Source organism: Sparus aurata, chromosome 14 (assembly GCF_900880675.1).
Source record: "Sparus aurata chromosome 14, fSpaAur1.1, whole genome shotgun sequence".
NCBI classification, from domain to species: Eukaryota; Metazoa; Chordata; class Actinopteri; order Spariformes; family Sparidae; genus Sparus; species Sparus aurata.
The window spans coordinates 4623455-4767633 of NC_044200.1; the positions used below are offsets into that span (position 1 = coordinate 4623455).

At 43.0% G+C, this 144179-nt stretch overlaps 4 protein-coding genes across 9 annotated transcripts in view; 2 read left to right on the forward strand and 2 right to left on the reverse strand.

The window, feature by feature from the left end:
* Positions 1-880: 880 nt before the first annotated feature.
* On the reverse strand, positions 881-92781 carry chst11 (carbohydrate (chondroitin 4) sulfotransferase 11). Of its 2 annotated transcripts, none has more exons than XM_030440291.1 (4): positions 92540-92781; positions 29184-29269; positions 8831-9060; positions 881-8715 (listed from the first exon to the last, which is right to left on the reverse strand). In XM_030440291.1, the coding sequence occupies exons 1-4, from the start codon at positions 92640-92642 to the stop codon at positions 8091-8093; spliced, it is 1044 nt and encodes a 347-aa protein (XP_030296151.1). In that variant the 5' UTR covers positions 92643-92781; the 3' UTR covers positions 881-8090. The 2 variants fall into 2 exon arrangements, with proteins under 2 accessions (XP_030296151.1, XP_030296150.1); XM_030440290.1 differs by having other exon boundaries at positions 92525-92781.
* Positions 92782-94310: 1529 nt separating this feature from the next.
* On the reverse strand, positions 94311-109065 carry LOC115595619 (thioredoxin reductase 1, cytoplasmic). Of its 3 annotated transcripts, none has more exons than XM_030440294.1 (15): positions 108945-109065; positions 107966-108091; positions 105797-105869; positions 105386-105502; positions 105062-105204; positions 103172-103287; positions 102863-103088; positions 102728-102767; positions 100912-101009; positions 100679-100755; positions 100433-100589; positions 100119-100226; positions 99908-100003; positions 97520-97654; positions 94311-95915 (listed from the first exon to the last, which is right to left on the reverse strand). In XM_030440294.1, the coding sequence occupies exons 2-15, from the start codon at positions 108053-108055 to the stop codon at positions 95850-95852; spliced, it is 1542 nt and encodes a 513-aa protein (XP_030296154.1). In that variant the 5' UTR covers positions 108056-108091; positions 108945-109065; the 3' UTR covers positions 94311-95849. The 3 variants fall into 3 exon arrangements, with proteins under 3 accessions (XP_030296154.1, XP_030296152.1, XP_030296153.1); XM_030440292.1 differs by having other exon boundaries at positions 108830-108976; XM_030440293.1 differs by having other exon boundaries at positions 108764-108975.
* A 220-nt stretch (positions 109066-109285) lies between these two features.
* On the forward strand, positions 109286-116529 carry nfyba (nuclear transcription factor Y, beta a). Of its 2 annotated transcripts, none has more exons than XM_030440295.1 (7): positions 109286-109412; positions 111929-112022; positions 112128-112258; positions 114986-115183; positions 115583-115661; positions 115781-115860; positions 115982-116529. In XM_030440295.1, the coding sequence occupies exons 2-7, from the start codon at positions 111929-111931 to the stop codon at positions 116012-116014; spliced, it is 615 nt and encodes a 204-aa protein (XP_030296155.1). In that variant the 5' UTR covers positions 109286-109412; the 3' UTR covers positions 116015-116529. The 2 variants fall into 2 exon arrangements, with proteins under 2 accessions (XP_030296155.1, XP_030296156.1); XM_030440296.1 differs by lacking the exon at positions 109286-109412 and adding an exon at positions 109453-109712.
* A 17919-nt stretch (positions 116530-134448) lies between these two features.
* podxl (podocalyxin-like) overlaps positions 134449-144179 on the forward strand; it is a 22827-nt gene continuing 13096 nt past the window's right edge. For both annotated transcript variants that reach the window (XM_030439472.1, XM_030439473.1), the window contains exon 1: positions 134449-134984. In XM_030439472.1, coding sequence (XP_030295332.1) covers positions 134942-134984 — 43 coding nt within the window. In that variant the 5' untranslated portion in view covers positions 134449-134941. The remainder of the gene's footprint in view (positions 134985-144179) is intronic.

The window sequence follows — 144179 nt, forward strand, 5'->3', positions numbered from 1 at the left end:
TCGCATGGACATTAATGATGCATTTTATTGAACTTCAGCAAAATTCACTTATGTTAACGTGTTCCGGACTGTTTAATGGACACCAGCTTGAGAGACTTTGGCAGTGAGTGGGAGTGGTATGTGATTTCTGACACTTTTAAATTTTTTATTTTTGTTGTAGTTTTCATGGTGTTCATCGGGACAGAGAAAGAGAGAGCAAATACATCTTCAAAAGACATCTGTATGAATTGTGGCAATTATTTAATTGGACCGGTGTAGCTACAGGATCCCTCGGTCAGAGGTCCTTGGCCTGAAAATCATTGAAGACCTCTGATTAAGCTAAGTTGAACACAGGGTGCACTGTCCTGACAACCACAGAACTCACTTTGTATTTCTTGTAGTTGTTAAAAATTGTTGAAAACTATGGGAGGTGACCACAGCCACTTTCATTTAAAAGAGTTATAATAAAATTCTGATAACACTTTTTTTAAAACACATTTTCATGGCATGTCTTCAGTATCATTAAGCATTAGTATCGATAAGCAGTATCGGTATTGATATCAGTAGAGATAAAATCATAAATCTAACCCTAATTATATCTAAGAGGTAAATGTTAAAATGATAATTCTCCCTCTGCTTGGACTTGCACTAAATGTCTCTATGCTCACAGTATGTGTATCAATACTATAAAATGTATTTAACCTATATCTATCACCTTTATCTTCCATTCTGACAAAAATATGAGGCTATTATGGAAAATGAGATGAGCTCATGTCATGTTGTTCTGCATGTTGTGTTCATGGCGCCTCATGTACTTTGCTGCGTCAGAGGTCATGTCCAGCCGGTGTGCCCTGCTACATATTTGATGTCTGCACGCGAAAGAAGCAGTGGGAGTCTCTGAGGGGTTTCAGTGTTATTTTATTGTGAAAACATCAGACAGATGAACCGCAGGTCGTGCTGCTGTAGGATCGACACCACTCTCCTACACCCAGTGTGCAGTACACAGTCAATTATTCATGATTTCAGTGAGTGCGCCTGAAAATGAACGGAGTATAACAGAACAGTAAGAGGCTGTCCCGAGAGGAAACGAGAGATACAGGGAGTTTAGGTGTGTTGCTATGGCGATAGCGAGGAATGAATATGGGAAAGTTGTCGGAGAATAAATAAATAAATAAGTGGCGCCTGTTTGAATGGGAATCACGCCCCACTCGGAGACGTTCCCTCTAAGGCAGAGCGGGTACAGCAACAGAGTGTCCACACACACACACACACACACACACACGCTCACAAACACACACCTACACACACTTGTGCAGCCGTTACCCAGCTGCTCCGCTTGAAGTTACATGAGGCACTCTGAAACACACACCGGTGAAAAAATGCCGATGACATGGTTTGAATTCAGGAACAGACACTGCAGATTTGAGACGTACTCCTCGAAAGGTCACACGAACATTACTGTACAGGTTACAGCACGGCATCCACACCATCTGGTAGGCGCTGCTGGAAACACTTAGGAGATCAGAGGGTGTGTGACCTCTGCTCAATTGAGGAGGATGTACAAGATGTCAGGGCAACACAGAGACACATGAAAACCTGGCAGGCCTGCCGAGGCCACGGCCACGCTAATGTGGACAAATTAGACAAATGCTGTTAAAATGTGAAAAAAAAAAACCTTCCACCCACACTCATTTATCAAAGCAAATTACATAAATATGCTCCACTGGGCATGTTCTTCTCACAACAACTACGGGCTTTTTAAAGATGGCAAGATCATTTCACTTTTCATTGGTCACGATAACAGACTGATTAAAGTCACAGCTGAGACCTGGGATCACAGGCAGATAGCAGCAATCCGCGCCTAAACATTAAATACCAAAATCTCATGATGAATATGATGAATTGCTAGCTAACCCTCACAAGCACACTAAAGTACGTTGCACACAATGTAGCTGAAAAACATCAGTGAGCTTGCTGTGTTGATGTTGTGTGTACATTCGTCTTTGATGGTACAACAATGACACTGACTTATCTTTCAGCTGGTGGTATGTTGGCTAGCTAACATAACGCCATCTTCAACGTGATCTGTGTCTCTGTAACTGCAATTAATAAGAACATTCAAAATTATTCAAATGGGAGATAATTTGCTCTTCAAGTAATTTATTTACCAAATCCTCAATTCACAAGGGAAAATAAGACCGGTCAAAGTTAAAGCCCGCAGTGTGATTGTGTGATCTAGCCTGACAATCTTCATTCATTCTGACACTGTGTTAATGTTAGCCGAGCTCTTGTTGGTGAGCTAAAGTAGCTGCTTGGAACAGTTGACACTTTTCAAGAACATTTAATATGTCAACTGAATCGTTGCTAATTCTGCCACTTAGCCAGCGCAGCTGCATCGCCGCCATGTAAGCCTACTCTTGACACCATTTTGTCCGCCATTACTTTCCATGAATGTAGCTCGTTAGCCAGCTACCTAGTTTTTAAAGAAACTGCATCTGCAGTCTTTACCCTGTCTATAAAGCTCAAACAAATACAGATGAATTTCGTGGTTCACCTTTGGCCTACATGCTTGGCGTGGTTGTGCACACAGCTTTTCTGTACAGTTTGGGGTTATTAGTAACACTGCAGTGTTCTCGCCATGACCTCAGCAGTTGCTTTGGTGTTTTTTTTCTAGAACCTTTTTCTAGAAAAAAACAAACTAAGATTCAATTGTATCCACATTGGCGTGAACATGACCTTGGAGCCTCCTGAGCTTCCCTCTGCTCTCTGCGTGTCTTGGTGCAGTCACATGGGCCTCGGCAGGTGTTACACTGTGTGATATCACACAGAGTGCATGTAACAGAGTGTGTGTGGGTGTGTATGCTGTGGTGAGGGGGGAGTGTAAAATCCTCAATGCTGATACTGTATGAGTTTCGTTCTGTTTCTCAAATTAAAAATCAGTTCCTGTACTTCCTGGTGCAAAGTTATTTGAGAAAGGTCAATGACCAAAAACCCCCCCTCTCTGATAACAGAATTTCTTTTTAGTTCATTCCAGTGCAACTCCACTAAGGTTGCAATGTAAAAAAAATAAAAAATAATTCTTGCAAATCCTAAATTGGAGCCCAAACAGGCAGCCAATCTGGTCTCCTATGGTCCCAATTGTTTTATACTTATAATTTACAACAGCAGAGCTTGTTGAAAGCAACAAATAGTCACTGTGTGTATACGTGCACATAGGTGTATATGTATGTCAGTATGTAGGTAGGCCCAGGTGACCACAGAGACAAGGTGCTCTGAATCGGTTCAGTGGCTCTGTGTTGCTGTGAGTGAAAGGCAAAGAAAAACAAGTGCCACACAAATGTATTGTGTGTGTGTGCACGTGCATGTGTGCGTGCGCGTAAGTGTGTGTGTGTGTGAGGCAACCAGAGTAATTGATCGATCAAACATCCACACATGACAGCTCAAAAAACAACAGCAGTATGAATGACATCATGTCTACATTGTACAAAAACATCCTGCACTGGGCCTGTAAGATATGTGAGAAATGAACCCGACAGAGAGTGAGAGAGGTTGATAAAAGCTTCCTGGCTTTGTCCTTATGTGCTGATGATATTAGATAGTACAGCAGTTTTTCCAACAATGTATTTTTGGTGCGAAAAAAAAAGGAAATGAAAAATAAAACCAAACCACCAAATCTGTAGAAAAACCTTCTTGTTTGTACTCCAGGATATCTTCTGCCCTTCAAAGTAGTACTTTGACATTTTAGGAGTACATGTATTTGATTTCTTGCAGCGTCAGTTGAGAAGATTGACACCACCCTGGTCTGTCTGTTCAATATAAAGCTACAGCTTGCATCCCTCAGCATAAAGACTGAAAACAGCTCTAAAGACAGTCGAAAGTCTGTCGACCCATGACTATGGTCCAGAGTTGATTAACAAATATCAATTGAGTGCCATTAACTATTGGCTATAAATCAGTAGTGGAAAGTTACATTTACATTTACACAAGTACTGTAAAGTACAATTTTGAAAAGATAAATATTGCGATACGATTACGATATTATGAAATACATACGATACAATATTTGCAATACTACATTTAAAAATATTTGACTTTCACAGACTATTTCTACACTGTGGTACTGCTGCTTTTACTAAACCACAAGATTTGGAGTTCTTCTTCCACCATTGATTGTAATTCATGCTTCCCACAGGATGAATCCCATAACAAATATTAGCGTGCTAACATGCTCAAATAAGATGTGAACATGTTACCTGCTACACATTAGCATTTTGGCACGGATTGTGAGCATGTTAGCATGCTAACATTAGCTTAAAGCTCTGCTCTGCCTGAGTATAAAACTCACCGGCAGGGCTGTAGAATCTAACTTCTGCTTTACATTTGGTCAGAGCCAGGCTGGTTTCCAGTCTTCATGCTAAGGCAGGTTTACCATTTTCTGTTTCTAGCTCCTTATTTATTAAGAGTTGATTGATTGATTAATTAATTAATTAACAACTGATATTCAACACAATGCTTTACTATTAAAAAAAAATGCGTTCATCTGTGCATAAATAACAAAATAAAGATACAAGCACCAAATCAAATCATTCATTCCTCAGCCAAACAGCACCAAACAAAAATGTAATTCAGTCTAACAATAGACATCGTCAAATGCAACACACTTGGCTAGACTTGAAAATAAACAATCCTACAGCAGGAGTGGACACTGGGCAGTGCACAGGCCTGAATTTTGTGCGGACTAAGAATAAGGTAATAAGTGCCCAAAAAGCAGTTGTTTGTTTTTTGTCAGAGGCAGAAAATCAGCCGGGGCCTCTCGGTGCTCGCTTGGTTCCCTGTGAGAATTTTTCTCCAGCTCTGTTTGCCTAAGCACGCTGCCCTTTTTCTGCAGGGATCATTGGGATCATTGACACTGACTTCTTTTTTTAAGTAGGAGGCCACTTTTAGAGTGAGTTAGGAGAGGAGAAAATAGCACGAGGAGACGAGAGGCCTCTGTAATGGCTTGTTTGCAGGCTAAGAGGTCCTTTGTGTATCGTTCTTCTTCCATTCTGGGAGTTAAATTAGCAATTTATGCCGAGCCTCAGTCACTGTGTTAAAGTGGAGAGGTGCTGCCTGCCCGTGCCTCTCCTTACAACTGCTGTGTAAGATGCTGTGTGGGCATCAACCTCAGCAGGAGTGCTAATGTACAAGCTGAGCGTGAGGGTTCATTTTTGTGTGCCTGTCTCAGGAGGAGGCCGTGCTGAGAATACAGCCATTGTTTTCTGCAAGAGGACGACTACCGGGCTACAGGCCAGACCAGTAGCTTTCCTCCTTTATTAGAGCCAGATGTGTGCCTGTGTGTGTGTGTGTGTGTGTGTGTGTGTGTGTGTGTGTGTGTGTGTGTGAGAGAGAGAAAAAGAAAGCTGTTCTCTAATTATAACCCACACACAGACATGCAGACATGTGCATAAATGTAGGCCTACAATAATAAAACTTCTAAAGCTACAAAAAGAGGTTTGCAGGGAAAACCTTCACCAGAATGTGTCCTGAAGGACATATGTATTTGTAATCTATGATTTAGTCATGGGCACAGGTCATGGACACCTATTAGTTACAGTGATATTTTACTCACCAGCTTAATTGTCTTGATATGGGGTCTATGGGTGGATATAAAACTGTATTGAGTCAACAGCAAAGGGTCAGATCTTTCACATCCTGTCTGGTGAATGTCCTACTTACTGTACATACCCATGCTGGGTTTAAAAGAGTCTCCGCACCAAATGTTCTTAACTTATCTGTGTTCACCTTCAGCATTATGAAACAAAGTTGGCTGGGAGGCTATAAAAAGGAAGCTGAACTACAAAAAATGCTGTTGGGGCCCTTAAAATGAGGATTTTATGAGGATTATATGAGTCAGGGCTCAGAGGTCCATGGCTGTCAGCCATTGGGGATGGACAAAGGCATCGTCAATTGGCCCAACCCTAATGGGGTCACTACTAGGCATGACGCTGTCATTAAGTTGACCTTTATAGTATGTGCTATCAAGTACTGTTAATTTGATCTGACTGATGAAAATAAATAAGGGAAAACATCTCCTGCACTGCAAAGCTGTATGACGGTAAGACAAGTGTAAAGCTGGTACTCCAGACAATTATTGCACTGCCAAAAGATTGGGTGACTCATTAGAAACCGATTTAAAAATGAAATCAAAGTCAAAGTACACAAATGTATTTGTTAAAATATTATGTCTGGTTCAACAAGTGGACCAAAGAGATTCAGCTATTCCAAAAAAAATGTCTCTTTCACTTGAGGCTGGAGTGATTTATAATGTACAAAGAGGTGTAAAAAACAAAACCGCTCTCTCTCTCCCTCCAGATGATGCTCACACAACAGCCTGTAATCCAATTCACTGCGAGATGGAGAGTACAGTTATTAACCTTGACATTGCTTAACTTTGCTAACATTAATCACATTACAGTATGAGTGCAGTCTCTGTTCTGTGATGTGGGCAGTAGATTGTTGATACGTACACTGAGAGCAGCAGCTTGTTCTCATGTTCTGGCTGGGGGACTGAGGGGGAGATGATGTACACCAAACATCGCGTGTGGACCTCTGAAGCTCTCACAGCCATTTGGCACCAAATGTTTGACAACAGGAAATGGAAAACAACCCATAAATCTCTGATGCGCTCAGACACAGAAGGACAAAGCCATGGGCTGTGATGTACCGTACACCCTTCAGGAATAAAAAATGCTGTGAGGCATAAATAATGTTTCAGAGGCAAGTTGCGAGGAAGAAATCAACATGACAAAACTAATCAGCTTTAAAATTTCCTAAATTGTTATCAGCCCAGGAAAACCAAACATTAAATCTTTTTTCATTAATCAACAAAACAAATTAAATAATATGTTGTTATTGCTGCTCGCAGCAATGCTTCATAAGACAATAAAAATAAAAATAAAAATAAGCAAGAAGACAAAGAATAATCTTAATTTACTGAAACACATGTTTGGTCGTTGGAGTCGGGGCTTTGTGCCCTGGGTGTGCCCACTGAGCCCCGGTTGGGGCATGGTGGTGCACGGCAGGGCGGGGTTATGAGATCCAGTGCCTTTAACCCTTTCACAACCACACAGGCTGTCTCTTCTCTTTCAGTTCAGACTTTCTGCACAGACTTGTCACTACAACTGGTGCGCCCACTCATGTGAGAACAGCCCCCACCTTTCTTACCACGTCCTGTAGCTCAAAGTGTTAAGGATGCTTGGTGTTACAGGCAATGATTTATTAAGCACTTCCACACTTTACTTCTGCAACAGGAGTTTTCCGTTTTCAATGGGTCCTCAGATCGTAACACATAGGTTCCTTCTGCCAACATCATGGTGAGAGAGACCGGTGACAACTCATTTCGTACAACTGTTATCTGAAGGCCATGTCATCGCCATTACAGTTGTGAGGTCTTGAGAGTGAAGTCAGTAGCCATCTATTACAGGGCGTCCTTGAGGCGATGATGAGCCAGTTTCCCTCTGAAATGTATAAATCTAATGAGGGCAAGGGTGACGGGCGCTAACACGCCATGCTGACAGCGCAGCAAAGGGCATGAATTGTGTTTTACAATTTGACGGAGTTTCTCTATTGATCAGGGGGGAGGTGGAGATAAGCTTAGCTCCCACAATGCATTGGGGTCAGGGCACGTGCGAGGCCGCTGTTTGCTTTGTAGAATCTGAAAGCAGCCTAATTTGTCAGCAGTTTGTTAAAACATGTAGGGAACATCATCAGGAGAATTGCTCGTCAAGTCCGTCCTCTGAGGATAAGTTCCCCTTTTAAAACACCTTGAAGACCTGCTTCACCCGCACATTTTAGTCTTTGCATGCGTTTGGTTCATTTAGCCCACATTCTCAGCCAATCAGCTTTCTCTGTATCACCCCAAGTTGCCTGGACATCCTCCCCCTGTGCCCAGACAAGCACCATTACCTTTCATTCTTTCAGCACCTGTTTTTATGTCTAATTCTGACCCCACGCCTGCATACAACGACAGTTTTTTAAATCAAGTTTGCTTCCAAAAAATTCTCTCCTTCACTCGTTTTGTTGCCTCTCCCTAAACAAGGCAGCCATTCTCAGAGTCCCAGCTCTGTCCTCCATTAGTCCAGCCTCAGGTAGCTGGGTGTGGAGTAGTTGAACATGAGGAAGTCCATCTTGTAAAGCTGGTAGAGTTGGACCTGCTGTTGAGTGCTGATATTGCTGAAGAACTGGGCTGTCATGGCATCTGTGGTACGAGTGGACTTGGCGTAGCTTGGGAAGCGCAAGGAGTCGCCAACACCCACCAGCCGCAGCACGTAGTTTGCGTCATCTTCCAGCGTGTCATACTTGCCCACCAGATCGTAGTGGATGTGACATGGGTGACAAAGCTGGTAGACAGTTTGCCAGTGCTCATTGAGTGGACCATCACGCTGCGTGGCCGGGTCCACCAAGTACTCAGCAAATTCTTTGAATTTGACATCAGCTCCGTTGAGCAGGGCGTCCTGTGTGGCGTTCTTGCGGTAGCGCCGGATGATGCGGGTGCCAAAGCGCTTGTGGAAGGATGAGTTGTACTTGAGGGTGAACTTGTTGCGGTATGCTGAGACCAGCCTCTCAAAGGGCTCGCGAACAAAGAGGAACTTGAGGTAGTTCTTGAGGCGGTGGTTGATCTCAGCAATACTGTACTGGTTCAACGTCTTCAGGTTGGAGGGAATGTGGGCTTCATTGGAAGGTATTTCCATTGGGTCACTGTGGAAGAGAGGCACAAGGACTGTAATGAGTGATGACAAAACAAAAAATACAGATTGAATGGACCTCAACACTCTCAAAGCCCGTTGAACAGTCTGCCAGACACCAGACTGACCTGTATTTGCCCCTGCCTGTGAGAACCATCATGACGCGTTTCCAGTTGGTACAGGCCACCTTTGGGACATAGCAGTAGATGAGCTCATGGTCCTCGTCCACCACAAGGTGTTTGAGGTCTCCGGGTGTCAGCACTCTGCGCTTGCGACTGGATGCACTGTAGACTCGGCAGGAATCCACAACTTGATCCCTCCTGGCCTGATGGAGAACCGCTGCTCCAGACAACTCCGGCTGGATAAGGGACAAGACAGAGAGAAAGAGACATTGATGTGAAATGTTAACAGCTTAAGGGTGTCAACCGTTTTGGGAGGATAATTTACAGCTGCTCTATGACTGCTACTGGGGACAAGCACATCATTGGTTAAGGACACACCCTCAAGCAGGTAGCCCTGCAGACCTGCAGGTAGAATAGAAATAGGAAACAGAAATAAAAAAATAAAAAAATGAACCAGGAAAAAAAAGATGTGATTGATGATGTGACGTAGCCCAGGATCATGGGAGTGGTTGACTTATTTGCAAAACAAGCGCCATTGTTGAAATCTAACTGATGTGACTTGTGCATCAAACCAGATTCTCAGTTGAGGTAATTAATTCCGAGTTTATGTTATGTTTATTCTAATCGCCGGCTTCCATCCTCACACTCTGACGCATCATCAGGTGCGTAGCGGAAGGTATACTGACAAGCAATCTAATGGCACACACTGTTACTTTGGTTAAAATGATGGATTTCTCTGGGTTTGAACATTGTTACAGACATTTGGGATAATGTAAGTTCACAGCTAGTCAAAATAAACTTAAAACAAAGGACTAATAGTTTCTGACAGTTTAATGTTGAAATGCTTCTCATTAGATCGTTAATGGTGTATTTTATTATATAAGAATATATTGTGAAATAACAGTTCCTGTTGCTTGTAATTCTATACATGTTCAAATGTATATTGTTATATGGGAATGTATTTTGTAACTTATGAAAAGCAGAAATAATTGTCCTAGTATTGTTCAATATAAAGGCAAAATGTTATTTGATATAGGTTTTACGTTATATTGCAAGTGCATTACAAAATATCTTTAATATCCATACATGGAAAATCTATTCAAATATATGTGTTAATTCTGGTCTGGTTGTTGTTCGTGTGATATTATTTTGATGTATCAAAACATGGCAAAATAAGTTTCAATCTCTGTAGCCTTTTGATGTCTTTATATTTTTTTCCATAAGTAATTTCCTTGGCATTGTAAGGAAAGATTTACTGTGCCAATAAGGCACTCTGAAATGAATGAAACTAAACCAAAGCAGGAAGAGAGAGAGAGAGAGAGAGAGAGAGAGAGAGAGAGAGAGAGAGAGAGATGGCATGGAAGATGAGCAGACGGATAGTGGGAGAGAGTTATTAATCTCAGCCTTTATTATCATACTCATCTCTTTATTGACTCTATCTTTTTCCCCTATCTGAGTCACTCCACAGACTATGATAGAGATTAGTCCATGGCTATGGGGGGAAATAATGATATTGGAGGATATTACAGATATTGAGTGTCCAATATGCATAAATTCAGTCAGCAATCATTCACCTGAGACAAGATATATTTCATATTTCACACCATGACGCTTGTGACGAGGTGGACCACGGCATGGGGGATAGGAGGAGGCTGGGGGGGAAATCGAAAGAGTGTGAGGAGGAGAGAAGCATCTGAAGGGCAGGAATGTTTTCTTGTTCCTCTTGATTATTTTTCCTCTGGGTCCGAATTCCCCTCCAGGGCAGTGCCCTGGATTCCTCACGGAATCTAAATTGATTGTACTGTGGCCTGCATCCTCACCACTTCGTCCCACTCACAAGTGTGGCCTTTCAGCGCTACACTGGCCCGGGCTGAGAGGGCGGGAGAGCTGCTGACATGAAGTGCTGAAATAACTCAGGGACCACCACCGAGCGCTATACACGAAGAAAGCTTCACTGAAGAGGTTTGTTAGTGTTTCTCTTTGAAGTCACCCTCCATGTGTCCAAGTGGGGCAATTCATCATGCACTCAGCTGGCTCCAAGAACCTGGGGGGAAAACCAATCATCTCCACCTTTTTTATCTGACACAACATGCAAAAGCATGGAGAAATTAGGATTGTGACAGCCAAACACATGACAGCTATTTCTGTCTGTCTGTGAAAATCATGTTTCATAGTCTGTAATTTTTCCTCAAAGCGCTCCATTGGATGGTCATGCGGGGACACAGGTCATCGTAGGTTGATGTTTTCTGGTTTAATTTTCTTTGAAATCACTAGCATGAAGAGGTGGGGTAAGGATTTTGACAGCATTTACCACAACATGCGTATTCAATCTACTACAGGAAACTTTGCCACCAGACTACAGAGAAGCTTCTTTCATCAGGCCGTGAGACTCCTCAGTTCATCCTCAGCTCTCCACCATGAAATACAGTATACATTTTTATGACTTATGTAGATCATACAGAGGCATAAGTATGAGAATGTCGCATAACCAGTGAAAGATCTGTGTGTGTTTTGTTCTGTTTTTATAGAATATGGTGAATATTCAAAATACTTCATTGCTAGCCTCAGGATGCACTCCATGGTTGGTAAACTGATCAAAAACTGACCCTGAAGGCAAAATTTGCTGCATCCTGATGTGATTGTGACGGGTTTAAAGACATACACGAGCCAGAGCGTTTCTTCCCATCCAGTTAACATTTTTTGCACTTCAGCTTCCCTTGCCGAGGAGTCAGTGGGTTTTGTTTGAATGGGTTTTGCGTTGATAGAAGCTGAGGGTGTTTTCATGTGTTGTTTCACGACAATTATATGTCAGTAAATACCCACATTTGCATCATAAAACATTTACGTGTCATAAAAAACCCAGAAAGTGGCAAAACACGGACACTCATCTACTCACTAGTTCATCCTTACCGGCAGACTTCATTTGCAAACTCTAACTTTGCAACTTGTTGATTGATCAATTTACAGTAAAGCCTCGATAGTATAGTATAGTAAAAAGCATTTAACATTGAAAGCCATTAAAGTTTTAAAGTGGCGCTCATTCGTCGGGACTATCTTGAGACACAAAACATTGAAGTATCATTAACCTGTATTTGCCACTGAGCTTATTTACTGCAAAAATCGTAATGATAATGGTTGGGGACAATGCTTATTTCCAGGTTTGCCTACACATGTACGTCATCCCTGCAGCACTCTGTAGCAGACTGGCTGTATTCAGATCTTTCTCTCGCACTGCCAGAGTGCTGTAGAGACAGGTCTGGCGAGGCAAGACTGTGTACAGTCTTTAAATATGTACACACAATAAATCGATCTCGTGCCCACAAGGTGATAACCTGTGTGCACAGTATATGAATCGTGTCGCGAAAATAACACGCAATGTAACACAACATAATAAATCTTCTTTCAACAAGACAATCAATTCTGCACTCAGCATATGAATCGGCCCACAAACAAAATAATATCTTGCTGCACACCACGTAGCTCTTGTTTGCAAAGGAAACATATCATCTTATTATGACTTGATAGTATCTTATGTGGACGGATTAATATCCTGTTTCCACAACATTTAGTTTATCGTCTTGCACTTTATGAGTTTCATATTCTCTATGCAAATACAGACTTACCATCTCCTTGCTGTTGCCTCTGCTTTAACCTGTAACACTCTTATCTATATCTTTTTCTTTTTTTTTTTAATCAAACATCGTTTTATTTCTCTGTCATATCAAACAGTCTTCAAAGCATTCTGTCAGAAGCATACACTGATGAGGCATGATGAATTTTGAACATCTCTGCTCAAGAAGAAGGCCTCATCTTGCCCCCCTACCACTTCTCCTCTCTGTGTGCTCTCCACTCCCCCCTCCCCGTGCATCATCAAAGCCCGCTAAGGCATAACAGTGCATAGCAAACAGCAGCTCTTTGTTGATGAAAATCTCTCCCCTTTACATCCGCTCAGAGACATCAAGCCGTGATTCACACAAATTGTTGCGCTGAGTGCGCAGCCCTCCATCCCAGAGGAGGACAAATGCTGTAATTAACATGGGAGAAGGAGACAAGGGAGGGAATCTTGTCATCTCTCGCTCCGTCTCTGTGTTCCTCTCCTTATCTCTCTTCTTTCGACAGGATTACTTTCTGCCATTTTATCTCCTCTTCAAGCAGCTCAGTCAAGTCTCTTGTGCAGTTTCGATGAAACGCCGCGGCTGAGAGGGAGGGAGTCGAGCACGAGATGAGAGGGGAGATATGTCGATACAGTGTGAGAGGGAGAGCCGATGGAGATCACCGACCTCTGGCCACGTCAAGCCATTCCCACGGGAGAGCAGACACCATTATTTGCGATTTGCTTGCACATTACCCCCGTACTCCCCTCTGGACATGAACTAGCGGGTCAGCATCAGATAAGGGCTAGCAACAGCCATAAAATCACCGCTATAAAAGTAGTTAGCAGCTTCACATGATATGGTCAATTTAGTTTGATATAGTCTGACTCGTCAATGTCCCAGAAGGGCCTCAAACCTTCAGCTCAGCACTTTCCCTGCAGCTGCGCTATATGATGAAGTACTTAGCTTTACAGCACACTGATATATTCATTTGAATGCAAGGGTGTGTGCGCACCAGATGAGGAGGAGAGGGACAGAAAATCCTTATGCTTACATTTAAACCTAATCTCGCCATAAAAGCCATTATCAGTGCTGTATATGCAAATAGAAGAGTCTCTTTCTCCTTATCTTCGTGGGACGAGCCCATCGTACATTCACAGCGACGCTCTTCTGTTGTCGCTGCACATCTGTTGTTAAAACGTGTGAGAAACTGATGACAGAGTAACGTGGAGATTGTGTTTCCACATTTCAGGTCTTCATTTCCTCGCCACCTCTGTATCATTCTCGCTGAAAGTTGTTTTGAGTTTGAAAAGGCGATCCGAGGATCAGTGTGGAGTCTCGTAGACGCGGCGGTGGTAATGAATAGCTTGATGTGATCTGCTGATGGCTGCAGAGTGAGAAGGACGCAGGAAGGAAGCTGCGTAGCATGAGATTAGAGATGGAGGAATAGAAGGAAGTTACTCATCGGACAAAATAGGTATCTAAAAAAAAAAGGAAACAGCCAAGATTACAAAAAATATATATTTTTCTAACAACCTGACTTTATGGCTTTATGTCTAAAAATATGAACCATATCACCAACGCTATATTAACACCTGAAGAGTGCATCTGACAAAGTCACACATGTAGAATGCAGACTCAAAGACTTGGACTTTTGGAACTCAAAATGTGTTGGCTTTGTCCGATTTTTTGAAGTACAGTTGAAATATTTTTAACGTTTGTTTTTGAAGTAATCTGAGTCTAAATCCCTGCACATTCTTATGTAATCCAATTGATCTACATTCCTAGAGCTTGGACATCCAGAAGGAGCTCCGAGGGCCTCACCTGCCCTGGTAATGACTCGGGGTTCTCCAGGAGGAGCTGGAAAGCATTGCTGGGGAGAGAGACAGCCGGAACACCCTGTTTAGCCTGCTGCCACCGCTACCTGACCCCCGGTAAGCAGATGAAGATGGATTGATGGATGGATAGTTTGTATAGATTTTGTCTGATTTTTGTGTAACTACTATTGAATTGTTGTTACACAATCTTGCGTTGTATAATGACAAGAATACACACAGAGGTGCAAAGGGGGGGTATAGAGGTCAACAGCTAATATCCCCCTCAGGCCCCTCTTAACAGTTTGTCATGGCCGTAGTGGAATCACAAAATAGGATCCGTTGAAGTTCATCACAGACTAAGCATTAGGGCTCCAAGACAGCGACATGAAATCATATTGAGATATACTGTATATCCAGAATGTCACTTTTGCAAGTAGAATTACCATACATATGGAAACAGCTTTCTGCTGATGAATTTGCCCTCAGAATGCAAGAAATATGTTTTAAATGCTGCTGGGGAGAAAATGAGATGCTAATGCATTGCGATTTGCGGCCCATGGATTCAGCAACAGAGCACTTTGTTTTGGGAAGATGCCTGAAACATCCTTTCCTCTGAGAAATGATGAGAAATTAAAAAAAAAAAAAAAAATGCTTTCGATTGCAATTTAAACACAGCAGCAGTCAGTACTGCTGTTTAGATATCTCCTCAGTTAATAGTGCAGTCTTGTTTATTTCCCGTGCAGCTCCTTGGGTGTTTATGCTCTCCTGTCTCGGGGGGAAGATTCGAAAGTGTCTGGAAACAGGCCACGTAGAACAAAAGTCATTGTCTCGGGAGAATTGGCGAATTCGTGCCCTGAACATCCAAAGTGAGGGAGGTGACGGCGAAGTGCTGCAGAAAAAATACAAACCCTCCTCACTTCAGCCTGACATTGTTAATGTTTGACACTTTCCTCTGCTAAACGGCTCGTCCATTTTGTCTCCTAAAACTTGAGCCGTCTGCACGCCTCGTCTGCTGTCTGTGCATCAGCTTCTCCCTCGTCTTTCTAGCCGTGAAGTCATCTAAACAAAGATCAATAGCATTCATCAAAGCACCTCTCTCTTTCTCTTGCGCGCGCACACACACACACACACACACACACACACACACACACACACACACACACAGAGAGCACTAAAGGCAGTCTGTCTCTCTCTGACCCTCTCTGCTTACAGACTGGCATTCATAAAGAACGAATAAAGCTGCCAGTGTAACACAACTGTACCAAACACACACACACACACACACACACACACACACACACACACCTGATTTTCAAGTGCGCAATGCTTCTTCACCTGAGTCTCTGTAAAAGGCAACAAGGCGAAGCCCCTCTATAAACCCTTAACAATGCTGACAGTTTATGAGGCAAATTCATCCTTTCCACTGAGACCGGCATGACATTAACTTTCCATAATGTCATTTATGAGAAGTCGGACCCACAGAGGGGGATCGTGCCCCCACCCCACCTGCACCCACTGCGACATGGAAAAGACCCGAGGTACTGTTTCTTCACCTTTTTGTGTGCAAGGAAACGACTGAAAACACATCCTTTTTTAGAATACCCTGCTTCCTATTCACGCAGCCCCACACATTCATACCTGGAAAAGGCTCAGGACAGCCGCAGACATGGGGTTCAAAGGGCAAATGTAATGATCAAAAGCAACTGCGGTAGGAAATGATCTCTAATTATATGGTAGAGACACCACCAGTTAATCAGATAACATGATAAAATACATGTTTTGTCTGTCGCATAACAGCTCATTAGACAGCATCATTAACTATGATTATTAAAAACATCATTTTTTTTTTCAGTTTTGAGAAACTGATTCTCCAGCACATCAGAGACAACATCTCTGCCAGCCTGGACCCTCATCACTTTGCTTTCAGAAGCAAACAGATCCACAGAGGAAGCCATATCCACTGCCCTCCACTCAGCCTGCACGCACCCTGAAAATAACAACAGCTACATCAAAATGCTGTTTGTTGACTCCAGCTTAGTGTTTAATACAATCTCACCCATGAAGCTGATCGGAAAAACTTAACACTCTGGGCCTGAGTATCACACTCTACAATTGGATATTGGATTTCCTCACAAGCAAGACCCCAGACAGTACAGATTGGCAGTCACACCTCCTCTACGTTAGTGTTCTCCCCAGTTTGTTTCTATTTCTGTGATGTAGCTAAAAATGACTTGAACTGAATAAAACCTTGTCACGCCCTTAAGTCAACAACTTAAACTGACACTTAATGTCAATCTAGTTTATTACCCATAAATGTAAGATTATGGGGTGTATTAACTCTGCACTCGCAGTGTCTGTTTTAGAGATTCAGGGCAACAAGGACATGTGCAAAATCTCGTACACTGTATATGGGCAGTGATGTGCACAAGGGGGGGGGTGCAGGGGGGGCAGTCCCCCCCCCTCGTGGCCCAATTGTTGAAAAACGCGCGCTAAAGTGGCATCCTGCGAGCCAAAACTCGCGCTATAGTGCCCTCCTGAGAGCCCAAAAAGCATGCTGAAGTGCCCCCTTGGTTGACAAAACACACTAAACTGCCCCCTTGGCTGGTTAAAACATGATAAACTGCCCTCTTGGGAGCCAAAACGCGCGCTAAACTGCCCTCTTGGGAGCCAAAACACGCGCTAAAGCGTCCTCTTGGGAGCCAAAACGCGCGCTAAAGTGCCCTCTTGGGAGCCAAAACGCGCGCTAAAGTGCCCTTCTTTTCGCCCCTGCCCTTCAAAAAGTCTGCGCACGCCACTGTATATGGGCAAACCAGGTGATGAAATAAACAGGGTGTTGTGTACACTAAGTTCGAGAAAATCGATTTTCCAGGTCTGCTCAACATTGACGTTGTTCACAGTGTCAACATCATTTGGAAGAAAACAGCGAGCCGACTTGACCTGGATCAACACTCTATACTGTTAGCACAAGCTGTTAGAAAGCTATTCTACGTGGCAGATTATAATATTTGTGACATACTAGCAACAAACAGAAGTATCCGATTAAACATTTACCTTGAGCCACTATGATCTTTGGGATCATCGTCAGGGTCAGGACAGGTATTGTAAATGTTTATTTGGAAAGCTATAGGGCTCGTGGTGCTATGCGCAACATACACAACATCAGTAATTAGGATTCATGGCGTCACAATAGCCACATTAATGGGGAATACACCAGGATGACCTGTACCACAATTTTCCCCTAACAGGCAATCAATTATGTTACAGGCAAGTAACGAGTGCAAGCAGAGATTCCCATCCAGAGTGAATGCATCATAAAAATCAATGTTCTGCCCTTGAATATATACAGCTGCTGAAACAGATAATACTTCACTTTTAGTGCTGGCTTTTCTTTGACAAGTAGCAATAGCCAGAAAAATCTAGAGGTTAAAAATGTATGGTGTGTATGACTGACAGCAAGCAGTGATAAACTATGCCATTTAATGCAACTTTAATGCAGACTATTTCTCATAACACTCTTCAAAATTCTGTTTCAATGTTTTGTTAATGACCTTGCCTGGATTGGGAGGTTGTAAGTTCTTAGTTGTATCTTGACCCCATGTTGTTACGGTGCAACCTATAGCTATAGTGTATCTCCCATGAATAGCTGGTGCAACAGGCTGCAGGTCATGGCCGGCTTCTCTAACCTCTGGACATCTCCCAAACTTTTTGAGACGCCGTAAAAAAAACAGTGAATCTACTGATTCATGATTTTTGTGCGGATGCTTGTTATGTGCTGTTATGTAAGAGCACTGCAGGGAGGCAGTGAATGGACACTGTGTATACCAGAGGGCCAGGGGCTAAAAGCACTGGGCTTTCCTGCTTGGGCCAAGGAGGCCAAACAAACATGCAAACACATACAGGCATCCATACAATACAAGGTACAAGGTTCAGTTTTGGGCTTTAGGTTCTGTGCGCCATCACACCTCACTGATATCACTACTAGTGATGTTCTGGGCAGTTTTAGCCACCCGCTGTAGAGCCTTCACGTACTGGGCCGACCATGAGCCATGCCAGTTTGGGATGTTTTCAGACGGGACGAGGTTCATGGGAAGCCACTGGCTGACTTATCTGCATGTGCCGCCATGTTGAAATGTGATCCTATTTGCTGCAGGGTTACGTTTGCTTCACGATTTATTCTCAGTAGCAATTCATGAGAATAATGATAATGTATTCATTTTTTCATAAATCCAAATATTTCCCTTTCGGCAAAAGTCTAATTTAGGTGAGTCAGTTGTTGCCCACCGGTGGGAGTGTGGATATTATTTTTCTCTCTAAGCACTTCAGGGATGGCCGTCTGTAAAAGGTGCAGTGAAAACCTCAGGCCTTAAGGTGCTGTTAACGGATGATCATGGCAGAGTTTTTTTATTGGAGAGATTTTAGTGCCCCATGATGGCCCTTCCACCCTGACAGGGATTTAACTGTGGGAGGAAGCACTAATTATTGCAATTATTTTTTTTTTATTTCCTGAATGGAAAATGTTAGTGGTAGAGGAATCAGTTTAAAGAGGCACTCCAATGATTTAGTTTTCAACTTCCACAAAGTTGGGGGAGTCACAGGGGGCAGATAAAAAGGAATGCTCTAATGAAAGCTATGATATCACTGTTAGTGTCACTATTAAACATCCCTGCAGTGAAAACTAGTATAGTCTTTGGCCTGACATATGGTTCAACTTCTGATAGTCACTCGTCACACATCCAAAGGGCAGAGGACGCTCCGAGTCAACCCAGGAGCTGAGGACGATTCAACAAGGCCCGACGAAATTCCACCTTTCCTTTAGCCCTCACTCGAACCTCTATTGAACCCTAACCCTGAGTCCGGCTGCATAACACTAAGCATACCTTACCGAATGTTTCATTGTTATGTTACTATTGTGTGCATTGATTCAGTTACTCTTCTCAAAACTCCTCCAAAAATGATCCCGTCCATATCGAGTCTTTGACTCTGTTGTTTAACACATGGGGGATAGCAGATGGTCTGACAAAGCAACGACATGATTATGGTGTGTCCTTGAACCCCCCACACGCCTGTAAAAGCATTTTGAAAACTATCCCTCTCACGGCCGCTTAACCACAATCTGCAAGTTTCATAAAATAATCAAATAAGTTGTTTAAATACGGGCCCTGCAGCTGACTGCTGACAACAAGCTAGAAAACCGCATAAACCACGTAAACATGTCAGGTCAGTGAACTCTGCTGTGGTCACTTCAGCTAAATCTGCAGGAAATCTGACTCCTGGGTAAGCCTGACTCTCCCTGTCCCACGGTAACATTAGACCTGCTACCTGTGCTCAGAGACGCGGCTGCTTCCCAGGGTAAAGTCCACAGTGCCTATGAATGCGCCTCAGACCCCGTGATAAACATTTACACTGTGTTTTCTGTCATTTTGACTCATTACGTTCGAGCTATGCTGTGAAAAACAGGACGGTAGAAGAAGCAGCGTCACCAGTGTTGCAGCTGCACACTGTATCGCAGGCACTGATATGTGTTTGCTGCTGTACATCAGACGACCACATAATTATACCTGTACGCATGTGTGCTTGTTACGTGTGTGGAGACCAGTGAGTCTCTTGAGTGTGTGTGTGTGTGTGTGTGTGTGTGTGTCTCAAAGAGAAAAGTGGGAGTTTAATTATAGCACCACAGACAAGATAATGACAAACTGTTCTGACTTTCCCTCAGAGCCATCAAAGTGTCTCTCTGCTTTCATGAGCACTTTACCCTTGCTCTCTCTGCATGGCGTGCTTTACTCCCCAAGGAGAAAAAAATTCGGCGGAGAGAGGGGAGTAAAAGGAGGTGAAGGGGAAACTGGAGGATTTTACTTATCACGCGGTAACTCCACTCTCTGTTTTACACTTGAACCTGGAAAGTTGAACGATCAGATCCCTCAAAAGATTTTTATTTTTATTTTTACTTGCAAGGACTCGTCGGTCAGAAGTCACGTACTGTGATGTGATGTCTACTAATATCAAAGCTAGTTGGTAAAAACACGAGAATGCTAATGCGTTGTTTTTCTGTTGCTCACCACAAAGCCTAACTTAATTGAATTTATACTACACACACAACAGAATGGTGTAAGTTTAGATCAGTTGTCCAGCATCAGCTTCTACCTGTTCGTAACACAATTGTAACTACAAGCGTTCTGGCCATGCATACACGCGGATGTGTCTGTTATATAGCCTACCTTCATCGATTTAAATGCCCTTCAGTGTAATGCAATACAGTTCAGCTGTAGCAAGAACAACATCCCCCAAAATGATCCTATAGTTGAATCAATTAATCAGTTGTGAAGGGAGGTGTTATTGTAGACTTGTTAGTCTACATTTGGATACAGTGGTGCTATTAATGATGCTACCTGCATTTGTTATTTTATGCATTCGTGCACATTCCATTAAGCGACAGGTATTAGCGGGAGCTGGTGCTCCGTTATGGATCTCACCACAGTTACACCTCCGCGTGACTCCGTTCAAAGCAGCAGGAGTACGGCTTTCAAATCAAGCTAAGCGCTAATATTTAGGGATGAATTAAGAGCACGCGGCGCAGTGGGCTGCGGCAGTGCCAAGTCAGTAGAACTTTAGAGACTTCCATCGCTGACAGAGAGCTGTATGTGCGTCTGTTGCTGTGATGAAGACCTTCCTGTTTGCCGCTGCTTTTCACTGAAGCCATTTCAAGGCTTTGGTTTTTGTACTCTTGTCTCTTTTAAACCTTTTCTATTTTAGCCTACTATCCTATTTCTTAACTTTTTTTTTAATGTATTTTGAATGCAATTCCTAATTTCTTTTAATGTCATGTGTGTGCCCCTGTGAAGCACTTTGAGTTGCCTTGTGTCTGAAATGTGCTATACAAATAAACTTGCCTCTCCTTGCCTAATAAGCTTGATAACATATGCACACAGTATACATAAGTAAGACTTCATATTTTATATTTACGTTTTGACATAACACATACAGTCTATAATGTACCTAGCTTGCTGATTTTCTACTTGTCTCTTTTGAATGAACTCCCCATGACAAAAACAGAACTGAAGAGGCCCCACAGAAAAACAGAAAGAAGCTTCCTGGCACCCCTCACAGGTCACTGAGCCTGATCCGCCTCCCTCCATAACCTCCAATGCCTGTAACAAAGGATCCAGTCCAGGTGATGGACAGCCCAAAGTCATTTCCTACAATGCAAACAGCGATTGATAAAGCGACATATTTCACAATCCTACCCCTCATTGTACAATTGGTCAATAGCTATTGACTGGCCATCATTTGCTGAATAAGTTACTGTACATGAGCTGACATAGCTGGCTAAGACTTGGCATTTCCTGGCTCCCTTTTGGCCAGTACACTGCATTGTAACACCCACGCTGTGCTGTATAATGCCTGCATGTCTGTGAGAGATTGAAGTAAAGTGCTGTGAGAAATTTACTGTTCGCTCAAATCAGGCTCAGTGTATGTGTGAGTCAAAGCATTTGCATACAATGAAACCTTTTATCTTAATAGAGTTGTTTTATTTTGAGCTTGACACCGAACAAAAAAGTGCTCACGACGATTGTTCCATCAGTGTGGAGTGTAGAAATATTGTGGGGTTCAGGGATGAGCAAGTCAATATGCTCCATGCAGAAGCATTATCACTTTGCTTGTCTTATTAAGGGAGCGATGCCTGCAGTCTATCCCCAAACCACTTGTCTTTCTACGGACATTTTGATCAAGCTTGTCCTGGTTTGGTCCCACACATGGACGTGTGCAGGTGATGCCCCTTTTCATTGATGCATTATCCTTGCCTGTGATATGTACTTATATCACAATCACAGATAATGTTATAATCTTAAAAAAAAAAATTCAAAATGATGCCCACGACATAACCAAACATCCAATTCCAATCGCGATGTAACTTTAAAAAGTCTTTAAAAAAAAAAACCTCTCTAGTTATAGCTCCCTTATAGCTCTCTTTTTCAGTTTCATTTCAGTTTCACTGCATTTTGTAATGACTTTGAGGAAAGCTGCTGCTCAGTCATTTTCTTCATTTTCTCTTCACTTTCTGAAGCCAGAGGCATTTTGTCACCCGTCAGTGCAACAAGGGAATTGTGTTTGTTGTCGGCTGCAGTGAAACGTTCCTCTTGCAGCAGGAAAAAACAAAACCCAAATGCGATCCAAAGGAAAAACAGTTTAAATCTAGTTGGGGAATTGATGATGCAAACGACGATCCTGATGACTTTTCAGGAAAGACACAGGGATGACGTGCAACAAGAGCCCCTAGCCGGATGCGTGACGCGCCGTGCATTGAAATAATTCGAGGATCTCGAGGAAACAAGCGTGTCGTGTCAAGATCATTAAGTTTCCCTTTGGTCACGGGGAAACTATGAACCTTATTTACACATGTTTCCTATACAGTGTCTTCTCTCTTCAAAGTTGATCCTCTCAGAGAGCAGAGAGCGCTCATCTCCTCTCAATCCCTTTGTCTCTCTCCTTTCACCTCCCTTCTTCAGCCCAGTTCATATGCAGCCTCCAGAGATGGACAGACACAAAAAGAGCAAAGCCTCCTCCTCTAAATCCCTTTGTCTTTAAACCCAGAATGACTTATTCAGCTTCCCACACACACACACACACACACACACATACGCACACACATCTTAAACCCACACCCGCAGTGTATAGCTGTGCTCTGGTCTGATGGTTTTACAGCAGAGCAACAACTCAGACAGATGCTTTCGCTTCTTTGCTGTGGGTGAAAGGTGCGACGTTTCTTTCAAGTCTGTGCCAGTCCCTGCCGCTCTGCTCCCGCATAATCTGGCCCAGGGTGCCAATTCCAGGCAGCGTGAGGGGTTTAGGCGTGAGAAAACACACACACACACACACACACACACACACAGACGCTCATGCACGCACACACACAGACGCACACGCGCGTATGCACTCAACTAAAGTGAAGGGATTGTGTGGTTAGCAGGATATCTGCAGCTGGCGGAACAATCCAGACAGGTATTATCTAGTGACGCAGACACACGCAGACGCTTTCCTCCCTTCACTGAATGTGTTCATTGTGAAAAAACACCGAAATTACTTTTTCTCCACAACACGATGAATATTCAGAGCATGCTTATTTCGAACCATTGCCAGCGATAGCTACTGGTTGCTCAACCAGGACCGATGGCTTGCTCATTTTCCCTCAGATTTGCATTCGTAGAAATTTCAATCGTGTTCTATTTTGGGGAGGACAGAGACTTAACTGCAAAGATTCTGAGCCTCTCTCCTTACTCATCAGTCTACCCTGCTGTCCTTATGATCAGGAGCTCTGGGTAACGACTAATAGAATGAGATGCCAGCCTAGTCACAGGAATAAAATGTTTACATTGCAAGTTTCTGGAAACTGTACATTCAATTTGTACATGTACGTATCATATCCACATTTCTACAAACTGTGTCATATTACACGTAGATTGCAGGTATTTGAGCTGATTTTCATGTCGGAAGGTGAAGGGGGGATGTTGGTGACGTGGCGGCTGGACGTGACACCTAACAAGCAACAGACCGCTGTTTGAGACAGCATTCTTCTTTTTCTATAAAAAGTTTTTTTTTTTGGCCTTTTCATGGCCTTATTGAACAGACAGCTCGGGAGATGACAGGGAATGTGATGAGAGAGGGGGGGAGTGACAAAGCCTCTGTGAATCCGTCGCATGCTCTACCAACTGAGCTACCGGGGTGCCCCTGAGACAGTGTTTTAACATTTCAAGTGTGAAACCACTGAAGAACCACTCAAGAAGACTTTAATTAAATCAATTTTAAAAAGAGTCTAACACAAAAATCTGATAAAAATCAACTCTGCAACTGCTCAAAAAACAGGAACATTAAGCGTGGACTATTAGATATTGAATCTCTATCATCACAAGCTGTTTTAGTAAATTATTTAGTATCAGAGCATGATATTGATTTAGTCTTATTGAAACACGGCTGTGTAAGAATATGTCTACCCCCCATCAGCGCATCATAACAGCATCGGTTAAAGTTGCGAATGCCCTTCTAATTGCATCTGATAAAGGACTTGTCCCTGTGCTAGTCTTGTTAGATCTTAGTGCCGCATTTGACACCACTGACCATCACGTTCTTTTGCAAAGACTGGAACATTTAATTGGCAGTTAAGGAACTGCATTGTGCTGGTTTAAGTCAAATTCATCAGATAGATCTCAGTTTGTACAGGTTCACAACGAATCCTCATTGCATACCAAAGTAAGTCACGGGTTAGGGTTCTATGATATAGGCTTAGACTGCCGGGGGACGTCCATTGCTGCACTAAGCTCCTCTCTCTTCCTCTTTATCTGTCTTAATGTCTCATTAATGCAGGATACCAACTTGGCTTCTTCCCTGGAGTTTCTGTTCTTTCCCGTCTCGCAGGTTCCCATGGATCGTGGTTGGCCCCGCTCCTGCGGTCCTGCTTGACTCGTATTATCACCGCCGGCGCCATCATCATAGTTATTAATTAATATTATTATTATTATTATTGTTATTATTATTATTATTACAATCTCAATACAATGATCCTTAATAATCCTTAAATTACCAAGTGGTCCTGTACTATAGATCAAACCAATTTCCTCTGAGCTCTTTAAGGATTTAGTCCAACCGCTAGCAATGTCCCTCTCAGTGAATTATTGTAAGTTATTGATTCTTCATTTTTGTGTTATTCCTCTTCTCTTGGATTAAGATTAGGTATGTATGATTTTCAGTCTCACAGCTAAAACCCTAACAGAAACCTTTACCTTAAAAGACAAATCATCAAAGGCTTTTACTTTGGTGGATTTTCCTCAGCTCTCTAGCCTCGTGGGAACATTTGATCCTCTTAAACACAGATACCTACAACAGACGCATGCAGACTATAAATACATACTTCCATTACAACCTTCCATTAGTGTTAGCTTTGAGTCATTCATCCCTGATTCAAACCCAGAGCAATACTGTGCACAAATGTGCACATCCTTCTTACCAGCCTTATTCTGAATCAGCATTTAACTGTGAGCCAGGCTCTGGCTCGGTAATAATGGTGTCTACATGCCTCTGTGAGCCGGCCTGTGATTACTGGTAGGAAGAAAAAAAATTTTCCATGAGGAGGAAAGATTATTACTGTGTTTCCTTCCCTGTATTTAGATGATATCTGACCACGTGTGTGGCCACATCAAATCATTTCCTCTGGAGCTTTACTGCATTTGGCAAATCAGCTCACTCTGATTTTAATTTTGATTAATGAAACCAGTGTAAGCCCCAAGGACACCAAGTTCAGGTTTACTGGAATGCAGTCTAAACACACCATAGGTAAAAATAGCACAGAAGAGGATCTCTGTGAAACCTTTGGAAGCCTCAAAGACACTGTGTTACTCCCTGCCCACTGTACCTCCAGGCCTTGACAGCAGGCCTTGAATTAAAGTCTTGATTACTTCTTAACTGTGGGGTTTGAAAAGTGGATATTTTTCACAACGATCCGCGGAGGTGACCTCCATTGTTGTTGAGGCTCTGTTTATTTGAGAGTTAACTGAGAGGCTCAACTACATTCAAACACACAGGCACACACACTCTTGGTGCGTGTTGTCGCTCGCTAGCTTTCGGCTTGTGGACAGTGATGTAACCTGGCTGTTTGTGGTGAATAAAAACAAATGATCCTGTATTCAGATTTGTGTGAGTTATGCAATACATACTTTGCTAGTAGTGATCACACCATTAAACAACCACCATTGCTGATGATATATATATATATATATATATATATACATATATACAGTAGTACATACCTCAGCACAATACATGACAAAGGTGTAGCTATAAAATTGACATTTTATTGTGAAAAGTTACATATTATATCTTATCTTATATCTCGTGAAAGGAGTTTGTTTTTTGGTTGAAAAAGGTTCCTCGACAAAACACCAGTTTATCTTCCTGGTCTTTGAATGCAGCGAAGGATGAGCGCGACAGGAGCTGAGGACAGGTTTTGGTTCTTTTGCGAACTTGCCGGTAAACAGGCCACTTTCCCAAATGCGCCAAAGCTTAAGTCAACCGGTGAAGAAGTGAAAATGTCCTCTGAAATATGGCAAGAATGTCCTCACTCTGAAGGTCTATAATTCAAACAGGTCTACTGTCTACATGGACGGTGCGACGGAAACAACACGCAATGCACACACACACACACAAACACACACACACACACACACACACACACACAGACACAGACACAGACACACACACACAGCAACAGCTCTGTCTTGACCACTGACCCCAAACACCCTGCTCAAGTTTACTCTAGCTTCAGTAACACCCCCCCTGTGCACACAGAAACATATCAATGGGACTTCACATGAGTGAGAACGTGTGGAAAAATCCTCCACAGCAAATTAACCTACGGTGGGTCCACGTGCACCTGGTCTATTCTTAGCGTCCCAGAAAACCACTTAAAGCCTAAAGAGAAAAAAGAAATGACAAGTGAAAATGTGAGACGGTGCGGAGAGTGACGTGGAGACAGCAAAGGACAGAAGAGGCAGAGCAGGGGGAATAAAGGAAGTGGTGGAGATGTGAGCGGGCATGCCGGGGTTGGTTGCAGAAGAAAGAGGGAGACAGACAGTGTGATAGATAGTGAGGATGACAGTGATGGGACAACAGAAGAAGAGCAGAAACTATCCAATCCTTCACCATGATAGCATCTCCCCCAGCAGTGTCCTCCTGTCTTCCCCTCAGCTACTGCACCACACTGCTGATGGGCTGTCCTCAAACACAACACACACACACTAGCCACCACCAAATAATTGTTTTTTCTAGCTTCTGCAAAATACATATATATATATTTAGTATTCCCTCTACAATGTTCCAAAACGTCCATTTAGGGAAAATGTGGTTTTGCATGATGTAGCCCATAAACTCCACATTGTGTATACTTATCATCCTTGCCAACCCTTTTTAGGTTGGAGAATTGATTTCCTACCTTCAAGGCACCTATTGGTTTCAGCTCACTTGCTTGAGATTGGTAATCCATCACAGTGAACAGTACGGCGCCTTGCTTTTTGGCAGAATTACATTATCTTTGCAAGTGGGTACTGTTTTGGATATTCTCTTCAGTGATGCATTCAAGGACATTTGGAGGTCTGTGCCAGATAGAATTATTATCATCATTTTATTTTATTTTTTTAACAAGTTGAGTTTTTATTTGCTTGAGTCGAAAGTTTAAAAACTTGTAGATTGAGTTTTTTCGTGGCTCTGCTGGTCATAGCAGCGTTGAGGCAATATCACTAAAGATAGACAAATTGTTAAAGAAACCCGGGGGTTGTATACGACAATTGTCATGCAGTCAACAATGTCGGGGGGAGCCACACCATACAAAATCTGAATTTCTACATAATGCTGCTTTAAATGACTACAACATGTCTCATAGTGCTGCACTCAGAGTCTTCATATGCAGTGAGGGAGTATTACAGACATTACTGGTGGGCTTAGTGGTGGTTTTTTGGTAAAAAAAAAATGTTGTTCTGGAAAATGTGTTTCTGCAGCTTTAAGCGAGGCTAATTACAATGCATGCGATCCAAACTGTATTTCCACCTCCCTGTACTGAGAAAGGCTTAGACCATACACGGAACGCATCAGCTGCGACTGGGATGGTGACATTTTTCTAGAAAGTAAAAACTTGAAAGAAACGAAAAGAAAGGTGTAATGACAAAGGAATTCTACACACAGGGGATTTGGGGTTAGTAGTGAGTCAGTATGCATTACCCTTTTCACAACATTTGCTTTTTCCCTTCCAAATGTGATTTCCTTACACAGTATAGCTTATATGAATGAAACACTTTTTGGCAGCCACATCGATTAGGCTGCCAAAAAGCTTACTTTTTCCCCTTAAAACTAATGACTGCCTTTAGGGTAGGAAATCATCCAAAAACGTATATCATATGCTTTGGAAAGTGGTCAGCGGTAATGACTTCATAAAATACCCAAGGTTTGTAGTTAATGGGCTTAATTTTGTGAAATGAAGATACAGTTATCTAAGATTACTAAGAACATTTTTCACAAGTTTGGTCAACTATAGCAAATCTGTATTGTTAATGAGAGACCCTCACCCACATTGTGACCTGTAGAATTTTTTATATGATTTTGTCTTTAAAATTTTGCCTGGTTGCAGCTTTAACAGTAACCATTAAAGTTGTGTGTCCTGCAAGCTCGGCAGGTTGAGACCTTTGTCACCATCTTCATCCCACTCTGCCACGGTCCCTCTGTCGCTCCTCACAGTAAACTGCCCAATAAAGCAGAAAAACCATTAAAACCGCAACCCATAATATGCTTTAATTTCATTCCGACGATCATGTAGTTATAGCAGGTGTCATGTTCTCAGATGGCTGCCATCTCATTAAGTTTTTTATATCTAAATTGTGAAATACTAAATGAAGTGAGGACTCACTGGCTGGAACAGACACTGACAGAGCAATAATAGTCCTGCTGTTCATGGCGACAGGTGAGGGATAATACCCGCTGATGCAAAACACTTTACGTAGTAGCTGCTTCTTCCCTCTCCACCCTTGAGAGAGGGAAGTTGTCAGACTTCAGGAAACCCCGTCCTTTTGTTGCCCATTATTGTCTGTTCTCATTCCCAGATTGCCAGAAGATGATTTTGTTGCCTCAGGCCTGTAAAGCTTGTTTGCCTACCGCACAGAAGAGGGGCGGCCATTATGCTAATTCTGTCCCCTGGAGGTTTCATGGAGCAGTCAGTGGGTAAGATTGCTGATTCCAGGTTGTCATCCAGGCACCGACGGACACGTCACAGTCTGTAGGGACTGAGCAACAACCCACTAAAAATGCTACAATCAGGCAGACTGCATCAACACCTCAGAGGTGCACATGCTGTAGGAACAGATGAGGCTCAAGAGAGACAGACAGAGATACATAAAGAGCGAACAGTTAGCCTCCTACCTGTGTGGGGTTGTAGAGCTCCTGCAGGGCGTTGCGGGACCCTTTCCTACAGCAGCCGTCCACCACGAAGGGATTCCTCCGCATGACTGAAAAAACAGAGAGGAGACACCACTTTAAACACCTTTTACCCAATCGAACCCATCCAAACAGAGTAACTAGGAATACAAGCTAGTTAATAGGGATCCTTTTAAAACTTTACATGAGCAAGTACATCACTGTCTGTATCTGTATCTGCATGAGGAATCGGCAATCGACTTAAACCACAATCGTTGGGACTAACTGGAAAATATGAATGTTTTTAGGGTTTTTCGCTATAGACCCTGAGGAGATTTTTATCGTCTTTCGCTAGCTGTGGAAAGAAAAGGCTGATGATCCAAAGCTCTGCAGTCCTGTGATTGATGCAAGTGTGAAAACTAACTACACTTTGTTCTGCCGCCGTCCCCCTGGACCTTTACTCAAGGACACCACTTTGGGTACCATCGCCTTAGCGACCAACTGCTGTGAGAAGGAGGAACAGTAGAAAGCTACAGGGATAAATAATGAGAGCAGTGACTATATGCCAAGGGCGAAGCCACAGTTCAGCGTTTGTTTGGCTGGATCTCAGCTCTTTACACAACTCGATACAGAGCAGTAGCTGCTGGCAGCGGCTCAGTGGGAGCAGCCAGCGCAACACTTCGCCCCCGCCAACACGCTCTCTCCAATTACTCTGGATGGAAAAGCGCTGAAGGACGGCAGAGGATCGACGGGAAAAAAAAAATGAAGCGCTAACGAGAAAGCCAAGGATTTAATGCAGTTTGTTCCACACGTCATCTGCCTCATGTTCATGGATGAACATGTGTTATTACCATCAGGAAAGCTGATGATAAGAATGAAAAATGATGCAGCGGTACAACGGATACATTTTATACAGTATATCTCCATCAGGAGACCTTCTCAACAGTGCATGTTTGCCATCCGCATTACAAGTAGTTAAGATTATACAACCACGTTAGCAACAAATTCAGCTTTTTTTTTTTTTGATGGCATATAAAACATAGCATCAGCATATTGTCATGTTCACAACCAATTACTCAATAACTTGATTGGCTCTGATTCTGATAATTTTCATAATAATAATTTTTCCATGTAGGACTCATGATATCATTTTCTACATTTTTACTGTAGACCTTCATGATCGGTAGTAAAACAGAAATGCTCTATTTGATGGGCCTGTAATTCTGCTAATTATAAGAGATCAAAGCCTGATGTCATACATTACCCACTGTGACTGAATGCTACCTCTTACTGAACATTTCATTTTATATTTTTGTAAAAGAATATGTATCTATGGTTAATCTTCCATGCATGCACATCTGCTATAGGGCTCGTATGAGAATTTACAGTTTGAGAACAGTAAAGTTAAAGCAGCAGCAAGTAGCTCTGGTTCTTTGTCAGTTCTGCTGGCCCCTGTGGAGGCCGTCAAAGCAAGTTAACTTTGTTTTGGCGCAGTACCACCAGACGACAGAGCAGCTTCTTTCCTCAGTCTGTGAGACCCTCCACTTTATCCCCAGCACTCCCACATACAAAATTATTTATTTTATGCCTTGTCGGAATCTGACCTGGTGTTAGGCATCAGGAATACTTTATAATAGCAGTTCAGTATACCAGTCATTTCTTAAGATTGAAAAAAAACAAACAACTACAGCTCCCAAGATAATTATATCTCTTAAAGTGTAGTGCGGGCAGTTGCACCGATCAGCGGCAACACTGACAGGTGATGTGAATAATTTGATTAAAAATCACAAATTCATCACCTTGTTACAATGCAACGTTGTGCTGGGAAACCTTTGGACCTGGCATTCCCAAAACCTGCTCCACCTCAGCAACACTGATGTAGACAAGGTGTGTTTCTTAGCCTCCTTCTTTCTGAAATCGACAATCAGCTCCATGGTTTTTCTGACGCTGAGCAGTAAGTTGTTCTCTGTGCACCATCTCTTGTTGTTTACAATATGGTTAATAGTGGTGGTTTCGTCCTCACACTTCACAATAGAGTTCTGACGTTTGGGGAACGCAGTCGTGAAGATCTGAATTCTGAACAGGAGGGGGCTGAGCACACAGTCCTGGGGGGCTCAGGTGTTAGGCATCAACGTAGAGGAGGTGTGACTGCAAATCCTAACTCTCTGGGGCCTGCTCGTGAGGAAGTCCAATATCCAACTACGGAGTGTTGTAGCCAAGCACAGAAGGTTTAGTTTTTCAGTCGACTTCATGGGTGAGATTGTGCTGAATGCTGAGCTGAGGTCAACAAACAGCATCCTGACGCAGCTGATCGTATTCTCCAGGAGTGTGAAGACTGAGTGGAGGGCAGTAGATATAGCAATCCTAATCCAAAGCAACATGATAACTGGACTGCATAATTCATATGATTAGTGCAAACAACTCATTTCGCGATGGGAGAGATTCTCTTCAAAAAACGAAAAGAATTATTAATGATCACTCAAAAATTAATGCAATTAATACTCAACCTGGGTTTACAGTGATATATTACTGATATTTACATATTGACATTATCTCCTGGATATGATGTCAAGCCTCCGTGCAGCATCAACTCAGCAGCCACATCATTAATATGCTTTAAAGCTGATTTGCCCATTTTGTGCATGTGCATAAATAGGATGCATTTAAATACATTTGCATCTCATTTATAAGTAAAAAGGTTCTTTGTAGCTGGTAACCTTCCCTGTCATCACTGCCATCACTATATTAAACAATACAGCCAATCAAGACTGCTGTTCCACATACTATGAGCCGTGACCAAATGTTGTACTTGAACAGATATCTCAAAAGGAAATACAGCCGAAATGACTGGCTTTTACGTGCCTGCGCCCAGGAGCTCATTGCTTCATAATCAGGAGGTTGTTATATTCAATTGCACAAGTGGACACAGTTCTGTATAAATGTTTGCCTCTATTTGCAAAGTGCAGTGGGAGCAGTACAGGATGCAAATTTGCACAACTGCTGCGGAGGGCTGATAATGTCAGAATCCACATTTGCTCGTCTACACACCTGCCCATGCGCTCAACTGTAAACTCGCAAATCTGTTGACGGCAAACATGTAAATCTGTCTCTGCTCTCCAGTCGGCGCGCACTCAATATCGGCGTAATGAGGATGTCGTCTGTCACTGTCAGTGTTCTCATCTCATCTTATCGCGTATTTTCTGTGCTGCCTCAGTGAGGGTTCGTCTGATCTCGCTCTCATCATACATGTCGGGAGGAACATCAAAGCAAGGAAAGGGATTCACGTTTCACAGCAGGCCCTTTTGATTAAAAAAAAAGAAAAAAACCCAATACTGGTTAAAAATTAAAATGTGGAGTGTAGGTGAGGGTTGCTGCTGACCACAAATGCACCCAGTATCCCTGCATGTGAACTGCAATGCCTCTGTTGGCTTGAACCAGATCCATTGACAGATCCCCGGGGAGTGAGCTGAGCGCTTGTTAGTGTAACGAGCCTCAACAGACGGCCATGACCTTCAAACACAGAGGGGAGGACAGAGGGAGGCGAGGGATGCCTTTACACCGTCAGAACACACACACACACACACGCACGCACGCACACACACACACACACGCACACACACAGATTGATAACCTGAAGCTGGTCCATAATAATGCGGTCGAACACTCAAGTCCTACTGTGGACGATGTAAACAGGCAATTACTGCTTTCTCGGAGGAAGTGGGCTTTCAGTGTGATAATGCAATCATGGAATATTTGCTTTTTAGGCTCACTCACACAATAAGGCAGCAACACAAAGCTTGCGCACACACAATTTTAACTCGCAGCCTGCTGATTCGACAGAGCCGTGGTGTCAACTGATTGCTGTGGACACAGGCTTAAGGTGGAGCTCAAGGTAATGAAGATTCAGCTCCAGTGCAAGTGTGTGTGTGTGTGTGTGTGTGTGATTGCGCCAAGCGGCACTGATGGGTCACAGAGCCGTGGTGATATTTATCTGCTAGCACCAGTGAGCCTGCTGCTAATGACGACGGATGCCAGAATAAATCAGGTTGAAAGCTGGGCCCGTGCTGTGTGTGCACGCCAACACATTCAATGCCTCCAGTCATCTGTCCTTCCCATGAGGGATGGTCAAGCTGGAATTAGTGGACTGAAAGGGGAGGCTGTGCTATGGCTCAACAAAGTTGTGGCCGCCATTGCAATGGTAGCATCTCGCCTCTCAAATTGCATGCATGCAATTGATTTAACTTTTAAAGGAGAACTTCGGTCGATTTAAACATGCAGCTTCATTGCTCAAGCTACCCTTGACTTGCCAGTACCGAAGACGCGAACACATTTGGTCCAGCCATTACAGAGCTCCGTGAACGGAGATGTAGCATTGAACGCTAACTGCATGGGGTCAGAACTTCACGCTGTGTTTTAAGCATCTTAACATGCTCCACATCTCACACCAGAAGTTATGCAACATCAGCAGACACCTTAGCACACAGCACTGTAGCGTGTATGACTCAAACTGAATAAAAAAGTAGTTAAAACAGTGTGTTTGTGCAAGCAGCTACATACCTGTTTGTTGACATCCGTGTGTTCCGGTAGCTAGACCAAACTAGTCAATCCGTCGAGCGTGCACTTACTCCCTCACTGGCGGAGACGGAAACGTTTTCCAGCATTTTCGTGTGTATGTTCATAATGTACATGTCCATGTTACAACCTGTCATGAGCCATGAGCCTTACAATAGCCTGTTAAGCCTGTTAAGTGCACACTCAGTGGATACGCTAGTTTGGTCTAGCTACCGGAAGACGCGGATGTCAACAAACAGGTAAGTAGCTCCTTGCACAAACACACTATTTTAACTACTTTTTTATTCAGTTTGAGTCATACACGCTACAGTGCTGTGTGCTAAGGTGTCTGCTGATGTTGCATAACTTCTGGTGTGAGATGTGGAGCATGTTAAGATGCTTAAAACACAGTGTAAAGTTCTGACCCCATGCAGTTAGCGTTCAATGCTACATCTCCGTTCACGGAGCTCTGTAATGGCTGGACCAAATTTGTTCGCGTCTTCGGTACTGGCAAGTCAAGGGTAGCTTGAGCAATGAAGCTGCATGTTTAAATCGACCGAAGTTCTCCTTTAACCACTTTAAAGAGTCTTTTCCAGAAAATAGATATTGTTGAACTGGTTACATGCTTAAAAATAGGGTGATTGAAAAAACACTGAGGTCAATTTATTTTCAGTTTAGGATACAGATAACAGCAACATCAGTTTACCAAAATCAATCTAGATCTGTGTATTGAAGTATAACATGGTTAACTACAGTGGCACTCAGGTGAGCGCATACCTCCACCAAGGCCCAACAGTCTCCTTTAATTTAATCAAGATCGATGGCAATGTATCGCTCTAAATTTTAAACCATCCATAACTGTTCAACCACAGTTTATGCTCACCAGATCTAGGAAAAAAATCTCACCACACATTGTTAAAGACAGTGAGATAATATCCCTGATCTGTTACTTCATCTTAATCCGAAAGCTAATGTGGTCTCTTCTCGGCTGAGGCCCATCCTCCATCCAGGTTTCATGGAATTCTGTTCAGTAGTTTTTTTGTGAATCCCTGCTGACAAACCATCCAACAAACCAACCGACAAACAAACAATCTACTCCTTCACAGTAAATGTAATTTACCGTCACCTCCCCACTTTATATCTTACAGATTCAAAGTGACGGAAAAGCTTCCATTGTGAAGGAGCATTAGGAAGCATACAATTTAGCCAGCAATTTGAATTCATTGTTGTTTGATTTTAGGATCCGCTGAATTATTGCACTTTACTGCTCTGGCAAAATATAACAGGGAGCATCAGCAATTGTATTCATCTCAGCCTTTCAGATGCTTTTCAGCCCTTCTTCAGTCAATCAACTGTGGAAGATGTGTGTCGGGCAGCCCCGATCCAATTTCCTGCCCATGAGGATCAAAGTTTGGTAAATTCGACCATTTCAATTGATGGCATCTGCTTTCTTCTGCGGTTTTCAACCGATTTCCAGGCGGAACCAATTTCTGTGTAGGCTTATGCTGATAATAGAATAGAAAAGATCACTTTTCTAAATCCCTTTTGTCCTCACATGGTACCTGGTCCCCTCCACAACACACACACACACACACACACAAACATACCTACACACACCCACACACACCCAGACTGACATAAGCGCAAATTAAATCCATCCACACAAGCCTTATCGCTGCACTTCGGTCTGCTCTGCTGCCTCCAGGTATATACATAAACACACACATCAAACGCAAGTAGACACGGGCGCGGACCTGTTTAATCTGTCAATAATCCTGTCTCTCCTGTCTCTGGTCCGCCCGCGGCTTTCAACTGAACATTCACACACACACACTGAAGTACTGGGGTAAAGTGCGACGCAGCTGCGAAACAAAACAGACGAGCGCGGTGTGTAACCAGTGTATGCCCACCCAGTCACCGGGAACATAAGGTCACCCTTAGTCTCACGCCAACACCTGGCTCATTGGTTGGTGGGAACCGAGCCGTAACCATGGAAACCGCTACCCTTCACCATCCTCTCACCTGCGCTGGCTGGCTGGATTCCTCTGGTCTGGAATCAGGTAAGGTCATGGGAAAGCAGAGCCTTTTCATTTCCTCAGTGCTGACAGGTACTGTGCGCTACTGTACACACAGAAACACACACACACACACACACACACTCATGATGATGTGCGTAGTGGCTCGCCTATTACAATAACTACGAGGTCAGTGTTGCAGAGGCAGATTGTCAGCTTTGACAGTATAGCTTCCCCGCATTTAGTCTTGAGAAAATGCAAAACATTTTTATATTACAGCCGGCGGAGGCAATCGATAAAGCGAGACAATCTGTCTCTGGATAAGAAACATCACTGTTGATATTTAAGAGCTCTCAACTTCCAATTTAAGTTACAGCAGCCACAAAGTCCAGACATGTTGGCAGAGGGTGAAGCCGAGGGAAGGTTATTTGACAAACAACCAGCAACCAGCAACTCTTTCCTCAAACATGTTGGTCAACTCGATGGTTACAATAAGATAGAAGTTTCATTGACTCCCAACATTTACTCCCAATTCAGCCTTTTCTTAATTGATTAAATGTGCCAGGAGCTCTTGAGTGCCCTCTGAGTTATTCAGCCATGACTTAAAGGAACTCCATTAACTACCCTCTCCCTTTGCCTCGCTCCTCCCCTCCTCATCCCCCTAACTGCTCCTGCCTCCTACCCTGGCTGTAACACCCTGAGCGGTGCTCCTTTCAGCCCAAATGCCAGCGGCCCAGTCAGAATATCCCCTGAAGGTAAGAGACGCTCTGTGTGCTCCACACACACGCACGCACGCACGCACACACACACACACACACACACACACACACACACACACTCTTCAGCTTTTATACTATAGTCTGACCAGTCTGAGTGAGGATAGTGTCACACTGACAACTCTCTGCCTCTCCTTCTCCTCTGTGGCACCGTCACCTGCTCTGTTTATTAGTCCTTATAAAAGCAGGTGGAGAGAAGCTGGGAAGCTTCCAGCTCAATACAACAATCAGACCTCTCTGTCATCCACTAAGAACCGGAGGGAACACTTAATGTGCCATCTCGTAAAAACGTAATGCTCCCATGCTGCTTCCCAAAGCACGGCTCCCCTAAATTAAGCTGTGTTGTGCCCAAGAAGGTCAGAAACAGACAGATTTCACAATCCACTTAAAACATCCAACATAATGCCTTTGTTGGCTTTGAAAGGACACCACAATGAGAATGCCACCCGATACTGCCTCTGCCAAGTAACAAGACTGGAAACTGACGGGGGAGATCATGAGCGGTAAAAAACATCAGAGAGCTCAGAATAGCACTGTGTGTATTACACTGCACATCACCCATCCTTTTCATTAGCTTCTCCTTTTGTGTCCTTTCCGCAAGGAGGGTTGTGGCCATCCTGTTTGTTTACTGGGGCCTGCATTCATTATTACCTGCAGTTATTCAGTTCTCAAAATTAAAGTGGAGCATTCTCTTAGAAGTTAGGAGTTTAAAAAGTTCTCATAAAAGTGAAGAAGAGGAAGTACCCTTAAAAGAATCATTCTAGTTTATTTTAGCTTGGGTCTTACTTTGGAAAAAGGAAAAGGAATAGGTCTTTAACATGCTTATTTTAAATCACGCAAATTAGTTATGTTGCTAAAAACCTAACCAAATACTTTTTTTTGACTAAACCTAACATAATACTTTGAGTGCCTAAACCTACCTCTCTCTCTCCTTCCCCCTCTCTCAACCCAGCCGGCAGATGTCTGCCCACCAAGTCTGGTTCTGCTCAAGGTTTCTGCCTGTTCGAGGGCAGTTTTTTTTTTTCTCGCAACTGTCGCCAAGTGCTTGCTAATTGGGTAAAAGTTGAGGCTTTCCAAATAAATTGATCAAGCAATATGGTCTAGACCTGATCAATCTGGAAAGTGTCATGAGATGACTTTTGTTGTGGATCGGCGCTGTACAAACCGTACGAAGATCTGGTAAGCTGCAAAAGTCATGTTGATTTTGGAGTTATTGACAATCGACCTATTCAGTTGTTAAGCATATGAGGAAATGTTGACCTAAGAATGCTGATGATGCTCTGTGTTGGCTGCATATGAAACTGCTGCTAACCTGAATTGAAATAAACAAAATGTCAATGAAGCTTAAAGGAGAACTTCGGTCGATTTAAACATGCAGCTTCATTGCTCAAGCTACCCTTGACTTGCGAGTACCGAAGACGCGAACAAATTTGGTCCAGCCATTACAGAGCTCCGTGAACGGAGATGTAGCATTGAACGCTAACTGCATGGGGTCAGAACTTCACGCTGTGTTTTAAGCATCTTAACATGCTCCACATCTCACACCAGAAGTTATGCAACATCAGCAGACACCTTAGCACACAGCACTGTAGCGTGTATGACTCAAAATGAATAAAAAAGTAGTTAAAATAGTGTGTTTGTGCAAAGAGCTACTTACCTGTTTGTTGACATCCGTGTGTTCCGGTAGCTAGACCAAACTAGTCAATCCGTCGAGCGTGCACTTACTCCCTCACTGGCGGAGACGGAAACGTAATCCAGCATTTTCGTGTGTATGTTCATAATGTACATGTCCATGTTACAACCTGTCATGAGCCATGAGCCTTACAATAGCCTGTTAAGCCTGTTAAGTGCACACTCGGTGGATACGCTAGTTTGGTCTAGCTACCGGAAGATGCGGATGTCAACAAACAGGTACGTAGCTCCTTGCACAAACACACTATTTTAACTACTTTTTTATTCAGTTTGAGTCATACACGCTACAGTGCAGTGTGCTAAAGTGTCTGCTGATGTTGCATAACTTTTGGTGTGAGATGTGGAGCATGTTAAGACGCTTAAAACACAGTGTAAAGTTCTGACCCCATGCTGTTAGCGTTCAATGCTACATCTCCGTTCATGGAGCTCTGTAATGGCTGGACCAAATTTGTTCGCGTCTTCGGTACTCGCAAGTCAAGGGTAGCTTGAGCAATGAAGCTGCATGTTTAAATCGACCGAAGTTCTCCTTTAAGTTTGTAAGGAAAATTTAAGAGTTTCTGGTTTATCTTTAACTGAAAGACTCTGACAAACAGTGTGATAAATCCAGACTCTGACCTCACTTGACGTGTTTTAAAAGGAGTTAGACAAACAGGGTTGTTCAGAGTAAACACAACACCCCAAAGGGCAGTAAATACCAATTTGGTACACCTCATGAAGTCTGATTTGCTGTTAAGACTGTCAGTTATTGATTCAAGGCAGTAGTCAAGCTTTTAAACTTAGCTATTGCAGAACCTCATGCGCTGCAGTCAGTAAGTATTACACCGCACTATATTTTCGCGGCGTTTGATTACACACAAGGCGTCCCGTAAACAACAGGCCCGCTCCCGCAAGTGCTCAGTGCAGGCCTGCATTCACGTATAACATCTGCCGCCATCTCTCAGCGAAAGATTATGGGCCGCTGGAGGAGGATTAATTTGTCACTAATCTTACTTTCACAGTGGGAGAGGCTTGTGGGGGCATTCATTTCACATCGGTCCGCCTGCACATCAGCCAACGCACACACATACACAGGACTGATTGGGTTTAAACACTGACGTACAGCGCAGCACTTCTTTATGGCGATGTGTGTGTATGTAGGGGTTGTTATCATCCTACACAAACACTTAAGTGCTGCAGCCAAATTGGGATTTAAATGAAGAATGCAAGCAGAGCCGGGAAGTGGAGATACAGGTGATTAGCAGCGTTGACAGTGCTTCATTAAACAAAGCTCAATAAGAACTTGCAAAAGGTGATTGTGTGTGTGTGTGTGTGTGCCACCAATCAAGTCTCCAGCTGTGATGATTGGCTGCACGCGTCTCTTCCTGGTTGGAGTGCCCCTTCTAATCTTCTTAATGATGATTACTAACATGACGATAATACACAAGCAATTTACAGTCCTCACCTCAGGCTCAGAGACAGAGTCAGGAGGGGAGAGAAGATCAGATATTACTGTCTACTGCACTCAGCTCTATCTTCTGTCTCTATCATTATAATCCCACAAGCCTTGAATGACAGCATTGTGCAGCAGGAGGTGCCGAGCAGTTCATCACAGTTTGACAATAAACCTCACATTGCGAGAGCCGCCGAACTGTTCCGCTTACCAATCCAAACAAATCTCGCGCGGGGATTCATATCAGCCGGCGATCAGATTTTATTGTTGCCATTAGTTTGATGTATCAAGCAAATGGCAGTGATGAAGTCCACCAGAAGTATAGTCATGTTAAAACAGTGTAAGGCCACATTCAGACAGTATAAGGCATGTGGCGGTTCGTTGGTGATGCAGTGGATGTGGATTTTGATCATCCATGCTGTTAGCATTTGCAAGCCATGCTGATAGTTTTCTAGTCTGATTGCCAGCTCATGTAATAAACCACCACAAATTATTTTTTAAACGTGACAGTTTGGAAGAAATACATTAAATCCACGAGTCTGAATGACTATTCCTCTTTGCACGCATGTGTGATTGTTAGTCATGTGAGCACTAATAAGCTGTTTCCAACAGTTACTCTCCTACACTTAATGCAAATAGGAGTCAGTTATTGGATGTTTATAGCAAACTTCGCGATACTGCGATACAAAAATGTTGTGATACCACGGCAGGACTGTTACGACATCTCGTGCTCGTAAAGCTCAGGCATCTAACAAGGAAAATCAGGGCAAATACATTCCACTATCTCTCATTGTTATTGCATTGTTCTGTTTGAGAAGGAGAGGGGGCAATCATACTGCTTTAAGGAGACAGATCGACTGGCTTTGTTGGCTGTGTTCGCAACGCTGGACTCAAACTGTTAACTCGTACGGTCATTTTTGTTTTTTGAGCTGTGTTTAAACCGTAGTCATACTCTTCACACTGACAGAACGGTCTATCCTGCCGCTCCTGTCGACGTCACTCGTCCTCTGGAGCCGCTCTTCACTGCAAGAGTGTCACTAGGCTTGTTAGTAAAGCCTCTTGCAAGGAGGCTGCAGCCGGGCTACCCTGCCACACCACCCAGCGTCTCTGCTACAGCCAGAAGTCGGTTTATTTACTGGTGGGGGAGACTGCAGCTCACAATCCTTAGCATTAGCTGCGCCTCTCGCTGTTTGTTTTTACAGACCAGCAGTGAAAAAAACAGAACGTCAACCCTTTCCCACCAGGCAACAAGTGCATATACAGTTAGGAAATAATAACATGTCAGGTACGCTGACAGAGATTTCTGTGGCCCTGGTCGTCTGCTGTACAACAACAGGAAGGGAGATCAGTGTGGCCCGCAGCCAAGTGTGTGTTCTCAGCTGTCTTACTGTGTCACCACCCCTGGGTGCTTTGGTACAGCCATGGCTACTTTCTGCACATGTTTAGGTCATGGCCAGCTACTATTGTTTTCCAATAGAAGGAAAACAGAAGTACGTCAAGTAAATTGTATACGAATGATAAATACAGACTGTCTTACACTGCCAACACAGTCCTGTAGTCCCAAGCACGTGCATCAGAGAGCTTCTTCACATTTCACAATGTTAGCTCACAGTATGTTCCTACACTACAGGAAAAAAAAAAAACACAAATTCAAGCGTACTCATTGTTGCTGGCAGATGAAGTGATTCTAACTCAGTGTCTGTGATAAAGAAAATGAGAGACAGAAGAACGCAAAAGCGGCAGAGACAAAGATAACACCTGACAGCTTTTTGAAACGTCGACATCATAACACAAGAATAGTGAACAGCAAAGATTTTCAGGCCTCTTTTAACACATCAGATCCGTCACCGAGCACACTGGAGCATAAAGCACTGGCGGCAGATGCAGCAGGTCAGGAGGAGGAAGGGTGAAGAAGAACATCCAGGCAGTGGGTGTTTCACTCAGACAGCCTCTCCCATCGCCCTGCCACAGGCTTTCATTCATTTAACATGAGGGATTTCATTACTGATGCATTATTTCTGTGCAGACGCACTGCGGTAACATGTACTGGAAGTATGCTTCAGTATGTATACATTGATAATGCACATGAAAAGCCTAAGCCCGATCCTGCTGTGCTTTGTGTTTAACCATACATTCTATCTTTTTTTATTCATAGGATCGGGATCATTGTTATTTCTCCACTGGCTCTCGGCTCAACGGGCCAGAATGCACTGCAGCTACAGGAGTACTGCGTGAGTTGCTTTTTATTTAATGCGGCTGATGAGATAATTTATGGATCCTGACAAAACACGTTTAATGAACACATTCATTATTATGTTAGAATCTTTGGGATAAATGTTGTTCCAGGGAAATAAATAATACATTTGCAGCTTCAAGGCTTCTTCCATTAATTAGCTCAATAATTAATGCCTGACGAGGGGAAACACAGTAATCACTCGGTATTTAGTAATATTATTACGCTGCAAGATTATGCATGCAATCACAAACAAGTACGGCTTCAGTTGAGGGGGATGATGGTGACCCAAGGAGAGGGTGAGAAAGCCTCTCTTTCCGTCTCTGTGCGTCCATTTTTTTTTTTTTTTTTAAATCTTGCCCGGTTCATTTCTCTTCCTATTCATTCATGTGGAGTCAAGGTGATCCAAACCAGCCTTGTGGATCAACTGATTCACAGAGGAAAAATCAAATAAGTAAGTTGCCATGTTTCCTTTAATGGTCAAATGTCACGATTAGAGCTGAAATGTTGAGTCACATGCGCTTCAATCTCCATGACTTTACTGGCTGCATGATTGGCCTGTTTGGCTGAAAATTTGGATTGATCACATCAAGTGCCACTTAAAACACAAACAAGCAACTCGTCACATAACGGCACCTCTAACTTGTTTTAACAAAATATGCTTTTCTTGCACCTTCATTTGTGCACTCCAATGTACTTAAAAAACAAACAAGCAACTCGTCACATAACGGCGCCACAACTTGAAAAAAGAAAATGACCTCTGACATGGAGAAGTGCAGTGGAACGATCGTCCAGGTTGGAAAAATCCAACTCGGACACTCAGACAAAGATCCCCCAAGCCAGAATTCATCGACGCAAGCGCAGATGACCTCGCAGCAGTATGCATACATCGAACAATTACCTTTCACTATTTTTATCACTGTTTAATCTATGTTTTTGAAATGCAACAACTTTGTCACGGCCGTTTTAATTTCTACATTTTTTGTCTTTTTAATTTGTGCCAGTCTGTTCTGATCGGCTACTCTGGCTGCTGGTGAAGTTCAGTGACTTGCGATACAAACTGGGCTACAAGCTGCAGGCGCTCACATTTTCCATATATTTTGTGATATATAATGATTGCATGTTACCAATGGAATCACTGTGCCCTCCTGCCTGTCCTTGATGGATTTTTACCTCTGGCAACTTGCACAAGAATATTAACAAAAGGCCTGGGCCAAAAAAGTCTTTAACGCATTTGCTGCAGCTCCTAAATCTTAAAGGCAACTTAGATTAGCATGACCACACTGTTATCATCGAGCAGCTTCTCTCATTCGGATTTGGCCGTTGCAAAGTAGAAATAAAGTCAATTGGACAAACGGACCAAAACAGGGACAAACATTCAGACGCAGTGTATGGTGTATCTATGGTGCACCACTGCAAAGTTAGGCAAAATAGTGTGTCTTAATTAAAGATCAGCTCACACAACTGACAACACACTACTTCAATTCTCTGTTAGCGTGTGTGCCTCACTGCAGAGGGTGATGAATTCGTGTCTCAATGTTTTGAGATATCTGTCTCTGATGCTTTTCGCCATCATTGTTCAATACAGCGTTGCATTTTACATTACCTTACATTTTTACACTCTGCATAATCCAGAGTCTGTCAGCAGTTTTCAGTAGGTCTATTTATCTGATAGAAAGTAGAATCAATGAAAACTTTTATCAGCGAGGTATGAGGAAAGATGGTGTTGATTTTTTAATTTAATTTCTTTTTAAAGCAGTTGGACAATGATTGGGGCATCACAAACTAGATTCCATTCCCTTCCGCTGTATTGGGGTGGATGCAGAGACAGAGATCCAGGGCACCGATAAAACTAAGACTATCTGCATGGCTGGATGCCAGTGGACGCAAATGGGAAAATGTGTTTATGCTATTCTGGTGATCTGACCCTTATAACCTCTGCAAGCTCCCATCAACGACGGTATCTCCTCACTTCCACATAAGCTCATTCTCAATGTCCCAGGACTCCTGAGTCATACTGTGGCTGCCCTCTCACTGTCTGACTCAACACTCCCTGCACTCAAAAGGGAAGTAGTTCATATCTAGTAGCCTTAAGATGGGAACCAAGACCACAGATGATGACTAAGAGGAGTCTGCCCAAAAATAAAGAATCTGTCATCATCTACTCACCCCCATGTTGATGGGAAGTTGGGTGAAGTTTAGTTGTCCACAACCATTTTTGGAGCCTCACAGAGTAAGATGATGGGGACGTTACCGACTAAAACAACGGAGTAAAATAGCTGCATACAGTTTATCTGGTGTAATCCAAGTCTCCGAAAGCCCAAACATCCCAAATTGAGGTTGAAACAATGTTTATTTACACCCTCGGTGCACACTCGCTAATGCTTTAAACTTAACAGCTAGATTTCAGCTCTAAAAAGGGTGTAAATAATGTCTTTTTCCAATCAATTTGGGACCTCTGAGTTACAGAATTGGATTATGCCTGACAAGCTGTATGAGGCCATTTTGTACTTTTATTTCCATAGTTTTTGTTCCCATCTACTTCAGAGGTTTGGGAGAATGCTACAATACTGTTTTGCTATGAAGCTCCACAATGTTTTGTAAATTGTGAAACTTCACCCGACTTTCCATCCACATGGATCTGAGTAGATATTGACTGAATTTTCATTTTCGGGTGAACTTTTCCTTTAACTCTTTGTGGCTGTGCTATGACCCCCAACAACACACATGTGGTCAGTTGCTAAGAAGCTGTTTAAAAAAGCACAAGTCATTTAGATAGCATAAGTGTACGATGTCTTTAAGTTTAAAGATTTTCATGCCAGACATTTAGAGGAAGCCTCCAAAGTTTAAGAAGGCTTTTGAACCCGACTTCAGACCATGGTGTGAGAGTAAAAGTCTCCCTTTTAATCCTAAAAATGGAAATTGTGATGAGTTCAGGGACATTTTATTGGTAGGGTAACTTCTGGCTTTAAATAAAGGGCGTTTTACAAAACTTTTATGGAACAAGTAAGAAAATAAAATGTGCAAACAAAATAAAGTTTTATTAAGAACCTCCATCATATCAGAAGTTTGTAATGCAATAATGGTTTCAGTGGGCGGATGGGGACGGAGGCAATGCCGACTTAATGGAACTCAAGGCTTTGATGGATGGCAGGAAGTCAACAAGTGATGACTGTTTATAATCCGCCCCTCCCCTGGGACACACACTCACACACACACTCTCACACACACATATATACACTCTGAGAGAGTGGAAATGGACCAGCGGTGAAATGCAGTCAACCGTTGGCCAATTCAGTCGGAAGGTGACCAAGGGTGGAGGAGACCCAGTCACATGAGAGGGGCCGACTGGGGCACCAGAGCAGGCTCCGCAAAAACCACGAGACCACGCAGACGCTGCAGGGGGGAGTCATGAGGACAGAGAGAGGAGAGACTTCTGCCTAGATACAGACAGGCAGACCGGAGAGATCAGAGTGAACCCACTGAACCCCTTCTCACATGCCCTGTGGGAGTCTCACACACTCCAACACACACTTCATGCCTTGCACCCTCCACTTCCCCTCTCTCCGCCGCGCAATAAAGAGTGTGAATGGAAGCAAGCATGAACTAAGTGAAGAAGAGAAAAACGAGTCTGGGATCAGACGGTGGTATCTGATCCCCGAGGCTTGACGGCAAGCTGACAAGTCGAGCTGTCATCCACAAAACATCACAGACTGGCAGGCATGGCAGGCAGGCAGGCAGGCAGGCAGGCAGGCAGTCAGGCGGACACAGAAGGCATGCTGGGAGAAGAATCAGATGACGCGGGGCAGCAACAAAGCCACTTAATTCCCCCCAAAAAACTACAGAGTTAAATTATCTTTGTCTTCCCTGGTCCTCTCTGCCTGCACTCCAGGCTCTTATGCATAAAACATCTAAAGTTGCAGAAACGCTCTGAGTTGACTGGAGGTCGTGAGTAATTCATGAGAGTTTTTAGCCGCGAGATTCCTTCAAGGAAGGAGAGATATTGAGCAGTAATGATGATGACACGAGGGGCCTGACTGTGATCAAATGTATGGAGTTGTGTTTAAAATCTGTTTGCAGTGGCAAGATTTAAAAGTAGCTTAAAACTGTATGTAGTGCATATAAAAAAAAGGGTCCCGCTTAATAATTGGATTACACTCTTAAAGTCTTTAGATGAAGTCACAACTGACTTCGTTAATGGCTGAGGAGTGATTTATTAACACCTCACAGATAAATGAAAAGTCATTAGTCAAGGCATGAAAAGAAATAACTCTTGCCGTAAGTCAATTAAGTGAAAAAATCATTTTGTTTAGTCTATGTCTTCTATCAGCACAGCCTGTTAAGTAGTTATTAAACATTAATGATGTGATCACTAACACCTTAGAAAGCCTTTTAATGTATAATTGGTTTACTTGATTTACGTTTGTCTAAGACTTAGTCTGCTCATGTGAGGTTACTACCAAACTGCATGCATTTGTTAATTTTTGGTATTTCTTATTTTTTCTGTTTGGTCGATAATGGATCGCCACAGTGAGGAGGGCTTGAATGTGTGTAATAACTTCCATAATGCATCGATCAGATGCTGTGACATTTCATTCAAAACAACCTCGCAAATCTCATGCCGGCTCTAGAAGAGAGTTGTAGTTGGAGTCATTCTCTGGGAATCATGAATATATATGCCGTTAATCCATCTGACACCATCATTATAAAAAAAAACAAAAAATATACTGCCTGATGATTAATCTAAAAAATCTCAGGTCAGGTCCTTTCACCCACCAGAAGTATTCACATAGCCAGAGATCAACCCTCCACGTACCACAGCCTGTTAAGTATGGAACAGTATGGTAATGAACGTTATAAATAAAGGATTGAATCTTTAAATTAAATGGTTAATGATATCATTTTTATAATCCCTTTAACCCTCAGGCCTGTACTCATTCAATCAAAGCAGAGGTTACATTGTTAAAATAATAGATATTTAAGTGTGGAATGACACTCTGTAGAAATTCTAATTGTTAATATTCAGCAGAAGGTCACCTTCAGTCGGCTGAGAAAGCTGTTCAGCTTCTCCCTGCGAAGATTAATGAATAAATTCAGTGCTAAAACTCATGGGTGTGATTCTTTTTTATCCACCAGCAGTTAGAAAAACTCTATTTCCTCAGGTTTGATGTGAAACTGGAGGCATATAAGCCTGAGGGAATCTGAGAAATACAGCTGCGAATGCATATACATTACATTCTAGCCAGTACCTGAAGTCTTAGAACAGCCTTCAGTTTTGAAAATCACCCACCCACAATAAAGAGGCCAAGGATCAATACCGCAGGGGTGTGATAATAGTCGTAAGAGATGGAGTTGGACATTACAGTGTCCTTGGTTTATATAGCGAGATGGAAGTGCCACACAAAGAAAGATGAGTCAGATGCAGCAGCTCCATCAGAACACAAGCCTGAGAAGAGGAGCGATGGACGTGAAGTGTTTCTTAAAAAGATTCGTTATCAATTCAAGCTGAACATAAGGAGGGACTGCAGCTCTGCCTGTGGCAGTTAGCTCAGAAGAAGAATGAGGCCCAGGTGGAGCGATGCCCCAGCTGCTGCAGGTAAGGTAGGGAGGCTGTGTGAACGCTAACAGTCTGGTTCAGGAAGGCGGCCTGACACACTGGAGAATCTAGCCATATACTCGTTCCAATAGATGATCCATGTGTGTTGTTCAGTGCACTACAGGAGTTCCTCTGGGATGAAACGTTGTGATCTTCCTCTTAATTCTCTTAACTAGCTTTATTCTCCTTCTGTTAGTGATTTCCTACATTTCCCAGAATGACTTTTGATAACTCCAAAAGAAATGTTATAGATAATACAGATGACAAGACAAATGCTACTGTGTCTGTTCACTTAGTATAAAGTTAGAGCCATTGAGCTATTGATTAGCTTTGCTTCGCATAAAGACTGGAGGCAGGGGGGAAACGGCTCCAGCTCGCTAATTAACACATTATGGGTGCATTTATTAGTAGCCATTCAGAATGGCTGAGCACAATCTGGCATAAACTGGACCTTTTTATATATTCGGAGAGTTTTGGAATATACTGTTAGTCAAAGCAGCACATTCTGGGAGTGGCAGAGCACACAGAGCAGTCAGTGTCTCATGAACAGATGAAGTCCTAGCTAAATGTAACACATATGAACTGATGGGGGAATTAACAGAAGTAATTAATCACACGTGAGCAGAGAAGAGTTAGCTGTTTGAATGTGTAATGTTAGCTAACTGCTGCGTTTCTAAATCTTATTTTCATAGTCACATTGTTACAGTCAGTGTTGGTTACTTTAAAAATGCAATATATTTCATATTACTAGTTGCCTCCATTTTAAAGTAATATATTATGTCACAATATTACTATCTGTGTAGAGTAATAAATTACTTATTACACTCCTATTTAACTACCAAATAATCTATATACAACTATTAAAAAGCCTAGATCAGCTTAACTGGGACACAGGGATGAGCAGGCTGACAAAGGATCAAAGTCTAATATATAATTAGATAGGAATAAATATTCAAAATGTTAGGCTTAGACATATGAAACACAATAGACCTATTCTTTCTATAATGTAGCCTATAATGACATGACAAGACAAAAATCACTTTTTCAATGCCTTTTTATTTTAGTCCACAGAATAAGGGACGCATGGGCATATGTGATTCAAAGATGTAACTTAAAGTGATCAGACTTCATCATTAGGCTATGAAATGTGGCTCATTTCAGTCACACAGAGACTGAACAAAGAGCTGACAGGCTCGGCTACATTAAACACACAGAGCCTACATTAATATGTTCATGTTCGTGTGGACGGGTTCTTAAAAAAACAGCATTAACACTCAATTTGGTCTGTAACGTGGATTGCAACACGTTATGTGACATAACTGTGCTAACACATTACCGAAATATTGTTAGTAAGACGTTTAATTACTCCATTACAGCTGAAAGTAATACATCACTGTAATGCGCTGCTTTTGTAACGTGTTACCCCCAACACTAATGCGTAGTAGTGCAGTAGAAGTGCTATCCTGTATCACAGCATGCATCAATGGGAAAGATAGTATTTCATCCAGCGCCAGATTGATTTCACAAACGCACCCTATATCTGTGTGTTGACTCAATACACAAACAGAATAGAAAAAATGACAAGCTGTGGGTTCATGGGTTAACTGTTTCCACTTTCTTTCAGTCTTTCCACCAAGCTAAGCTAAGCTAAGCTAAAATAAGCTAAGCTAACCTAAACTAAGCTGAGCTACACTAAGCTAGGCTAAACTAAGCTCAACTAAGGTACTCATCTAAGTAAACCCAATCAATTTTAATTAAAATAAAGTTCAGGGAAGTGTGGCTGCATGCACGGACATGACTAACCACGACTAACATCACCGCAAGTATAAATCAAACTCCTGATGATTTACAGGGCAGATTTTTTTTTTTCTTCATCGCACCATTTGTAAGTGAAATCAACACCCTGTCTCACTTCATCATAACCAACAGTCTGCCGCAGTGGGAGGCATGTGCATCACAGCTTAGCAGGACAAACACAGCCAGGGTCGGCATGGGGGTTGTCTCCGCCTACCACACACTTATACATGAACAATGCATTCGATTATTGTGGAAAGTGTTGCTCAAAGTGACAAACCCCACAGGATGTATCATTACTGGCCAAGAGGCAGCTAGATTCAGTGAGGGGGCCCTGACCACCTATAAGACTTGAGGGTCCTCTTACTGGACCTTTTCGGGGTTCTTAACCATTTCTGTGGCTGAGGGCGGTAGTAGAGGCAAATTTTTCAGAAAAGATGTAAACGGTCTTGTCTTAAGACGTGCTCAGAAACAACTTATACAAAGAAATTTGTTTGGAGCTAAATGAAGCCTCTACTCTCCATGCTCTGGCCCAAAGGCACAATTCAAAAAGACAATGAGTTCGAGTTAAAACGAGCCTGGACCCTGCAGTTTAGACATTAAGCTTTAAAAAAATGACAGTGGGAGGAGAAGGGATTTAAGTCTGTTTCATGCTGATGGGCTTAAACTGTATCCTGAAGTGTTTTTCGGTCATTGTAAAATCAATCTAATCCTCCTTTAAGACTCTCAGCTTCTTAATACCGTGTGCCATTTATAGGAACTGATGTCCACGGCAGCTGCTGCACAGACTGCTTTTTTCCCTCTGGATTGATGACAAATTTATGAACATCAATACCTGTGTGATATTTCAAACACGCTCTTCTTCATCTGTTTGAAGCTCCTCTGCAGTGCTTCTGTTATTTCCACTGAGGCCCCCGTGCTAAAAATATACTCGTCTCTGTTACCGAGACACTTCGGATAAAAGCGTCCGGCGACCGTACAGCGCGTCTCCAGCGCACCGATGCAATTTATTGTTCAAATTTCAAACTGTTGCGAAATGATACATGACTGCCCACGCAGCTCCTGACCACAGCCCAGCAGGGAGCCGTGTGATTACACACAGCTGAGTGGAATCGGCGTTGGACACAACGCAGCGGGGGGGGGGGGGGGGGGAACGCGCCTACAGGCAGTCGAACGCTGCCGCTAAATGCTCCCTGCAATCCTGCTGCTGAATCCGATCACTGGGTCAGATTAAAGAATGGGATGAGAGAGGTCAGCACCACTGGAATAAGCAGAGACACTCACACACACACACACACACACACACACACGCATAGATACACAGCTGGGACATGAAAGACAAATTGGGACGAGACAGAGAAGCAGTCTGAGTAATGCAGATCTGTCATAAACAAAGACGCCCACAGGCTGAAACAGCCTACAGTACACACAAGGAGGAAGTGACAAGAATCACACACACACACACACACCAAGTGTACCTCTTTCATTAAAGTTCTCGATCAGATAGCAGCCAGCTCATCAGTGTTAAGAAGACAACACTCGCTGCTTAAATCCTTTAAAACCCTCCAGAGCACTCTGATCCCAAAATGGCTTAGCACGGAAACCACATAGACACACACATGCACACACATGCACACACACGCACACAAGAGGTTTACCTTTTCTTTCTAGTAGGAGGGTAACTGACCTCTCTCTAGAACTAATCACCCCTCAGTGAACCATAAAACACACATGCAACAGCACATAATCCAACTTGCACATTATCTTAACATCCTTCACATTATCTTAACATCCTTGAGGGGATGTTCTGTGTGTGTGTGTGTGTGTGTGTGTGTCTGTGTGTCATCGGGAGTTGACAGGCCTTGACTGTGTGAGGTCTACAGTATGTCTCTATTGCTACGATGAATGATGAGAAGTGTCTCGCTGCACAAACGAGCTCCACGCTGTGAGAAGGGCAGCGACGGTAACTCTTGCTGGTTATTGCTTAAGGTGACAAAAATAGTGGGTGGCACACATAGACACACACAAAAACACACACCCAAGAACCTCACCTTTGTTTGTTAGTAGGTAACTCAGTCTCGTCTGAGTTGGGAAAGATCCTTTTGTTCTACGTAGAACCAGAGATATCATGCTAAAATATAGTGACAGTCACCCACATCAATAGCACTTGAGTAAAAGTCGTACAGTATCTGACAATAAATCAACTTGAGTATTAAAAGTACAAGTAAAAGCAATTTATAAAGCAATTTACATGCATGTATATACAGAATACAAGGGGTTGACAGATGATTAGTGCTGACCAATATTCAGCATTTTTGATTACCAGTGGTTTTTTTGTTTCAGGGTTAATAAAATAAGAATAAGATAAGTTAATTGAAAAATATGTTCCTTCGGCTTGGAAGCAACATTCAAACTGCAAAGTAACTAGTTACTTAACTTATCAAATACATGTAGTAAAGGTACAATATCTGCCTCCAAAATGTGGAAGTATAAAGTTACAGAAAAGGGAAATACTTTAGTTAAGCAAAGGTACCTCAAAATTGTGCAGTGACAGTGAGCATTATGCATGTAGGTGTTTTATCATCATTGATGTTGCCTTTATTGCTTTATGTGTTTTGTAATTTTGCTTTATTGTTTTAAATACACTGTAATTTTTTTTTATGTATTGTTTTAATATGTGTTTTTATCAGGGCGTCATTGCAAGAGACAGCTCTCAATGGCTTCTTGGTGATCACAATTGCTCAAAAACCCAATGTTTGCCTCATTGACCTTTACTCTAATGCCAATACGTTGGTCTGTGAGTAGTTGAGTAAATATACTTAGAGTGGTTACATTCCATCACTGGCAGTAAGCAGGACCTGGCATGTGAGAATCACTGCATTTGAAACAGGTAAACAATGTGTGTACAGGTTACCAGACTGAGAACAGTGGTCATCAGTATTTCACTCACTCTTTCTCAAAAGATGAAGATATAACCATTTCTTACAATAGGGAGTACTATGGTGTTGCCTCCCCTGTTCCTGCATGAAAAAGAATAACATACAGTAGACTGTCACTAAATAAGACTTTTAAGAAATTACTTTAGTTCATGTCCTGTTTTAAGTATCATATTGTTAATGCCAATGCCCAAACTGCATTTCACTGTTTTACACATCACCATCCAATGGGTGGCAGGAGAGAGCAAGTGGCTAGTCATGGTAGCTTGGACGAGCTGGACGTCAAAACAGAGGAAGACTCTGTCTTTTCAATAACCTGTGTCCTTAAGGTGCCTTGGAAACTGCTGACTAGATTTCCATCTCACTCGCTGTCCGTGCTCCACAGAGGATGGATCCTAATATTTCGGGTGACTCTGACCACAGGTTCCACTGAACAGATTGGAACAAAATGGAATAGATTTTTATTTTTTTTTGTTAAATATTAATAATCTTGTCTTCTTTCCTGTGGCACCACCATACGGACAATCATCTTCATTAAAATGAACACTGCAGCCTCTTCAGGCCACTGATGGTGTTTAAGGCCTTTTTTTTATGTCTTCTCTCTCTTATCAAGTTCTTTAACTGCCTGCATGTAATATTCAACGGTGATGGATTGTAGCTGTCTGTCAAGATTTGAATATGCTTCCTTGCAGCAGTGTGCACCCCACTGTGGCACACACACATGCACGGCTAGCGTTATGATTTCAGTTTTTTTGGGGTGCCGTGTGAGTTCGGTCTCCGTCTGTGTGGTTTGATGAAAGATCCTGCTGGATGTCCAAGAGAGACTGCCTCAAATCCATAGAGCTGTAACACATCCAAGTCAAAGCAGGGGGCTTTCAAAAGCAAGTTCACCCAACGACACACACTGAAACACACGTGCCTCCACAGCATGCAAAAAACACTCCTATTACAGCAATTTGGCTCCCTGGATCATATTTTGTGCCAATATTCAATATCTTTAATTTGGATCCTTTTCTTGGCAGAATATGAGTCAAAAATGGACTAAAGAGAACACAAGTTTCCTCCTGTGGAAAAGCTTCTGAAAAAGCAGTTAAGTGCTTTTGGGAAACTAAAACCCTCCATTACAGCTCAAATCTGTAACTTTCCCAACACTGCCTTCCTCTCCAGTGGAGGGAGGTAATTGAGGCGAATCTGGAACCGAAGCGAAGATGTTGGATTTGTTGTGCGGAAGCCTGCTGTTTGAATCAGCCACTGCAACACGTGCAAAATTGCACCGAGCCAGTGAAGTGTGATACTGCCGGGGCTTAAGCTCTCGGTTGAATGCATGGAAATACAAACATGGCATGGAGCTCCTCACTGTGCCGGCTCCGTGCGGGAACAGAATTTATTGGCACCGGCAGTCAGAAAGAACAGGTGTGACCCGAAGAGCTGTGACAATCTAATCAACTTTTCCCTGCAGCGGAGCAAGAAGAGGATCTATTCATAGTAAATGCACTTGCTTTATGATACTGATCCGATGGTACTCTTGATATTTATACAAAAGATGGTATGGCCCACGAACCCTGTTCTTTAATTTGGGAAAGAAATCAGCCTGGGTCACGTTGGAGCTGGACAAATGCACAACGGGTTCATCAGCCTTTGTCACTGAAAACAGTGGCCTGTTACTGCTTGAAACAACGTTTATGAAGGCAGTGAAACTGAACTAAGAATGGAGAAAGGATAAGATTTTATTGATACTTTTTTGCTTTATTGATTCTGGTTATCACATGCCCAGATTGATAACAAAAAATAGAAGTGATCTCTGGTTTTGGTTCTTGATTCCCATCCATAGAGTGAACCCAAACAGCAAAGCCAAAACAACTCACCGCAAGTTCAGTTCACCGAGTTGAGTTTTCTTTGTGGTTCTGTCGCTATGAGCAACCCTTTCCACATGACTTCTCGTCCTCGCTTTAGGACCATGCAAGTGACAGAAATCAGCTGTCCTAACTGGACTACGCTGCACGGCACAGCACAACACTGCGTTTTCAGGCCCAACACCCTGTTTCTATTTTCACTCGCCAGAGAGCTAAGAGTTTCTGGTAAGCAAACTCACCCATCTTTTATGGTTAAGTCTTCCGATCTGATCTCTCAACACGGCTGATAGGTACCTGGTTTGTTTTCACGACCCAAAGGGTGCATGTTTAACGGATTCGGTGTAGACACGCATATGCAGTTAGGACACGGTGTAAGAGAAAGTTATTGGATCTACTGGTCATAAAGATTAGACTAGTACAGCTATAGTGCTAACTCACCCCCTGTGCTCGACACTGATGAGCTGACCAAAAGCTTGTTAATACAGTGGGAACACTTTTAAGGGCCTAGACAATTGCTTTGCTAACTGACTATAAGGATTGTTTATTTCACTTAGAGCCCGACTGCATCTTCTTCATTTGTGCCCACACTTCTGTTCTCCTTACTTTCAAAATAAGCACCAATAAATATAAATAACCAAATGGAGTCAAAGTAAAACCGATCTTAAATTATAGATTTTGCCGTCTAAAAGAACAGCGTATAAGAAGGAAAACATGGCAGTCACAAGTGCACACACAGACACACACAGGCACGTCCCTAAAGAAGGATGATTAAAGAAAAATGGAGGCATACGGATTTAAAACAGGCAGCTGAAAACTCACTGATGTACAGACAGATGGAGAGAGAGAGAGACAGAGAGAGAGAGGGAAGAGAGAGATTGAAGTGTAGGTGTAACAGATCATTAAGCGTGTGACTTTCCACCATTGGCTCATTTAATTGGCTTCCTCGGCTCTCGTGGCAAACAATAGGCGACTTGGCTGCTGACGCCACCCCTGCTGTGCCCGATGGTCCTGCTGCAAAACCATCAACAGCTTCAGTCCTCTGGAAAGAGTCAAGTTTGTTCTTCTTTGTTCTATTGTTAAACTGCAGCACTTTCTTAAAAGAAAAAAAAAGAAAAAACAAAGAAAATGCTTATTTTCAGCCTCCCACACAGTCATTTGTTTTCAATTTAAAGAAACACTACATCTGGATCCCTACCAGCATTCAATCAATTGTTCTTTGGCTAACAGCCTGACTGCTCCCCCCTCGCCATGCACGGAGATCTATTCATCAGTTTAGCAAACATCCTGCTGACAGACATACTGATAGAAACAAACGCATATGAATTAAATGATGAAAGATTAATGGGATTCATTCAACAGGGCCGTTAATGTGCCAGATAGATCCCGACGCTAATATTAGAGCCCACACCATCTGTATTCGTGGATGTGGCCTGACAGAAAAAAGTCATGAGCGTAATGAAGACGTTCAAAAGTTGATGTTGCTGTCGGAAGCACTCAGAGGGAACAAGACAACAAAACAAATCGGTCTGAAAAACAAGAGTAATTGTATTTTCATCGCGGCCCTCTTGTTTTCCACGGTTAGCACTTGAGTGTAGTTGAGCTGTGACCTCTGACCTTCCATTCTGCCTTGATGTGGCTCATTAGACACATTGATTACAGGATAATTAAAAATGCCGGTTAATACCCAGATGGAGCCAGACTACTACAAAGCAGCTTCACCAGGCTGCTGATAATCAGAGATAAGCACTTTGTAACAAAAAGGGGTTACACACACAGACACACACACACACACACACACACGGTAAATGGTTTATTTAAGCAGTGATATTCTATCTTTTCTGTCCATTTATGTTTATGGTGGTCCTACGCCACAGAAAGCACAGTGAGGGTTTTCGTATGTCAAGGTTGCATACAAGACAATGCAGTGACTCTGTTGCTCTCTTGCCCAGCTGACTCAGACAGCTCGAGAAAAGAGAGTGAGGTGCAGACACCAGACCTCAAACACACCAGAGTCAAATCGGATTCTGCACTGATCTGGAGCAGTTGACTGACATGAGGGGAGGTCAGAGAATACTTTTGAATCCTGGGGGATTCAAAAGTGCATTTATCTTCACTGCTGATCGACCCGACTGAAGCAACAATACCTGGAGGTGACCTCCATTGCAGATGTTTACGTACTGTAACGACCACATTATTATGGGCAGGGGAAAAAGCACAAGACTGGCATTTGCAAATTTACTCTTCCAGATACACACCGACATTAGCATTCATTTGGAGTTATTCTCTTGTCGCCCAATGAATGTAAGCCCAGTATTCACTCAGCTCACCGGCTCCTGAAGGAAACATCTGGTTGTTTAGCTGCTAATCGCTCCACTATGTTCACCAGCTAGTTGCCAACTCTGCTGAGGGCAATCGATACGAACAGTGAGAGTGAACCACACAGTAAACCTTTGGGCTGCAAACAGCAAAACAAGCTTAAATGCTGAAATGCTCAGTAGAGCTAAAGTGGAACTGGCTTTTCGGGTGATACCATTCTCACTGTATCATTTTGGTAGAGGGACAAAAAGTGCTCTCGCTTTTTGTTGTTGTTTACTCCAGCTACAGGGATTTTGATAGCAGAAGGGAGGAGAAGCGACACCTTTAACATTGCTGTTCTACCGTGTAAGAACACAAAGGTTCTATAAACAGTGAAGCTCTAAGCTGAGAGATTTTCGCCCATTGGTTTTTCCATTTACGAGAGCAGTGATAAAAAAAGTTTAACTCTTTTTTATGACCAAGATGAGACAATGACGAGCTCGAAATAGATATTTGTGACAAAAACTGCGTTGAAATGCATGTTGGCTTTTCATCAGTGAGATGAGAAGGTGACCAAAATATCAGCGCTGGTGTGAAAAGAAATGTAGGATTTTTTTTTCTCCACACAATAGCTGCATCTAGTCTGCCATAATCCCTGACTGTATGGAATATTGAACCCACAAATGACACCCATAGGTTTCTGGAGAGCCCGAATGAAGCTCAAAGTGAGTGGCACTGGCCGTCGCCATAGCCATACTTCACTTTCCTGTTGCCAGATTGACCACGCCCTCCTTTCGGCGAAACTAATGCTCTAAAAGTGATGGCGCCAAGCGGAAAACAGCTTGTGGCAGGATGCCTTAAAGCTGCTGTGTAGCATTTTTTTCACATCAAGCAATAAATTCCAAAGAACTAAGGACATTAAAAGAGGAGATGTGTGGCTTCAGGCCAGCCACAGGGAGGATGAAAATGGTGAGACCCAGCAAGACAATATGTGTCCGGTTAGCTTTGAAACTCTCAAACCCACACCACAGAGCAGTGTGTATATATGTCATAGCCCACTCTTTTGATTCTTATGAAGTCCTTTTTTTTTTTTTTTTTTTTTTTGAATAAAACGAATAAAAGAGCAAAATAGCTGAAAGTCGGTACACATGTTTATCATGTGGGGCAGAAAAATCCTTGAGGTAATAGTTCAGTATACTGATGTGGGGTTGTGTGAGGTACTTATCCCTAGTCGGTGGATTACCTGCAGTTAATGACCGTCTGCTCTTCCCTGTGTGGTGAAGCAGCGAAAGCAAAGTACTGTACTGCTAAACAGCATTGACAGCAAGGCGTATCTGAGCCACCTAAAAGAAAGCACACCTAGTAAAAAATATATCAGTTTAAGTGTACGCTATATTTACATTTTTTTTTGGCACTTTACATTGTCATCAGACAGCCCTTTCCTTTGGCACTACATTCCCTCAACCGTACAACGTCCATATTCCTACGCACATGCACAGCTATGCCTTACACAGCTGTCTGTATCCTGCCTCAAAATTTGTGGAAATTCTGCGTCTTTTTGTTCAGCTATTTTGCATTTTATGAGGGCATGCCTATTGCCCCACCTCTCATCCATCCTGGCTGAACAAACACGCTTGCACGCCCTCAAGTTAAAACCATAAAGCTGCTGTGTTTTATGACCTGCAGCCTGTGGAGAAGTGCATTGTCTCATGCGAACCTCCCATTTTGCTTTGGGACCTTGAACAAGTCAAAGCTGTCTGCCAAGCAGGAGGTCTCTAACTTTGCTACAGCAGCACTTTAGAATCAGCGTCACTGATTAGGTGTGGCTAGAAAGGTGCCTGGGTTCAAATCCCCCAGCATCTGTCCCACTGGAGAGTCCTTGAACAGGACACTGAATCTCATATCTCTGGCTCCTCTGAGGATGGAGCCACGCTAGTACCTAAAGGACTACATACAGGACCTTAAACTGTATGAAATCAAAATGTGTTTGTTTGGTGTGGTGATTGAACGCCTGATACGATGATGGCCTGTGAGATGCTCAGTGGGGATCCTCTATTATACTGTCAGATTGTGTGTTATGGCTTAAAAAATGAGCAGGGTTGGCACCTCTGCCATTAGTGTATGAATGGGTAAATGTGACAAGTGTTGTTGACTACTTTAAGCGGTCAGTAGACAGAAAAAAATGTGGCATTTTTTAGGGGGTGAATTTCTCCTCGTGTCCCACAGGGTATGAACAGCTCAGGATCAGGCTGAGTCATTCTGCCCTTCCGTCATCATGTTGAAATGGGGTATGACTGATGAGAAATGGCACTCGCTCAACTGATGGAGGGTCAAAGGTCAAAGTTTCAAGCTTTATAAGGTTATAAGTAGACCACTAGTCTAATACTAATTTACTATTTTAGCCCCACATTGCAGTTTGCAAGGGCCAAATTATGAATGTGTAATCTTAGCATATCATTGAAATTTTTGCCGATCTAAACCACGAACAGTCATGCCACAGTGCTGGTGGTTACAGGAGGGTCATGCAGGGGTTGATTAAAACCATCCCGAATGACACTGGTACCCATTCTATAAGCATCAGTGACATCTGTGATGTGAGGTGCCTGCACAGGGTCCAAAGGATGCTAAAAGACAACACCCACCCCAGACGCAGTCTGTTCACCCTGCTGCCATCTGGAAAAATATACAGAAGTATCTGCTGCCGTATCACCATAAAAAATATTTTGGCTTGTGTAGCATGAAGGGACTACAACTTGCATTTTGTTGTATGGCCCTTTGTTGTTGACAAATAAATTGCATACTGTACAGTGAGAGAGGAATTGACAATCAAATACATTAAGTACTAGACCATGGTTTTTTCTCCATAGCTGTAATGTGAATGATTTGTAATAAATACACACAAAAAAGGTTTGACTCTTCGTTGTTACGATTTAATGAACAATAAGACAGGCGCAGGAGCACAAACTCTGTGTTTTCAGTGCTTCCTGCTCACCAAGCGTTCGCTGTGGAAGTAGACATCACCTCGGCATTAGCGCGCTGTTGACACAACGCCTTGATCTACGTCACAGAGTGCGAGTCTTTCAACGGCAGAGAGTGAAAGAGAGAGAGAGCGAGAGTGGAAAGCCCGAGTCAGCAGAAAAGGCTGGGTGTAAAATAACTGATGACATTTTGACAAAGCACAAGTCTGTGTGTGTGTCAGTGTGTGTGTATGTGTGTCAGGGTGGTACAAGGCTGTGAAGCTGAGAGTTTTTCTCCATGTCAGAAGCCAATGGCGCTCCAATGTCAGCCATTCAGGTGAAGGGATGGCTGACAGGTGCTGACATATTGTTATTCTCTCATGCTGCAGCGCTCCTTTCTCCATACGTCACCTGAAGGCCACTTTAAAGTGTCTGTCAGCATCACACGTAAGTGTGTGTGGTGGTGTGTGTTCTAATTTTTTCCCCCTCATCCTTGTAAGAAGCAGTTCAAATGAGTTGTATCCCATTTTTTTAAAAAACTTTTGGCGATGGATAATTCCATGGCAATGTGGCCAGCGAGGACATATCTTAGCAGCAGATGGTCCAAAATGTCTGACAACTCTGGTAAGTCAGCTTGCCAATACTTTGGTGATGGAAATTAGAAGCAGACCTTGGGTTAAAGGGAAAACCCAGCACCTTACGTTGCTGTGCTTACACTGTATATCATCATTCTCTGATGTTCTGTGCATTCCAGGAGTCATTTCTGCCATGAAATCTTGTAATTTGCTTATTTGAGGTACACACCCACACTCCCTAACCCCCGGCCCATCTGTTTCTGTCTATGCTGATGGTTTCCTACACTTCCCAGAGTGCCTTTCATCAACCCACAGAGTATATAGTAGGTTGAAGGCCAGATGTAGGGATGTGTGCGCACAAAATTAAATGCACACAGAAACCGGCATGAAGCCATGAAGCAATGCGTATTGCTCAACGTAGGCTTTTTACCACGTAATCCGTGAGCTGACTGTGATACTGCGATCAAGTTTCAGTGCCATCTACATTTGGATGCCGTCCCTCAAGATTGTTTTATATAATAACAGTTAGAGATGACTGTCAAGAGAGGACACATGCAGTTTGTGTGCAAACAAGTTTAAATATGGGTGTGTCAGCATCTATTTTGTCAACAGGCTCATTTTTAGCTTATATTGACACGTTTAGGCAGAAATCTGAACCGTCCAGATGTGGCAAAGACATGTAGGAGGAGGAAATGGTGGTGATGACTACCGTGGCTGTAGAAAAGGCTCTCTGATAGCTCTGTAACTGTCTGATTGTTGGCTGTTGGCCGCACGATTGTGACTCTAGATAGAATCTCTCACTCTGTGATTTAAGAAACTGATGCCAAACCCCGGATTGCTGAAAAGAGTTCTGCTTTTGAACTCCACTGTACAGTCAGAACTGTTCACTTTGTTTGGACTTGGCAAAGTAAGTTGACCTTGGATTCATAATCTGTGATCTGGGCAGTTGTGAGACACTTGGTTTGAAAGTTCAACCTTGTTAGCAAGGCTCGGTTGAAAAAATAATAGGCACCCTCGAGGCACTTGAACTGAATACTTTCACATTCTTAAATGGGGATTTCTGCTTCAAGTGAATCGTGATTACTCCAGCTGGCTCTTCAGCTGAGCTAGTAATGCAATTTTGATCTGGCTTTCACTTTAATTATCCTACACTGTATAGTAAAAGTTCAATTTCATTCATACAGTCCAATACAATGCTTACTGTCAAAGCCATTCTGAACATGATTACACTGGGAATTACAAGCGAAAAATCAGATTAATCATAAAATTTATTAATTAATCATATAATAGTTTTTGTACTGTACGGTAACATTTGTCCATCTTTTTTATTATTATAGTCAAAGTAATGTTGAACGTGAAATTTGTGAAAATGTCAGCTGACAAGTATACTTATTTCATACTAAAACTGAGGCAGTATACTTGAAGTGTACTTTTTATATACTATATTTTATATACTTAAGAAAAGTGTAGTGAAGTATACTTGGCTTATACTGAAAAGTATAAAGAATAGTCTAAGACTTAGTACATCAATACTTAGACTTACACTTATACTTTAATACTAAAGCTTATACTTGTACTTTAGTATACTGTAACGCCCCTTGTGGACTGTGACGCAAAGACTCCTGGGTATTCTGTTGTTGTTGTTGGTGTAATTATGGTTCTTGAATGTGGTTGTGAATAAGATGATGTGTAAAGACGGTTGCGGGGTTAATTCACATCCTTGTTCTGTGGTTAAATTGTGTCGAGTTAACAAAGATGATAAAAATGTTGGCACCGTGAGTGAAGGGGTGTTTTCCGGGAGAGACGTCGTGCCTGTTAAGCTGTTGGCGTGTGTTGTACTAAATAGCGGATTTCTGGCTAGAATTTGCCAAATTATGAGTACTAATACTTAGTTTACTTTGATGTAAGTGCAGATTAAGGTGAAGTCACTGACTTGTGCTTACATTTAAATTAACAGAATAAAAATGTTTTTCACCAACACATTTGCATTGAGGTATTACCCCTGCCAACTTACATGTTGATAAACTAAAATGTGGACTAGAAGTATATACTTAGTACACTAGTAGTATATAGACGAGCAGTGGCGTGCGCAGACTTTTTGAAGGGCAGGGGCGAAAAGAAGGGCACTTTAGCGCGCGTTTTGGCTCCCAAGAGGGCACTTTAGCACGCGTTTTGGCTCCCAAGAGGGCACTTTAGCGCGCGTTTTGGCTCTCAGGAGGGCACTTTAGCGCGCGTTTTTCAACAATTGGGCCACGACTGCCCCCCCCCTTGTGCACATCACTGTAGACGAGTGTACTTGTTGTATATTTGAAAGTGTACTTCTGTAAACTTAAATGACCTTATAAAGTATACTTAAAGTTTTTAAACTTAAAATGTTCCAATTTAGTCCGAAGAAGTATTAAATTAGTATACTTTCTAGTACACTACAAGTACATGGTCCATAGTATACTTGCTATACTTATACTCAACATACTTAATAAAATGAACTTCAAGTATACTACTTTTGCTAAGGGTTCCTTTGTTGCCACTAGCTTTTTCCTTTGGTTTGGTGTATCTGGGTATCTCAAGATGCTTGCGTTATTTGTAGCAAAATTAAAAAATTGAAATAAAAGTAAAAACACCTGAAAAGCACAGAGCCTCTGAAAGTCCTCACAAGGATATAAACAAGCGTTTGTGTTACTCTCACGGTGGAACTTGTGTGCCAGGTTTCTTTTCTCTTCTCTCTTTGTTCCATTCAGAGGCTGAAAATGAGATTTCTGCTCAAAGCTAATGAGCTGCCTTTATGGGCTCATTTTCTGCTTTTCTCTACCACTCTTTATTTCCTCCTCCACACTCTTGTTCTTTCAAATCTGCTTTGTACCTCGTCGCGTTCCACCCCTTTTACCCAACAGTATTTTCTCTCCCCACCTCGCCAGCATTTCATTCATACAGCTCCTCTCTCGGGTGCGGCCCATACGATTAGGGGTTTTGTGGGGAGAGCTCAGTCCCCAGCGTGGGCTGCTCCGAGCCAGATCAGCCCCCCCCCCCTGGAGCCGCAGCTGGCCTCAGGGACTAAATATAGTGAGAGAGCTTAGGCTTTGGCAATCCAGAAAGAAAACAGAGGGTGAAACAGATGCTGAGATATGAGGAAGGAAGATCGATTTAGACCAAACAGCAAAAACGTGTTGCACAGCGAGAGAGAAGAAACAAATATAATAAAGACGTTGCGAGGAGCAGAGCATGAGAGCACAGCAGAGCGTGTTTTACAATCCTAACCTCCACAGTGGATCGTGGTGATTTAAGAGACGCTGCTGTGGATGGCTCTGCCTGTGCTATCTATCTGCGCTCAGGCCTGAGGCTGAAAGGGCTCAGTAGATCACAGCAGTGGCAACCGCTGCGGTCAAACTCGACGCACATTATAGCTTCGCCATGAGGCAACAGAGCCTCCGTGGCACCAGGAGCACATGCCAATCGCATTGTATTTACATTGCAGGTGATGTTTTTCCGAAGCATACCCGTTGTTCCGCCTCATAAATGTATCCTGTATTGTGTTCTGATGTGTGTTATTGTGTGCAGTTGTTGTCGGGAATCCCAGTCATCCAAGATTCGTCATTCAAGCTCCCAAACAACAATCATTGGTTTCCTAAGGTTGGCTTGCTATCATTTTGCACCGCTATCAACTGCATCACAGTCCTCTGTCTATTACAACGGAGCACACTCTATTACCGCTTTTACACTCAAATTAGCCAGCGTGTGTACTTATGTGCAGCAAACCCACTCAAAGTAAACACGACTGACTTTCTGTTTTCCTGTCATTTCAAGTGTCTTTTTTAAACAACATTAATACACTTGAGCTTCTCCATGAGATTGTTTCAAGCCACAAATTTGACTCTTAAGCAACAGCATTTAAAGTGCTATTGTGCTTTTTTGTTTTTTTTTCTCCTTCCCATCATTTATTTTTGAAAAAAGTCTTGAAAGTTAAAAAGCCCAAAGTCCGCACCAACGGGAGCTTGTCTCTCCTACAGAAAACACTGCTCCTGAAGTGCCCGAAAGGCCTCATCAATAGTCCCACCTTTAATTCCGTTACTTCTTGGCATCACACTATATCACCATCTTACGCATTTGCATAATTCTCCCAACGTTCACGATGAGTTACGCTAACTGGAAGACCGGGGACACGGGGAGCAGTGCTGGTTCAGGCATGTCTGAGCCAACCAATCACAACAGAATACTTAATACTGTGCCATTTATCAGAGTATTTATTAAAATTATGAACCTGAAACTGAGAATAACATTTATTTTTCAAGTGAAAAAAAGCCAAGAAATGAATTAATTCAGTCACACCAGTGCACAGTATTCAGTATTTCCTGCAGTGGACAAGGACTGCCATGAGGTAGTCAAGGTAGCTGAAGAAAACGGCACCATGTGTTGAGGTGGTCCTTCACCAACACAGTCGAAGGATGGACTACATATAGACTTCCAGTCCGAAGGTCATAGAGCTGTATATATCTGCTGGTGTGTGGAAACCTTGTAACTCCAGTGTTTTGACGTTTGACAAAACTGTTCTGCCTCTCACGCTGAAGGAAGAAGAGTCAAGCTATTCATTTCAGTCTGATGGCATAAACTTCCTTCGCAGTTTTACTGATGAAATGCCAGAAACATCAAAGTGAGCCGGTGGAGGGAAAAAAAGAGTGAGACTAGCCTTCAGTTTAGATTACATTCCAGCCTTAGCAGGAGCAATGGGCGCTAACGTCCTGTGTCAGCTCTATTTGTGCCTCGTCGCAAGAGCAAACTAATGCTGCTGTAGCATAAAATGGAGACGGAAGCAACGAGTTTCAACCCAGTTCCACCAATGGAACATGTGGAGAAACAAAGTCCATGTGGCTATGATGCTGACAGGGAGAGAAATGGGATTGATTTTACGCTAACACCAGCTCAGCAACCAGGCTCACTCTTCAGACGAGGAGGGACTTAACAATTAGCTGCTAAACGTCTACACAAACCATCAATGGTGATCGAACTGCCGGCGATGCTGCTGGTGGACTAGAAGATCCACAAACACACACTCCATTTCTCACGAAAGTCGATCACACATCATTATGCCACACTGACCAGGAACACGAATGGGTGTGTGTGTGTGTGTGTGTGTGTGTGTGTGTGTGTGTGTGTGTGTGTGTGGCGGTGGTCTATTATGGGGGCTGGTACTCTAGAAATGCAGTGGAGGGTAAAACCACCTTTACTCAGGGTCACTTCACGCATATTACAAAAATCCCCACTCTCTTGTTCTGGTTTTACGAACTGACCCTTTACCAAACACTACATTTTATTATGCTTTCTGCAACATCTCTTCTCTCAGACCAGAGGGAAGAAAATATCCCAAAAACAAATGTAGGTTTTTTTTTCTAGTTAGAATTTCTATTCTGGACATTTACACAAATTTGCATATATTTAATTAAAAAACACATTTTTATATTTAAAGATAAAATATCAGAAAACTTGTAAAACAAAAAATAACAGGGGAAGAGTACGTTTTACTCTATTCACCTGCAGTGGTTATTACACAAAGGACTGTGACAATGTGCTTTACAGCAGTGGTCCCCAACCATTGGGCCGCGGACCGGTACCGGTACGTGGGTCATTTGGTACTGGGTGAGAAAAAATAAATACGTTATTTTATTTCTGTTACATTGACGATCATCCTCGGAAGTTGTTTTATTTTGAAAAACAGATTCTCTTTTAACAGCATCCGTCTGTTCCTCTTGATGTGCTTGACACGTACCTGTTTCAGTCATGGACCGGTATACCCTAAAAAAATCAAGCTAGCTGAGATTAGTGGAAAACAAACCTCTTTGGAGAGCTACTTTGCAAAGAAAAAAGGAAAAGGCCCAAAGATGAGACGGAAGAAGAGGGAGATGGACAACTGTATTGAAGTTGGCTGTTAAAGTGGCTGAACTGCAGCTGCGGGGATGGTGAGTGGACAACTGCTATCATTTTATTACCACGGAATCACACGCATATATATATATATATGTATATATATATATATGCATAGTATATGTACTTTGAAAGAGTTATTAGTCACCGTAGTCATTCCTCCCTTCATACTCCATACTGGCTGTGACATTTTACCTTTGTACCATGGTAATAAATGGGGTACAAAACTCCCAAGTTGTCATTTGGTTGAAAAATGCAGAGTGAAATTCGACTGAAGCTGCAAGCTAATAAGAAGCCTCTGCAGTCTGGGACAAATCAATCTTAAGTTTTGGTATTTAAGAGCAAAATGTTTGGTTTCTCACTGAGCTGCGGCAGAAGGAATATAGCTGTCACATGCAGGTTTTTCGCTGAGAAAATATACTGCTACATAGTATGGAGTCGGTGTTAACTACCAGAAATGTGCACTTGCACATGTTTGATTTGACATCACAGTGTGTTGCCAGATGTTGCATTGCGCTGTGAAAAAAGTTGACTAGCAGAACAAAGATCACCACTTGATTTGTCTGACTCAGCCTGCTGGACCCTGAAATTAGCTGCGACTGAACATTAGAATGCATGTTGACACACTGAGGGGACTGTGCATTTTTGTCCACCGTCATTTATGTTTACTACAAAGGTATAGCATCAGGGCCTGTCCAGAGGGAATAATAACAGAGACTGAAGTTATTATTCCTCCACACCTTATGTCACACGTATGTGTCAGCGTTATCAAATACCTCATTGAAGATACCAAGATGCCACAACCTCGTTACTGCATTATTCCATGAAACCAAAACATTCATCATGTCTCAAATTCATTTTGAGGGCAAATTATAGTCAAAGGGTTGTTCAGAGGGGATCTCTTTTAATCAGAAACTAGTGCCAACAGCCTTTTTCTGTTGTTTTTAGGGGCTAAAATGTTAAATTAGGTTTTGGATGGCATATGAACAAACTCTCTATAAAAAAAACAACTTACAAATATAGATAGAAATGAAAATGTGGGTTTTGAAGTTTAGTTCATGTAGGTGCTACCTAAGCAGAGTTGTATGGCTCAGAGTATGAGACAAAACTTACTTTGAGAATTTTATTGTAAAATTCCATACTTTCTTTTTCATATAAAAAGCTAAAGTCACCATGAAACTTCCTCAGCTGATTACTTTCATCAAAACAATTACTTTTTGTAAAACAAGTTTTCTGGCATTTTATGCTTTAAAAAAAGTAATGAATCATACATGCATTTTCATAACTGAGTGGAACAGAACTCTAAACTAAAATAAACACCCAAATGTGTATTTCAGTGGTTTTCTTCCCACTAGTCTGAAAGAAGAGTAAGTTGGCTAAAATCTCAACATTTGACCAGTGCAGAAAAAATGGTGTTTCACCGTGTGGTTGATGTGTCTATGTTCTTTTGTTTTGCAAGTACCAATGTAAAATAAGTAGAATAAGAACATATAGAACATCTTCTAGGAGCCAGAAACCAAGCTAAAATCAACAAAAACGTTGAGCTCAAGCAAAAAGTTTTCATTTTTCGGAAAAAAATGAACGGCCATTTATGCATGGGGATTTGCAACAGATGGGCTTCGTCGCCAAGGGAGCATGGAACAAGCTCTTAATTTAGCAATGAAGCCAACTGTTAATGTTTTCTCTCACTGCTTTCCATCATGAAGACCGGGCTGTGTCTCTGTTCTGAACGAGGCTGAAGAAGAAAATAGCTGTACATTCTGAGCTTCTATCAGAGGGGATTGGACCGCAAATGCACATCATACTGGGGAAAATAAGAAGTGAGACAATGACAGATTGATTGGAAAGAAATGATAGGACAGTTCTGGTGTAACGCTGCGGTCTCCTCTCATCCTCCAATCACGTCCGGGCGGCTTTGAAGTGCGAACAAGTTGGGCACTCAGAGGGCTGCAATTATAAAAGCCTTAATCAGCAGGGAGCAGAGGGGAAGTGTGTGTGTGTGTGTGTGTGTGTGTGTGTGTGTGTGTGTGTGTGTGTGTGTGTGTGTGTGTGTGTGTGTGTGTGTGTGTGTCCGTACACTTCAGCTCAGATACTGCTGCTGTCAGCTGAGACTGACACACACACTTACATTACAAAAGTAATGTGTGTGTGTGTGTGTGTGTGTGTGTGTGTGTGTGTGTGTGTGTGTGTGTGTGAGTGGTTTGGGGATGGAGTTTGTGTGTGCCTGTGCACGTGGGAAATGGGTTTAAAATGAGTGCACATGGTTTGGGATGATGTATGAATGTGTGTGTTTGTGCATGTGTGCAGATGGAAATAGATTTAATGTGGTGGTGTGTGCATGGCTGAAAATGGATACTAAATGAGTGTGTATGGATAATGTGTGTATGCGTGTGTGTCTGTGCAGAAGTGTGTATATGCAACCTAAATGAATGTGCACAGCTGAAAAAGTTAGAAAATGAGAGTGTGTGTGTGTGTGTGTGGATCAGGATGATGTATGGGTATAGGCCGCTCTGTGTGCATGTGTTTGTGTGTGTGTGTGCGTGTGTGTGCGTGTTTGTGGTTGAAAATAGCCTGAAAGTGAGTGTGTATGTCCTCGATGTGTGTGTGTTTGTGTGCTCCACTAAAAGTTGCTTGGAGTGTGTGATGTTACTAGTGTGTGTGTGCGGATACGGCGTGCTGAGATGGTGTGTATATATAACGCTGCATTTAAGTGTGTGTCTGTGCGTGTTTGTGCGTGCACGGCCAGCATTACGTATACGATATTGATTAGACTGTAAAAGTGTGCATGGCCAGTAAGAGTATGTGTGTGTCCCTGCATTTAAAAGTTTGTGTGTGCAGCAACAGGCACAGTCCAATATAAAGATAACAAGATGAGTCACTTTATTTCCACAGTCTACCTCATTACCTTTAAATTGTTCTCCCTACAGGTAAAATAAAGCTTGCCGATACACTCAGCAGTGCGTGTGCCTGTGTGTGTGTGTGTGTGCGTGTCAACAGTACGTTTGCATCGGGAGCGTAATTATTTTAATAGGTTGTTTATCGCACGCTGCCCCCCCTCCGAGCCCTCGCCCACAGGAGTGCGTGTTGTCATTTTCTTCTTCATTAGTTCCTCCCGGAGCTGACGTTTCCTCGGCCGCACGCCGCCACTTTGCTTTCATCTCCGCTTACATTCAGGGAAATCTATTCCTCATTACACCTCCAAATGAAATGAACCCATTACCTTTTTGGCTTTCTTCTCCGTTCCCCCTTCATTAGACTTGGAATTTTCGCTCTGCTCACCCACACCCTCACCACTGATGAGACGGGTGGCGTCTCTATTAAGTGATCCGAGCCAAGTATGTTTTTTGAGAGCGGAGAAAGTTGATGAGTTCAGTCATCATGCATGAAGAGTTTTAAACACCTTGTGACAGACGTTGGAGACGTCCAGACATCTGAATCACTGCCCGCACGACTGATTTGCTCAGTGATTCACGGAGGGCTGGTGGTGTGCCCCGACCGCTGCCCACCGCAGTCAGGGCACACCATGACATCATTTTCCTGTAGTTGTGTAGCTACGTTCATTTGTATAAACTAGAGAAAAATGGCCACAAAATGATTCAGTGAGTAGAAAGACAGAAATAAAAACTTTTTTTTACCATTATGAAAGACCTTCTATGCAACTAGCAGCCTCCACCTCTGAAAACAATGGCTGGTAGGTCAAAAACATCACTCACTGCTGATTTGTTATGCCAAAACACACCTTGTACACAACATTAAACTAACAAAAGACGACATTTTGCTTAAACACTGATTGCACAGAGGGTGAAGATGTAGAATGATAGTATCCGAGGTAAAACAACAGTGAACGGATGGACGGTCGCTCGATGGAGACCGTTGGTGTTGTGTCAAAGTCTGTTCCCCCGTTAATGTGTTCCCCCTTATCGCTGTGCCGCGTGGCAGCATACTTTCCAATAGACCTGTAAGTAACAAAACCTGCCTACTTATTAATACAACCAGGTGTTTTACATAGCACCAAGATCAGGGTTTCTAGGTCAAATTGGGAATCTTAGATTTGTTTTTTGCTTTGGACATTAGCCAGGCCTTTAGCAGTAGCGGTAATAGGGACTTTAAGCAGTGATGGTAGAGGAACAAACAGTCCAACAGCTTGCCCTGTTAGTGGAAAACAAGTATCACTAAGCAACATTCAAATCTTTTGACTGCTTCTGCATCTACCCTCGAACACTTTCTGACTTACTCCTGAGGTACGGCAAACCAGGCGTTCTTCCGTAGCAGACTGTTTTGTCACGACATCAGAAGTTGTCACGATAGAATTGAGCATGCGCAATCTGGAGCTTTTTTTCGCGTCCCTTCAACAGTGGCTGCTTGAGGTCCTTTTTTCCAAAAAGAAGGAGGGGGGAAAGGAGGGGTTTGTTGACATCATCTTCCTGAAGCTATCGAGCTATATGCGTGAAATATAGCGTCAGAGAAATGGCTGCAAATTGGCAAAAGGTGCTACATCACAGCTTGATTTACAGAAACTCTGAACTCTAAAATGTCTTTGACCAGTAAAAAAAAAACATTAACTTGAACTAAATGCTACAACAGCTTCAGTTCTGGCTGAAAATGATATTGCTGGGATGGAAACGCCAAGTGTTTCAAATTCAAATTGGGCTACATTCAAGCCGAACGCTAGTCTGCAAGAGCAGCACAATTTCTCTCCTCTGATACTCAAAAGCCATGGTGCTGCATTCATTTGCAAAATTATTTTTGCAACTAATCAATCTTGCAACACGTTTTTTAATAACTCTAGAATGGAATTACTCTTATTATTTGGGATAACCCGAAGAACCTGCAAGATCTTCATCTTAAAGACCAGACAAAGAGACATATTTTTAGACAAATGTTTAATGTGATAACGGACAAGGGTTAGGGTGAAGGACAACTGAGCGAATCTCGCATTTGTCAGCGGGCTGTTTGATTAAACTGTCGTTCAGAATCTCTTGCTCCACAATATTTTCCACACTGCACTTAGAATTCATTTAGAGATGAAACACCTCTGATGTAGCTGCTCAGTCACACCATTACCGTGCCTGTCATTAGTCTTTAAAATGTTATTGAATGAGATGAAATGTCATTTATTTGATACTTTCTATCCCCGGCACTGCTAAGCTATCTAATGTTTTCGCACCAAGTAGTGTCCCCTTATCCTAACCTCTATATCCCTGCCTTGTCTCAGAATCCTGGCTAATTTAATGCATGCACAGGACAGGAAATGATGCATGCTGGGTGTGAGAGAGAAGCACTAATGAGCTGGGTCACTATCAAGCTTATAGCTGTATTTTAGACCTGCTCGGTTACATTTGAGAAAGACTGGTCTTTATATTTGACCTTTATGTCTCTCAAATAATACAAAGGACGTGTAGTTTAATCATGTTTTTTCTTTGTTCAGGTTCGTCGTTGCACAAATTAAATCATTGAACTGAATTGAATAATGATGTGAACAATGGCTAATTAGCGTGAGCAACGAGTTTGCGCTGTCAGAAATACACTGGAGGAGCGATTTAAGAAAAGCAGGGAGCGGTTGCAGGCAGAAAGGCATTCTCACAACTTCTGGTAAGAAGGCCTGTGTCCATATATTTGCTTTTACAGGCAAAATGAACGTGTGTGTGTAGATGTAAACTCACAGCCCTTCACGCATGAAAGGGCGAAGAGCAAGGTGGATACCTCTTACCACGTGAACCAAGCACTTATACCCGTTTTTGCAGTGATATTGGACAGATCACATGTATGTTTATGCAGTATATATTGGAATATTATTACTGATTCTTCAACATGATAGCAGCATTTCCACGATAGGCTAGCATTTGCCCTGCTTCCTGTCTTCATGTTGAACTAAGCGAACTGCCTGCTGGCTCTGGCATCATATTTAGCATACAGGCCACTAATCTAACTCGTGGCGGGAAGAAGAATAATAGAATTTCTTGAAAAACTCATCAGCACCCAGCCCAGATAGATGAGCTTCACAAGTTTAACACAACAGCTGCCTGCTACTATTCTCACTTCTTTTGTCTGCGGTGCCTCCACAGCGCCGCACTCTCACACGTAGCGACAGACGCAAAAACATGGAGGGAGACGTGCGAACCGAGGGGCCATGTTTCTGCCCCTTTGTTTAATCTTTTGTTTCCGGCCGAGGCCCGCACAGAAACAGGAAGACTGATCATCAGACACGCCATCAGCTCCAGTCTTCATTTGTTTATTGCCGCACGGCAGCCAAGACCAGCGACGAATGCGTCTGTCTCCATGCGAGCACCGAGCCATCACAGCACGGACGCGGTTATTTTCTGATTTTTTTTTTTTTGTTGTTGTTGTTGTTGTATGGAACAACTTGGAGGAAATGTAAATTGCTAATTTGCAAGAACATCGCATGAGACTGAGAGAGAGATAAATGAAGGACAAACGCACTGAGTCATGTGCATGTCTGTGTGTCTGTCGGTCTGTCTGGCCTTCCCTCTCGGTGCTCTCAGATACCTTTAATGCTGCGTGCTCCTGCAACTCTGCACTTATGCGCCGCTAAATTATAGTGTGTGTGTTTTTTCGAGGACTGCAAGCTCTCTTAAAATAGACAGCAGGCGAAATTATAGCCCTTTGTGCCCATGTGTGACTGTGTGTGTGAGTAGCTGAGCCTGATTCCGTGAGCTGCTGGACCCTGAAAGACGCAGAACGGTGAAACGTAGCGGCATCTTCGGCGTCTCTGTCGACTGTCAGTCAGACCTGCAGCTGACCACGGCCATGACTTGGCAGGAGGATGTGTGGGAAATCGATTCAGGCTGGCACAGAGACAGCAAGCATGTGTCCAAGTAATCACAATTAAGAATCGGTGGATAAACAATACACAGGTGGACAGTGACAGATGCAGGGTTGGGAAATAGAGAGTGAGCAGACATACCTTACATTCCAGTGTTTTTCAACCTGGTTCTGAAATGGAAATTGAAGGACTTACATATTACAAGTTTGTTTCAGGGTGATGGGGATTGCTACCGTGTGTGAGAAAAAAGTTTGATGGGGCCTGTCATGGCACCAGAGAGAGCTGTGAGAAATCTGATTAATGACCTCAGGTGATTTTTATCTTTATCTTTATCTTCATCTTAGCGGGTACAATGGATAATGGTATTAATGATTATTGGTGATTATCACTTATTAATTGATGTGGCATGGTGATGAGAGGCAGAGTGTGTGTGTGTGTGTGTGTGTGTGTGTGTGTGTAGGTTTGTGTGTTTTTGTGTGTATGTATATGTATATATACAAGCATGTATATGTGGGTGGTATGTGTGTATGTAGATATATATATATATTAATTTCATTTAGACAAAGGGGTGAGAGCTAACAAGCTATGCTTCTTCTCACTCCTTTTTCGAATATGTTATTTGTTTTACTTTTTATCATTATTATTTTGCTTCCTCAAAATCTTCATTTCCATATTATGTTGTGTAAATAATTTGTTAAATAGCAATCAGGAAGCCGTGTTCCATTTTGCATATTCGGAATAAATAAAAAAAATAAATAAAAAATAAAAAATCTTGAGTCAGCGTGTTGGTCAGGGCCCAATCCCATTTCCAAATTTGACCTGTACCCCCTGTTTTTGGAGTGCCCCCTTGCTCCTCAGAACACGATTTACAAGGGTGGTCAGAAGAACACACTTCGTCGTGAGCTGCCATTTTTTGGCAATCACGCAAACAGACGCGACTGGACACTTCCAATATGCCGTCTTCAGCTGTGGTGATTTTTCAAGCGTTACCATGGCAATCCTGTTTTTTTTTTTATAAAGCTGCTGTTAACCCTTTATCTGACGGAGATAGAAAAGCATTTCAACTCGCGATATCACGTCTTACCATTGACTTTGTATGTAATATACGTTGCTCGGTGGGGCTCCTGTCGTTCCTGTCATTGCTACCTGTTGGCTGGTCCGTGATTTCTCCTCCCTCAGAAGGGGCAGCAGGTTTCACAGGGCTGCAGTCAATCAGCCACACCACCATTGGGGTAGTTGGTGAATAGAGCTCAATTTCATGGGCAACCTGCTGCCTAGGCCTAGCTGTCTAACACACACTGGTTTGGCTACAAGTTGAACACGTTGCTTCGCCGGAGACACGTTTCCCAAATCCTGACAACGGACGTGGCAATTATTTAGTCATCACTCCACATAACAGAATGAGACGCAGTAAGAAAAATACCAAATTGAAAGCCACACTCAATCAAACTTATTTTCCTTCCTTCCCTCCTTCCTGCAGATGCTTCCCACCAAAAAACATATCCCAGAAAAGGGAGGGATCATGCTCTTTAAACTGCTGGGAATCGTACTGACAGCAGCAAAAAGATAGATTCGGAAAAAGTCAAATCAGCCGTCGTGAGAAAAATCAATATTTCTCGATAAAAAGAGTAGTGATTCTGGCATGGCCATCGTTATATTTATGGAATTTGTGCTGTGGAAATGTACACTGTGCTGAATCCAATAAGGCAAAGGGGAAACTTGGATGAAGTGTTGAGCTTTCATTTACAGCAGACAGCCGCAGCAGCGAATTAAAACAAGAGCAGATCAGAAAAAGAAGAGAACTTGTGAAAATTTCATAAAATAAACTTGTGTATAAAAAATGTATAATAAAACCATGTTTTTACCTGTAGTCCTCTGCAGTTGAGGTAAATAAAGAATTTATAGCACACACACACGTACATACACAGTGCTGTGCATGGATGCATGACACATTTATGTATCATCCTTGTTTATTTCATCCAAACCTCATTTTTCTAGCTACTATATCACCAATACCACGTGGAAACTGCACATTTGGTCATCTTTATATTTAAACCCAATTAAAGGATGATGCTGTTCTATGGGTTGAGAAAATGATACATGCTTGGGCTAATGAAACCCTTTCAAACCCCACCGGATAAACTCCAAAAAATGCATCTTGGCTATGCAGTAAACAAGGCTGTAAAAGGCGCTGACACAATGAGGGTTTTTAAATACAGACATTCTTTAATTCAAGCCACCACAATTTATTCATCTCCTAACATTATAGATGTGTTCAAACACCCACACAATAACTGCGAGGTGGAAATAGATGCCAACAAAGCTTTTCCAGACACTCTCACTGTCAGAAATCACACCACGCTACGCTACTGCGTTGGGCGTACCCCAGCCAACCGGGACGTCGCTTTGCTCCCATCGCAGCCCTCCCTCTACATCGCCATGGCAACCCCATCCCGCTTGAAAAGCAAGCTGGTAGTAAGTGGAAAGTGGAAAGCTTTGTGCATTTCTTTCCTCCTCCTGTCATCTCTCTACCATCCTCTGCTCCTCTTTCTACCTGACGCTCCCCTCAGCCTTTCTCTCCCGCTATCAGCAGGTAACAGAAGCCCGCCCGGCCGTCATAAATATCTCCTAATCACCATCGCTGGTGACTCATGAAGCACGCAGATGGATAACCTTTGGGTACATATACGATTCTCCCACACACACACAACCCGAGCAGAGGACAGATGGGCCTTCTCTGGCTGAGAGTGACAGATTACTTTGAGGTTCTCCCGGGCTGCCTGGTGAAAGCACCTGGGCTACAAAATGAGCGACCACAGGAGAGGCGAGGATGAGGAAAAGGGAGGGAAGAGGATCAGGATCAAAGAGAGGAGGAGAAGAAAGGAAAGGAAAAGCCAGAGGGTGAGCGAGGGGAGGATGGGAGTAGAAAGCAATATCAGTTTTGCAAAAAAAAAACAAAAAAAAAACCAGTATGGTGCAGATTAATGAATTCATACCAGTGTCTGACCATTTATGTCAGACCATAGTATTAGCTATAGGTAAATACCTTTCCATCCACTCAGACTTGGTCTGAGTTACATCCCTGTTATGTTACTATTTCACTTTATCCACTTTGTATCAAATACCCACTCCCTGGGCTTGAGACAAAGGTTACACTGACTTACTTAAACTGGCAATCACGTTTTTTGCTTTAACTCATCATTACTCAGAAGTAAATGATGACTGCACAATGGAATGGTTATAAAATCATACGGCCATCAGTGTTTCGATTGGTTCCCTTCACTGTGCAATTTGGTCTGCCATTGGGCATGAGTGCTCCCAGGAAATGACGGCAATCCAGTCAGCCTGGCACCATTTCTATCTGCTTTCATATCTCCTTTATAGTCTAAATCAATGAATCCGCGCTGTTGGTAGTTGCTACTCTGAGGAACACAGAAAGCGGTCCAGTCGCTTTCGCAACAGCTGCAGCAACAATAAAACCATATGGAAATGCTAGGATTTGGGCTGAATTTGTCTGTTTCCGCTTTAAGCTGACATATTGAAATTCTTCGTCTGATCTGAGCGACAGTCTAAAACCCAAGGTATTCAGTTTTTTGACACGGAAAGCAAAGATGAAAAGCACAAACGCATCTTTGACAAGCTGAAATAGATAAATGTGTGCTTCAAACATGTAAAAAAAAAAAAACACCTTGCTGGTTGATTTGTTATCGAGTGACAATTTGTTTCAGTTCAAAAACGTCTGTATGTGGCCTGGAGCCCTAGTGTTTCCGTATCGTAACACTGTATGTCATCTCCTTCCCAGAAAAGATCATCGAAGTCCACATACTCTGTATTTGTTCAGTACGTTCCAGTCGTCTTGGCTTCTTTAACAAAGAGAACCTTCAGCCGCACTCACTTCTCCTGCTCCTTGTACCGCTGTCGTCCATCCATTCAGCAGATGCTCTCGGACTTTCCCCCCCTTCCCCACCTTTTGTCATCACCTGACCTGCTCCGTTTCCTCTTTCCCTTATCAGCCTTGCAATATACCAGGCTGAAACCTTGGCTGCTCCCATGCTTGAACCTGGAACCTTAACCATCAAATCCGGAACCTGCACCTGCCTGAGAGCTTATAAATCCTGAACGCTTTCCCCGTCTGCCTGGTTTACTTCCTTCCCATTCTGTCTTGCACTCTTCTGCATGACAGCGTCGCCGATAAAACACTAAATGTATCACTTCCAGCTGAGCTTCCTGCAGCTTGTTTTTCAGGTTTCAAGTTCTATAGACATTTTATTGCCTCCTGGCAGTGATTCGGCAGTGATTTATCTCTCACGATGAGTCACTATTGGAATCCAATGTAACTGCTGGGGCTGATTATTTAGTATTCAACAGATAGATCTTAGATGGAGTATTACTATTCTGCTTCAGCGTCAGTAAAAATGGCTGGTGTAGTGTTGATTTTATCGAGAGAGCCAGCACGCTGAACTGCCTTGAATGCAGCGACTCGCGCTCTGTAATCATGCAGCAGCCTCTGTGATCCAAAATATCAATTTATGGTTGAGAGGGAGAGTATTTGCAGCAAGTGCAGAAGGGTCGTAGAAGCCAAATTCCTATAGTGAAGCCATGCTAAACTATAGCCTGTTAAACATAGAGGATGGGGCGATACTGCCTCACTGATGACTCTTCATGTGGGCCAGAGTTCCGCTAGTAAAAGAGGTGTGATGTGTTACCCCGACAGCTTCGGTGTCTGGTGTTACGCTTCACGCACATGTCTGACAGCACTTTCGGAACAATGCCTTAACACGGCAATAATCTTTGACTGCGCCTGGTATAAATGGCAGTTGATCCCATCCTGTACTCACAGGGTAAGCAGCCCCGGGTGTTTTTTTCCCCCCTGTTTTTCTTTTGCTGCACAAATCATTTTAGTTAGCTATTAACTGCTAACTTCCAACACGTCCCACCTCTGTCCCATATACTGCCGGCATTACTGATGTTGATTTGGCTCCGTTGCTACCGCCGCTGCCAGCTCAGAGTCGGGAACAACAATCGCCCCCGTTCTATTTTTTGCACCATTTACACAGAATGCCGAGGCGGTATTTTAAATGTCACAGACGTCGGAGAGACAGAGGCGAAGAAGAAAGAAAGGGAAGAGCAGAGAGGGCAGACTGCAGTAGAGACGGCTGTCATTAACCCTCTGGCATTATGACGTTCTGCTATGCTTGTCTGGATGCGGTTTGGCTGGAGCCTCGGACTGTCCAGTACGGTAAGCAGGCTCACAAACAACTTGTCGTTCAAAGGTGCTACGTGTACTGTCGCGTTTTCATGTCAACAAGACATAAGTACACTCATTTTAGAGAGAGAGATTAGTATAATTACTGCAAAGAGAGGCTATCACTAGAGAACACCGAACACATCCAGCAGCCTCTGTAAATCGCAGGATGCATATCCAGTGAGGTCTACCAGTTACATTTTTAAAGGGAAATCCACTAGCATAGCACAAATGTCCATTATTTTTTCATCACAGAACAAGAGGAGAAATCAGGTAGCATTGGAAGTATCACCCATAATCGCTTCCCAAGTAATCTCACCAGAGAGATAAACATTTTTCCCTCAGGTTTCCTGCACGGACGTGAGTTGAGTATCGATTTGAGGGGGAGACAGGTGCTTGTTACAGGTCGGCTGCAGTCGCGAGAGACGTCATCGCGGGCCTGTTCGGAGGCGCGGCGCGGCTCAACTCGGCACGGTGAAACTGGAAACGGAAAAGCAAATCAGCACAGCTCGGTTCGATTCAGCCCGGCCAAATGTGCTTGCAATGGATACCAAACTAAGCTACCTCTTGGCTCTAACTGCATTCACAATGCAAAGTGGTTTTGATATTTTAATCAAACTCTGGGCAGGAAAGTGAATATGTGCATTTTTCAAAATGTCAAACTAATCCTCTTAACCATCAGGTAGAAAAAGGAGCACTTCAAAAGAAACGTTGCTCTGGCCATGGCCGCAGTTTTGCAGACCAATCAGCAAAAAAGGTGACAAAAAGCGCGGTCTGAACGCAGGAGAGCTGTCGCGGAAGAGGAGGATCTCCTTTCTTTAAAGTAAATTAGTCATTTTTACACATTTTACACCTTTGCGAATCTTTGATCTGTTCTGGCAATTAGTGTCTTGACACAGCAGATGGCGGGAGCGATAGCCAGCGAGTAATCGCTTCCACCATGTTTATCTGCGCTCAGAAAAGTCAAAGAGAAAACAGGTTGAGCAACAGAGCAAAAGGAGGAAAAACAACATCCTCTTTATGACAGGAAGCAGTTTAGGGAAAATGTGGCCCTAATTTTGAGGCTCTCAGAGCTAACAATATCAGGGGCATACAACAGAAGCTCTCATCAGCTCCACCAAGAACTAGCTAAAGCCTTAAAAGTCTGTCTGAAGAAAAGAAAATAACATGTCTGCTCTGACTTAATACTGTCCCTTATTTCTCAGATCTTTTTTTTTTTTTTTTTTTCTGTTCCTCTGCTTATTGTGTCTTCTGGAGTCTTGCATCCTCTCTTGCGTGATCTCCATTCTCTCCACCGCTGTCAAAACTTCCTGTGCCGTCCTCCGCTTCTTCTGTTTCTATCCTTCTGTTTATTTCCCCGTATCCCTCTTTTCCTGCCCTTTTTTTTCCCCCCCCTCCGGCACTGTTTAGAAACAGTGTGTCCTGGCATGACCTGGCCAGACACCGCATCACAGATGCTACATTCACAGAGGTTTGGAGGGGAGGTGGGATTGAGAATTTTTTGGAGAGAGAGAGAGGGAGAGAGAGAGAGAGAGAGAGAGAGAGAGAGAGAGGAGTCCATATGGGAAAATGTGTCAGAAAGTTGTACAATTATTTGTGGATCAGACTTATTGGCAGAGTATTTGGTAGTTGGGTTCATTTTTTACCCTATTTGCACTGCTGGTAGGTCAGTTTATACAGCCGTCTCCTTGTGCGACACCTCTTGGTATTGAGCATTGAATGGCTCTCAAAGTTGGTACTGAATGGCACGAGGAGGAAGCAGCTGAAGGTTGAATTACATCTGCTCACTCCCTAAAGCAGCACATCAAAATGGTTTGTGCTGAAAGCTTGGCAATGACAGCGTGTGTGACCAAACTAAGACGAGCGTTTCTGCCATCATGGACTATGGATTATGTCGGAGGTCAGCTGTGTCATAGCTGGTTTGCAATAGGTCAGTCGAATTAAAAACGTGCGGGTCAGGATTCACCAAAGTTTGACTCCACAAGAAAACACCTTTTGTCCAAGAATGTCAAAAAACCTTCAACATCTTTAACAGTGGAGTATGCTTCTTTTATTAAGTAAAGTTTTATTTTCGTTTTCCCACACCTTTTATTAAATCTTAGGACCTTTCTGACTACGTTATTGGGCATGGGCACTGACGCAAAACGTGCTCTGCCTACAGGAGGACAAAACTGACTAGTCAGATGGTGAATGATTCCTTAAAAGGCAGCTACAGTAGATCGCCAACCAGAATGGAAGTGACTCATGTTTGGTTAGACTGTCCAAACTTTTACCCTACAGGCACAGCCGAAGCATTGTTCCATCCATCCATCAATCTCTCTGGCCAGGACTTCAGTTCGGAGCAATAAACGGACACAAATTTGGTACTGGTATCGGAAAAAGGTTGGGGATCGGGCATTCCAACGGAGGATGGTGCAGAGGGCCGATTCCTCATGGACACAGCTGATTCAATTTCCATGAAATGAGTTGTGGATGTGAAAAGTCACAGAGGATGAATCTTTCCCTTTGGGCTCTGTGGTCTAGATACAGAGGCTTTTGTAAGGCCCCACCTCAGAACACAGTCTCTAAAATCCAACGAGGATATCATACATTCATGATCCTCTGGACGAATTCTATTTTGAATGCTCTGGGAGCTTATGACCGAGCTTTCGGGCCTAAGTCAACAAACAGGGAGATTACCGCGAGCACATGTACGCTCTCGAGGGAATGGGCTAACTTTCTGAGAGAATAGGCTCATTTGTGCTGCAAGATTGCCTTGTCGGACCACTCCACTGCTCCATCTTCGTTTGCTGAGGCTAATGTGTGTGTGTGCACGTGTATGCCTCTTCTTGCTGAGTCAGTGATGAGGAGAGTTTTGTTTGCTCAGCTCTGCCAACATGTCCGCCCTGACCCCTTTGGAGGGACATGAGAGGAGTCTTTGAGTCTCTGTCGGAGCGGCCAGCTGAGCAGGCTCTGCGCTGCCATGCCACACCGCACCGTGAAGTCTGCAGCAAGTCCGGTGGCAGCATCCACCAGCTCCCCGGGCCAAACTGGCCACGCTGGCAGAATAACCCTGGCTGGTAAAATTCCCCTGAGACTGTGCCCAGATGGACGGATATTGGGAAGGGAGGACAAAGAAGAAATGCGGGAAATGCTTCAGAGTTTTGAGTGACGGGGGAAATGGCGTTTGGTTGCACAATTAATCGGGCAGAACTGTACGTAATGGCTTAAACTCAACAGATTTGAGTTGTGGCGACAGCGATTTTGAAGAAAAAGTCATTTTGCTCTCCACAGCAGAGACGGCGGTGGAACTCAAACCTGTCATGACACTGATATAAGCAGCAACAGGAGTGGAAAATTGCTTCCAATCAAAGAGCCTGAAAAGCTTCACTGATACACCTTGCCTTCTGGTTCCTGCGAGTGGCTGGCAAAATGGAGATGGAGACATCAGCTGTCAGGTTTTGGTGGCAGCCTCTCGTGATCAAACGCCAGCTTTCAACACTCACACAGGGAGAAATCCATCAAGAAAGAGACGTCAACACATTCCCTATACCAATACGTAACAGAAATCAGACATGACTGCCAGCGGGGACACAATGCATTTCCCCTGATTTCCCCTGATGTTACTATTAGAAAAGTTATGACAGATTTCACAGGCTGTGTGATACTCCTCAAGACTAGTAAAATAACCTTTTAGGTTTAAACTGGTCAACTTAAAGGCTCAAATCGGATCAGTCGCAAATGTAATCAATTTGATCAATATAGCAAATCTCCAGCTGAATGAGTGCACGGTGCAGCACTTAACAAAGTAGGTACACCGAGAAAGTTAAGTGTGGCACTTCATCACAAAATCCCTCTGAGAATGGCAAGAACACCACAGACCAATGACATTTAGCGGTGTTTAAGGAGTACACCGAGGGTGGATTATTCCTTTTCTTTGGTGAAAAGAATGAGTCAAAATCCAGAGGGAGACTGGAGGAAGAAGAGGAGGAGGTGGTGGTGGTGGTGGTGTGAGGAGGAGGAGGAGGAAGAGTGGAAAATCCCTCCCAGTTGTTCAGTATAGTGTCCCAGTAGCTGGTGTAGAGCAGGCGAGTTGAAATGTTCCTCCGCCAGCCGTTAAATGAGACACGGCTCAGCCCTCCTCCACTTAATTAAAGCCATGATTCACTTCTCTTACGCCACACAGTCTACAGTGCATCTGGCAGCCGAGGACACCAAACGCACTGTCACGCTTTTTTCTTTTAGCACACACACCGTACACTGTTTTGAGTTGACTGTCAGAGAGCTGGATGCCTCACCGTGCACACTTTCTTTCCCTAATCCCTAAATCAATACGTTGACATTTGCATAGACAGGGATTTCAGTCACACACACAGACACACACACACACACACACACACACACAAACACACACACACACACACACTTGTTGCCTTATCCTCTGGAGGCAAATTTGTCTTATTTTAGGCATACTGCATGCCCACTCAGACACACTGCATTCACACAAACACACACACACTCACAAACACACACTCCACTGGCTCCTTGCACTCCAGAGGTAAACACTGACTGTATGATCTGGTCTGAAAGCAGTTTTGTCACTGTCTAAAAATGCCCCCCCCCCCCCCAGCCTTCGCCTGCTCTGCTGTTATTAATGCCCAAATGTGGCTAACGTGCGACGCTTGCACTCTCGACTTACTGCTCGGGGCTAAAACCCAACCACCAAATCAATATTTATCGGCAGCGGCGGTGTGATTACATACCAATCTGTGCCTGCTGCTGCTGCTGCTCGGGGACTGAAGACGAACAGGGGCGACCGTGCATAATGACCACAGGGAACCATTCCACTACCACTGTATACTTATCAGCATCACACACACACACACACACACACACACAGGGGTACAGCAGAGAACTTCAAGATCATCAAGGGCAAGATATACTGTAGAACTGAGTAAAGGTTATTTACTGTCCCAAAGTCTGCCTTATTTTGAATGATCAAGTACAAAAAAAATGCATTTTTCATTCCCCAAATATAACAATGTGTCAAACGAGGAAGGACATACTTAAAGAGCCTGTGAGACAAATCTTTACAACTAAGTCATGAAAACATAATTGCAATTTTTTTTTTTTTCATAAGGCTAAATCACAGCTGGTGTCTGTGGTTTTATGCGACTCCAGAGGGATCAACTGATTTATTATTTTGGGGCCGCTATCTGTTGTGGATTAATAAATATTTGGTGCATAATGCATTGTTTTCCGCCTCGTAAAGTCTTACTTCCAGTGATGCCAGTGGCACAGATTCCACTTGTATACTAAATGTTAGTGAGGATTCAACTTTTCACAGACAAACAATTGTATGTCATGAAACAGGTACAGTACATGTTTTCACACACAGAATGCAGCAGCAGTATTGTAATTATCCGCGTGTTTTTACATGCAAAGAAAAGCCAACTTCGGCAATAAAGCGACAACTTGCGTGGCGTGTAATTGAACAACAAGCTTTTTCCATGTTGGACTCATTTCTCATTATCATTGCTGGTTTGTAACTGGTCAGTTACACAGATTCGTGTCTCCAAGATGACCAAAGTTGACCTGTGTGAGAAAGCTGCTCGAAGTTCCTTTGTCTTCGTGAATAAATCATCTGTTCACACAGATTTCATTGAAGAAAGGACTGATTCCCTGATGAAGTTGTGCTGTTATCAGTGCTTGCACAACCAGGCCTTAACTTCTTTTGGGAAACACAATACCATTTGAAAGAACTAAAGGGTAAAAAAAAAGCAACATTTTGTTCACCCCCTTAATGTCACAAAATAGCTTAAAGATCAGATGAACTTGGCATCTTTTCAATCATACTGAAATGTTATCAACTTTCAAACGCATTTGAGACCTGAGTTTATGTTAGACTTTCAAGTACATCTTTTACAATTACATCTGCTCTGCTCAGAAGCCGTCGCCAAACGGGGCAGTGTTAGGTGGTTTCCTCAACGGCAGCTAGCGAGCACAGAAAGGACTCGTCAATAGCTCACACGCACACTGCCTAAACCCGTTAAAAACCACAATATACGAAATACGTCTCAGAAGTGGGCTCTTTATTGACTATCATTGTGCGACTTCTGGTCACTGAAACCTTTAACGTTTGCATTTCTGTCGCTGCCTTTGAAGCTGCCGGCTTTGAGAAAAAATAAAAAAAACGGTATCCACTTTGTTTGGAGACTCCATTAAGTACTAGCCCTTTTCCTTCTCATAGCAGACACCCTTTTCCCCTGTGCACACACACACACACACACACACACACACAAAGACAACCACAGACAAGCCAGATGTCAGTGTGGAACATGGAAGTCTGACAGATGGTAACCATGTTGCAGTTTACTGCTTTAAACCAGCCTGCACACACTCACACACACAGATTTCCAATCAAGCCCTATCACAATAAAACATGATACTGTAGATATGTAAAACTGTCACTGCATGATTGTACGGTATATGACCCGGACAGGGATTCCTTGGCACTATCCACTCTTTGTCTTTGGGAAAGCGACTGAACACAAGGGGAATGGAGACGCATCAAAACGCGCATTAAGCAACCCGATCAACCTGAGACGCGTTTTATGGTGTGTGGCGGGCAGACGTTGAGGCGCGGACAGCAGTGCTGACGCTGACATTTCCTATCATTAACGTCCCCCCACCCCCGATTCCTGGGGAGAAGACGGACGTGATCCTCGGGGATCGAGAGAAAGCCCCGAAACATCTGGGAGACCGTCATCTGTTACGTGCAGACGTCTGAGCTGGAACACACCGCACCTCTCACTCATTAGTGTTTCAAGTACGGGAACGCACACTTGTACGGTTTTGTGACGCTGCTTGGTCACAATCGGAGACGCGCGAAGCTTGGCCTCAGCTCGGGACGATCGCAGACACAGAAGACGGCTGTTCTCCAGACAGACAGTGGTTTTTTTCAAGGGGGGGAGAGAAGGCGGGGTGATGATGATTTTCCCATGTGCAACTCTACCGGCATGTGTCTGCTCAGAGGGACGGGGTGAGTGTACGTCTGTGTGAGAGTGTGTGTGTGTGCTTTGTGTGTGTTAATCCCTTCAGGCAGGGGGACCCTTGTTGATGACACACAGAAGCTATCAGGGATTCAAAGCTGGAAGCAAATAGGTTGCACGGGCCTCACACACACACACACACCCACACACACACACTCAATCACTCTGAAGGGCATACAGTGTCTGTCCATTGTTTCCTTTCAGAATAAGCCCGTTTGTTGTTCTGAGCCATAATATCTCGTTGTTTCTGTTAATGACTTAATGGTTGTGAAAGCCGTGTGTATGTGTGTGTGTGTGTGTGTTAGTATGGATGTGTGTTCTATAATTATACTCACAAAGACAAGAGTGCCCACAGGAGGTGAGAGACTTATGGAAATCTTTCCTGTCCAGGCTAACTTCTTTCAAACGCTTCTTTAAGTCTCAATCGAGGTCCCGAGAGGGGCGGGCGTGCATGCGTTGGTGTGAGTGTGTGTGTGTGTATGTGCGTTCACGTCGCTTTCCATGTGGCAGCCCTTTCATCGCCTCTCTAATGAAGTCCAGACGCTGATGCAGATGGTTCTCAACTCAGTGTTGTAAATGAGGAGACCTCAGTATCGGCCTCCGGCTGCTGCCTGACCCCGAGTCCAGACAGCGGAGCAGCACCCTCGGTCTGCTCGGAATTACTCAGAGAGAGATTCGGGAAGGGACTGAAGAAGGGAAGACATCACATGATCTAAAGCCAGATTCTGCCGTGTTGCCCTGACGGATACATCTTAAGAGAGACCGCAGCAGATTATGTAAATGAGTTGAGCTCACAAAGTACAGCGGCACATTTCAACTTGTAGTAAAAAAAAAAAAAAAAAGGGAATATTGTTTATGCTGTGTATGTGTTGACATGATAATGGCTAAAATTTCATTTGTGGGTGAACTGTTCTTTTCATAGTATATGATAATGAACTGTTCGAATCATTTTAATGATTTAGAATCACACCGTCTCAAGGCGTCACGATCACATCACACGCGTTCGTTTTGCAGAAGTGGCAGCTGGACAGACGGGTGATCCCGAGGTGAACTAAAATGTATGATTTCGCAGACTGACTGTAATTTGTTGACATTTTCAGATGTAGGCTTTCTTTCCCCCAATAGTTAAAAGAAGAGTTCCCTGCGTACGTCTATGTGGGGAATACAGAGCTATTTTTTTGTTTAATCAGTACAAAAAAAAGGTAGAATATGACAAGTTGTGGTTCAGTGCTAATGCTTTACAAACATTGGTGTGGGTATTTCTGAAGCAGTTGAACTAAATGGAGCTCCTCCACACTCTCCTCTATCTCACTTCTCTGAAATAAAGCAAGCAACTATCGACCAGGATATCGACTATCCAGTTTTCTAACCTGGTTGACCCCAGACGACTATTGAAAAGTAGATGAATGCTCTGAAAGCAACACGAAAAATCCGCCGCTAGAAATCATCTGAAAGATGGTAAATCTGTTCGGAGCTGCTTTGAATGTGTCTTTTCACAGATTATTAGACTTTTACAAGGCTGCTCTATTACAACCTCGAATCGCATTGAAACGATGAACAGATGGGCCGCACAACGTCAAGACCTTGCGCAAATGTAGTGAAAATCAAAGTTGTCGTGCCTGCAGTTGTTACTCGAATGAATGTTGAAGTATCTCTGTGACATCGACTCAAAACTGTTTCCGAAGCTGTTCCATCCAAAGCGTTCCTGGGAAACAGATTGGTTTACTGTATGTGCTGGCCCAATCTGGGATGCTATGGTGGAACATAGCGGGGGATCGCCCCCCCTCCCCCGCGATGCTGGGATGTTTGATCTGGGATTTAGCAGCAAAGCTAGGCAGGAAAACAGCACTAGCACTTAGATCACACAAACAGGACATCCAGGATACACTCTCACAATACACACACATTGGGTCAGAGGACAATGGCTGGGGATAGGAGATGGGGGAAGCGCAAACACACTCGGCAGCATGGACGCTTTCACACACAGTATCTTATTTTGGGTCATCTCGTTTCCCAGCGACCCCCCTTGGTGTGCGATAACATCAGCGCATCAACACAGGACGATGACCCTTTGATTACTTACTGCGGTATAGAGACTTTCAGAGTTCTACCACACTCGGAGACAGGAAAGGTCTCAATATTGTATCACCCCTAATTATTATACAGTGATAATAAAGTCATTCATATTTGCTGTATTTTGTTGGAAAGAAGACTTTGATGGGGAAGGTTTGAGGATAGGAGCCCACCTCTGCGATTACAGGGTCCCAGGTTGGAGATCCCCGACCCCGGCGACTCAGCATTCTTTCTCTGCACTACAGTATCATTTACAGCTGGCATTACGGCCACAGACCAATGAAGGTGAGGAATTTCGAGTTACCCGTAGAAATTCCAGGCAGGAATATTTTCTTTCTTTCCCCCACGTGCTCCCCCATTTCTTGCTTCAAACTGGCATAGCTTTGTTCCTCGTCCATCATTATGGAAATATCTCCCTCACACACACACACACACACACAGCCACACTTGGGAGTAAAAAAAAAAAAAAAAAAAAAAAATCATGTTGGGACTTCAAATCAGGTACCTCAAGTCTGTCAGCGGGCACAGCTGATCGCTCCGGAGGCACAGGGGCTTTGTTGGAAATGTGAAATGTGAACGTGTGACTTTGAGGCCTGGGTGCACAAGCAGGTTACAAATCACAGTCTGGAAGAAGGAAAAAAACACACCGTACAGTGGGCGAACAGAGCTGCCATCTCAGCACACACCAACACACACACACACACACACACAGGTTCCAAAATATCCCAGAGGCACTTCACAAAGCAACCAAACAAGCAGCCCACAGAGCAAACTGCCCCATTAGCCAAGCTGATCTCGGCAGCTACAATGCCTTTAAAAGGAGCAGCAGAGACTCAGACTGATGAGGCAGACCTGGATCCGTCACAGGTGCTGGGCAACCTCAGGCTCAGAGCGAATTCAGGGAGACGGGATGGAGGTGGAGGGGCACAGGTCCCCGTTCACGGCTATCAGCGAGCAGAGGCTAAACTAAATGAGCCGGCCCTTTTGGCTGATATATAACAACAGGCGTGACAACCTCTATTTGGTAAAAATGACCTACAGTGTGTGTGTGTGTCTGCAGCACTGTGCACTGCACAGAGGATCTATTGTTAAGTGGGCATTTCCTTTCAAAAACCCTGCGCGTTCGTTTGGGAAATAGCTTTTTTCGCTGCCTGAAATTAGTGACTCAATATTTCAGGCGGGGAGACAGCTCTGCTGTCAGTGAGCGTCTTAAATAACTTGAGTAATATTCTAATGCAAGTTTTCCTACGATGCCAGCAGTCATTTTGTCAAATCGGTGTTTCCGAAAGGTGGATATTCAATTACAATTTGGAGCTAAACTCTTCAAGGACTCCATCGAATTTGAGGGATTTGGGCCACATGGTAACCATTACATGATGAGAGGTTTGGCCCCCGAAATTTTCCAGTCTTTGCTGGATAACTCTGATGCTTTAGCATGCAGCGTATTTGAGTATCAGTCCCTTCAAATCACCTCCATGCAGATAGATTTGGTTTTATCTGTCCAGGTTTGTCCAAGAGATTACTCTGAGAATTCTACCTCCACCCCGATGCAAACTGTGCAAACAGTCGGCCTGCTCTGACATTGCTCCTGGGACCATAAGTCATTCTTCAATAGTTTGAGCAGCATAAAAGGAATTCAAATGAGCTGTATTATATTAGGGTGGCAGTATAAATCTCTTAGACAGATACCTCTGACATCTCAGCAGATTCTTAGCTCAGTACTATCAGGAGTAAGTGGGCAGACTGCACTATTTTTATCAACAAGTTGGCATGTTCCTTTAACACACGTGGGACAGCAGTACAATGGGCTTGACTAATGTTGTCACGGCTGCCACGCTCCTTTCTGCTTCGACTTAGAATGGCGGCATACTCCGAACTAAATCTAATTTGGCGTGCTCTCAAACTGCTGTTGAGCGCAGTGCTGCGGGCTACAGTGTACTCCAGGTCTGTTCCTTCTCTGGTGTCCACGGCAGATGGAGGAGCTTGTGAGTCGCAGTGGGAGTTGAGAAGATGAGAAGTGAAAAATTAATTCATTGCAGAGCTCGGAAAAAAAAAAATCTATCTTCACACTCTCAGTCAACCCAAATGTGGCGTTTCTCTCCGGTCGCGAAGCTGACGTCTCCGGTGTGCACACATCAAATCCAAGTCTGTTAGTCTGGAGTTTACTGCGTGTTTTTTCAAGCCTTGCTCAGTTTGTGTCTGTGTTGGTTGAGGCCACGGTGTGGTACCGCGGTGCCCCCACTGCTCACACCCTCCTTCAGTCTCTTTTACAAGAGGTCACGACCCCGCGGGTCCTGGAAGAGAGGTGAGAGTTTACACTGGGAGGCCAGACTGGATTCCCAGGGCGGCTAAACATGCCTGAAGCAGGGTGATGCTTGCCTGGTACTTAATCTGATCGACAACCATGATGTTGCCCTGTGTGTGTGTGTGTGTGTGTGTGTGTGCGTGCGAGAGAGAGATTAAATTGGCGATAAAGTCGTTTCAGAGAGGAGGTAAACAGATAGTCGACCGAGATAAGAAGACGGTTGGTGAAAGAAGTCACAACACTGGAACACGCACACACTCACTACTCCCTCTCGCACGTGTAATCATGCATAAACACACACGGCGTGCAGCATCGAAACTTAGATCGCGGCTCCTGCACAAACACCCCTGCTTAACCCATCTCCCTCTTCAATCAGGGCGTCCTGTGTGCAGCACCCTGTCATCACCACAACAAAATAGAACATCTACTTTGTGACCTTCTTGGGTGTGTGTGTGTGTGTGTGTGTGTGTGTGTGTGATTGTGTGCGTCAGTGTGTATGTGTGTGTCGGGGCAGAAGCTGATGCAATGCCTGTGGAGATTGGCACAACTGCGAGGGCAGGATCCAGGGGTCCTCGACAGGGGTTTAATGGAGTCTCGGTTCAATTTTTTACAATCAATTCCCGCGGCTGGAAGCTCATTTAATGATGTACAGTAGAGGAGAGGTCTCACTCTGTCTGATGTTCCTGCTACAGGACACAATTATGTCAGTCTTAACTAAATTATATTCAACTACAGGCCCCTTTCGGCTGGTGGTGGGGTTCCTTACTAAGTGCGGAGAGGGTCGGTTCGCCCAAGTTGTTACAAATGATCTCACTTGCGTATCGGAGTATCTATCGTGAAAGTTCTGTAATTCGGGTGAACGGACTCCTTAAGCCTGATGTTCTCTTCGGGGTCCTGAATAATTTGCCTAAAATGTAATACATGTCTGTGGATGACTTATTCATGGAGAGCCCACACAACATAGAAATATTCATTATTTGGTGTAATATCAACCCTTAATGCTCATTTCTGAATTGGTCACCTTGCTCAAATGTGCTTTATGGCACTTTATGGCAAGGGGATTCCATTCCACTTCATGGATCTTGTTAAAGCCAGAAGAAGAGAGTAGAATGGCACTAAAGAGAGCACACACCTCTGCCAATGCCCGTACTTTTAATTCTGTCAAGCCTAATCCGTTATCTTATTCTTATATAACAAACCGCCCAGTAAATTCCTAAACATAACTTAAGATCACTAGATCCAGGATCAGCGTCCATTTGCACTCGCGCATGAACACCAGCCATGTAAATACCCCTGATTTTTCTCATTGAGATCCAGGCATAATTCCCCGAGAGATTAACCGGCTCACAGTGTTTTTTAGAAGGTGAGAGAAAAAAAAAATTGCCGGATCTGTCCCATTATCTGGATCCGCACCAGAAGCGAATGAGGCCTATTCTGGGCTGAGACACACATCCTCCATCCAAGTTGAGTGGGAATCTGTTCTGTAGTTTTTGTCTAATCCTGCTGACAAACCAACCAACAAACCTGAATGAAAACATAACCTCCTTGGTAGAGGTAATACTGTATAATCTAAGAGAAAGAAGGTGCATTTCGCAGTGGGGTGTGGAATTAAAGCCAAAAAAACCAACAAAAAAACGAGACAGAAGGGGTGAAAGTGGTCCAACTATTGATCTGTTCAGCAGCCGCTGACATGGGAAAGGTTGGCACTCTTTCATTGAACCCTTTCCAGACACCGATACAGTCATTCACTTGTGTTTTTACAAATAATATATGACAACTACAGTCATACAGCAGGTATGTACCTCGCTATTATATGTTCCCTGAGGTGGTGTATGGCCATTCTTTTGCTTCTGTAGGAAGATTAGAAATCTCAGCTGTGCCCGCTGCCAGCTGCAGCCCTGGTGACTCACACAGAGCCGGTGCATCCGGAGGGAAAATGCCTCCCGATCAGAGATGTGACAGCATGATGGCTTTGGAATAATGATGGCGTGGATGGTGCTCCTGTCCTGTGTGTAGGCTACCTCATGTTTCCTCTTCTATCTAAGCGGCCCCCATCTCAGAGGCGGCAGGGATTCCTCCACAAGGTTTCACTTCCCTCTGCTTTCACATCATCATCACCACCTACAGACTGACACACAGTCCTGTGCAGTCAGTTGTCTGTCACTGGACCGTTCACCTTACCAATGAATACAAGAGCAGTTTGATAATGGAGAATTAACCCACTGAGCCTGGCAGACTCACTGTCTCCAATAGCAGCATTAAAGGCTTATCATTCTTCTCAGGAATGATTCAGTTTCTGTCATGGAAAGTCTTTTTTTTTTTTTCCCTTTCCTTTTTTCCACCACATACAGTAAACCTGTTGTAGGCTTCTGTGAGTAAGTTCCGCTCTACGTGTCCGATCCTTTGCGCGTCTGAACGTCTTTTGGTTCTGGCGCACGGAGAAGCTGCTGTACGACGCACGGCACACCACATCCAGGGGCGGTGATTCAATACAACGGAGATTTGGCAAAGCAACATGTTTTAAAAAAATCTCTTAAATTAACATAATTTGATGCAAATTCTCCCTCCGGAACCCCCGCTGGCATGGAGAGGATTTTCTTTTATTGCGCGATAAATTATTTAACGGGTCCCCAGGGCGCACAGATTAGAGAGGACCCCGGTCCTAAACGCTCCCCCTCAAGGTGCTTTCTTTTTCTCCAAATTGATTTTGCCACTAAAGCCGGGTCTTCGCTCTCGATCCGGACCTCTGCAGGGATCGCAGGTGCCCACTGTGCCAAGACGTCCGTGCGCCGATTCCCATCGCGCAAGCCACGTTTCCGGAGACAAAAAAAAAAGCCTCCCCTACCATCTCCGTGCCACTTTATCAGCGTGCGGGTAAGGCGAACGAACAGCGCTTGGTTGCAATCGCACCCAAACAGCGCAAACCTTTCAACTTCCACGCAGAAAAAATGGGGGGACCGCCTAAACAAAAGACGAGAAGAAAAAAAAAAAAAAAAGCGCAACAAGACAATCAATCCGCGGTGTGGCCATCGCGCCACAGAAGAGATTGATTGAAGGCGGCGCACTCCTGCTTGGATGATTTACGCGTTCACACGGCACAAGTATCAATTATTCATCCGCCGCGTTACTGTACAGTCTGAACAAATCGATGTGTCAACATGCCAGGAGGCGGCCAGACAACGTGCCATACATCAACACACACAATCAAACACACATAGCTACACACACACACACACACACACACACACACACACACACACATCCGAGAGAAAGAGGAGAGGAAGAGGGTCCTACCTGGTTGGAACATACTTTGGAAGTAAAAGATGACCAGAATAAAGGATCCTAAACAGGTGGCAAATACCATCCGGCATATCCTGCTCATCCTCATCAGTTCGCTCAGAGTCTGTTTCATGACGGGACGGACAGGCTGCAGGCTGCTGCTCCGCTCTGTGTAGGGAGGGGGGGGAATGAAAGGGCCGGTTCTGTGGGAAGCTCCGGGCTCTGGTGGTACTGATGAGGATTGTCCGCCGGTCAATAAGCTGAACGCATCCAGCGAGGAGCGTACCACTGCCGGGCTGCTGGGAGGGGGGGAGGAGGAGAGCGCAGGGACGGCACACCCCCGGCTCGGAGACAAATGAGCGCGTCCAGATGTGCGACTCTATTCAAGGGGCATTAAAAGCAGCTGGTTAACCTTTTTTTTTTTTTTTTTTTTTTCTTCCTGTGAGGAGGGAACTACAGGAATACACAATGATGTTTCTGCAGGACACACACCCAGAACAGACTAATCATTTCCTGTCTTATTCTTAAAACGGCTTTCAGTTGGTGGGAACATGAGGAGCCTCTACTCTTCTGGTCACTCAGAATAACACTGAAGGTGTTTACTTTCTTTATGTCCGCCCTCACACGTGTCATTCATTAGAACTAAAAACAGAGGTAGAGGCTATAAGAGGATTTTGGGATAATATTGCAAAATGAGTTGCAGTGATTGCAGAGCCGGTGAAAGCAGTTTAAGCACCGGTATATTTACTCAAGTACTTACTTACAGTTTTTAGGCAGCCTTACTGGAGTACGGTTCTGTAAAGGGTGAGTACGCTCTCTTTAGCAAGACAATGATATAAAGTCAGCCAGAAATGACATCCTCGCAGGTCGTTCTGTCCACACACAACCCAAAGATATTCAGTTAATTTCCCAGTCTGGGATCATTAAAGTCATTCTATCTATTCTATCTATCTATAGCAGAGGGAATATACCACAGAATACTCACATTTTAAGAAGCTGGAATCAGAGAATTTAGACCTTTCCTCTAAAATTACTCAAACTTGTTTTTCCAATTGTGCGAGTCTAATACTGCATAATATATAGCCTAACTGGATCATTATCACAGATGCAGTAATGTGTAAGGAGGAGAACGCTTTAACCACTTTCTACAGGCTACTTCTGGATTCTTCAATTCAGAAAAATAACATAGTAATAGTTGTCAGATAAGTGCTGTGTAGTAAAACAAATACATCACCCCCTGACTTGTCGTGGAGTAAACGTATAAAGCAACATGAAAGTAATAATGAAAGGTAACTAAGTGCATTTATTCATTTACCGTGTTTGGGATACATTTTGAGAAGTATGTCACAAATTAAGATAAAATAAGAGAGAGCCCCATCCAGGGGGATATACACAAGCTACCCAACAGTATAGTATAACAGTATAAAATCCAGTAAAACAATCTAGAGCGGGCCTGAATAGTGAATACTTTGACTGTGTTTTTGATCGTTCTTCAATCCTTTAACAGTGCACTTCTTTACTGTCGCACTGCTACTATTCAGGTGACTGAAGTCAAAGGAGCAGGGTTCCTTCTTCCTACTTTGGATGCAATAGGATGGTTTTTTTATTTCATTACTGAGTTTAGTAGTAGTAGTATGAGAAGTAGCAGTAGTAGTAGAAGTAGTGGTGGTACAAGGATTAGTTAAAGGTTTTTTTTTTTTTCTCAAAGCTCCAAATCATCCTTAATGTCTTGTTTTGTGCACAACCCAAAGACATTCCCTTTGCTGTCATACAAGAGGGAAAAAACCACAGAATACCCACATTTTTATTGTTGTTGTAATTATTTTATGGCCTTTCGTATGGCTTTATTGATAGGACATCTTCAGAGATGACAGGAAACGGGGTTAGGGAGAGGGAGGGTGGCACGCAGAAAAAGGGCCCCAGGCCAGGACTCCAACCCGGGGCCGCTGCAGCGAGAACAGAGCCTCTGTGCATGGAACAGCTGCTTAACCCAGCGAGCCAATCGGCGCTCCATAATAAGCACATTTAAGAAGCTGGAATCAGAGGATTTAGACTTTTTTCTCTTAAAATTACTCAAACTAATTGATTATCAAAACAGTTGCTGATGAATGCCAAAACAGTTTTAATAGTAATAATTATTTTCAACACGCACTTCTTTGTATCATTTATTTAATTTCTCTCCAGCTATGGCAAAAGGCACTAATTATTGCTTCGTTCACCATCTTCCCAATACAGCTACAGTGCCATCTAGTGGTGGGAGAGCACACCCTGCTCGTCGGGGGTCAAGTGAAACCTCTGAACGCCGTCCAAGAGGAGCAGGCAGTGATAGATAGACCTCTATGCGGCATCCTAACCTTGCTGCGAGACCTGCACAAAGTCATGGCTGCCACTTTGCCTTGATCAAATTACGCTCTAATGGCATTTTCAGCCACACGCCAAAAGAGACACTCCTGTGCACTTTTTCTAATTAGGATATCTGTCTTACTTACACAAGCAGCTCCGTCACATCTGTACTCTGCAGAGCGTAGAGTTGAGGTGGCGGGATAAACTTCAGCTTAAGAAACATCTGCACTCTGGCCGCCGCACTCATTTGTATGGGACACTTCACGTAACGATCTGCATGAATATTCAACAGTTGTTTTAAGACGGTCGTTACGCTTGGCGGCGCTGAATCGGAGAGAATATAAAAGGGGGAAAAGCAAACAAGAGAGTGCGTCACCAACTCTGGCCTAATGTCTCAATAAAGACACCATATGCATCAATTAAAGCAAGAGCAATTGCCGATAAACACAATTAATTTGGGTAATTCCATAATCCTCATCTAGTTCATTACATGAAATTAAGGCTATAAAACCCCAGAGGCCTGTGCCATGGCAATAAAAACACAGAGTCTAAGCCCGAGCTTTCACTCCATATAAATGCATCAAATCCCGGAGTCTTATCACTCTCCCGCAGCCTTTAAAACTCAGCTATATTAAAGCTTACAGGGGCTTTCGGAGGCAGAACCTTGGGGAGCATCTTATCTCCCTCAAAGCCGGAGGCCATTAAAATGCATCAATGCTACTGTATTTCAAAGTTACGCTTCAGGCACACAGTTCATAAAAAATGCAAACAAACCTAAAAAAGCAGCACGGACACAAACCACGCACAAAAACAGGAAGTAAGTCAGCGGCAGAGCATCGGTCCTCGCCCGCCCGTCTGTCAGGCTTCAGGTGAGGATGTCATGGGACGGTCGACTGGCCGTCCTGCCGCCATCTCTCTTCGGGGTGATCGCAAAGCCCTTCCCTGCTGTCTTCCACGGTTGCCATGGGCAACTGTGACTGGCAGCAGGGGGCTAACCTCAGCAGTTCCCACGCATCTTCAGCGCCTCAGTCATACGCTGGGTTTGGGTCAATGAGGTGAGCACCTAGACAGAAGAGAGAGACCTTATCAGAGATTGTCAACACGCCGGGAGGCAGTACTGCCCTGCACAGGCTGGGAGTGTGTGAAAAGTTAACTTTGTCCTCTTCTACATAGAAAATATAAACAGATTCTCTCGTTTGATAGCATCCGTGAGATGAAAATGCAAGCCTAACTCAATCCCAGCTGAAGCCCGAGTAAGATGGTGAATTGTAAGATGGTGACTGCAGAGTTTTCATTTTCAAATTGCAATTAATTAATAGCAAGATAGAAAGAAATGTTAACTGTCCATATGCTTGATGTCTTAAAGCCCCCGTGATATTTGCAAAATTCCTCCCAGTGCCAGTGTGAAAAAAGATCCAAGTGCTCCAAGTTTTTGATTGTCAAATCTTTATAAAAACAAAACACCCATTCATACTCCGTTTTTTGACCACTCAACAACTGTAAACTCAACCCTGTTTGATATATTATGACATTATAAAGTTCTCATGGCTAAATGGTGACATTTATCCCTCTCAATTGTCCCTCTCCAGAAATTATGACCCGTCTACTCAAGATAATCCACAGACCTCGTTGGGATCAGTTCTTTCTACCAAACCACACCTGCTGAACTAATCAGCGTACAGAGGGAAGCCTCCCTGTGGCCGATGTCTCCAAAAACTCAACAACACAAACTCAAAAAAGTCTAGCTGGATAAATAGCACGAAAGGAATATCTTTCGAAGATACTCTAATCACACATCTCTACACATAGTGGCTTAATCTTCATCACAATAGCAAACTCGGACCGAAATACATGTCATGTTATGGTGACCAGCAGTCTTTGTTCGCTATAAAAGAGGTCTGGTGGGACTTTTTCAGAGGGACTTTATGAAGCAACAAAAGACAACTGACAAGCCAAATGATGGGTGCCTAAAAGCAGTCAAAAACTCTTCAACAGGACTCAGCGCAGTGAGGACAAAAGTGACAGCATAATGTGTGCTAAACACAGACGTGCTTAAAAGCGTAACAAGTCTGAAATCTGGGAGCAAATCTCTGAGCTCCAGCTTGTTAAACATCAGTCGAAAGTTCATAATTACAGAAACCTCCTTCCCTCGGAGCGATCCATTCACCTAATCAATCGGTCCAACGGGGTTAGCCATTAAACAATATCCTCAGACCCCTTCCTAGCTGGCATTGCCAGAAACGGTGACCTCAATTAAACTCTCCATTGAATGTCTTATTAATTAAGTTTAAAAATGTAAAGAATTAACCCGCTCATGTACTGTGGGGTCAGTCTGCACAGAGATAAACTGTGAGCGCTGAGGTTTATTAAATATTGCCCATGAATAATTCAGCATCCGGAGCAGCAAACTCATTTGAATCTGCTGGTCTGGCATTGACCCCAGACAGCAGAGCCCTTTTCAAGGACTGAACATGGTAATTTCACAAAACTGACCTCACGGCATAGTGCCTCAAAGCAGAGTGCGAGAGCACATTAAGGAGGTGACGGTGAATTAATGTTATTGCTGGAGGTAAAAATCGATAGGTGTCAAAAGCGGCAGATGGCCATTTTGTGCCTTAACAGCTATCAAAGCTTTTATGAAGTAGTGTGGAAAAAGGGGATACTGACCTGGGCTGACCCGGGGTGGGTGCCCACCGTGGCATCCAGTTGTTCTTTTGTAAGACCGCATTTCATCGCTGCAGCAAAGCCTTGGACGATATCTCCAGCATTGGGGCCCATGACATGGAGACCAACCACACGCTCCTGTTGAGACAAAGCAGTGTTGTGGTAGGTCCACCAGAGTTTGAGTTCTTAAGTTCTTAAGTTCTTGATGTTTAAGATATTCAGAGGCACAAATATCATATAAGGCTCTGAGACTAAAGTCTGAGTAGTCGAGGCTATGTCCACTTGGAGTCTCATATACTCGAAGCCTGAACAGCATTAGATCTGAAAAGTCAGTCCAAGTCCAAGGTGAGTGCAACTTTCTTTAAACGTGTTCTGGAGTTGCAAAGTTCAAATCCAAGTCAAGCCACAGTTCCTCTGTTCTCAAAAATGAACCCAAATGTGAGTCATCGAGGTTCTGTCTGAGTCGTACCCACTACGTGGGAATCTTGATTCAAATCCCAGGTCCTCTTAAGTCTGAGCCTGGTTCCAAATTCCTGTGGTACTGTCCGAGTCGGAGTCAAGTAGAGTTCAACTTCCTCAAGTCTTCTCATGTCTGAGCCTGGTTTCCTAATTTCCAAGGTGCTGTCTGAGTCCAGTTCTAGTAGAGTTCAAATTCCTCAAGCCTGAATAAGAATATGAGTCATCCATGTAACAGCCAAGTTAAGTTCCAGCTACTCAATGTGTTTATCAGAGAAAAAAAATCACGTCTTGATAAAGTAGCAAGTCAGAAGACTGAGGTTGGTTTTAAGTCCACAATATCCTGTCTCAGTCTAGTTCCCATGTCGCAGATCCGAATTCCTCAGTGTGTTAGTCAAAGCCCTCACGTTGGAGTTGTGCCCAAGTTACTCAGTGTGAGAGTGAGAAAAAAAAAATCACGTCAAAATCCTGTCCCGAGTCCTCTATCAAGTCCTAGGACGGTTCCAAGTCCCTAAGATCTTGCCTGGGTCTCCAGTAGTTCCTACGTCAGAGTCAGAGCAATCTCAAGATGCCTGAATGCACTGAGTCCTAGTCATCACTGCGGTCATACGAAGAGAGTTCTCAAGCTCGAATGGGAATTGGAGTCATCAGGGTCACGACCAAGCTCACATGAACCTCAAAGTTTATTGCGTTCAAGTCAGAGCTCCTGTCATGTCTGAGGTTCATCCATTAAGTCCAAGAATGAGACCCCAGACTGTCTTAAGTTATTCACACGAGAACACATTTAAAAAGAAATAAAGACCAATCACATCAAAAGCTAGTTTAGTGGTTCTGATGGCTGCAGTGTAATTCAATCGTGATCGCTATCTGCAGACGAGGAATAAAGCCCAATTAAAATGACAAGGATGGCAGTATAATTTACACACACATAATCAGAGCAAATGAGCAGAGAACAGTTATCACCTGCTTGGCAGAGATGCATTCTGATACGCAGTTACCTCAAGCGGTGCCGAGTCAGTTGTGGATAGAACTAAAAATATAACAGGAGGTAGGTGGATTAATGAGGTGTGAACTGTTGCACAACTGGTGGCGTTGTGACTAAATATCCAGAGGGAAATGGAAAAAGCTCACACTGATGAAGGCGAGCGGGGGGGGGGGGAGACCTTCAGCTTGTCTAGATATCATAAAGTTGCCTCATTCAGTGGAAATGAATGCACAGTAATACCTAATCAAGAGTCATTCTGAGCAATATTATATCATGCTACAGCTGCGTAACATACTTTCTGATGAATCACTTCTCACAATTTAAAGTTAAATGCCACTGACAGGAAGAAAACTAACACATTAAGTGAGAACATTGGCAGATTGCTCTCCACTGGAACAGACTTAGCTGACAAAGATTTATGGAAATGTAAGCCAGTTCACACAATCTGAGATATAAGGTCTAATGGACCAAAAATAAAAAAATAAAAAACAGCTCTATTCCAAGTATCAAAACGTGTATTAAGTGATTGTTTGGCGACTTGGGCCACCACGAGCTGTTAGCATATATTAGCACCTTACAGTGACATTGATCAAGAGTTGTGTTTCTTGCCAGACAAAAAAAAAAATCTAACTTCTATATCTATATGGTTCTGTTTTGGGCTCTACCGACTCCTGAGATAAATATGTGGCTATTCTGCTAGCCTTGCTTCTGAAAACATGATGGGAGCAGTGAGAGTGAACAGAACGGTTATGTAACGGGCCGTAAAAACCCGAATCAATGAGCTGAAAGCGGCTAGAACACTTCTTAAAAGGTGACGGCAACTGCAGGACTATTCAAAATTCCTTGCGGGTTCGTGACAAGTGACGCCTTTCACATCACGCAGTTACTTGCTCTACTGTTCATACAGACATATCTATTAATACAGCTTAAAAAAAAAAAAAAAGTCATACATGGTCAGGGATGTGGCAGATGACTTTAACATAGCAGGAGTTTTTATTCCTTCCAGGAAGCTCCCACTCCAGGGGCCAGTAGTGGCTGTGATACACCTAGAAAAAAAAGGGATGACAATTTGATTTTAGGTAAATGTTTGAGTATGTATGCTAGTGAGTGTATGTGTGTATGTGTGTGTGTACGCGTATGTGCGTGCGTGTGTGTGTGTACCTCTATACTGGCTTCTCCAAATGTTACATTAGCTTTCTCTTCAGACAGACCACAGGCAGCATATTCCAGTGGAGTGAGCACAACAGTGGGCACGTTGGAGTAATCGCACTGAGAATGGAAAATTAGATCGGCCTCAAATCGCTTCTGACTTTATTGTCTCGTACGCGACATTTGGCTGACACACAGGCTCCAAAAACACATGCAGAATGAATACTGCCAAAAAAAATACGGACCCTGTAAGACTGACAAATCAGCGGCCATGGAGAAATTACGCATCATTTCACAGTCAGCATAACTATTTACGAACTGATTACCAAGATGCTGTCCCCTCTGTAGAGTCGACGGGCCAGCAGTGTCCCAGCATGCACTGAGAGGCCTGTAGCGGAGGGGCGTCCATGCTGCACTGATCCGATGGCGTAAATATGATCTACACTGGTCTGATCCCTCTCGTTCACAAGGATCCTCCCGGTGCTGCACACACACAGAAGCACACACCGTTAACTAAACATGACGCGCTGCACAAACCGAAGCCACGGTGAGTATGGACGGACTGAACGCACTCCTGGCTGCGCTGCACCCCGACACACTCCAGGCCAATGTCGCTGGTATTGGCGTTCCTTCCAACGGCAAGCAGCACCTGCACAAACGGAGGGAGGTAAGCATCCGCGGGATAATAACAGAACTGCATGGTCCTCAATCTGATAGCAAGGCTGCTTTCTACTGTTCTTTGAAACATTGACAAGAGAATTACTGGAGAGGAACATAAAATGTGAAGTGGACATAGATGACATACTGTATCAAAGTCTTCCTGTATAGTTTGGCCTTCCTTAGAGATGATGGTCGCTCGAAGTCCCCCCTTAGGAAACTGCTGCGGTGTTGCTACAGAATCATCTAATTATAAAGATAATAAAAAAATGTATCTGATTAATCTTCTAGCTCCGCATAAATATCTCGATTAAATCTGTATTTCACCTGTAACTTAAGTCGCTGTGATTGTTTATGGCGATGACAGCAACAGCTTAAAATTCCTTTTTAAAAGTCAATCAACTCTTCATAAGTCCACTTCACCACTTTGTCTGTGGCACCAAGATTATTTGGCTCCTGCTGAAAACTTATTCAGTTCAATTCGATGTTCACCTCAGAATTACATAATCTCATTCTTTAAAAACATTTCAGTAATGTTTCTATAACAGCTGGTCACTGTAGTTTTTTATCAAATGTTTCTCAAACATGAGAAATTGCTGTTTTTTTTCCAGTGGCAGATGACTCCACATTAGGAACTCTAGTGAGTATTTGGGGCAGCAGGATGGTGAACGTGTGACGGAGTCACAATAAAGTACAGTTTGTACGTTCACCGTGATGAAGGAACATGTGACCGAGTACGACAGTGTGACCCGTTGACGTGTTTTTAATAGTTTTGGGGAAACTGTAAAGCTAGATGACACAGTGGAAAGCTATATCATGATACACACACACTGCTTACTTTCCAGGGGATTTTACAAGTATCCTTATAGTAGATTTAAACTAAGATAGCATCACATACAGCATCATATTTTTATATGACTACTCTAAATCTTGCCTGTTACTTCGATAGAGATTTTGCCCCGTTACTCAGTCTGTTAAGTTTGGTATCTTTGGACTTTGAACAGGGTTCTGGACAACTTTAACGATCCTCTTCTAAGAGGTGATCTGAGTTTGATCTATAAATCATGTAAGGGTGGACATCAAAGCGTCTGTGGGCAGCGGTGGAGGAGGAAGCGCTCTGATCATTTATTGATCACTTTCTCAGGTAAAAGTATAGTTCCACATTTTACAAATACGCTGGTACACTGCTGGTGGTATTATCACCACGTGTACCGATTGTGTCAAAGGTAAAAGTACTCATTTTGTGAGAAACATTTTTATATATTGCATTACAAGTTGTTAATACTGATGAAGTTATTTTACCATGACTCTACATAGTTTAGTCCAGTGGTACATTTGAAGGATAGTGAGATAATTAACGTGAATGGAAAAGATGAAAAAGAAACATTGTTTTTGTACTTCTCTCTCACGTTTGCTTTTTGTGAAATATTTGGTAGCTTTACCTCTTTGAAACAAAAGAAAAGCGTCTTGAAAGCTGAAACGGAAAATGTGGAAATGCTACCAACTCACAAAAATGTGAAACGGGATGAAAGGGCCTCAGCTAGATACTGTAAGGTGCCACAAGCTAAAAAAGTAAGGGCCACTTGTTTAACCTGTAACAATGCACTGTATCTTATAAACCTATACTATGTTTGTGTAAAATCTTAATCTGAAATGAAGTTAGATGAAGTTAGAGAGGTAAAAAGTACAATAGTGCCCACCAGACGGTATGTGAAGTATAAAGTTGCCCAAAAGCAAATACTCCAGTCAAGCAGAAGTCCTCAAAATTGAACTAAATTACAACATTTGAGTAAATCTATTGAATTACTTTCCATCATTGTCTGTTCTTCTTAGCTTTGAGGAAATGTTTAACACAAAAAAAGTACACGGAGTTGAACAGTTGAAGTGATAAAGCGCTCTATCAGCACGCTTAGCCTCTAAACTACTTGTATCACGCTACTATTTCAACATAACAGTTCTTGTACCTGAAACAACATCCTTACTGCTGGCTTCAGTCTGCTCCACCTAAACACAGACACACAAGCAAGACAGCATTAAAAAAGTTTTCCTATTCAAGTGACATTCAGTTCAACAGTCCCTGTGTTCGTCTTACTCGGTACCTTGGTGAGTGAACAGTGGTAAAGGAACTTGACTCCGCTGACGATCATGTGGTTCTCTATCTTCTGTGCCGTTTTCTGGTCGAACCCCTGCAGCAGGTCGTGCTGCTGCATGACGGTGACCGGCAGCCCGAGGCCAAACAGGAAGCCGGCGCTCTCCAGACCCTCCGCGGACCCGCCCACCACCAGAGTCCGACCAGGGGGGTGAGGCAGGGAGAGGAGATCCTCACTGGGAGGAGAGAGGGAGTCTATTTTGATTACGACATTTCTTTTGATGTGGGAACAGAATGTCGTGTTTGAGTGCTCGGTGACCTGGTTACGCAGTACTCTCTGTCTCCAGGTATGCCCGGGTACTGAGGGCTGTCCCCTGTAGCGATGACCAGGGTCTCTGCTGTCACACGCCTCTTGCTCCCATTCGTGTCCGTCACCTGATTAAACAAAAGCGTGAAAAAAAGCACAGATTGCACTGATGATGAAATTGTGCCATATGGTAAGGGCCAAGTGTTTGGCATAAGGAGAGAGGTGGTTCCTATGATTTCTATTTCTAATCCCATTTTGACCACTGACCTCCAACTCGAGTCAGCCACCACGCTGAATGCTGTTCTCTATTTTTGCTTAGACGCCCGCACACATCCACCTCCAACCTATTTTCACGGGACATTACCATCGGTCAGAGGCGATGGTAACGTCCTTTACATTTATTCTGTTTTCCCTCCAGTCAGTCAGAGACCAATTTAAGATCCGATGCAGCATTAAAGTTTGCTTTATTTACCCAGTCAGGCAAACAACAGATTTAATTTCAACGCTTCGGCTTATCTGCCTTGTGCTCAAATTCCAAAATACGGTGCTTTTACAGTCTACTGACTGCTCACTGCAGACGCTGCCATGCAAGGTGCCAACACTCTATCGGGAGCACTTTGGGGTTCAGTATCTTGATCAAGGATAACTCGACATGCATGCATGGATCACTGGACGACCCACTTTTCCTCCGCCTAAGATCACTGTGAGCAGAAGGTTTACCAGGCTGATGGCTTTTCTGAAAAGGAGCACACTACTGAGACTTTTTCCAACTGCTAATCTCCACTGGCAACACAAATGTGTTGACACGATGAAGAAAAGGCTCAACTTCTCTTTAGGAATATAAAGTAAATCTTGATTTAGATCTTAATGGCTGGTGTGACTTTTTGAATGTGTATTTTGGAAGGAAATTCATAGCCCTAGTCTTTATTTTTGGGGGGGGGCAAAATTGGAGTTTTCTGCCTCCAAACGATTAAGCACAAAATGGCAACTGATGAAGTCAAACTGCAGTACTCAAAATCATCTGTATGCTGGCGATGCTTAGTTAAAACTATGCATTTAAACTTCTACTGTAAACTAGGGCTGGGTATCACCAGGTACCTCGCGATACGCTACTATCACGATATTTTGCCCACGATAACGATAATATCACGATACAGCGATTCTGCGATAATCGATATATTGCAAATACAATACGATACACCACGATATCTGTGTCACTGAAGAAATTCAGAATTTATTGACTGCACTGAATCCATTTCACAGGAATTACAAAACATTGTCAATCAATTTCACATGAATGACAGCCAAGTAAACAAAGAGTATATTGCACAGTGACTGTTCTTAACACACACACTGACTACAACTATCATTAAATATCTATATGTGTGGGTTTCAGAGCTACTTAAACCATTATTCAAATTTTATTTGGTTGTATACCTATATTTGAATAAAGATAAAGCTGTCCTCCGAAGAGGGGTTGTGGTGGTGGGCCAAAAAAAAAAATAAATGTAAAAAAAATAAAATAATAAATAAATAATAATAATTTTTTTTTACATTTTTAAATATCGATATTTGGCACCAGTGTATCGATAACGTACCTCAAGACGAAATATCGCGATATATCGTAGAATCGATATTTTGGCACACCCCTACTGTAAACTACATATACAAGTAAGGGATTAAAGATGCAACACCACTATTTGGGACTACACATAGTCCTGGGGGCCAAGAGACCTAAGGCTGGTGGGACCTTTTATTGCATGTCAGCCCCTCACTCCTCGTTTCTGTACATTTTCTGCTGTTTACTACCTATAAATGCTCAATCATACCAAAACTGCTGAAAGGTACTGGTGTTGCAGTGTGTCCCTGATCCAGGATCTGGATGTGTTTGTAAGTGTTTACCTCCACTGTGTGGGGCGCGACTATCTCTGCACGAGCGCTGAGGTAAAAGACTCCGAAGCGCTTCAGCTCCTTCTTCAGCTCCACACTGCGAGTCTTCACCTGCTGCTGCGCGGCCTCTACCAGCTCTGTCCAGCCATGAGACACTGACACAAAGCAAACACTAGAAATGTGCTTCAGTTGACTGATTTATTATGCATAGCCAATCATTTGTTCATATCTGATTTGGTCATATTTCCAATTCTTATGCTGCCACGTCTAATTTGTTTTTCAAAGCTTGATTTCATTACCACAATTAAAAACGAATGATTTTTCTTGTTGTATTACCGGGCTCCTTCTCCCGCCAGCCGTACTTCTGAGAGTCTTGGATTGCTTTTCCCAGGAGAGAGGCCTGCTGGAGAAATTTCCTGACGCTGTTTGTGTTCAGACTGGAACCACCCAGTTCTGGAGGAAGGGGAAAGGAAAAGAGTTGACAAGAATGAAGTGGAGAGGAAAAAAAGACATAGTAGGGAAAGGAAAGGAAAGGCACGAGATGATGAGAAAGTGAGAAGATTATACAACATCTAATTAAATATAATTCTAATACATAATTTTAATAGTTATCTCATTTCAATATCTGACATGTATCTTCAAAACTCAAGAAGAGAGGAGAAGAGGAAAAAAAGAGAAGAGAAGAGAAGAGAAGAGAAGTGACTCATAATCATCACGACTCTTCAGACTTCTGAATTCAGCACTCACCCCTCTTGGTCCCTCTTGGTGAGGGAGCCGCGAGGTCAAGGAGCAGCACCTTCCTCCTCAGCCCTGCAGCTTCCTAAAGGAGCGGGAGGAGAGCAAAACAGAATAAATGAGAGTGACGGAGTCCGGCCTCAGCTGAGAAAGAAGAGAAATTAAATATTGAAGCGGGTTAGGCGTTCGTCCCTCTCAACAACGCGCGCTCCTGCCCCTTCATCTCATTTCCACTTTCCTCTAGAGCCGATCGCAGATCATCCCATTACCATAAAGCCCATTAATATGATAATTATCTGAGCTGTGCTTTGGAAAAGTGTGCGTTCACTGACCAGATTAGCAGCAATTATGAGGCTGAGTTGGCGGACTGGAGTCTAACCAATGGGAGCGCAGCAGGTTCATGCTACATGCATGCAGAGTAACTTAAAACCACATGAAATGCGAATATGAATAATTGAACAGTTTTGAAATCCCACCTAAAAGTCATTTGGATCCAAACCCTCATCATTTATCATGCTTTTTGCACAAACACCCTCCCGACATCCATAACCCTGAGATAACCCGTTCTCCTCAGAAACGACCCCTTCATTACCTTTCACTTCTCCCCCATAGCATCTATATACAGCATATCGCTAATGCAGTGTTATCTAATGTCAAACTGCCACTATGTCAATCAAATTATATAAAACACAGTGAGATAAAACTCTATGGCAGATTAACAGAAATAGCTTGGAATCGCTCGCAAAAATTGTTTTTCTGGACACGTGGGGGCAGCAGAGACAGATTTTGACATATCGTCCCTATTTGAGTCGATACGGGGAAACTTGCTGACAAACCCGTTGCCAATCTACACATCCAGCTGCTGTGGAGCAAATGAAAAGACACTATGAGAGAACTGAGAGTGAATCAAATTGTAAACTTGTGACAAGACCGCTTATAACAATGTGCTGAAACTGTGGCTCAGGTGCTAGAGCGGGTCACTCAGCGATCAGGGGGAACATTGGTTCAACTCCCACTCCATCGGTTCTGTATCTGTGAGCGAGGCACTGAACCCAACAACTTGCATGGCAGCCATCAGTCTGTGTATGTATTGTAAAATGCTTTTCTCTGTAGGTTCATCACTACTGGAGACCTCGTCGCCACCGTTACACCGTTTTCACATTGCGGTTGTGAAGACACCTTTTGTAGCAGAAATGAACAAAGAAGCTTTGTCGGGTGTTTTGTACGTCGTGTTCATACGTCTGTTTATACGACAGATTTTGTCACCGCGTCAACGCCTTGCAAGAAACAGGTTGAAACTTTACAGGTGTGTGGTTGAGATGAAGATGAAGAGTTCAAAGACGGCGCGCAAGACATGCTACAAGTTATCACCCAACCAAGTAGACACAGTCCTCCCATCAGACAACAGAGCCGCTTCTTCCCTCAGGCTGTGAGGCTCCTGAACTCATCCTCAACACCGCCATAAAAGTAGCATCATAAAGGGACTTACAGTTGCTTTCATTGTTTAACCCCGTGTTGTAAAATGATTTAATGAACCTTTGAACCTTCTGAACCCTTAAAAAAAAAAGTCGATCACAGATGAATGTAGGCAATTAACAAGTGAGAAGCTAAAATTTCACTTTTAAACTTTTTGGTTTGTGTGAAAATAGCCCATCACATGTGAAGATGTTAAACTCATGTCTGAAACTGTGATCCTGACACGTGAAAAGGCACATTTCACTTTACATCTTTGTGAGGGCACCTTTGCAGATTGCTGTTGTTTTGGGATACGTGCCGTGTATTTTTATTGCATGCTGTTCATTTTTGTTGCGCCGTGCCCAGTCAAAATCTGACTGAGCAAAATGTTGGACAGCAACAGATACGCAAAGAAAGAAACACAAGAACACGAGTGTGCTAGCCACGAACATAACACAGATTCCTCTTGGGCTATGCCTCAGACTATATACATGTAGTGTATAAGAAAGTAAATATGAATGTGTGTATGAACACAGGGAGTTAACCTTTCTTTAGACCCTCCTTTCTTATATTATTGTTTGCTCTATATCTCAAAGCTATTTAAAAAAATACAGAACAAATAAAAAGAAGGCACAAAAATATTGTTTTTGAATAACAGGAAACAAATCCATGTACTGTAAATACCCCGAAAGGCTGCAGAGCTTAGTTAGAACTGAGTGCACTGACCTTAGCCACAGCCAGGCCTCCTGACCCTCCTCCAATAACCAGCAGGTCGTAGTCATAATCCTCCGATGACGACCCTGTTGGCGGGTCCATGATTCAGACACTGGAAACCTTCCTCTGCTGTTAATCCTAAAAGCACAGACACACAAAACCAACGCCAAAAACACCCTCAGTGAGGAGGGACTTTGACCTCTCTGGCTGTAGGCTGGACGTGGGTTGCACTGGATGTCGTAAAATGATGCAGCATTTCTGACTGGCAAAACTTACACTTTGGGAAGGAAAAAAAAAGAATTTCATAACTCAAAATGTTATTATTTACACCAGGAAGTTGCTTTTTTGCAACTTTTTTTGTGTGTTTCCAAGCAGGATGGAAAAAAAAGACTTTGGCCCCCAGATGAAAACATTAAAACATGTTCACATTACATAATGTGCAATCCAATCAAATAACTGATAACTGACATTGAGCTTAGACTTTTCATGAAGAATTGTGTGTTTTGGCCAGAGTGAGACAGAAACGTGGGAAATTATGAATATCTCAGATGTCCAGAACAGGTACAGGTTCATTTCCTTTCTTATTGTCACGGTGATGTGGCGACATCTCGTGGAGAAACCGCGAACAACAACGTAACTAAAACCGCTCTCCGGGGACTTGGTAAACAGCGTTCTTAAAACTTTCACTTAACGACTATCTTAAGCACAGCAGCCACTTGTAAACTATATGAAACCCACCGATGCTTTACAATCGCCAGTGAACTGTGTCTTTGGATGGCTGGAGAAGCTGTTCAGGTTATTACAGCCTACCTTGTTTTTGTGAAAAAATGAGTGGTGAAATGTCAACGCTTCTCTGAACAGTTTGCTATAACTCGCCTTGATTTACTTTGATGGGCATATATTGGCTTTCTGTGTTGAGTGATCCTCCGGATCAGCACTTCAGGTGCCTAAAGTGTCAGTGTTTCCTCTGAAAAGATTAGTAAATAATCACCCTGGGCAGAGTCTCCTCAGCGGGCAGAGGGAGGGTAGAACATTTGCGGGAAAACCTGTAGGATTGAAGAGAGGCCTTCGCTTGCTGCCATAAAAGTGGGAATTATTGGAACTTATTGCGATTCCGACCGACCGGTGTGCATTTGCCCTCAGGCTGACGTCTCGAAATGCAGCTACTCTGCGCTCAGTCATGGTCATTGAACTAACTAATGCTCAAAGTCGTTTAACCCATTCAATCAACCACACAAGTCACACTTACAATTCCACTTCTTACTACATTGTGGCCACTGTTGCTATTGTGCAACGCACTCCGGAGCTTGCGACGAGTCCTTGAACGCAGCACGGAACTCTGCCGGCCAGATGCGGTAGTGCAGCCGTGGCTCCGCGCTGGGACTGGTCCTTTCGCAGCCATTTTCTGTCCAACCAAACAGCCGTCTCAGGAAGGTAACCAACCAGGGCTTCATTGCAGGTCTGTGCCTGGCTCCGGCCAATGATTGCTAACCGATTTCTCGTTAGCTCGAATGGAAATGTCCGTCTCTGTCTGATTTTTTATTTGTTGTCTGAGTGAATGAGGGCTGCTCATCAGGAAGTATCCAGCGGGCGAAACTTTAAAAATTACAATTTAACATTTCGGCCCCGGCCATGACTTGCTCCGCTCCGTACGACAAAGAACAGGCCAGCGCAGTCTCAGCAGGCGCGAGTTGCGGTGGATTTACAATGAAAATATATTCAAGGGACACTATGTACCTGCATAGGTTAACTACAAGAGGTAATAGCTCGCTGGGCAGTCTCTCTTCATCACGTCGAACTCATTAGTTTCAGTCTTTTAAGCAGTGAACTGGCTAGCTAGTTCCATTCGTGAGTCAACATTAGCTAACGTTAGCCAAACATCTCACAATACCCGCGGCTGGCATCTGCTAGTTAGCATACGGTAGCTAACGTTAAACACAGATCAATGTGTTTAGCGTGTGGCTAACGTGAACTAACCTTATCGCGGGTTTGCAGCGGTCTAACTAGCATCTATTACCCGTTTAAGTTGCAATGGTGTAAACGGCAGTAACAAGGTAGCTCGCAGCCGCAGGCTTGTGCTAAACACTTAACATTTCTCGCCAGTGTTCCTCCCCATGAGCCCGCAAACACACTCCACACACACAACTGCGTGTCATGTGGAAAGATGGGGTCATGTTTCGGTGTCCTTCGAATCGTTGTCTATCATCTAAAACGTAAAACAAATTCAAATGTTAACCGTGCGTGATTTGAGTGCGACGTTTGGCACAGTACCAAACCGCTTTTTCGCCAAGTCAGTGACCAAATGAATCGCGAGGTCAGCTGTGGTGGCTTGTTCCCTCCCTCCACTACTACACTGGCACAAGACGAACACACACACACACTTGGTTCACTGTTTGACTCAACTTAAAATGGAAGAGAATTAATAGCGGTGAATGTGCATGTTCGTGTCAGAGTAGTTTATATTTTTTGTCATGGTATGACATGGTTATCCTCTAAATACCCAGAAGTCCTCCTGCTGTTCCTGTATGGCCCCCATTATCATCGTCATTAATTACATGCACTTACCGAGCCATTGTATGAAAGATTCTTTACTAAGAAATAATGGTTCAATGGCAGATTCAGTCATCTGTGCTTTCTTTCTGTGGCCCACTCACTGATGAACCTTTTTAGCCGAGGCTGTACAAAGGGCCAACATGTATGTAGGATTGGGATATTCCCTGCTGTTCAGAAACTGGTGCGGTTGTACATTATAGCTATTTCTCAGAACTCGGTTTACTGTTACGTATCAGCGTTTTCCTCACCACTAAAATGTCTAGGCACAGTGCCCAAGCTGTTTTGGGCACCGTCCAAGCAGAATGAATGTAAGATCAATGTGGAGAGCATCAACTAACTATCGACTTAACCCAGATCTAATGATTGTAGTTTATCCTCCTTGGAGTATGTAATTATTAAGCCTTTTGGTGGTTTATTTATTTTTTTTTTTGTCTGCTTGTCCAACATCCTTTTACACCGATGTTGTAATAGTGTTGGTCCAAAGTTATGTAAAATTGCTGTTTTTGATTATAGACCATGAAATGTCCTCTCAGGGGAGGGCCCATCTTGCTATCTTAGATTGTTGGTTAATACATTTTTAAGTGATTCAATTCTGAATGGCAATCAACATCCCCAAAAGCAACAAATCCAACATTTAAGAAGCTGTTCAACAGCAACCAGTGATATTGATTGGAGAAGGAAATTTAATTGGGGTCCCTTCAATGTTCAATCTTAAATGACACATTCTGTAGTTTCCCTCAATAAATCTATCAGCTTGCATGAGATCATTGCTCAAATCATAGATGAGTGAATTGAATCCTTCTGCATGGTGTCAGCATACATACACTGCTAAAAATGAGTCAGGGTTGTTGGGATATGGGTACATATATGCACACGCATTGATATGCAATAAAAGTCAATGAAATCTGACGCTTTTTTGGGGGGGGAACCAAAATTATTGACAAAATAAAAACTCAGAGAGTCACAGAATAAACACTAAAATGTTCCATTATCCAGAGCTAATTTCGAGTAGATCTTAAATTTTTATATTGTTGTTAAGCGTTGCAGATTCACAAGACAGACATACATACCCAGACCATAAGAGCAATACAACAGAGTGCAAAAGCGTCTTTTGAATTGTTATTGCAGCTAAGGCAAATTTGCATCTACCCCATACACCTTTTGTCCAAAAACATATTTCCCGGTGTTTTTTCTGTGTATGAGTAGCTTGCCATACACCCACGATTGACATGTCTCAGTACTATAATCTTCCTGTGTATGTGTGTGTGCGCGCGCGTGTGTGTGTGGGAGGAAGCTTTGTAAATAATTGTCAAGTAAGACGTGTGATTCCATGGGGTTAATTATAGATGCTTTAGTATATTCAGACGTCAGGTGTATATTTCTGTAGCCTCATATGTTTAAACGAGACCGTCTTTGTTGCAGATGGACGGAGACAGCTCAACCACCGACGCCTCCCAGCTGGGCATCACTGGGGAGTACATGGCATCTGGTCACTATGTACTTCAGTCTCAAGATGGTGAGGAGCAGCAAAAGAAGAACAACCCCTCGTGTTTGTTTTTGTTTGTTTTTTGTAGCTCTCATTACTTAGAGCTGATCCTGTGTGTGTGTTTGCTCTGTGTAGATGATGCAGAGGAGGGAATGGGTGACCATGACGACGGCGGTATCAAAGAGAACTTCAGGGAGCAGGACATTTATCTTCCTATTGCCAATGTGGCTCGCATCATGAAGAATGCTGTTCCTCAGACTGGAAAGGTGAGTGAAAAAAAAAGGAAAGGAGCAGGAATACTCTAGCAGGAGTTTTATTAGGAATATTTTATATATGCTTGTTTTGCATTACATTCAATAAGATGGGAAATTGGTGCATCGAAGCAAGAAATTACATTTCTCAAAATAGCAGCAGGTTGTTTTACTCATTTTGTAAAGCAAGTACACTCCCGAGGTAAACGTTCTCCCCTCAAGACATGTGAGATATTTAATTAGTTTAAAATTCTTAAAATTCTTAAAATTATATCTGCTCTTGTCTCATACGTGAAAACCTAAACACTATCAACTAGGGCTGGGTACTTTTTAAGAACCTCACGATTCGATTCGATTTCGATTCTTTAGGTCGCAATTCGATTCAATATCGATTTCGATTCAATATTGACTTAAATGCTTCGATATCGATTCAGTAATAAGTAGTAATAAACAAATAATTCATTAGAGTACCTGTTGATAATTTTTTAATTAAAAAAAAGTCATCTTAAATTCTAAATCTTTCCTCTAGGAAGTTCTAGGTTGAATTGAAATGTAAACAAAGGTACTCAATGTGTTTAGGTATAAAATAGTGCAACCATAGTTAAGCTGAGAAAGTGCCATTGTTTCTGGGACTGCATGGTACATTTTTGTCTGACGTAAACATAGACATGACCGCCGTCCCTCTGCCCTCCGGCTAGACAAGAGGAGGTAAACGTTGACACTGACCCCCCCCCTCTCTCGGAGGAGAATGCAACCCGCAGGCGCACGGTGCAGCGGCCAGGGTGAGACCGGCTGCGCTGGGAGTTTACTGTCTCCGAAAGAGCGGTGCGTCAGGCATCAGCAGCTCCGACGGTGTTTCCGGCTACCAAACTACTTGTTTATGATGTCACAAAGTCCTGATTGTACGTAGCCTACATGTCCCTCATACCCCATTTCCAGTGATCAGAAATCCCACTTAAACCCGCTAAGATCAGAGTTATGTGTGCAATGGGAATGTGTACATTCTGCTGTAGACATGGGCTTTTATCACCTCTGCGCGGCTCAGCTTTGATCTTATCTAAAGACCTAGGTGAACCCACTAAATTGCACTTGTACATATTTTTTTTATACTTTATATTTTTATATTTTATGTTGCAGTCTGGTGCAGTCTGTTCAAGGATGTGTAGACCCGCTAATTTGGGTGAAAAAGTGGTGTCACTCAAATTTATAGGTTTCCTGTAGATTTCAGTGGTTAGCCCACAGTTCTCTCCTGGGTTTCCTAGCCAAGCTTGGTTAAGTTAATATTGTCATCAAGTTGAACAAGCTAGCAGCAGGTTTGATTAGCCTGACTGGCTCACTTTTTTGAATTGCATTAAAATACTGTGAGTTTGTTGGACATTTCAGTCATTTTCTGTGACTAGCTGCAGTTCTCGCTTGGATTACCTGGCTACAGGCGCTAATCAGGGAAACAGGCTAGTAGCAGTTTGAGTAGCCTAATTAGCTGCTTAACTAACTGGTTGTAGGTGTGTCTGTTTGTTCTGGCTAGCTGCAGTTCTCTCTGGGATCACCTGGCTACATATACAATTGAGACAAACAGGCTAGCAGCTGGTTGCATTAGCCTAGCTAGCGAGCTACTTGTTTCTCTGGTTGTATTGTGTTGTAAGTCGGATTCATGTCCTGCGGTTTAGTCACAGTGCTCACTCAGTTTTCATAGCTTGACTCCTTATTGTGTTTACAAAACTCATATAATGCTGCTGTGTGCCGCTTGTGGAGCTCGGCTTGAGGTTGAGTTGTTTTTGAAGGAGGCCCTGTCTGACCCATGTATTAACTGCAGCAAGAAAAGACAGAATGCATCAGATGGAGGGCCTTCTGTTTGGAGGTGACCTTCTACCCTCTGCTTCCCGCAAACAGCGTTAGAAACGCAGAGACAGGCCAAAGGAAAAGCAGAGCAGACCCCATGACTGCCTTGTGTTTGTCACAAGAGATAGCCAGACTCTTGGACAAAAAAAGTCTATCGCCTTAGTGGACGCACATACTCAATGGATTTTAGTCAACCTACTTTCTGATCCCAAATGATTTGTCAAATCCTACGGAGGTTGAACAGGCATCTGTGTTGCTTTCATCCCAACTGTTCTGCGCAGACCTCATCCTTCAGACCATCACCATCACGCAGGAGAATCATTTGCCTCAATTGATCTCAAAGATGCCTACGTTTCTATAGACGCAGACCACAGGAAGTTTGCCTTTCAAGGTCATTTCTAACAGTATGTTGTCCTTCCACACTGCCAGTCCCTAAGATGCACATACCTCAACGATTGGCTTATCTGCTGGCACACCCAACTGTGGAGAGCGTTGAATGCATAACTTACTGTTCGACTGTGTTCGTGTTTTGTTTGTCACCTGCACACACAGTCCTGTCAGTTGTTTCACACTATTCCGCTGATTGACAGGTGGAAGTTACAGACTAAGATAGCAGCAATGCACCAAAAAAGAAGAAGACTGCCTGCAAATAAAGATGGCTGTAAACAATGTTGGGTTCAAAAGACAGAAAAAAGAGGATGTTTTATAAGGGAAGGAAAAAAATATGTTAAATGTAGTTTTTAGAGCTCAAGTATACACACAATGTGTTTAGTTGAAGAATGTCAGCTTTTTGTCTTATTCCTTTAGTTGTCCTGCAGTTTTTGGTGTAAACACAAACATATTTATTGCACGAGGCCGTTTAATTTGAGACACCGCTCTGTAATTTGTTTCTGTCCTCCACAGATAGCAAAAGACGCCAAGGAGTGTGTGCAAGAGTGTGTGAGCGAGTTCATCAGCTTCATCACATCAGAGGCAAGTGAGCGCTGCCACCAGGAGAAGAGGAAGACCATCAACGGGGAGGACATCCTTTTCGCCATGTCCACGTTGGGCTTCGACATGTACGTGGAGCCGCTGAAGCTCTACCTGCAGAAGTTCCGAGAGGTGAGGCAAAATGACCGCGTAAAGTGACCACGCAGACACGGAATAGTATGACATCACTTTGTTATATTAAATGTTTTATCCTCAGACTCTAATCTTTCGGTCATGTTTATATACCTCTCAGGTTATCTGTTTGCAGGTTTGTCTAGGTTTGATGAAGTGTTGCCAGATTGATTCCAGTCTAATAATCGCTCAGAAGTCAACCAGTTTGATCAATTCTGGGCCAAAATTCTAATTTTAATAAGCAAATACTGCTTTTAAATGACTACACTGCTGGTTTTTAGATTAGTATGCTGTATATTTTCAGTCAGTGTAGCTTGTAGTCTCACCACATTGTTACAAATTCCAGATGTCGCATTGCTCACATGTGTGATGTTCTCTGCTTGTCTGCTGTTTTTCCAGGCCATGAAGGGGGAGAAGGGGATTCCAGGGGTGGCTGTGGGAGAAAGCCTGGGAGAGGATCTCACAGAGGATAGCTTCAGTAAGTGCTAATGTTTGTTTTCATTCCGCCTCTTTTGACACATAGCTCATAATGATTGTATTGCGTTTTACATTTGAGGTTCAGTCTCATTAATATACAACAATTTCTCTCTTGAGCAGCAAATCCACTGCCAGCAGGGATTATCACAGCAGATGGTCAGCAGCAGAACGTCATGGTGTACACGACCTCATATCAACAGGTAAGATACACACTGAGGCAGCAGCAGGCCACTGGTTGAAATACACTGATCTGGATGGGATTATAAATACGTTACATATTAAACACACCATCTGCAACTAAACTCTGTGGCTGTGTTGCAGATTCCCACTGTACAGCAGATCCAGTTTTCATGACGAGGTCTTACCCTGAGCCTGAACACAGCGGCTCCATACAGGCCCACGCTCGCCGGATGACCTCTGACCTCGCCACAGGGTAAAGGTTGTCGGACGGACAGGGAGGAGGGGGAGAGGCGTCTGCAGAAACCCTCATGTACAGAGAAATCACTACCTGTTCAGTAGAAAGTGTAGTTTCTAGTTGTGAGGTACCAAATGTTTTGGAGTGCATCCAGACCAGCTGGGAAATTGAGGCTTTATTTTAAAGGCTAGTCTTATTCATTATTTAGTGGTGGAATTCTTTTTGTGTGTGTGTGTTTGTTTAATGTGTTTGCTTTTATGCATTTTCTTCTTTTGGGGCAGGGAGGGGGGCATGGGGGAAGTGTTGTATTGAATGCTTATTTCTGAACGCCTTCTCTGTTTGAGAAGCCACGTTGATACTGTCACATCAGATCATGCAGCTCTTTTGTAAGTTCACACGATTTACCATGTGCTTTAATGTTATGTAAATCCTTTGAATAAAAATTCAAAAGCGATGTTTGAAGTTCACCTTAATTTATCTTATCGCATCGAACAATCCAAGTGCGCATAACTTCATATTCAGTAAAGCTTAAGCCATATCTTTCCTCCTGTAGAGAGAGTTGATCGTTTATAGTTGTGTTGAAGGTAAGGCAGTAGATGTAGTGATGTTGGTGATGTTGCTAGGTTTTGGATATAGTGAGTCCCCAGGACCAACAGTTGGTCATTTGAGTGAGTCCCAGGGAAATATATTGGGTCCCCAATAAAAATGTGATTGTAGCGTTGTACACGTTGTTTAATGTTATATGGTTATATGTTTGATAAAAAAATCTGAAATAAAAATAAATCATCAATAAAAAAAAAATCTGAAAATTAAAAAGGGGAAAATCTCAAATCTGAAAACAAAAAGCACATCTAAGGCCCCTTGAAAGTTTATGAACCAGTTGGTTGGAGATTGATTTTGTCAGTCAGTTAAGCAATTTGGGGGCCCAATTTTTAATCTGGCCCAGGGCCAGCACTGTGCTGAGTGTGCTGTCAGGAGCCGACCAGAGAGATGCTTGGAACTACTGAAGTATAAGCAGGAAGCACACTCAAACTTTCTTTAAACTGCAGGTCAGAGGCTGCAGGTAAAACATACTGACGTAGGCTGATAAAGAAGTTTAGTGTGACTCTGAAAAAATACAAATATTTAAATGTTGCAGCTGCAAAGTCTCTGGGCTTGTTAGGTGGGGAGACAGGCAGGGTGGCAGCAACCCTCCTGTCTGCTCTACAGACACTTAAAGGGATATGCCGGTGTAAGTTTAAGCCATGGTCTAAGACACTGTGACACAGAGTAAGACCCTACCTCGGGAAATCAAGTTTTTCAACCGCTAGCTTTTGTAGTTTTAGCAACCTCTGAAAAGACCGTGTAACAATACGCTGCAGTCTATGCCTCCAACAAGAAAACATCTGCTAGCTTTGCCGGATTTCTAGTGAAAAGAGAACACAACTCACCACTCTCCTGCAGCAGCTTGCTCGTTTTGGGGAAGCCCTGACAAGTCGATTACCGAGTGCAGTAGAGTTCTGCAGCTCAAGGATGAAAATGTATTATTATTACTCCATGGAAATGCAATCGAAGTTCATGTGTGACTTGCCTACCAGTTTATAACAGTTATTATTGAGAGCTGACAGGGAAAAGAACAGAATTGAGCATTTGTAACTGCACTCAGTAATCGACTCGCAGAGTGTTTTGCTGCAAAACTAAATCTTAATCTCTGCATGAAAATGCACTGTGTTACTGTGTGTGTTAATAACCAACAAAGCCAACCAATTAGATGCTGAGTTGGGCGGGTCTTCCGAGAAGATCAGAAGGATACATAAGAACTTGTCAGTCTGCTCCAGTTCAAGGTAGCAGTGAAAATGTGGTATGCAGTTTCATTAATATGGGCATTCTCTCCACTTGTACATAGGTATCTTTAAAACATTGTTTTTTCCTCCTCTGGTTTCAAAAACATTCCCATCCACACCAACGGTATTTAACGAATATTTAGTGATTTCAAGCGCACGCCAAACCAACAGATGGCGATATAACGTCCACCGTAAGGCCTTATTGGCCAGTCAGAAGCCTGCCAAACAAACTGTTGACACATAAAAAACTGAAAATGGCTGCTGTGCAAGAGAGAAGTCTTTGCCCCAGACTTAGCACCGTAAAGCTCAACTTAAGTATGCTGCTGATCACATGGACAGAGGAACAAAGCTTCTGAGGGAGACTTTGCGGTCACAAGAAACAAAAAATAAGACTGCAACTGTATGGTCAAGGTCCAGTCTGTGTGTCGCTTTTACGGTGCAACGGCCACATTTTTTATTAAATTTATTTGTATTTGTGTAGCACTTTTAAAAACAGAGTTTAAAAAGTGCTTTGACAAAACAAAGCAAGAATACAATTACAAATACAAAGGATGACAAAAAATAAATTGCATGAAATAGTTGAAGTAGTTGGAGGTAATGATACAAATCAATAAATTGGGTGAAATAAAAGAAATGGAATGAATAAAATAATTTAAATAAGCAGAACAGATAGATTGTGTATCGGACACAGTGTGTTTCCGTGAGTTTAGCTCTTTTAAAACGAAATAGTCAACAGACCTCACTTACTATAAAATGATTCAAAGAAATTGCGAAATGCACAAAAAACATAGTAACAGGAAAATCAGTGAAATACTATGAACGATTTATAAACACCTCTCAAAACATTAACATTGCATAAAAAAATCTGAGTGAGTTTTTTGCATGATATTAAGGAAAGATCTCAGACAAATAGAAAACAGACACACCTGAGGCGGCAGCAGTGCAGCGTGCCATCATGAAAGCCAGAGTTCAACCCTCCATCCTGGATGAGGAGGGCAGGCAGGTCACTGAGGGGCCGGATTCACCACCCTTTCATTCCTCCACTCACTTTTTCGGCCGGCTCATGTACACCTATGGCTGTGTAGTCATGTGCCTGAAACCACAGTCACGTCCAATGTTCAACCCAAAACATACAAGAGAGGTAAGACGATCCAGACTATAAGAGGGTGGTGGTGATTCACTTGAATCTTTTAAATTGCCAGCCTTCTCAACGGTGTCACTTACTGAGATTACACTTGGTGTCCGGCCAAAGAAGCAAGCGAATGAATCATTGCCAGACGGACACAATTTACAAGCATTTAGCCGCTGACTCTATATGTCCTTGTATGTCCTCTCCGCACACCGTCTGCCAACCCAAACACCATCACCTACACAAACCAGGATGAGACAGAGAGATACAAGAGGATAAAGGGCCATATATCATACAGAGATCTCATTAGTTCAGTGTGACTTCACCTTGACTGGATACTCTACATGGAAATTCCCACCTGATGTTGTTCACCCAGTTTCTGCAAATGCCAGCTGGAGATAAGTTAAGGGTTCATAGATCAGGTCATCGCTTTTTTGGGAGTTTGTGAAACACTGTTCCCTTGTGGTAAAACATATCATCACATTCATTACGGGCAAATTGTGAAAATCCTGGTTTAAACTGGCACAGACTTCAGCCATCTACATAGGGAGTTTCTTCTATTTGCTACTTCAGTTGGATGGCGTCAATGTAAGAAGCTTTCCAATTGCTTTAAGGCACCCTTTGGACATTTATTTATTTAAGGAGACCGGATCATTAGGATCAAGTTTAATTTGCTTTATTAGTTTGGGAAATACACTTATTTGCTATCTTCCGATTGATAATACTGTCATGTCTATCCATTGAATATCAAATTGGAGCTTTTAGCTGGATGGCTTAGCTTAGTTTAGCACAAAGACTGGAAACAGTCTGTATACTAAGCTAGTAGCTAGCCTGCCTCTGTCCAAAGGTGATAAAATTGACCTAGCAGCCACTCTTATGCTAATTACCTCAGCCTGGGTCATGTCCTATGCCCTGGCTCATGGGAGGGCCCAAAAAGACCCCTCCAACCCTTTAAATAATCTCCAGGAGTGGGCACAAGACTATCGGCGACCCTGCTGACAGTGATGATGAGACTCTGGGCAGTCATCATTGCCCGCTAAAGGGAACAAAATGGCTCACAAGTAAACAAAATATTAATCATACAATCTTAAATGAAATTGACTTAAAGCAAAACTCTTGCCAAAATGCAACCTAGGCGTTTTTTGTGAATGTATATGAGTCAAACCTTCGTGTAAAAGCATAATTATGACGAAAAAGGCACTTTTAAGATTTACCATAGTTTCTTTTTCGGGCAAGCTCGTTTTCAATGGAGTGCTAAGGGAACTCTTATGCTAGCATCAAAATCATTTTTTTAAAAACACTAAGAAGGCTCGACACAACATGAAACTTTGCTCGTAGTATCACCAGGGTCTCTACACATGAACACGAGCATTGAGAACATTGTTTGTGTACACAGAGTTTACTAAAAAAGTATTTCTAACAACTCACGTTAGTGGTAGCTTGTTCAACATGGCAGCCGAGAAGTATCACTCTCAGAATGCAAATTAACTTGGACAAGAGTTAAGGTGGAATGCTACTGTCTTCTGGCAACAACTATCCACGCAACATCTTATGTGACTTTTCCGTTTTTTTATTTTAGTATTGTTTCATATATGATGCTCCTTTTTCAACTTCAAGGTCGATATTCTTTTTCGCTAATGATAAAACAAAGAATTATCTGTGCATTTATATGGAACTAAGCTTTAGGAGCGGTCCACCTTAACTGTCCTCCATGTTATGTCACATTCTGAGATCGACACTAGCACTCATTGCTAACGTGAGTTGTCCAAAAACTTTCTTTTTAGCAAACTCTGTGTACACAAACAATGTTCTCAATGCTCGTGTTCATGTGTAATGACCCTGGTGATACTACGAGCAAAGTTTCATGTTGTGTCGAGCCTTTTTAGTGTTTTAAAAATAGCGATTTTGATGCTAGCGTAAGAGTGCCCCAGCACTCCATTGAAAATTAGCTTGCCCAAAAACGAAACTACGGTAAATCTTAAAAGTGCCTCTTTCGTCGTAATTATGCTTTTACACGAAGGTTTGACTCATATACATTGACAAAAAAAAGCCTAGGTTGCATTTTGGTGATAGTTTTGCTTAATTAATTGACTAATTGTTTAATTAAAGGTGCTGCTATAACTTCATATAGTCAAGTTAATGCTATAACAAACCATCCAAAACCCTAAAATATTTTGTTTGTAATTGGGTATTGCATACAAAAGAAGCAAATCACCCACATTTGAGAGCTTTAGCCATCAAATTCTTTGGATTTTTGCGATATTATTAAATTCCTAAAATATGTCACGGGGAGCGTGCAGAGCTGTATCTGTAGGATACTGGGCTGTCCCCGGCATTGTGCAGTTCAGTGGAGATCACATTCTGGACAACTGCAACCGAGTCATTCATCACTCACTCATAAACCCGCAACAACCAGAGACACAGACAGTTAAAAGAAATCTGACTTATTCAATCTGTGCCTTTTGCTAATGGTGGGGGAAACACAACTTTTAGAGCAATTACTTGTCAGGCATTATTAAAAAAATCAGCTTTGGTCTCTTTTCCTTGGTTTTTCTTGGTTTTCTGGGTTTTGTGTTTGCTGTTTCCGTCCTGTGTTCTTGTGTTCCTGTGCTCCTCCAAAGCATGCGTTTTCCTCAACACGTGCTCTGCATCTCCTTCGTTAGCCCAGCCCTGTTCCCGGTGTTCTTTTCAGCCTATCGGCTCCCTCCTTGCCCTCTTGTGTCCCCTACTCATTCTCTTCACTCCCTCTCTCCATCTGCACCTAATCCCTCTCGTTAGTCCAGTCTTTAGTTCAAACTCTGTTGAGTCACCTGTTGTGTTTGCCAGATCCTGCTGTTCAAGTTTTCCTGTTCCGGTTTATATTGATTTATTGTTTTGCAACGGATCTGCCAGCCTGCCGTCTTCTGTGTTCGGGTCCACCTTCTTCTGCGCTCAGCATGACACTGTGCATGTGTTCATACCCGTCCTCCACCCATCTTTGGCTTAAAAAATCTACTAATTATTTCATACATCCAAATTTAGCCTTGTCGCGTTTGAGGCTCTAATCTTTTATTGGAATATTAAATGTCTGTCAAATCTGGCATCCAAAAAGGGCCTGAGGATTTCTTGAAGAGACTGTAAGAGATCCTCAGTTGTATGAGAATTAGTTATGTCGCGTGTCGGATCACAACATCACAAGTTTGTGTCCGTATAGACGGGCGGATGAACAAGCCAACAGCCAATTTTTTTCCAAGCTTTGCCGCAAAGTTTTTACAATTTATTCAAGGACAGCATTATGTTTTTTTTTCTGATTACCCCACAAGTAGATAAACTAGCAAGGCTGCCAAGAAGTAGCATATCGACACCCTCAAGCAATCATCTTTATTTGCCACTTGAAACAAATTTCTCCCCCCTACATATGTTATATTCTATGTGTAAAATGTAAGTTTTGTCTATTTTACACAGCTTTTTTTCAACATCAGAATGTAATTTTGCGGTCACAGGAAGTGTTTAGGCTGTGAACCGTTCTCGTCCTGCCATTCGTTTCTTGTAATCTTGGCCAATCTCGGACATTGGCCTTAATTGTACTCACTGTACTTCCTGATAAGCTAAATACCTCAATGCACACGTAATGTAAATTTGAAATGTCATATTTCCTGTGGGTGGCCCCACCTCAGGGCCCTGGAAGGGGTCTCCGTCAGACCCACGCCCACATGGCTCATTTCCTGCTATAGAACATTGGAGATCGCCCCTCGCATTTTTCCCCGGGAAGCCCCTGTTGGCTGTTTCCTGAGACGCCCCTCACTCTGTGAACAAACAGCACACTGCGGCGTCTGCCCGTGGGCCCATACATTCCTTGACGGACAGACAAATAGACACTTACAATAAACTGTCTGCACATCGATCTTCTGTCTCAGGAGCTGCTCCCAACAAGGATACAACCCAACCTCCTCCCTTTCCTTTTCCTCCTTTTCTGCAGTTTTACCCATTTGTCTGCTCTTCCTCCCCATCCACCCGTCCCTTTGTGATATTTAAGGCGCTCTATAAATAACATCTTTAAGACCGACAGTCCAAGTTCAAGTTTTACTGCGGCTTAATGAAATGTATGAAGTGTTTTCCCCTCGGAAGAATTATCATGCTGACCAAATTTGATTGCAGTTTCATTATGAGGTCTTGATTGCAATTGCCATTTATAACTGTTACACCACAAATTTATTGGATGTCAGGCTTTTCGCTACATGCAAATTGTTAGGTTGTGGGCAGTGAGGAATACTCATTAAGTATTAAATGTGGACTATTTTTTCACCTAGGAAGAATTCCTGAACAATAAGCGGAGAAACATAATGAGTGTAGATGCCCTCCCAGGCACTGTACGGTGGCTCCTCAGGGATTGGTTCAATGCAGAGAACAAGTTTCTCTATGTTGAACTCAGTACGATTGTATGGGACTAACAAAGATTCTTTTAGCATTCGTCCTTAATGGACCATGAAAATCCCCAGGGTTTACCAGAATCCGTGTTCATCCTCTGGGAATTATGAACATTCCTACTAGATTTTGGGTAGCCACCGAACATCTAGTTGAAGGCTGTCCTCAACAGAATTAAATAAAAAAAATTTAAAAAAAACACTAGACGCTTGTTAGAAATGGTTAAAATGAACACTGTCACACTCCGTCCCATGAAAATGACTATATCATCTAGTCGGTCAACTCTTAAAGTAATATATTATATATAATGCAAATATGTTTTTTTAAACATGAAATATGTATGTAAGGACCTGCAGCAACAATAGTAATTATTATGCTAGCAAAGGATGAAGTCATGTGACATGGTTAAAGAGTGACAAAATCCACATAAGGATGAACGCGGGGTTAAACAAACAAGTGACTTACACCCTGGAGACCGTTGTCTGTCACTGTTGTGGAATCAAATGCAGCGGTAAGTTTTTTTTCATTTACTAACTTATTAAAGTGATGTCATGTGCATAAAGTAACATAAGTTTCTTGCACATTGTGGGGGATTTTTCTTTTTTTTTTAACCCAAACCACAATCATTTCCTAAATCCAACGGAGCAGTTTAGTGCGTAGACCTAACCAAACTGTGACCTTAAGACAAAGCTCTGGTACACTTGTTAATGGTACGGTATGCAACAGTCATGTTGTTTTGGGTTTCATTGGCAAATGACCCATTCAGTCATTTAGGTATGAGGATGTCTTGGATGTCATGCTGTCCTGACAATTGACCTGTTGTGGTCAGACGAGAACATCGGTGTTGGACATTTCCGCAAACCCCCAGATTTTGTTGTTGCTTCTTTTTTTTTTGTTTTATATCTGTAGCCAGTTAAAAAAAGTTTTTTTATTCACACTTTCTGTTTTTCTAGATTTTAACCATACCACACAGTCTTCATCGGCAAACAAAGTTTGCTCAGCTGTCATGTTAGTCGATATTTAGATGTTCCATTATTTTGAGCGCTTTGGGACTTCTCATTCACAAATCCTGTTCGTGTGTGATTTGGTCAAAAGCTCGATTATTTGCACAGTTATTTTTGTCAGCTGCTATTTCCAAAAAAAAAAAAAAAGTGTCAAACTCAACTGTCATGTGCAAAGTGCTCCATATAGTCCCAAGCACACCAGTACACCTGTCCTGCATCACGTTGTTGCTGATGTTTGCCAGAGGAAAAGTGAGTTGGAGATTTCTCTTCACTAAAACAGAGTCTTATTCATCAGGGAACACTGCAGTGGACAGTGATGCCTGTTGTGGTTCTGAACAGCAGTTTGTGGTGTCAGTCAGGGATGTAGCCATGGAGCAGCACCCCCAGATAAACCGGTGCACAGGCACGTATAGCTATCTGTCTGTCAGCTTGACCCCTGCTGTCACAGATTCCACTGAGGCTCCCGGGCCCGATAGCTTCCTCTCGGGCATTGCGTCTGGAGAATGTTCCTCCGGGGCCCACGCACACACCACCCGCCATCCCTCCACTCCTTTCTGAGGTTATCCTACGTCACCTCCTTCCTCCCTTTGACCTTTGACCCCTCGTTCCTCCCCTTCCATTTTGAGAGGGGACGATGCTTGCGTGGCGGTGTGAACCGAAGGAAGGAGGGTTAACAACAAAGCTTCTCGCATTCAAAGCAGAGGAAACAGGTTTTTGACACTGAACCAAAATCTCTGTCCTCTTCAGAGACACACACACACACACACACACACACACTGTACTTACGGCTCCAGATGCAGCTCCACTTGGTACCAGGCTTTTGATAACAAGGTGTAAGTGTTCTGCCTCTTATCATCACTCTCATGTCAGGGTTCCTCCCACACTCTGCATGCCGTGCAGAACGGAGCAGCAAACACAGAAGACCTGATGACAGATCTGAAATTCCCAATTTTAGACATTGCCCCGTTGACTGATTGCTCATCCACACAGCTTAACATGATGCAAACATGCAAACTCTACCCGGAGAGAAACACGAGCTATTTCACATTCACACAGCACGCCAGAGAAATAGTGTTTATACATTTTTTTTTGAGTACAACACAGCAACTTGGAATCAGCGCTAGTTTGTCCTCGTCTGTCAAGAGAGAAGGTGATGGACTTTGTTCAAACCCTCAACAGAGCTCAAAAGATTCAGAGTAGAAGATACCAAAGATGTTAGGTGTCGGGCCGGTTGTCCTGCTAGGGGTGGGGGGGCGATGCTTTCTTGGAGTGCTTGTGCCATGAGAGGGTATACTTGGTCTGCAACTGTTTGGGGTGGGTGGTGTGTGTCAAGTGGCATTCACATGAATGGCAGGGCCCAAGTTTTCCAAGCTGAACATTGCATTGCGACGAAATGATCAGTGTTATCAGTGGTTTAAAGGGTGTGGCTGATCAGTGCTTAGCTTTAAACATGGAGCAGTTAAAGGAGAACTTCGGTCGATTTAAACATGCAGCTTCATTGCTCAAGCTACCCTTGACTTGCCAGTACCGAAGACGCGAACAAATTTGGTCCAACCATTACAGAGCTCCGTGAACGGAGACTTAGCATTGAATGCTAACAGCATGGGGTCAGAACTTTACACTGTGTTTTAAGCGTCGTAACATGCTCCACATCTCACACCAAAAGTTATGCAACATCAGCAGACACCTTAGCACACAGCACTGTAGCGCGTATGACTCAAACTGAATAAAAAAGTAGTTAAAACAGTGTGTTGGTGCAAGGAGCTACCTACCTACCTTCGTTGACATCCGTGTCTTCCGGTAGCTAGACCAAACTAGTCAATCCGTCGAGCGTGCGCTTACTCCCTCACTGGCGGAGACGGAAACGTAATCCAGCATTTTCGTGTTTATGTTCATAATGTACATGTCCATGTTACAGCCTGTCATGAGCCATGAGCCTTACAATAGCCTGTTAAGCCTGTTAAGTGCACACTCGGTGGATATGCTAGTTTGGTCTAGCTACCGGAACACACGGATGTCAACAAACAGGTATGTAGCTGCTTGCACAAACACACTATTTTAACTACTTTTTTATTCATTTTGAGTCATACACGCTACAGTGCTGTGTTGTAAGGTGTCTGCTGATGTTGCATAACTTTTGGTGTGAGATGTGGAGCATGTTAAGACGCTTAAAACACAGCGCAAAGTTCTGACCCCATGCTGTTAGCGTTCAATGCTAAGTCTCCGTTCACGGAGCTCTGTAATGGCTGGACCAAATTTGTTCGCGTCTTCGCTACTGGCAAGTCAAGGATAGCTTGAGCAATGAAGCTGCATGTTTAAATCGACCAAAGTTCTCCTTTAATGTGTTTTTCCAAAATGAAGGCCGAGTTTAAAGATGGGTATAGTCCAAGAGAAAGTCAGGCGTAGGAAGTGGTTTTAAGTTGTGGATCACTGTCGGCTAGTTTGAATCAGTCCTGTCTAATCTAAGATATTAGGTAAAACCAGCCGTAAAGCCAAATAATTGTGTATGGTGCAATGGAAAGCATGACGTGAGAGAATTAGTACATTAAAAAAAAAACATGTTTGCATTATGTTTGACTACGAGACGGGATGACAAATGTCACTTCATTTGGTCTTTAAAACAGCTGGCATCGGAAATCACACCTAGTTATCCAGGGAAAGCAGTTGACCTCCATCGGGAAGGAAGATGATTGTTGTCTGTCCATCCACTGTTGCTGATTCCGCATTACTTTATAAGATTATTGAGATTATTATTATGTAGTACAACAATACCAGCTGTCATGGGTTGTAACAATTACAGCAGACTAAATGTATGGTAAATATACTACATTAATGAGAGGATCATTTTTTTCATTTACTGTGACTTTTGATGCCGAGTAGACTTCTACTGCAGGAGTGGTAAACGTGAGCTGTGGCTTCACCTTTCAGACTGTAGCAATGTTTTGTCTTGGATTGGTTTCTGCGGCCGTTCTGTTGATTTTACTCTCCTTTCCTTTCCTTTATAGACTACGGTTCCAAGATTGCTAGATTACAGTTTCCTTTCCCTGTTTATGCACTGAAAAAAAAAAAAAGAATGAGCGCCGTGTCTATGTGGCTGCTACACAGAGAACATAATGAAATCTTGAGTGATGAACCGAGGGTTTGAGTGTGTGTCACAGCTATCGGTCAAACTTATACAAGAAACGATGAATTTCGCTGTTGCGCAGAGATGCTGCCACAATAAATCTGCTAAGGCTGACACAAAGAATGTACTAAATTCTGGGGAGGATTAGAGTCTTATCTCCCTGCGGATGGTACCGTGTCCAAAGAGAATTTGGGGAAAGCTATGATAGTTGCAAGGGAAAGGGAAAGATGCAACCGCACCGTACCGTGTTGGGAGGTTTGAGCCGGGTGAGGAGGAGAGATGCGTAAGGGGGATGCTATGTGAGATGAGGAGGAGTGTGAGGAGAGCGGACGACTGTAGGGTGTTTTAAAGGAGACCCAGGAGGTGCCGAGGAGGTTACTGGTGGGGAGTTTGGGGGGTACAAGGAAGAATGCACTCTCACATTCCTAGCATGCCCGCCTCATTGTAGCAGGCTAATGAGCCGAGGGAGGGAGCGAGCGCTGCCCTGGTCCCAGAGAGAGGACAAAACCACCGGAGCACCGGCCGGCATACAGCGGCTGAGCTCACGGCTGAGGAATTCCAAACGCCGGACATGAGAGGGCAAGGCTCGCCGCCAGCAGTTTTCTAACCGTTCACACACACCACACACTGACATACACATGTATATCTGGTCCGACATGAGCCAGTGCTATCGCTGGTGGAGAGAGAGACTAGAGACTAAAAACTGACAGTGTACTTTATATTGATGGTTTATATCTTGTTTTATTTCTTTGTTTAACACCAGTAATGTGGCCAATCTAGAATTTCATCAGTCAAGCTAACAATGAAAGTTTATAGTTTCACCTCTGGATTTGTTTCTCGAATTTTTCGATTTGTTTTTGGAGTGAGGTGGTTTGGATTTGTTTCTTGAAATTTAAAAAAGAAATAGGAAAATCAAAGACTTGGGTGTGCTCACACAACTTATTTTCTTATAATGTGTAATGAACCTGGAGCCTGAAAGGAAGGACTTTGAAAAGAAATAACATATGGCCAAAGACGAAGGACGCGATGCATAAAATGTAAGAATATTATAAAATCTAGTTTTTCAACATATTAAAACATTTGAAAACACTTCAGATCATCAGCTCCACGATATTTCTATACTATTTTTTATTAAAAATAATTGTAACTAGAGGTGTTCCTGCGATGGCATCACACCAGCTGTGATTCACTTCAACATGTTCATGTTCTGATCATTGGCCAGTTTGTCGTCATCACTAAATTAATACGTGTGTACTCACTTGTGGGTCAAACCACACCCGCCTTCAAACTTGGCTGGAAGTTTTGTGAATGCACCTTGCATTGTTGTGACATTATTGTACGGGACCAGATCCATCCAGAGCCAGACGAACTGCTAGTTCCTGCCACATTAGATGTCTCCAGGACCACATTTTGCCATTATGACGCACAAGCTGAAAACAAAACAGCCGACCCTGTCAAGGCTGGAAACAACCAACAACCGCTACTAACTTACTTTCGGCAAAGTGCGTGAATGCTGTGATAGTCTGCATACATTCAGAATGTTGGTTGTTGTAAGCAGAAATGAAAGGCGGTCAAAGAGTGTAACAGGTCAAAATCAAACTTGAACAATATAGAAGTTGCATACAATTATATACAGCTGATCATGTACAATCGACCCAGTGCCTCTGCTGCCTCACTTAAATAAGACAAGACAAGACGATCGTATCGTATTGATCCCCAGAGAAGAAAATGGATTGTTGCAGTGGGAGAAAGACAAAAATAAGTCCAGATGAAGAAGAAAATATTAAAACATAAACACAACTAAAATAGAAATAGATTTAGAGGCTATAGAATTAAAGACATATTTAGGAGTCCATAGTGATGGTGATATGATTAATAGCGGCAGTCAGACAGTCTGTCTTTATTGACATAGACATATGCTGTAGTATATAATATAATATGATAAGACAGATAACAACCTATAGTACAATATAGCAAATTATGATATAGTATGGTATGTAAGATACATTATAAGGTCAAATATAATAATATTGTAGAACAGAATAGAAGAGAACAACAATATATATTATGAGTATGGTAGTATAATAAATTATAGCAAAACAAAGCATTTAAATTCAAATTAAAAGCGGTTTCATTTTACAAAGTCAGCAAACAGCTCTACCTTTACAGTTTTTCCTGCATTAGTGTTGAAACATAATTTTTTTTTTTAATTACTACAGATGTTTGGTGTCGACATCATACATCCAGCTAGTTGTCCACCACTTCACCTTGCATACAATAGTTTTACTGATAGGGCACCAGGGCAATAGCGGATACAATAAAATCTGTGATCACAATTTCATATATCAGCAACTTTTCAATTGATCTGGCAAACTTGTGAAATACTATCTGCATCCTTCGGACAGAGCAAAAACTGATTTCATAATTTGGGGAGTCAGCAATTTCCCATTAAAACAGAGTGATTTTGTTAGAAGGCTGAGTTTCATGTTTTCACATGACAACGAACATGAATGCAGTGCAGACGGAGGGGTAGATTTATAAGCGCTGTGTCTCCAGCAAACTTGTCTTTTGTTTCTCCAGGCATGTCTTTTCCGGTCAAGACAGCCAAAGTTCCAACTGTATTTTGTTTTTGATTGAGGTCTTCAAATTTCGGCTATTAACTGGATTCAGCTAAAAAAACATGGGCATTGGTGTTGGCCTCCAAACGATTCATATAGCAGTGTCAAAAGCCGATGAGCTGTCTCGGACACAAAAACGGTCATGATCAGCAGTCTATTAGTGGAAAAGTTGACATCAAAGTGGACGAAGAACATCCTTCCTTCTTGAGTCACAGCTGACAGGCAGACCAACGACAAGTGACTCTAGAATCAGTCACATTCAGGAAGCTCGGTGGCATATCCTTCCCTCTCTCCCTCCCTCCCATCCAGCCGACATCTTCTCTCAGTTCAGTGAACTGCTGATGCGCATGTACACCCTGTCTGTCCTGGATCCAGCCAGGCTGATGAGGCGCATCGTCCAGGCCACATGGAGGTAATGGAGGGTGAAATCTACGAGGGAGCTCCAGGACCAAACTGCTCTTTAAGCACTAGAACCAACACGACATTCCTCTGACCAGCTGCAGGAGTGAGGACGGCGGCTGGCAGTCGTGCATGCAAGGCACGCTCACACATTCATGAGTGCTAATCTGACTGAACTAAGTCAGTTGTTTACACTTTTATGATAATACCTGTGTCTTAAAGAGAAACCAGGACACCGCGACATTAGAATCCAATCAGGTGATACCAACTTCTTTGCTTCAATCCGGCTGAATCGGGCTCTGAAATGTGAGTCAAACATCAACCACAGTGACTCTCTAATATCTATCAAAGCCAAGTGTAACCAGAGTTTTAGCTGTGGCCAAATTCACAGTAGAAACCCTGCATGCTGTCTGTTTGTGTTGGCCTCCTGCTGCCTCCAGTGTTCTCAGGTTGTGACCTCTGGAGCACACTGGGGGGCTGGTGGGGGTGTTGAGGCAGGGCTCCAGACTAACTTCTTTCACCACTGTCCTGGCTTCAAAAAAAGTGCAAAATCCAAATGTTGTTTCTTTACTGAGTTAACATAATCTATCCACGAGTGTCCTAGGGAGGTTACTGGGGAAACAATTATGGGTGGTACTTCCGTTGCTTGGTGGAACTAGCAGTAACTGGAGCACTGGCGGCACTTCCAAGGCTGTATATGTTTCGCTAAATGCTCCATTATGCTTCACAAGATGGTCGGTAAACTTTGTCTCTGCTGTTTGCTGACGGCCAGGTAGTGTACAGTCCGATTATCAGAGCATTTTCACCGACGGCAGCTGCCTGCTACAGCAAAGTTCCCCGTACTGATGCCAAAATGGTGAGCTGAGCACCATTTGAGCTGTTAATGGAAAAAATACTGATCGGTAGCGATGATATGAAAGGCCACATTACTGCATTGCAGTTCAGAATCAGTTCTACTGGCCATCACTTCTTCAGAGTATTCATATTCGTATTCATACCAGTAACACGGCATAGTCCAGCCAGCCAGAAGATGAACAGCGCTATTAGTGAACTACAAATCTAAATACACAATTACACAGCAATCCTGAGAACACCGAGTGTTAAGTTTTGAAGATCTGCAGTCGGAGCATGACTCCTCATGTTGTGGGCATGTCTTTGAAGCTTTTTTTTTTTTAATTAATGAGTCCTAACTGTTCCAGTGGAAGGGAACACCCAGGAAAGACTCCACACCCCTGATGTTATCTCTTCTATTTTTTTTTTCTCAGACTTCCCATCAACAGCCAGTAAAGCTCGCATCACGTCCCCGAAGGCTCAGCAGCAGTTCGGTGATTACAAAGTGATTTTAAGAAGACTTTGTAATCATCTAACTGGTGGTGTTGTTGTTGCGCTTTGCATTCAGAGAAGGATCTGGATTAAATCCAGTCGTGACCCGTCAGTCAAGGGAGATTTGGAGCTAAGTGAATGGAGGCATAGTAAAAGTGCCCTGAAAGCAATTCCCGGGATGTTTGTGGATATCCGTTGCATGGCTACAAGAGACAGAGTCAACTCGGTGGTTCCTGCAGGGGCGACAATCTGGCCCAACTGCCTGACTTTAATCCAAACGTCAAACACAAGGCCAGCTGGACCGGTGTGCCCATTTCTAGAGTAAATTAAAGCGTCATTGCAAGTGAATGGAAACGGAACAAATGAATATTCATCATTTAAAACGCCCAGCACAGGAAAAGACACAACTAGTGATGGTTCGCCGAAGTGTTTGTCACATAGTATGTATGAATGATATCTTTATCCAATTGCAAAAGCAGAAAGAAATTGGAAAGAAGCCTTTTTTTCTTTTGTTAATGCCAATTGATATGAAAATGTTTAAAAGAAAGAAAGAAAGAAAGAAAGAAAGAAAATGTATGAATGAATGAATAAAATTTTAAGACTTTAACCACATTAAAACGCCTGAAAGATTAGAGCACAGTTGAATCTCTTCTTTTCATCGAACAAAGACAACTGATTGACTGAGTTGATTGTAGCTCCTACGATAAATGCCACCTGTTAACCAGGCAAAGAGAAGCCTTATTCCAGCACTGCTGCACTGAAACCAATGATCAAAGCCTTATTTTATGATCAGCTGATCAGGTAACATTAAAAATTTTTAACAAAAGGGAAGAAAGGTGCAAATAGGATACAGAATATCTGTCGAAGTGCCATATTATTCCAGATGGCAGGCTTATATCCTAATTACTCGAAAGCTCCCTTTTATAATCACTTTGCCAGAAAACCCCCCCGGGAGCAGTTAGTGTGTGTTGGTCCAATCAAGTTATACACCGACAATTTAGAGAAGTGCTCTGCAGATACAAGAGAGGGAAGAGATAGTGTAACACTTTACAGGATGCATTTGCTGTGCACGACTCTGTGAACGCCGCTGCAGCTGCTCTGCCTGGTGGTGCTGGTTGAAGATGTGAAGCCGGCATGGGATGACGATTTTTTTTGTCAGGATTATCCAGGCAAAATGTCGAAATATACTGGAATCCATTTATTAGACATTTTCTTAAGACAAATTATTCTTAGTTCATCATAGGTGCCAGTGCACACGTAAAGGAAAAATAAACGGTTTGCACCCCGTCTCCTTATCCTTTTCAAATTTGGAATTTGTAGTATCTGAACCTGAACCTAAATGTGAACAGTGAGAACATTAACTGTTGCATGAATTGCATTTTGAGGCAAGGCAAATTAACTTACACGACACATTTCACCGAAAGAGCAGATGGATACGCTATCATCTGTTGCAAATTTGAAGCATTGCATTGCTGCTAAACCTAGTATCTACATTGACGATTATGATTCGATTATTAAATTTCCAAAAATCGAATAAAAAAAAAAAAAAAAAAAACATTTAAAAAAAAAAAAAAAAAATTGAAATAGTAATACAAACTGGAGTCCTCCTCTTACTGGCTTCTGCTACATGGTGCACAGTCTGGAGCCAAGATATGTTATTCCATCCCGGAGCTTTTTCACACTTAAAATCGATTCCAAATCTTTACAAGGAGACAAAGCTTTCCGTGCAAGAGTCCCTCAACTCTGCTCACAGGGTAGCAATAACCTGCGATGCCTGGACATCCAGAGCTACAGTCTCATATGTGACCGTTACAGCTCATTATGTCAGCAGTTAATGGAAGCTAATGTCCTAAGTACTTCAGACGAAAGCTATGGATGACAGCCACACAAGCGCAAATATGTGTGAGTTTCTCAAAGCAATGGCAGACGAGTGGGGAATAAAGAAACACGCCCTGGTTCTCGTCACCAACAATGCTTCTAACATGAGTCCGCCTAGTATCTACATGCAAAATGAAATTATTATGGTGGAGTGCCTACGTTTGAATCTGATCCAAATCTTACCCCTAAGTGTATCCTGTGATTATGCCGCGGATAAACCCTCGACCCCTAAGAAGGAAAAAAGAATGAGCCGCTCTTGGAAAGGATCTGGCTCGCTTTAAAGAGACGTCATTCCCATCGTTACTGAGCAACATGGGGGAGATAAGTCCTCCTGTTTGTTACAGGTGCTAGGCCCAAAGCTCTGCAGGGCGCTCAACAGCCACATGTTACACTCTGTGTTCTGCCTGTATTTGTGTGACAGTGTTCGGAGGACGTTAACATGAAGACGGCTGACTCTGGGACTGTGAACAGGCCTCTCCTTTGATCAAACGACATCGGTACTGATGTGACTTCACCCTGCGTCCTTGAGCCATGGACCATTTTAGGAAAGAATCAAAACCAGGGGAACACATTGTCTCACAGCTTCCTTTGTTATTCAAAATGTCCAGCAGAGCTCTGGGATTGGACCAGACTGGGTCTGCCCCTGGTTCCTCATGATAAGGGAGGCAGGGACAGTTCGGGGGGAATGGGCAGTGCTCCTGGTCTGCCAAACTGGCTGCTAACAGCTGAACATACTGAGGACTGACTGAGCACAATACAGCACCAAGCCACTGTGTGTGTGTGTGTGTGTGTCTGTGTCTGTGTGTGTCTCAGAGAGAGAGAGAGAGCAACAACAGCACCGCCAAGGAGACGCAGAAATACTCTTCCCCCCCCAAATCCCAAACTCTGCAGAGAGAGAGGAGAGAAAGAAGCAGCAGAGACAAACAAAAGCATTCTTGGCTTTCAGTTTAAAAGGAGAAGAAGAAGAGAAAAAGTGAACAATAGGTCTGGCGAGATCATTTACTTGAGATACAAATTCAAGGAGAAAGGCGTGACAGGACTCAGGACTCGGGACTTGGGCTCATCATCCACAAAAAAAAGCGGCTCCAGGTCCAGAGTGAGGATTGTAGCGCGGCACTGCATGAAGGATACATACATCTGGGAGAAGAAACGAGCTGCAACAGGATGAGAGCGACTCTGGGGATCACGTGGCTGCTGCTGTCTCTCAGTGAGTAGAGTTGAATTCAAAGTGCATGTACACCTGTGACGGCTCTCACAGTGCGTCAGGATGTCTGACTGCTTTTATTCCGCTGGAACGCGCCGTTCCCCCCTTTAGCATGCCTCTGAAACACACAACACACAAGGATCTGTGGTTGTCTTTGGGGAGGGAAATCTTGATCTGCAGCATCCGAGCTTTCAAGGCAGAAATCTTGACAGTCTGAGCGTCGGCTGTGTGATGCAGCAACAGGTGCCGACAGAATTCCCTCAGAATAACTGGTCTTTTTACTAAATCACATATGGAAGAAGTGTTCAAATCTTTAACGGCGTGAAAGTAGAAAATACATTTGGTGTAAAAATACTCCATTATGTGTAAAGTTATGTGTTTCAAATGTTGCTTAAATAAGAACGTAATGTGGCAGTGTGAGGCTGCTTATTAAAGTACCAAAAGTACTCATTATGCCGCTGTGGAGGGAGTATTAAGATCTTTTACTCAGTAAAATTACTAATAAAGCAATGTATGAATGCTCCTTTACATGTCAGAGTACTTCATTTAAAATCCTACTTAGTTTAGTAACAAAAGTACACAAGTAATACATGTAAAGATATAAGACAACATTCTGCTTTGGCTTTGATACAGCATGCGGTCTGCAAAGTAACTATCAACTTAAGTTATCACAGTGCGTATGTAATGTAATGCAGTTGAGTGGAAGTATAAAGTAACAGAAAATGGAATACAAGTAGGGTAACCTTAGAACCGGACTCAAGTACAGCACTACAGTTCTTTACATTCCATCACGTTCCATTCCTAAGCAGAAGTGTGAAGGAGCATACGAAACGTAGGAATCTCAAATTTGATGCTCTGGTACGGGAGGCTCCTCCGGTAAATGTCACTATGACACTGAGTGAAAGGTGTTTGTGCGTGTAGGCAGCATTTCCCTGTTGTAGCGGGTGGAGATTTTAGAGCACGTAAGGAGCACTCTGCAGGAAAAAGAAACAGAGACATTTGACATTTCTTTTCGTCCTCTTTTGAATCATCTGCTAACCCCCAGGCTGCGACCCGCCGGTTTAATCTGTAGCTTTTTGATTGTATCAGTGATCGTAATATGTTTTGTATTTACAATCAGCAAAGTATCGAGCGGGGAAATAAAAGCAGCGGCAAAGAACAAGTACCTACAACCTAGATACTCAATACTCAGCTTTTAGGGCAGATACGATCATTAGGGAAGAAATCATTATGGTATCACTATATCAGCTGATATATTTACCATAATTGAGGCAGAAAAAACTATAAATTACAAATATAATGTAAAGGACAAGTGAATTACCTAAAAGAATAGGCTAGAGTATAGGCCATTTATTGCAAAAATGTTTTTAAAAAGATTTTTTCTTACGTTTACGGACTAATTCAGGCTCTAAGAAGCAATAAGAACAGGAAAAAGCATCTGTGGATGCTGCCTGAGGAAGAGCGCCAAACTGGAGACGTGCTGCCAGTCCAAGCCTCTTTGTCTTCCTCTTGTTTCTAAGTGCCTTCATTTGTGCACAAACTGGGAAAGAAAAGTAGAATCCTCTGCATGGGTGAGCTCGACTACTTTTTTTTCTCTGAGCTACTGTTGAAGCTTACATTCTCACTGCTTCTGCGTGGACTGTATGAAGTCTGTATGAAACATCTGCGCCTCCAGCCCCCCCCCCTACAACCCCACAGTGAAGGAGTCCCCAATTCCCCCCTTTTTTCTCCACACACACACACACACACACACACACACACACACACACAGTCCTCCCAATAGCTGTGTGTGAGGACAGAAGGAGCCTGCATAATGAAGTGACCCTGACCTCCCTCCCCGGCAGAGAGGCGAGGAAAGTGTTTTTCTTTAATTATGCACCTGCCGCTCTCTCACCACCGCAGTCGGCGGACTCAGAGGGGAGGCTTTTATTTGTATTTTTTTCTGAGCGTGTGAAAAAAAACGCGCGACACAGCCCCAAAACACGGTCTGATGGCTGTCAGCACTTTTTCTAAAAATAAAAAGCCTCACACGTTGTTGTTGTGTGTGCGTGTGAACGTGCATCTGTGTCTGTGTGTCTAATGCCCTGTTATCACAAGAAAAGGCTGGAAAGCAATATAGTAGCATAAGTAGCAGCAAAGTGAGTCATTCTGTTTCCTCTTAATTAACTCGATAACCTCAGTCTGCAGTTTGGTGCCGCGGCTAAACAAAAAACAAAACGTTGATTTCTGGTGTTTTAAATCTTTTCTCTGTCATAACGTGGTATATGAGAAACCTTTCTGGTAGCAAAAGAAAGGTGTCAAACTCTGGAAGTGTCGGGCCACTGACCAGGCTGCTGTATGTGGTGCACTGGGAGTGAGAGCGGGCAGCTTTTACTCACTTTTGAGCCTAGATATGAACGCTCAAATGAAATAGTTAGATATCCACCTGCCAGATGTCTGTGTCATCATAGGGCCAAGAAAGGTGGATGAAGTGAGCGTTTTAAAGATATGCTATGTGACATTTCTGCATCAGAATATTTATATATTTTTTAAACCCGACCTTCGTTATAACCACAGGTTTAATCAAGGTAGCGGTGCGTCTCAAGTGGGTGCCTGTCCTTCCTGGAGAGAGCGAGAGAGAGAGTGAGGAAAGGAAGTCAGAGAATGTGACTCAATGTCAAGTGAGCAAATTTAAAACATGACCTCACCTGTAAACATCTCTCTTTGAGTCGGGGATCAGATAGATTGTTCCTCAGCTATCCTCAGCTATGGTGGCAACGACGATGAAAACAACTTCCATAATCCTACGCTACTTATGTCTTTTTTGTTTTGTTTTGATTGTAAGACCCCAGTGGCGGTAATGACATACTGTGCTCGGGGTGTCGCGATACTGCAATACTCTCTAAGTTCACGATAACCGTCATATGTCACCTTGATATTGAAAACAAAGTTGACAAAGTTAGATAGATTTGGAGACAAAATCCTGGCTATGTTTGGCCAAGATAATCGTGCAGTGAAAGTCATGATAACACAATTTTTTGAAAAAAAAACAAAAAAAACAGACACAAATTTCTGATGCCTCAACAAACTAAATAAACAAACCATTTTAAGTTGAAAATACTGAATCGGTTGCCCGAACTTGTGGTGGTTTGGTGCATTCTTCTGTTCTTCATAATGACCACTGCCTACTTTGGATGTGTTTGGATTTAACCTTTTTCAACTCCGCCTCTTTTCTCCACCATGCTACCAGCGTTGAAAGATGTTGGGTGAAGCGACATGATAGTGATGCATACCCCGCAAAGTGATGGTGAGTGCAGAAAAGACTGAAAAAAAAAAAAACGTAGTCAAGATACTCAAATTAAAGACTGACAACGTCTAGCCAAACTAAATCACCGAATGCTCGGAGATGATTTCAGCATCTAAATAAATCGTATGATTCCTGGACTAAGTCATCAGTTATCAGTCCTCTCCAGGACTTCCTAACCCCTGTGGAGACCATCTGTGTTGTGCGTTTGTAGGTTCATGACTTGTCCGTTTCCTATGAGATAACAGGCGTTCAGGGGCTCCCGGTCTGTCCGGACACCAGCAGCCCGGGGAGACGCTGCCTGCTTGGCACACTCGTCTGTTGTCTGCGCTGGCTGGCGTACATGGGAGAGAACGGAGAACAATAGATGGGAAAAATCTTTATCAACATCCCGGTTCCCAAGGAGGGTGTGGCGGCAGGAGACGGCCTTGAGCCACCCTCCAGCCCACTCAGCCACGGGGAGGCTTTTCATCCCGCTGAATGAGAGTCAGGCTGAAAAAAAGATGTGGAGGAGAGCTGTTTGAAGCAGAGAGGCGCGTTTCCTCGCCATTTTGAAGAGATTGTTTTGAGCTTTAGGAATACAGAACTATGGTGAAGATATTTTCAAATTAAAAATAAATTGAAGGCATACCATCATTTTTTTTTAATTCATGCATTGGTTTCATCGCATAAATGAATCAGTTAGCTGAGACTTCAGATCTCCATTCATACTGAAAGTTCTAAAAAGCGATTTTGAACATTTATTTTAAACTGTCCATAATGAGTCCAACAGAGTTAAAAGGAGTGCAACACATATTTTGCAAAACTGTTTTGAATGCTCTGTAGTCTTTACAAGGTACAAGGTGTTTTTTTTTTGTCATTAAACATTACACAGGTTTGTATGACGAAATTAACTTTTGTAAACTCCGCAAAGACATTGTTTTAGAGATGGGTCTGGGCACGACAGACTCCAATCTCATGTTGTTTTGAGACCCATTTTGTCAATTTCCTGCGATCAAATACAACCAAGAGCAGCCTTAAACCGAGCCAGATCGGCATGGCTTGGCCCAAATAGTCCGGTCCTTGTCCTTTATATGTTTATTTGGTAATTGAATTCAAATGAACGCTAGCGCTAGCAATAAAACAAGACGGACGTTGGTATAAAAGACAAAACCTACAGTAGTTCAAACAAGGCGGAATTTTGTCGTGCTAAAGTTTTTATCGAAAGTAAATGACACTTTCTGTATGAAGTACAAACATTTTATTTCAATGAAAGTAAAATAAACTGAATGGAAATATTAACATTCATCCACAGCCGTATGTGGCGTTCAAGTAACACAATCATCTCAGGCTGTCTTTACTTGATTTGTTTAGATGGAATATAAGTGGCTGATTGAATTACGTTCGTCTGATGAGCTATCATTTAGAGTAAGTCCAGATGCTGCACACTTTGTTTTTAAAGGCTCGGCACGGCTGGCATGTGGACACAGGTTTTTCCTCCAGGGAGGAACCTCTGCTCTCTGTAAAGCCGAACGTTTCATCACTGTCCGATGCTCCAGATAAAGAGCCACTTGCCTTCACCCCTACTGTAACCCCACACTCCCTCCCTTTTACCCGAGCATGCCACACCGCACAGCCAGGTGGCCATTAATCAGGCCCGCGGCTGGTACCGCCGTGGACTTTCGCTCTCCTCCTCCTCCGCCTCCTCCTCTCCCTCATCCAAGGCCTCATTCCTTCCCTCCCTTCATCTTTCCCTCCTCACTTTCTCAGCACTCTTTTCATCTGCCTCATCACTTTGTGTGAACTCCCCAGTTGTTAAGAAAACAGAGGACGGCCGCTGCTCCAATAGTTGTGAGCGAAGTGGATGTGAGTCAGTGCGTGTGTGTGTGACACAACACATGCCAACACACTGAGCCTCTGCTCATTGTCTTGATAGACTGTCTCTCCCTAAGTGCAAAAGAAAAACCAACATGTTTTTCACTTACCTTTTGTGGTGTCTAGCTGTGCAGATAGTTTATAGTTGTGCTTATATCTTCTCAGTTATATTTCAGATTTGTTCCCAAAATCTAGTTTTCGAGGTTCAGATTCTCCCTCACATTGAGTTTTTTTGCTTTTACTTACTGTCCTGGCTATAATTTCACTGATATATAGCTGATAATATGAATTTCCCAACAGCTGTTTTATTTAATTTTTTTTTTAATTCATTATACTAGATAAACAGATAAATAAACAATTTGCTATCTGATATTTTATTTGATACATTGTATGAATATGCCTGTATATCTTTAAATGGTCACACTAAGTAAGGAGCTTGTCATACTACATATCAGTGGACTTGACCGGCAGCCCAGTTCATTTAAAGGGTAACACCACCAATTTTACACATTAAAGAGTGTTAACAGGTTTTGGGGAATACTATGCCATATGTGACAACAGTAGCATAAAGCGTTTTGTGGCTCCAGAGGAAGCTGCATGTAATCTTATAAATTGCCTCCAGTGATGTCACCCAGGGGCTAAGTTGCATTTTGGGTAATTTAACATGTGTGAAATGAATAAAAGGTGATCTCTCCGGTTGTGTTGTTTGGATTTTGATCATTGGTTTTTAGACTGTCAGTGTGCAATGCTAGACTGCCGGATGGCTTTTCAATTTCTCCATTGCCCACGATGCAATTTAGCCACTCAGTGACATTTCATGCCGCTTCCTCTGGAGCCGCAAAACGCTTTATACTACTTTGTTTCCGTTTTGCGGTCGTACTCGTAAAAACCAGGAAACGCAGTTTAATGTGTAAAATTGGCGGAGTGCCCTTTAAGCTGTAAAGAGGCGGGATGGTGAGAGCCCCAGCCCGGCCGGAGGACAGAAGTCAACAAATGTGTAAAATGCATCATACCGGGTGGCAGTGATCACAGCCAAAAACCGGCAGATTGAAATGCAATTTTTTTCCTACAGTATCTCGTTTTGATGTGTGACATGACAAGAAAAAGAAACACACACCTTCAATAATGAATGAACTACAGATTAATTCCAACAACCAACAACTTAAATTTCCAGATATCCTGTCGAGTGTTGTTCTTTGTGTGTGTGTGTGTGTGTGTGTGTGTGTGTGTGTGTGTGTGTGTGTGTGTGTGCATGCGTGTGTGTTGGGGGGATGAAGGAGCACTAACATTGAACTTTTACCATTAGCGCACCCCACAGCTCATATAAACACACATACCAGCCTGGTTTCCAAGGACGGGGAGTGTGTTGTTTGTGAATACTGTGTGCAAGGGTGCGAGTGTTATCCTTTGTGTGTCTGTGTGTGTGTGTGTGTGTGTATGTGTGTGGTCAGTCACTTCCATGTGGCCGTTAGATTTAGTGTGTCTCAGACCCCTCTTCACTTTCTCTCCTCTCGCCCCCCTCCCTCTCTCCTCCCTTTCACTTGTCTCGCTTTTATTCCCGCCGAGTGTTTTTACATTCACAGCTCCTCACCTCCCTCCATCGGAGCACACAATGTAAAGCAAAGACCCCTCCCTTCCCTTCCTCACTCCCACACCCACCAGCTCCCTCAGTCTCACAGAGATGAATTACCTCTCTTAATGGGACAAGGATGGGGGGCAGCTGAGCCCCAAAAGGCCCGGGCTGCAGCAGGGGTCTGCAGTGAGGCAGTAGTCCATGCTTGCATGGCCGCACGTGGGGCCAGAGGGGCCTTTGTGTGGGCTGTCACCAAGCTAACGGGGCAGCTTTGTACTGCCACCGCTCCGGAGCGACAGCTACATTTATTTATTTACTCTAGTCCGCTTGGCACGCATAGTGCACGTTCACGCTCAGACGCACATCAATCCGGGGTTACAGTCAGTGCCTGGCAGGCTGGATGGATAACTGGCTGGATAGCTGGCATGCACGCACACACTTACACACACAGTTGTGTTTCCATCACCTCAGTGGACATTACATGGACTAGTATTACATGGAGACTTACCCTAACCAGAACTCTGACCCTCAACCTAAACCTAAACTCCAAGGAACTTCCCTTTTTGTGTTGATTCAGGCGACCCCCTTGAACAGAAGATGATAAAGTTGAAACAAAGAAAACTTTGTGTTAGTGCCGTACCACCAGAGAACAGAGCAGCTTCTTTCCTTAGGCTCTGAGACCAATCCTCAGCACTCTGCCAGAAACAACAGTTTACTTTTTTTAAGATTTTTCCAACCAGATAAGTCAGAATCTGACCCCATGATCAACCTGAAGAATAATTATCATTATATTGAATACATTTTCTATATATAGAAATAGCTAGTCTTCTTGATGATGGTCTTGTTTGATTATGTAGATCATATGGAGGCATCAGTGTTAAACTGAGTGTTACATGTTCCTTGTAGTACATTTAACCCAAGCCCTCACCCTAAAATGTAGTTTTACATTTTGGGATTTTTGTTTTTCTCCCCAAACATAAAACCAGTCTCAACACTGTCTGTGACTGTGTAAACAGATTCATCTAACCCTCTGCCACATGAGTAATTAACTACACACACATCCACATACTGCAAATCTAAAACAAAAAGCCCTCAATAAATACTGCCATTGTGTTGCTTACATTCAATTTCCCAGTTTGGCTTTTGAACTGGATTGCATTATATTGTCTGTCTGGTAGATATTTTTAGCGCATCTATTTGAAGTTTTATGGCAAAAAACACGCTAGAGCCAGTTGGTGTTGACAAACTTTCTACTGATATGGGTAACTTTTTTTTTTTTAACTGGGCAGTTGCAGTTGCGTGCAGATGACTGATAACGGATGACTGTCAGAGGTCAAACATGAACGTGTATTTTCTATTCAAGCTATTACTCTGTCTTAGCTTTCTGGCAAAATGCTCTTTTAAATCTTACACATGTGCACAACTGTTTCTTTAGGTTAAACATGTGAACAGAAGATTGTAAATACAACTAGTTTGTAGTTCCATGGGCAGTGGTGCGCTTAGCAGGTAATGTGACTTCATTTTTTGGTCCAAAGCTCAAGATTACCAACACTTTTTTTTGGAAAGAGTTAGGCCAACTCCCTCATTCTTTATGCTAAGCTAGGCTAATAGTCACCTGCCTCCAGCTCCATACTTGATTCACAGACCTAACAGTGGTATCAATCTTCTCATCTAATTCTCTGCTCCTATAATGTCACGTCTTCCAGTGATATCTTAGACTATTTGGGTTTTCCCCTTTGTGTTTCAACATGACAGTATCCCTGTGCACAGAGCCAGCTCCATATAAAGGGTCGCCTCAACCCCCACCCAACACGTTCAAGCCAGACCTTATCACCCAGCATCAGTGTTGAACCTCACATTGACCAGATGATACCAACAGACAGAGAGCAATAGAAATGTCCTCTCTGTCCTTCTCTCCCTTCGTCCTTACCCTCACCACGTTTAAGTGTCTGTGGGGTCTTGTTCATGGGGGCATTTATTCAAAACACAGTGGTCAGGAAGCAAAGACAATTCAGCCAGTCTCCACCCTCTGGCTACACTGTCATTCTCCTTAATGTGTGCTCATACCGAACAGGATGGGGTTGACGCCTGCGGGAACCAAAAAGCGGGACCTCCTGAAGGGAGTGTAGGCAGACAGAGAGCACCCTCTGACCTCCTGCGGACCTCCACTTAGTCTCAGTGAATACAGGCTAAACACTGTCACGCTCCAGAGGTTCACTATGGGAGCAGCTTCAAAGGTAGATCAGGTCACTGGGGACAGACTTTTGGCACAAATTGGATTTCCCTCTCTTCAAGAAATCAGTCAAACCTACTTCTTTATGACTATGCCGTTCAAACTTTATACATTTTATAAAACATTTTCATCATCGATTTCATCAGTCTGGTATTTCTTTAATCACCTTATCTTGGTTTTATTTTGGATGCTGTTACAGCCCTCTCAAATCAAGCATTAACAAGAAAGCAATAAAAGCACACACACTTTATATTA

Excerpts from the sequence above, each read along its gene's own strand:
- LOC115595619 (XM_030440294.1), bottom strand. The coding sequence starts at position 108,055 with ATGGACCCGCCAACAGGGTCGTCATCGGAGGATTATGACTACGACCTG. Across the intron at positions 100,590-100,678 it reads GGGGTGCAGCGCAGCCAGGA|CACCGGGAGGATCCTTGTGA; the intron begins GTGCGTTCAGTC and ends GTGTGTGTGCAG. Across the intron at positions 95,916-97,519 it reads CCCACCCCGGGTCAGCCCAG|GTGCTCACCTCATTGACCCA; the intron begins GTCAGTATCCCC and ends TCTTCTGTCTAG.
- chst11 (XM_030440290.1), bottom strand. The coding sequence starts at position 92,642 with ATGAAACAGACTCTGAGCGAACTGATGAGGATGAGCAGGATATGCCGG. Across the intron at positions 29,270-92,524 it reads CCAAAGTATGTTCCAACCAG|TCATGCGGAGGAATCCCTTC; the intron begins GTAGGACCCTCT and ends CTGTTTTTTCAG. Across the intron at positions 8,716-8,830 it reads ACAGGCAGGGGCAAATACAG|TGACCCAATGGAAATACCTT; the intron begins GTCAGTCTGGTG and ends TCTCTTCCACAG.
- nfyba (XM_030440295.1), top strand. The coding sequence starts at position 111,929 with ATGGACGGAGACAGCTCAACCACCGACGCCTCCCAGCTGGGCATCACT. Across the intron at positions 112,023-112,127 it reads TGTACTTCAGTCTCAAGATG|ATGATGCAGAGGAGGGAATG; the intron begins GTGAGGAGCAGC and ends TGCTCTGTGTAG. Across the intron at positions 112,259-114,985 it reads CTGTTCCTCAGACTGGAAAG|ATAGCAAAAGACGCCAAGGA; the intron begins GTGAGTGAAAAA and ends TGTCCTCCACAG.